General features: G+C 42.9%; 3 protein-coding genes and 1 long non-coding RNA gene across 7 annotated transcripts; 1 reads left to right on the top strand and 3 right to left on the bottom strand.

Annotated features, from left to right (window-relative positions):
* Positions 1-59,194: 59,194 nt before the first annotated feature.
* On the bottom strand, positions 59,195-67,069 carry LOC133504396 (uncharacterized). The gene is made up of 4 exons (XR_009795944.1): positions 66,756-67,069; positions 66,649-66,691; positions 59,773-59,887; positions 59,195-59,523 (listed from the first exon to the last, which is right to left on the bottom strand). It is a non-coding gene; the product is annotated as an uncharacterized LOC133504396 (long non-coding RNA).
* Positions 67,070-84,234: 17,165 nt separating this feature from the next.
* Positions 84,235-94,704, bottom strand: apbb1 (amyloid beta (A4) precursor protein-binding, family B, member 1 (Fe65)). Of its 4 annotated transcripts, none has more exons than XM_061827659.1 (14): positions 94,512-94,704; positions 92,937-93,497; positions 91,850-92,055; positions 90,734-90,793; positions 90,587-90,666; positions 90,442-90,508; positions 89,742-89,888; positions 89,471-89,598; positions 88,893-89,007; positions 88,734-88,812; positions 88,573-88,653; positions 88,366-88,481; positions 87,882-88,058; positions 84,235-85,930 (listed from the first exon to the last, which is right to left on the bottom strand). In XM_061827659.1, the coding sequence occupies exons 1-14, from the start codon at positions 94,687-94,689 to the stop codon at positions 85,775-85,777; spliced, it is 2,151 nt and encodes a 716-aa protein (XP_061683643.1). In that variant the 5' UTR covers positions 94,690-94,704; the 3' UTR covers positions 84,235-85,774. The 4 variants fall into 4 exon arrangements, with proteins under 4 accessions (XP_061683643.1, XP_061683646.1, XP_061683645.1 ...); XM_061827662.1 differs by lacking the exon at positions 94,512-94,704 and adding an exon at positions 94,381-94,486; XM_061827661.1 differs by lacking the exon at positions 94,512-94,704 and adding an exon at positions 94,318-94,472.
* Positions 94,705-95,254: 550 nt separating this feature from the next.
* On the bottom strand, positions 95,255-112,594 carry LOC133505091 (integrin-linked protein kinase). The gene is made up of 13 exons (XM_061827988.1): positions 112,420-112,594; positions 109,872-110,091; positions 104,021-104,186; positions 102,030-102,125; positions 101,848-101,944; positions 101,689-101,772; positions 101,412-101,497; positions 101,012-101,121; positions 99,959-100,086; positions 99,750-99,871; positions 97,122-97,221; positions 96,592-96,722; positions 95,255-96,153 (listed from the first exon to the last, which is right to left on the bottom strand). Exons 2-13 carry the CDS (start codon positions 109,958-109,960, stop codon positions 96,004-96,006), a joined length of 1,359 nt encoding a protein of 452 aa, XP_061683972.1. The 5' UTR covers positions 109,961-110,091; positions 112,420-112,594; the 3' UTR covers positions 95,255-96,003.
* Positions 112,595-113,353: 759 nt separating this feature from the next.
* Positions 113,354-120,740, top strand: rrp8 (ribosomal RNA processing 8). The gene is made up of 8 exons (XM_061827095.1): positions 113,354-113,589; positions 113,672-113,781; positions 114,052-114,295; positions 116,253-116,976; positions 117,400-117,529; positions 119,187-119,293; positions 119,360-119,456; positions 120,499-120,740. The coding sequence occupies exons 2-8, from the start codon at positions 113,692-113,694 to the stop codon at positions 120,610-120,612; spliced, it is 1,506 nt and encodes a 501-aa protein (XP_061683079.1). The 5' UTR covers positions 113,354-113,589; positions 113,672-113,691; the 3' UTR covers positions 120,613-120,740.
* Positions 120,741-144,179: the final 23,439 nt, after the last annotated feature.

Here is a 144,179-nt window from a genome sequence, read left to right as displayed (position 1 = left end):
AATACTAAACAATTGAACACATACTTGCTACCAAAGCCAAGTGAATGCTGTACCAGGTTTTCAAAGCAGTCCTCCGTGAAATGCTTGCTTGTCTTATTTGATTTGTAAGTCCAATGCGCCCGCTTTGTCTTCACTAACCTGGTCCATAACCTGCCTATCTGTTCATCTTTCGGCCATTCATATAAGCCGACTCCGTCAGCGTTTGACGCAGAACAGCCGTATACAACACACTTCCTCACCATCTTTGCTAGCTTTTTCACTCTCTGGCTAAATGTTGTCTGGATGTGACGTCACAAACCAGGGAGTTACGGAACTTGCCACATCTAAGTGACATTTTTAACAAAATTCTGAGACTGACTTTGATGCTAATTTATTTCATTTCTGTTGTGCTGAGAAGTTTTTACATTTTTTTTAATGAAATTTTAGAGATTTTAGATTTTTTTTAAAATACAGGCCCTCTGGATTAGATCTTTAACATGAAAGCCAAATTTGAAACTCCAACTCAGTCTTGAATCCCCATTTGAAAGCCTTTTACCCTTGCTTTTGAACCAACGCTCAAAACCCCGTTGATATCTGAAGTCTGTCTTTAAACGCTAATTTCAAACCAACCGAGATTGCAGATCATGCCTTGTACAGTTAGTTCATGTCGATTTCATGGTGATCACTTCCTTTCAGTTCTAAGGGTTCAATCCCAGTCCCGCCTGTGTGGAGTTTGCATGTGCCTGCGTGGGTACTCTCCGGGCACTCTGGTTTCCTCCCACATTCCCCAAAAAAACATCCAACATTAATTGGACATTATAAATTGCCCCAAGGTGCGATCGGTTGTTTGTCTCAATATGCCCCGCAACCAGTTCAGGGTGTACCCTGCCTCCTGTCCGTTGACAGCTGGGATAGGCTCCAGCATTCCCCGCGACCCTCATGAGGATAAGTGGCAAAATAAGATGGATGGATATTGGAATATACAACAGCAAAGCATACACACATGACAGATCGTCACAGACAATGCAAATACCACACTGAGAAACAGCGAGGACGACCTTGACGTACTTTTCCTTGCCGGAGCCTGCATGTATAGCACGAAAGGCACATCAAGAAACATCACAGGTATAGCGTGTGACACCAAAAGGAAGACGCACACCGAATAAGAAGGGAGAGCACCTGAAAATATTGGATGGCTTAAAGACAGACCCTTCAAATGAGAAAAGAAATGAGGATGAAAAACAGCAAGCAGGTAAACAGCTCAATGCTTCAAGTCCCCCCCGTCGGGATGCAAGCTGTGTTATGACTTTAAAGGCTGCTAAATATTGCAGGCAGCCAGAAGAAACAAAATATAAGGGAACAAATATCCTCCGAGTCAAAGTACGAGACTTCACTCACCCGAGGCGGGGGGGATGGTTTAAAAATGAAAATGATGCTAGCTCCCTCTTATTTGAGAATCTAAATTATGTTTGGCCTCATCAAAACTTGTTAACGTGTTTTCCCTCTTAAACAAATGCTTATGGTTCTGGAAATCCAATCATTGTATGATCATTTGTGTAAATGCTACAGTGCTAGCAGTATGAAGGAAACGGTTCACGTCTATAAATAATCTTCAAAATGTAATTTCTCGTGTTTTAAACCTTTGTGTTATGTCGGTTTTGCCATTTTTCATCATTTTAACGTTCAAACCCAAACTTTCCTCGAATTAGATGGCTAATTACTCAGAGAAGCTAATGATCTCCCTTGGCTAGACCATGAGCTCTGTCCTTGGTTTTTGATCACATGATCGGAATTTGCATGTCCGCCATGTTGGCAGCCATTCAAACATTCAGCGAGACCATGTGTTGACCTCCTACACGGCAATTTGTGACGTCAGGGGAAAACGAATGCCCTCCTAACCATGAAGGTGAGACAGACTGGCTAACTAGCTCCCGAGGCTAACTACAGCTCTACATATGAATGCGGTACAGAGTAACTATCTCCCTGGACCAATTAGTTTCCTTTCGCTATAAAGCTACCTCCCAAATATGAAGGTGACTAGCGCTCTATGCTAACTGAAACTTTTGAGCTGCCTCGTAACCATGAAGCTGACACAGACTAATTAGCTTGATATGTTAGCTAAATTAACAGGCTAACTAGGGCTCTTGCTTATAAAAATGCTTCTCAACTGTGGTGGTGACATAAGCTCAAAAACCTTCTAAGCTAATTAGCTTCCCAGACTGACTGCGATGTTATACAAACTCAACTGTACCAGTTTGAAATCTTTAAAGCTAGACTCACGGGCTCTCTCGAAGTGTAAAACCTGTACATAATTGTTGTGCTGAGTTAATTCGGGAAACAAACTTTAGTCACTGAGGATGGCTAACAACTGCAGCTAACTGGATTTGAAGGCTAAACGACTCATATCCAAACAGCACGGCTTCATCCTAACAAAGAAGTATGCATAAGTATGGGGGACTTATTCAATAATGCATAAATGTTACACAATTTTAAGTCATTTAACAATCGCGTGTTTTGTTCTTACTGAAACGCTCCCAAAGGCAAACGGGAAAGCGCTAACGCTGCCCAAACTCCAACTCTTTTCATTACAGGGATGACGCAATGCAGCGTGTCTCATTGAAAAGGCGGGATTTGTTGTGAACAACAGACCATGTAAATGTAGTAAGTAAGGCAGCCCCACGCTGAGCCTGCTGATGGACTCGGGAGGAGTTTATCAACTGATGCAAGGAGCCCGAGGCAGACCAGCAGAAGAAGGTGGGGGAATCTATCGTAGACGCGCAGCCACAATAAATAAGAGGAAAACTACTTGCACTAACTTCAATCCGAGGAAGGTCGCAGGGGTTGGAGACTTTCATGGTAACTGCCGAGCTGTACCCACAACTTTCACGATCTACTGCAACCCATTGGTTTAGTACTGAATGCCCGTGTCAGGTTCGGTGGTCATTCGGTGAATTCCTTAGGAGTTTGCTCATGTTTGACCACTGAAAATGACTCTAGTAGCCTTGATTTCACTTCACTAATACCTAGAAAAACAAAGATCTGCTTCAACTCGAAAACCAATGTGTTCCACAGTATAGTTTCTCCACTGTATGTCTATTTTTGTGCATCCAGTCATGAGGAACGTGCATGCTGGATTTGCTGTCAGTTGGATACACTGCTGCCCGTTGCGACAAATTGTGGTAAATGTTGAAAAACTGTTCTTAAAAACTAAACAACTGTATTGAAATTTAAAGTTAAATATAACTGAACTCGGCGGCACAGTGGATCAACTGGTAAAGCATTGGCCTCACAGTTCTGAGGTCCCGGGTTCAATCACGGCCCTCCCTGTGTGGAGTTTGCATGTTCTCGCTGTGCCTGCATGGGTTTTCTCCAGGCAGTCGGGTTTCCTCCCACATCCCCCAAAAACATATGCAACATTAATTGGACACTCGAAATTGCCCCTAGGTGTTATTGGGAGTGCGGCTGTTTGTCTCTATGTGCCCTGCGATTGGCTGGCAACCAGTTCAGGGTTGTACCCGGCCTCTTGCCTATTGAAAGATGGGATGGGCTCCAGCATTCCCGTGACCCTCATGAGGATAAGCGGCTAAGAAAATGGATGGATGGATGGATGGATGGATAACTGAACTCTTTTGCCTTGTTCTGACTGGTGCAACCCCTGAAAAAGGACACCGCCCCCCCCCCAAAAAAAAAAAAAACGCATTTCACGTTCTTTTCGTCAAGCGGTATTCCAGGAAGTTCATCTTCACACAAAGCGCAGCACTCTCCGTCTGTAGCTTTGATTTACGTAACACCCCATAGCTCCTGGTGGATCTTCCCCGAGAAGTCTTAAGCTGCAGTCTTTTGATCGCAGACTCAACTTTCCCGGCATCTGACTCTCGGCGTCACTTCTCCCTAAGGCTCGTCTCTCGGCAGCGATTCTCAGTCTGTGTGTGCTGTCCCGTATGACAAATTGGCATTAGGTTTGAAGAGGGGCAACATGGTTAGCTGGAAAAGTGCTGGAATGATCAAAGTTAACATTTTAAGGGCTTTTCTTGAGTGATGCTGATGCTAAGATTTCACATCTGTGCTCTTGTGGGAATGCTGAGTGATTCTTAAATCATTTGTAACATGTCCCTAAATGCACGTCTCAACCTTCGGACTTTTGGGGCAATCAATGTCTTACGAATGCTGAGACAAGCATGAACGCCAGGAGCTTGTTTGTTTACTAGCGTGAAGCTCCGTACGTGACGTCAACAGTGAAAAGGTCTCTGGTCCGACCGTGTCACATCATTCCCTCGCAGGGAATTGAAACTCGCAGTTACACATGCTAATCCGCTTCCGTGCCGTGTCTACCTGCCAGGGAGCGCTCTCCGGAGTCCCCGCAGACCTGACTAATTGACTCGCCGGCATGGGTGACTGACACACCGTTTCCAGACTGTAATAATAGCGTGTCATGATGGCGACGAGCCGGCGGCGTGATGCTCCCCGACCTCGCGGTCGGGGCGCCCGGGGGGCCTTCGGGGAAGGAGACGGCGGCCGGCCTTTCAATCAAAGGTGGTGGCAGGACAGTGATAGAAACAATAAAAGAGGAATCAATCGCCGTCAGCCTGCGGGCGTTTGCCCATCTTGAATGACTTCCTCTGTCATTACGAGCCTTGACAAGGTGCTATTGTTGAGACAAAATGGCATCCATCCATGGCAGAGTTCCAAGGCCAAAAAGAACATGGAGGCTCATTTTCTTGTATATGTGTGGGCGGTGATGGGGGCCTTGATTCAAATGATTCTAAAGACTTTTGGGAAATTATATGGATTGACGATTTGTTGAGAGTAGACGTTGTTGGGAGGTGCGTGTCCTGTTACAACTGGCATAAACCTTTCAGAAAAATAACATAATCCGAACAGACAAACGTGGTGTCGGTAGTTTGATAGTCTTGGGCTGCTTTGCTAATTCAGGACCTGGACAACTTGCTGTGGTTGATGGGAGCAGAAATTCTGCACGAGACTGTTCAGACATCAGTTTGTGACCTCACAACTGAAGCAGATTTTGGGTTCTGCAACAGGAGAACTATCCAAAAGTCAAATCCTGACTGGCCAAAAAAGACAAACTGAAGGTTCTGGGTCTGAGGAAAACGCAGTGACATGACCTCAAAAATGCTGCTCATGCTGGAAAACACTCCACTTTTGCTGAATTCAAACCATTCTGCAAGAAAGTTTGGGCCAAAGCAGAGATGGTAAAGATGAGTACAGGTGTGAGGATGCTGCTGAAGATGGCCCAATTAGTTCTAAGTTTAGAGGGGGTGGGGGGGCATTACCTTTTCACACAAGGCCTACCTGGCTTAGATTTTTTTTCCCCCTGAATTGAAGAAAAAAATCATTTCAAAACAGTGTTTTTATTTCAGTTATCTGTCAGATATTGACGTCTGTCTGATATTGATATTAATGACATCATTAAAGTTGGTGTAACTATGCTACACAAAATTGGTTGCTTTCATCACTTTTAAGCACTGGCTGGGTCAAACTGACCCGGGGACATTTTTGCTCTTACTGAGAACAACAACAAGCAGTAAAGGAGGGTCAAAATAAACTTTTTTTAGTAAGCGGAATTACACAAAAGGAAAAGTTTTGCTGTACCGGTGAAATGAACGGAACAGGAGGGTCAAATATCAATTTGTTTTTTCATTGTTAGTTTGCAAGATACAAAACACATTTTCTTTTTTGACCCCATGTAATACTCAAACATTACCTTGGTCAAAAAGACCCAGAGACATTTATCGCTGTTTCCTGAGAAACAAATGTAATAGATGTCTTAAAGACGGAATTTTAGTCGAGCTCTTGAGGCAGAGACTAATATTCATGTCTTACTCAGCGTCTGCCTGCTGCTTTTTTTTTTTTTTTAACCCAAATATTCACTAATCCTGTTAGATGGAAATCTATTAATGTTCCGCCTTTAGGCTACCACACACAAACTTGCGAGTCGTTGCCGATAAGCCCCCCCGCCCCCCAACACCCCCCGCCGTCCCAAATGTGCCGTGAAGGCACATCAGCACCACCTCTCTCCGGATTAGAGAGAGCTTTACCCACACGACTCGGCAGCGACGTGTGGCCGCACCCTGCCTCTCTAAAGTGGAATTTTGCTTCAATTTCCCCCAATTGTCCTCTGGACTCGGGTTTGGAGACAGGAAAGTGGGGATGGGGGTGCTTACATTTTCACTGCTTCGGTCCAATTTTGTGAATTCAATATTGGAAATGGTCATGGTGAAGGGTGAAATTCTTCAACTCACTTCACAATAAGCAACAGTTAAGCAAATGGAAAAATAATTCAAAAATTAAGGCTTCAAACTACCATCAAACAAAAAAAATACATATTGCATTTTTTAAATCAAACTATGCTGCCTAGAGAATGGACCCTGACCCCCCTCCCCGCTAAAAAATTAAAAATGTCATTGACATGCTAACTATTAGTTAGCATCAATTTTTGCGCTTTTATAACCTTTTATGCAATGGCTATTTCAACACCAATGGTGAAGCAACACACGTAGATTAACGCTACAATAAGGTACTCCCCCGCATCCATCGTTGGGTTACGTTTCAGACTATCCTGGAATAAGTGAAATCCGTGATTGACAAATACCGCATTCAAACACAATATTCATGTTTTATAGCAATAACGGCACTTTAAAATATTTTAAGGTCTTTAACTACAATGTATTGCGAGAAAGAGCAAGAGATACAAATATTTGACAAACAGTATAAAAAAAAAACATTTGCGATAAAATATTTGCAAAATACAGTGCTACCGGGAAGCATGAGCCGTGATATAGTGGGGGATCACTGCAATACTCACGGGTGTGTATTATTTATCTTTTTTTTTTTGGGGTAAAAACGACTAATATTACAGCAATGGAAGTCATAGAAAACAAAGTCTACTCTTCATTTGTGTCTGTGTAACTTGTACACGAGTTTGCGAGCAGAGACCTTAAGTAAACTTTTACTCCGATGATGACCTGCAAATAAAGCCATTGAATTATGATTTTTCTGCTCATGAGGCAGCCCGACAGCTGAAGACCTTGCACGCATCCATGTGCTGCTCTCTACACGCCTTCCACATTCCAGCGATATTAAGTCCAAATACCACTTTACCTTTCACTAATATACAAGTAAATGCACCTCATCATCAGAGTGACACCGACTAGAGTCAAAATATTAGATCCAGGCGCGAAGATATGAATACGGCCCCCTCCAATATCTGCAAACATCTTTTTTTTTGTTTTGCTGCTCCGCTCGTGGGAAAGTTTCAGAACCACGGAGAGCGCTCCGAGCGACAATGCCGAGCAAAGCCGACAGGATGACGGGCACGCGCACTGACGTGTCCGCCGTGAAGGACGCGCGCCATCCGCCTTGACACTGCGTAAAAATAAAAAATAAAACAATAAAAAGAAATGGAAAAACCACTCACCTGAGTCCGCTCTCTCAAACGCACCGCGTCCGTTCCTCCTTCACAAAGCGAGCTCATCCATAGCCGTGAAACTTTTTCGTTTTTTGTTTTGTTTTTTTTTTTAGTCCTCGCACATGTTCGCACCCAAAAGCACACCCGGGAAAGATAACTATGCGCAAATCTTGCCAGAGACGCAATTGGAGCGTCTCTCTCTACCCTCACGTGCGTTCCGGGGTGACGTGCTCACAAACGGGGTCCTTAGAAGCGAGTGAAAAGACCCCAAAAGGCAGAAGGAAGGTTCGCAAGGTATCCGACGTTCGCTCGTGCTCGTGGCGCTGGCGGCGGAGGTGCGCCGATCGAGTGCCGGAGCGGCGCCGCGAGCTCAGCGCGTGCGTCGGGAGCCCTGCGGGGAGCGCGAGCGTCACAATGCCTGCAGGGTCCTAAAGCTGCGGCAGCGGCAGACCACCGCACAATGCTCGCCCGTCAAAAGACGACCACCACTGCAGTGGCGCTACTCTACTGGACAGTCCGGGGCGACAGAACATTGCCAATTGTGACGTTTCACAAGAAGCCAAATACAATGCAGCATCCAATTTCGTGGAATATTATTGTTAATAACACTAAGAGTACTTCATTCCTCATTCTGTATCAATGAAAAAAATGAAGACATTAGTGACATGATTATTCATAGTCCATCAATCCATTTTCTGAGCTAGTGATGCTCACAAGGGTCGCGGGAGTGCTGGAGCTCATCCCAGCTGTCCTCAGGCAGGAGGCGGGGTACACCCTCGACTGTTTCCCACCCAATCACGGGGCACATGGAGACAAAGAACCATTCACGCTGGGATTCACACCTACGGGGGGGGCGATTAAGAGTCTCCCGGTGAATTTCGCATGATTTGGGGGGGTTTTGCCCGGAGAAAAGCCACGTAGCCACGGGGAGAGCAAGCAAACTCCACACAAGCGGTGCCAGAATTCCAACCCCGGTCCTCAGAACTGTGAGGCCAACGGTCTAACCCACAGGTGTCAAACTCGAGGCCTGAGGGCCAGATCCGGCCCGCCACATGATTTCAAATCAATCTAAGTGAAAAAGCCGTGATTGTTGTGAAAATATGTCCCAACATTTCAAATTGTCATATATCATAAATGATAATGTTGAGATATTATCAGCATTTTATTGTTAGAAAACATGAACAATGGTTGAAAACCCCATTACGCTTGATTTCTGATTCCTAAACGAGCTCATAAATTTCACGTGTAAATATGATGAGGCGATTCAGGATTTCTATGGTTTCACCATAATGTACAACATAATCGTGATGACAATGTGGCCCGCGACAAAAATAAGTTTGAAACCCCTGCTCTTAACAGTTGCTTCACTGCGCCACCTATTATTGCAAATAAAAATCATATTAATATCGTACAATATATAAGAAATGAATCCACAGTGTCTCACTTTGTTTCAATGGTGTGCTTTGTTTGGAGGGTTGTGTAGTCACTACATTTAGGTACACTAGTCAACCATCCATCCATTTTCTTTGTCGCTTATCCTCACGAGGGTCGCGGGGAGCGCTGGAGCCTATCCCAGCTGTCAACGGGCACGAGGGCGAGGTACACCCTGAACTGGTTGCCAGCCAATCGCAGAGGTACACTAACCATTCAATTTGAAAAAGGAATAACTGCTGCCAAATCAAAAGTACCAAATAGATGGTAATGCATATGTAAGTTATTATTATGATTAATGAACTCACCAGTATAGAATGAATGACTATTGTCAACTTGCACAATAGAAACACACATCAAGGAGTTTAAATAGTTCATTGAGTTCAAATAAAATAGCAAAATGGCAAATAATTTTGGAAGTGCCTCCCGTTCGCTGAGGATGAGGGGTCTTCAACGGTTGGCAATGGTGAGTTTGAGGCCCGCAAAACGGGGTACAGGTCGGCGCTCGCGCAGACCTGACCTCTTTCTTCCCCTCGTGGGCGCTGCCGACAAGCCCGTTCAGACCCACGAGAAGAAAAAGAAGAACAATCCGTTCAAACTATTTGAAAATGAACTGGCCTTTGCGGTGATGGACGGGGGAGGGGGCACCAATCGCTTGCCCCTGCTAGAAATACTAAATACACGCCGAAGCCCCGTGCAGGGCAAAATGGCAAATACTTCAACTGATTCAAGGGCTTGATGGAATACATAAATGCATGCGCATGGAAATTTGATTGTGAAATTATTCCTCTACAATCACAAATGACAGGCTTTCAAGTTGTAGAGAAGGCAGACGTTTTTCCCATCAATGAAAATTGTTTGTAGCCGTTTTATTAAATTGCTTGACATACAGCAAAACCCCAGAAAAGAAAAAAATTCAAGCAATCTACCCCCCACGCCACCCCCACCCACCAAAAAAAAAAAAGAGTTGGTATTGCTTTTAGATGCCATAGGCTGATGGCAAAAGACAAAATTTGTCAAAATAAAGCTCCTCATATCACTTCAACTTGTTTTTTTAGCCACAGGATGACAGCCAAAACAGCAGCTAGGTGGATTTTTTTTTGAGCAAATAATGGTGGTTACATTGCCCACAAAAAAATCTGCAAATTGGCAAATTTGCAATTATGGTTCCGAATTTGGTATTCAAACAAAGGAGAAAGTTTCAAATTGGAGACTCATTATGAAGTCAAACATACGGCTCGTGGGTCTGCTAGGGTGTATTATACGGCTCGCCGGATGAATTTTGAAAGTGAAAAAATTTGAGATATAATGCGGATAATTTTGACACTTATTAAACTCTTGTAAAAAAAATAAATAAAATACTTGGTCTTCATAATTTGATTAATTTTTAAAGGGCAATAAAAAATGTTTCCATTCCACATACTTGTGACTTAAAATTTCAAAATAAAGTATTAAGAATCTTAGACATTGATCTATCATTATGAACATTGTTGATGACAAACTTGAGCAAAATATTCCAAAACATTTGGGGCTTTTGTCATGAAAGGAAGAAAACATTTTGCATTCAAACATATGTAAAAAATAAAATAAAATTTACAATTATATCAGGTATGATGATATTTTTGTGGCGCTGATCCTTTGATATCAAATTATCATTAACATATCTAATGTAGTATGCCATAAGGTGACGCCGTGAGGGCGCTCTCATTGAAATTCACCTGAGGCGCCGGCGGTAAAAACTGAAGAGTCAGCAGTTGAACTTGATCATCGCGTACGCATGAGCGTGTCATCGTATCAAAGCGCGGATGAAGGTCAAGCGTCAATCGGCATAACAAAAACGCCGCGCTCCCGAAACACAAAAGGTGACGACGGGTGCAGATTCGTCACCGTCGTGCACAGAAGACGCTCCACTTCTTCACCTGGGAGGGGACGGACATTAAACGGGGAGGAAAGAAAAAAAAATTGCCTCCGTAGCGCCCCCTACTATGTGTTAAAGGTTTGACCACCGCAAGTCGTTGCACTTGGTGACCTGAAATTTGCTAGACTTGTCAATTATACTTCGAAGCACAAAAAAAGTCTCGGGGGCCATGGTCAAAAACGCACAAGCCGTCAGCCATTTTGAGAAAAGACAATCTTGCAAAAGAGCTTTTGTTAGATTTTTACCAAATTTGAACCACCCACATAAAAGTTAAAATGTTTTATGGCCTGATCATCCCGCCAATAATGTACCGTAATTCCTGGCCTATAGAGCGCACCTGGTTATAAGCCTCACCAATATTTGTAAAGGAAATACCATTTCGTACATAAATACGCCGTAGCCGTGTAAAAGCCGCAAGTGCCCACATTGAAACCAACATTCAAACACCAGATATTTACAAAGAAAAATGGTACACAGAGAGTTTAATGCTAGTGCCGCCGCGCTAACATTAGTACCCCCGCACTAACACTAGCGCTGGCGCGCTGACAGGGCCACACTAATGCTAGCGCCGCCGCGCTGACAGCACCGGTTTAAAAAAAAAAAAAACAACAACAAAAAAACCATACTGGTAAAAATCACTGAGACACGGCAGTAGCACACAAGCGAGCGCTAACAGGCCCGGACCGGTAAAATTCACTTCCTCGGCACATATATTCCACCGGTCTCACTCTTACCTTTTCCGCCCAAGTGCCCCCTTGTGGCCGTTAGAAAAAAATGCACAAATGAGCCGCACGGTTGAAACCGTGTGGAAAGAAGTCACGGCTTGTAGGCCGGAAATTGAATGCTGTCCGAAATACGTCGAAGCAACAATACCCCTCCCCGCCGTTCCGACTTGGCAACCCTACCCCGACGTGGGGGTAGGTATGCGCGGACCTACGAAACGTGGCTCGCAGCTTCGATTTGATTCGTTTCCTTTACGTTCACAAGCTGTTATCTGCATTGCGACGCACGATTCACAGATGCCTGATAAAAACGAGGAAATGTCTGCTTTTTGGAGGAAGGGGGAGATGGGTAGTGGGGGGGTGCTTATGATGCCTTGCAGAAATACTTTGGAGGAGTTCTGTGTTCAGAACAGATGGGCAGGAAACAGAAGCAGATGCCGATGTTGCTCTGCCCTGCAGAGTGATACACACAGACACACACACACACACACAATGTGAAGGAAGAAGGAATTTTATTGTACTTACATTTCAACAAAGACACAGGATGACGTGCGGAGGAAAATTTGTGACTGGCCCTTCACTGTGACTGCGCTGTGAGTTACGAACCAGACGGCAAACACGTCAAACGTAATCTCTGTGAGAAATAAGAAGCCGGCGGCGGCGCCGCTTTCAGGTGATAAAGTGCCGTTTAAATAAAGTTCGACCCACTTTTGTCCCCTGACTCGCAATCAAAAGTAGTCTCTTCCCGTTAGGCGTCTACGGAAAAGTCGGCGGGAGCAGCTGGCGCAAGAGAGGGACGGAACGCAAGGAAGTTGCAAAGCCGACTTCCCGTCTTTCATTACAGTAATGCAGTTAAGTATTGCCATAACTGGCATCAGAAGTGGGATCCAAGCATCTCGTTTTTTACAGTAATACGGACTTCTACAGCAATTGGTGTCAGAAGTTGGATTTATATATTTAACAGTCTCAAAAAACAATAAAAATGGCAACTGTTGGCCTTTCCCAGTTTGTAATATGGAACAATTTGACACACTAATTGGTGTCAGAAATGGGACCCAAGGATTGAGCTGCCCTTCCCAAAAAAGAAAAACAAATCAAAACAAAATGACAACTGCTGCTGCCTTCAAGTCTTCATCAGAATAATGTAGATAATACTGCCACAACAATTGGTGACAGAAGTGGGATATCTGGATTGACCAGACGCACAAAAAGAAACTCACTAGAAATCAGTGAAAATCAAAATGTGATGCCATGGAAATGTGTCGGAAGCAGGATCCTTTGTGCTTCCAAACTTTAAATCACGTACATATAGAAAAAGCAATTGGCGTGGCGTCAGAATTGGGAGTCAAACTTTGAGTAGCCCCACAAAACGATCAAAGGACAACTCTTGGTCTTTCTGCCATGTATCACAGGAATATCTATCCATCCATTTTCTTTGCCGCTTATCCTCACTAGGGTCGCAGGGGAATGGTGGAGTCTCTCCCAGCTCTCAACAGGCAGGAGGCGGGGTACACCCTGAACAGGTTGCCAGCCAATCGCAGAGCACATTGAGACAAACAGCCACACTCACAATCAATTTAGAGTGTCTAATTAATGTTCCATGTTTTTGGGATGTGGGACGACACACCGGAGTGCCCGGAGGAAACCCACGCAGGGACGGGGAGAACATGCAAACTCCACACAGGCGGTTCCAGTATTGAACCCAGGACCTCAGAACTGTGAGACCAACGGTTGACCAGCTGACCCACCGTGCCGACAATTGATGTCAGAAATGTGGATCCAAAGAGCATTAAACACCAGCGGCTCATATTCTGACCAGAACAAAGAGGTTAGAGCATATAACTCCAATTCTAAAGTTTTTACACTGGCTTCCAATCAGCTCTAGAATACGTAGACTTCAAAGTTCTGCTACTGGTCTATAAATTACAAAGTGGTTTGGGTCCCGAAAAAATGGAAGAAAGGAATGTTAATTGGAGTAGTTGAATGGTAGAATCCGGTCTCATATCTGAGTGCAGAGTCCAAAGCAAACGTGGTGAAGCAGCATTTGGCGACCATGCTGGACACAAATGGAAGAAGTTGACAACAGAGGTGACGTTGGCCCCAAGTGAGAAAGTCTTCAAATCCAGGCTAAAAACTTTTTTTTCCTCGTGCTTTTTGGAGTATTTCCACTTTTCAATGATATTTCTTGCATTGTACAGTGTTTTCTTTGCACTTTTGTTTTTTAACGATTTGTTTTTAAATGCTTTTCATCATGTAAAGCGCATTGCGTTACCATGCGTATGAAATGGGCTATACAAATAAATCGAATAAAATTTGCCACAAAAGGAACAAGAGACAAAAACAAAAAGACTTTCATTGTGTGCAGTTTAAAAGGCTGCTTGTCATTCCTTGTTTGGCCTTTTCCTATCTGCGTGTCAAGAAAACTGAATCGCTGCCGAACTTTAAATGAAGTCAAACAAAAGTTTGTTTACAGAGTATAAGCGTCAATTTGCCACCATAATGTCCATCGCCTCGGCAACGCCGGCTGTCACTAATAGCCCGCGTTTTCATTTAATGTGCACATAGACAAGATAGCGCGCGCGGAATTATCATCTCGGCGTGGAGTCCGGATGTGAGACGGGGAATGAGGCCGATTGGCTAGAAAGTGCGAGGCGGCATCGCAGGTCAGTCAGGAAGGAGCAAAATATGAAGGATTGCAAAAACATTTTGGAAAAATAGGACCCAGCTGGCAAAATGGAAGCAGCTACCGTCGACTTGAAGAGAAAATCACAGAGAGAAATTGTCCTTTCGGGTTCGCGTCCGCCACACAAAATGATCGGAGAAGTTAATTGGGCGACGAAATTAGAAAGCTTGTCCAAACAAATTAACGTCAAGCTTTTTATGAATTCATTTATTTATTTATTTTGACAAGAGCGAGTAATCTAACGCTTGAACCTCTCTCGCTCTTAGCTGAGGGACCCCCTGCACCTTCTCCCCGCTTCCAGGTAATATCCCCACCCCCACCTTCCCAATTCCCATTTTGCAAGCCAGGAGAGAGCCCCCCCACCCCATCCCCTCGCTGCAGAGGGAGAGATTAACCGGCCATGTCGGCTGAGTGCCGATACAAAGGAAGCGTCGCGTTGACGTCCCAAAAAGCAACGCTGGAAAAGAGCAATGAATAGCGATGAGCGGGGAACATGGAGGCTTTCCTTTTACCGGGTGGGGGTGGTGGGGGGGAAACAATTACAAATGCATTTCCATCAATATCTTTTTTCTAGTCATATTTCCACCAATGAAAGCTTTTGTAATAGTTTACTCAGATTCATAGCAAATTATTTTAATTTGAACAGAAAATGATGAAATATGGATTTTGATGAATACCATCCATATTTGAATTTAATTTCACCGGAAAAATAAGTATATATATTTATAAAGCTCCAATTTTATACAATCATTTTTGTTTTTAATGGAAAATGGAGGTATCACTATTTTTAAGTAATACCATATAGTTGATTTCAACATTGTAATTTTATTGTATTTTATTCTTTATTGTACTCATATTACATGCACTTTTATGAAAATATACTTTGTTTTACTTAATTACTTTACAGAGTATTCTGTTTTCATTATTATTATTTGCCTGGATGTTTATTACACTTTCTATTTCACTCCCTAAAAACAGAGGAGACAATTCACAAAAAAAAGAAAAAAAAAATGAAATCGAGATCCAAAATGTTCAAAACAACCTTCAGTATGATGCCGTCACCCATGAAATAAATCCAAATTTGAGTGTTGCCGTCTTTTTAAAGGCGGATTCTAGTGTCGCAGTTGCATATGTAGCACGTAATCCTACCCGGTTGGGATCCGAACACCAGTAGTCCTCGACGTGGACTCCTCCTCCGGGGACAGCAACGCTCCAGAACCGAGTAGTTATTGATCCGTCAGTTTCCAATAATTCTTCGGGCGGTCGTCGGGGGACTCGTTTGTACATTAGTAAAACATACGGTCGGTCGGAGATCGATATGCCGTATTGGTTAGAAAATATTACGACAACCGCGACCCGAAAAACAAAAATCAAACATCCAATTAACCTCCGGCCCGAATTTGAGGATTTGCTGACATTTCAGTCATTCGTTCAATCATCAGAAGGTTTGCATGTCAATCATCAATTGCTGGTGGGACCGGTAATTACAGGAAACGCAACATTTCAATAATCCCAGACGTACTCTTCATTTTTCATGTGTACAGACTATGTACAGTACTACAGATATAACTTACAAGCCAAATGCACGTTTATTGCCACTCTCAGTTGAAATTTACTGGAAAAGTCGTCAATAAGAAAGGATTTCTGCTATTCAAAAAATATATATTACCTTCATGCTAACACATAAAGGGAAATGCAATAGATGGGCTAACCAAACTAGCATTGATCTCGTACTAATAATTTAACCCTTACACAACCGATATTTGTGACTGTGTCCAAGGCGCACACAGCAGGAGGAGCAGTGCAATGTCCACTGATTGATGGAAAGCACGGGTGTTAAACTCAAGGCCTGAGGGCCAGATGTGGTCCACAACACCATTCTAAGTGGCCAAATCAAGTTTAGCAAAAATCTAAATCCAAATTCCAGATGAGATACTTCATTTCACTGTTACCAAAATCTTTTTCTCCAGTTACTTAAACAATACTTGGACAAACTATTATCCTTGTGGTCTGATTTCAAAACTAGTTATCCCTAAATGTGTTGGGTAAGAATATGATTTGGTTTCACTGGTGCTCCCCGTGCCTGCGTGGATTTTCTCCGGGCACTCTGGTTTCCTCCCACATCCCAAAAACATGCAACATTAATTGGACACTCTAAATTGCCCTAAATTGGTTATTTGTCTCGATGTACCCTGCGATCGGCTGGCAACCAGCTCAGGGTGTACCCCACCTCCTCCCCGTTAAGAGCTGGGATAGGCTCCAGCACTCCACGTGACCCTCGTGAGGATAAGCGGCAAAGAAAATGGATGGATTGTTTCACTATTCTAGCGACCCTACGAGGGAAATCATAACTCCATTAAAAATTAGTTTGACACCCCCGATGTAAAGCATGACATAAAATCTGTTGCAAGCGTTACCTTCTTTTTAATGATGTTATGAACGGAGTACAATACACCAGAGCACTATTTTGTTCATTTAAATATCAAAACGGATCAAATTGGACCCAACCGGTACTGCATGAACAGTAGCGGTTAAACAAAAACCCGGTTGATTCCTTCCCCGAAAGCCAAGCGACATTGTCCGTGTAAGGAAGACGGACAGCCAATCGCGAGGCCACTCACGCCATCCGTCGGCAGCGTGGACTCGGGCGTAATCAACATTTCTTGATGGAGGTGAGCGCTAAACGCGCAGGACGGAGATTGAAGTGGCGGCCGACGGGCGGTTATCTGCGCCACAATCACTTGTGAAAGAAAGTGCCGCCCCTTTGATGGAGTGAAGATGAAGGGCGAGGATAAGAAATGGTTATTGATCGACGGGGGGCTTTATCGGCCTCCAGCCCCGACGAGCGCACAATGTCGTCTGACCGCCGGCTAAAGGGAGGTGGCGAAAGCTGCTCGATCGGGGCCCGCATTTACAATTTATTCCAGTCTGGACACTTGATTGGATTTCTACTCACTTCTTGTTGTGGAACTGTAGTAAAATCAATGAGCTTTGGTCAGTCATAAAGCAACGATTGACACTAAAATGGGCCACTGAGAACTAGAGTGGGCCGACGCTGTTTCTTTGTCACATTTACCAAATTTCCCGGGCCTACAGAGCGCACCTGGTTATAAGCCTCACCCAGAACATTTGTAAAGGAAATTCCATTTGGTACATACATACGCCGCAGCTGTGTAAAAGACGCAGGTGCTTACAATTGAAACATGAGATATTTACAAAGACGGTACACAGAGTTTAACGCTAACTCTAGCACTAATGCTAATGCTAACGCTGCGCTAACAGGCCCAGTTAAAAAAAAAAAATACCAGTAAAAATCACTGAGACTGGGCAGTAACACGCTAGCGCAGCGCTAACAGTGCCGGACCAGTAAAAGTCACTTCCTTGTCACATATATTCCACCGGTCTCAACTCTTAACTCTTCTGCTCGAGTGCCACCTTCCAGCCGTTAAGAACATGCACAAATTAGCCGCATCACCGCATAAAAACGCAAGGTTGAAAGAGTGTGAAAAAATTACGGTATATTAATAGAAAAAGGAAAACAGCTCAGATGAATAGTGGTCCAAATTTCAGTTTATAGTTCCAATGTTGACATAAAGGCTGTTTTGTGGTTAGAGTTAGCCCAGATGCTCAATTTTGATCATTGCTTGCTCTTCTGTTTATTTCTATTGTGTGCGGTGGCGGTTATCATAACTAGTTGAACATTAATTTCATAAACCTGCATTATATAATTGAAAAAAATGAATATCCTTGTCTCTGATTAGACCATGGAAATGAAGCTACAAGATCTGCATTCCAAAATGACGTATTTAAAAAAAATATATATATCCCCAAATATTTATCAGGCCACGAAAATGTTGGCGTTCACACTCGGCAAATGCACTTGTTACAGTTTTATCAATTCATGATTGTTGTTGTTTTGTTTACACTAACACTTACTAATCATGCCTGCGTGGAGCACAGTCGCGTCATAACATAACATTTTGTGTTCATTCAATAAACTAAATAAACGGGCACCGTGGGACACCATATGTGTTTGTGTGTGTGTTACAATGAGGTCGCACAATGCTGGTCGCGTGTCTTCAGTCTCACACGCACACACAAAGAACCCCATAAACAAGTCAGTGGATGCGCCCCAATAAAAAGAACCGTCTGGTAACGTGGGGACGGAAGAGCGCGAGCCCCGCCCGTCATGGAGGTGCAAATCCATTAAAATGATGCATGGGCCCCCGCGCTTCCTAATTGGAACACGGCGATGTATTTAATAGTGCGCTTCAGACGCCTAATTAGACGTAAATTGAGCCGCATGCTGCCGTCTACGGATCAACATAAAAGGTGGGACGGATACGGAGAGCCCCGGAGGGGGGCCGAAATGTTGAATTGAAAGGGCTCGTTTCAGGAGGCCCCCTATTCATCTAACCATCCATTTTCTTTGCCACCTATCCTCACGAGGGTCGGGGGGAGTGCTGGAACCTATCCCATCTGTCAACGGGCAGGAGGCGGAGTACAACCTGAACCGGTTGCCAGCCAATCGCAGGGCACATGGAGACAGACAACAGTCACATTCACAATCACACCTATGGGCAAGTAATGTTGCATGTTTTTGGGATGTGGGAGGAAACCAGAGTGCCCGGAGAAAACCCACGCAGGCACGGGGAGAACATGCAAACTCCACACAGGCAGGGCCGGGTTCCAACCCATGTCCTCAGAGCTGTGAGGCCAATGCTTTATCAGCTGAACCAATGTGCCACCTCCCCTATTCATCTTTTCACCTTTTTTTTTTTAAGAATTCAGAAAATCTTGCCACTGGATATACTACAACACAGGTCTCAAACTCAAAGCCTGGGGGCCAGATCCGGGCCGCCATATCGTTTTATGTGGCCCACGAAGACAAATCATGTCTGTCAACGTCCAGGATTTTTGTTAAAATTTCAAATTGCCATGTCATAAATGACAACTTTGAGATACTGCAAGCATTTTTGTGTTACCAGACATGACCAATAGTCAAAAAAAACCATTTACCTTGATTTCTGATTCTAAAACTAGTTTATAAATTGCATGTGTAAATATACTGAGGCGATTCAAAGTTTTGATTGTTTCACAATCATAACGACCCTTTGAGGGAAACTACAATGCGGCCCGTGGCAAAAATTAGTTTGACACCCCTGTACTACAAGATCTCTGATGATATTTAAGGTCTCTTGGCCACAACCAACAAACGATGACTGTACATGTTTTAGACTTCCCATCCGTGAGAAGTCTGAAAAAGAAGAAGCACTGAATGACCAAGCGTGACGTACAATAAAAGTAGATAAACACAATTAAATGAGCGAGGGAAATGGCAAAGCTTGAAGTCAGCGTTCCACACAAAAGATTCAGAGTGGGAGAAATGAGATTGTCTGACAGGAGGGTGTAAACAAAAGCCTGAAAAAGAAGCACCGAGTGAGATTCTTGACCAATCAGTGAGCCCCCAACGGGCTGGATAAAAGTTTGGAAAAAAGCAGACTGGGAAGATAAAACAAGGTGGGTAGGAGTCTCTTTTTCAGACCTACCCTGTCGTCATACTTTCTGCTTCTTTTTCAGATTGTTGTGTAAAACGCTGATGTCGTGTGCTCACTGTACTTTTTCAAGTTTTCATATACGTTTATCCCGCTTGCTTTCTCGTCACGCTTCCTTACGGCAGACTGCAGTCTCGAGATGTCACTTCTCTCAGTGCTTCTTTTTCAGGCTTCATTATCACCATTGTAAAAACAAATCACTTGTGTTTTGCGCACAGCCTCGGTTACAAGTGTAGCAAAGTTGATAAGAACGTGACTGTTGAAAAAGTTTCTTTTGCAGGATTTCCTCGCGTCACGGGCGGAGGCAAACTTCAAACTCATCTTTTCACACATTTCCCCCGTTTCCAAAGCCTTAAACAAATCTCTCCGCATTTGCCCGCCGCGTATCGATGCGACGTCGAGGACGTTGCTTATCTATATGCTAATACGACGGGGCCGCATGTCTCATTTGGCTATTTCATCACTTTCCGTCTGCTCATTACAAGAGCTCTGCGCCGGGCAAACACCTCCTGCGTATCTAGATAAGACCATTAGGATGGAGGAGGCATTCTCCTTCTCTTCCAGAAAAAGAAAAAAAAACAACAAGGTTATCTGGAAAAGAGCAGGCCCACCTGGTCCGACTTGAAGCTATTCATCATTTTGGCCCGCTGATAATCTATGTTGCCGACGTGATAATTAGCAGCGCGTGGCCGGAGAAAGATGGTTTATTTGCGGCCGTCGGCGTGAAATGCACGGCTGCGAACTGTTGAACAAGTTCAAATGTCACCGGCCATCTCTTTATTTTGAAAGGGATAAGGAAAAATCATACTTTGAAAGAAAGAGGGCCCATTTTGAATTTGGCGCCGTGGTCATGGCCGTTGATAATGAGGAGGTTGGCACCGTGCGCCCATTGAGGGGGCGCCATGCGGGCAAGGACGGATGCCCACGCCTGGTCACTTTCCAGTCATTGTTAGCGGACGGCGCAGGAAGCGACAGAAGAACGAGGCCACACCGAAACAAACAAAAAATCTATGATGTTCTATGCTAGACTGGCAAGTGAAGTTTGTAATGTACGGTACTGTATATCCAAAATATCCATTTCAAGTAAAGTTCATGATTTTATACTGTGTGACAATAAAGAAAGGAGACTGACGTAATGGCTGCTTACAGCCGTCCATGTCGGACAACGTTTTAGCACCATCTTGGTACAATATTGTTTACTTCTTTCACTTGGTGCTTTCTTTTGCAAGCTTTTGCGTAGAACACTGCGGGCTCCTTTTTCAGTCGTATCTTCTCTTCCCAGAGTCCTGCGGAATGCCGCTTTAATGCTTTGTCACAATATGACTCGGTGGCTCTTTTCCAGGCTTTGAGCTAGCTGTCTGTGACTCTTGCTCAGTCATTGCAGAGATGCACCATTATTTCTCAAAAATAATGCGCAAATTTTTCCAAAAATATTTTCAAAAAGTTATTAAAGCGGATTATATTGAGGTATGGAAGAAAAATGTAAAAAAATACAGTCACATTGTATAGTTGTATACAGGTACAGAGAGTGGTAAAAAAATGAAAAAAAGATATGCATATACATTTCGATATGATATTCGATGTCTTATGTTACACATTTATATTTATTACGGTAATGTGCACCCGGAACCTGAACTCTATGACCTCCTCGGGGAGCTGCATTTTACGATTCTTAGCGTAGCGTGTTTGTTGGTACTGCACCAAAGATCAGAAACGACTGCCCGTGAGTTTGTTTTAACTTAAACCAAGTCAAAAAATGTCGACAACGGCTAGTTGTGCAGCTGCTTTAAAAAAAAAATGTGTTAGGGTTATTTGTCACACTTGCCGATGACGGTCCCAAACCGGAAGTATCGCGGCAGTCCGAAACAACGACAGCTCGCCTCAATGGCTTCAGGTGGCTATCAAAACAATGTGAGCTCAAACTATGTAAAATGATCGTCATGGGCACATTAAAAAAAAAAAAAAAACAGCAGAGCGCACACAAATGAAATGCTCGCTTTTTAAAATTTATACTTTTTTTTTTAATGAATTCATTTCTACGCAGTTTGAGCTCACGTTGTTTTGATAGCCACCTGACGTCATAGCTTTCCTTTGGGCGAGAAGCTGCGCTGCGAAACCAAAACTCTTGTGATTCAAAAATGTTTGCCCACAAACGCCATGGTTGGCACTGAGGATGATATGCTGTGGGAGGAGCAAAATAGGATCACTGTTCATGAATTCACGAGGCCCCAAAATTGGACCAAGTCACCAAAGTTAGCTACGATGGATATTTTTCACATTGGAGATGAGCCAGATGTTGCTTTTGAAGTCTTGGCCAAGGATGTGTAATGTAGAGGCTAAACTGCACCACGCACAAACGTTTTATCCACAAATATTTAATGCAAAAAATGTTTCCTTCAAACAGTGTTAAATATTTATTTAAGACTATAATATGTGTTATCAACAGTATTAATAAAATGTTATGCCATCATTGAGCATTTATTTTACTTGGTTGAGGGAGTTTGTCCCAATATTATATTATGGCTACATCAGCACGTGCGCAACGATTATAAATGATTGTTGTACGGACAGTTTTTTGAAGAACAATACAAGTAGAAACCTAACAAAATATAAATACAGATAATCCCCAATATTTTGAGCATATGTGTAGCAGCAAATTGGTGGTGCGCATTGTACATTGGTAGAAGGGTTTTCCTGATTTTTTTTTTTTTTTTTTAGGTCAACTTTGGGGGTGCGCATTCTACTCGAGAAAGGACGGTAATTACTATAAAATCTTGGTCATTCCTTACTTTGAAATTGAACAACTCGCCAGATCAGATCTTCTCGCGCAGTATTCCTGCATTTTTATTCCAGCCACAGATCGTCGGCGGGTTGAAAATAGCTGGGGGTTTTATTGACGGCCTCCCGCGCGCGTGACTCCTGAAGCCTCGCTTTCACACACGCACGGCGAACGTATTTAATCAGGGAACGACCCAGAGGAGACGTTTGCGAGTTTACAAAGCTCACAATCAATCTGAGCAGACATTAAACAGACTTTTTTTTTTTTTTAACCCCGCAAGTGCAAAACCTACAAAGCATTCGTTACACGTGAAAAGTTGGACTGGGTCGCTGGAACCAAATGTACTCTTTAGAAAGCTATTTAATGGAGCCCGTGAAATATGAGTAGCTCTTTTTTACCGGACATCTTAGTAAATCACTTGAATTATTAAAGAATGCCTCCTCGGGGTCTGTGGTTATAAATCTCGTCACAATATTCCGTACCCCTGACCGCATTTCAAGTGAGCATTCAAGGAGCAAAATGTATAAAATCTTTGGAGCCTGACAGACGAGTCAAAAAACTCTCTTGGGTTTGTGTTTTGTGGGTGCCAATTTCTTTGCAATTTAGCTTGGCCCATCAGTTTCGTGGCAGGTACTGGTGAAAAGTGAATTCTTCCTTAAAGGACTTCTGAAAATGAAAATTAAATGGGCTACAATGGATACCTCAAACCAATGTGAGAGACTTCATGTGTCTTTTCAGGTTTTTTGTTTGTCTCCTCACAATAGTCGTGTCTACCAAATTTCATATTCCAAAGTCCCTGCACCCAAAAAGCAGCTGCAGTTATAGCTCCCATGACCAAATGTTCTCCCGTTTGCCCTTCCTGGAGGCGTCACGGCCCAAGCGTCCCATTACTTTTGCCCACGAGGTGTATCAGCGATTTCTTCTGGAGCCGTAGAACCGAGGAAAAAGCACATTAGGCGGATGATAGGATGTGACAAAGGGAACGAATCTAGCGTTCGATCTTTTCACGGGCCGCCTCTCACGAGGTCAACGATGTAAGCACGCGCGCACGAGCAAGCCAATGCGAACCGTATGCAGCGAAGCCTCCCGGCGGTTAACCGATTCCGTTAACGTAGTCGAAATCCATTCCTGCGGAATCCGTACCGGAGCATGTAGCTCATACTTTCGAAGCGAGGAAGTTAATTCTCCAATTCCGTGCCGAGCGTCGCCTATTCTGCCGCACTTGACTCCCCGACCCGGCGCAATTGGGCCATTGGCCGCATTCAAATTAATCAGCACGTGAATATTGCACACTGCACTTTGACAAGAAAGCATTCATCGGGTTATTAGAGCGATCCAGTTGAGGCTTATATGTGTTTGGATTAAATTCAACATTTTAATATTTGCCAGCGATACCCTAAAAGTGAATGACTTTACTGAAAAAGAGACCAAATAACTAAAGATGGAAATATTTAAAGATGTCGGGGTTTTGTGGAGGGGCTGAAATATTTCTGGGTTGTTCCAGCGGCACGGCGAGCGCCTGGTTCGGGCGTCCGCCTCAAAGTTCCGAGTACCGGGGTTCAAACCCCGGCCTCGCCTGTGTGGAGTTTTCATGTTCTCCCCGTGCCTGCGTGGCTTTTCTCGAGGTACTCCGATTTCCTCCCACATCCCAAAAACATGCAACATTCATTGGCGACTCTAAATTGCCCCGAGGTGTGACTGAGGATAAGCGGATCAGAAAATGGATGGATGGATATTATACACACAAAATTATGGAAGTATATTCATAAAAAAAAAAGGTCTGTGGTTCATAATTAGATACAGACTACTATGATGACCTGAGCTGAAGCGTATCCCGTTAGCGGTGTGGTCAATTGGCACGCTAGGAGCCGGTGCTTGACAGGCGCCAAAAAAAACGGCATTCGGCGAACATGGCTCAAGGTGGAACAATAATGGGCGGCTGCACATTTGTAGTCATTGTGCGAAACATCCTCGTCCCTCATTCCTGGCGTCGGGGCTCATTCACATGCCGGGCCATACTTCGGTTCTCACAGACACACACGCACATCCACACACACATACATGCACACACGCCACTCTGCTCTTATTTTCCCTCGCAGTCTTGCTGGAGGTTGTTGCAGACAAAAGGTTCGACTAATAGTAAAACAAATACAAATGTTCGCTTGTTTAAACAAACTGCGGGCATAAAAAAGCGCTATCTTTAAACCTAGCGTGTCGACAACACGCTAGTTCGAGGCCCTCAAATACTGCATTCCATGTGTAACCCGGTACAAAATTCGTACAGGTAAAAGTTCAGTATAATAGAGTAGCAATTAGGTTATAGGTTTTCTTTATGCAATGTGGTGGAATATCTGTTAAACTGAGTGTGCTGACTTTATTTTCTTTTGGAGGGATTTGTATTTAAATGTGTTTTGATTCATTTGTGAAAAAGATACTTTTGTGTGTCATTTTATTTTTGTAACCATTGTTTAAGAAGGACAGGAAGTGGCGTGTTGAGGAGACGCAGGAGAGAGAGAGGAGAGGAAAAAAAGGTTGAGTGCAAGGTACTAGTGGTTGTTGGAGGACGACGAAAGGACAAAGAAAGGGAACAGTGGACATTTATCAAAAGTTGATCAACATGTTCGACAAGAATGTTAAAAGTTCAATTGGGATAGTGTGTCGTTTGAGTGGACTACCCAAAATCATGCTGTACCGTGGTGGAGTAAGCCGCTACCACAGAGGCTAGGTGCATGCATGGGACTTGGCTTGGGCGCTAGCAAACAGCTAACGCTAGCTAGCAAGGCCTGTGTTCGACCAGGAGGGAGAGGACAAGGGCGCTAGCGTCGAGCTAATACGGACCTGTGTTTGGTCTTCAACCAAGGAAAAAAGGACGAGGACCGTGAGGATGCCGGACAGAGGGAAAAAAAAAACACCTTCACCTTTCTTCATTCTGCCTTGGGAAGCACCGCAGTGAAATTGGGGTTTCAATTTCGTTTGCTTGCCGGCTATATTCATATTTGTTTGGGCCCTTAGCTTAGCATGAGTGCATTGTATACCTGTTATATTGACTTTGTTTATTTGACTGTTGGGTATATATGTTTGATTTTCCCTCCTTTATTTTGTTATTAAATGTTCACACTTTTTGTTATATAACCAGGTTTATTATGTGACTATCTGCAAGACAGTTAAAATAGTGGTGAGTTTATTTGGTAGCTTGATTTTTAAATTAGGATAATATTAACTCATAAGGAGAAATAGTATTTTTGGATATAGAATTAAATGCACAAATAAAGAGTAAAGTTGTAATAAACATTTAGAGTAATTACCATTGAGTTAATTTATTAGTTTTCTACTTTGGAGTGAGGAAAAAACTCGAAGTATTTTATACTAGAGAGGCGCTACACATGCAAGCTCAAGTACGTCGTTCCTAAACCAAGGTTCATTTTTTGAGTGAGGGCAAAGAGCTGCATGTTTGTAGTCACGATGCGGCCCAAACTGCGTTCATCAGAAGACTTGAAGTACCGCATTCGAGTGACTGCCCGGTGCAGCCGCTTTTCTTTCTCCCAAGGACTAAACCCCCTTCAGCATTCGCTCCCCCAACTCCCCAGCCCACAGGGACGGTGATACAATATTCACATTTATAAGTGCGTGACCTCGTGCTTTGAACTGCGTGTTCGTCCCCCCCACCGACCCCCTGCAAGCACAGTACATTTTCAAGCAAATATAATCAGCATCCGCACTCGACGACAATAATGCGAGGACAGGTGGAAGATCTGCTGTCAGGTAGATAAGAGTGGCTGAACATCAACAAATGTCCGTCCGCCTTCTTTTGCGCCTGCTGAGCGAGATACTGGGGGAAATCCAAATGCAAATCCTACGCCTCCCAGTTCCACCTGGGATGCGTCAGAGCTGTCAGTTAATGCATCGGGAGCGGGAATGCGAGTAGTTGCGAGTTTGAAACGGAAATAAAACACGAGCCCACGGACTCGGGGCGGACCGGGAATGACATGGCAGTCAAAAGTTCCTTAAGGGCAGAGTCACTCTGAATCATGCCAAGAGGTCCGAGGGAGGAAGGAATTCTCTTCAGTTCAGGACACAAATGACTGATTCTCAGAAACTCTCAAATTTCTCCCGAGAACCTGGTAACCTAATTCTACGTGACATTATCCGATCATTATGAGAGGATAAATTGGTCCATACAGTTGCCCCAGTGAAGACTGATTTTATTCCTCATTCCTCGCCGGCATGCTTATGTAGCAGAAAACGGACAAGACCGTTGCTACCGAGAAGAGAGAATATGTTTTAAACGGCCACCGGAAATTCTGCCTTCAGGACGGAGCTCAAGTAGCGTTGCCGACTCTTCAATTAAAAGATGTCAAATGTTTGTCTCAGTGAGGTTAAAACAAACTGAAAATGACACGCACACGGTCAGCTATCTGCTGTACAAATGAGAAATGACTTTTTGCTCAACAGATTGCTAGAAAGTGCGGCAGATGGCAAGAAGTCTTCGCGAAAAATTAATTCTCAGCGAATTCACCGAGAGGTGATTCGAGGCACAAAGCAGGGGAAAAACATCCTGAATGCAAAAAGAATGTCCGCAACACACCAAAGGTTAGAATGTTGTGTAGTTTGACCTAAGTTCTTGTATTCATGTTCATCGTTGGATCTTTAAACCGTAGCCTCGGAAAGAAGAAATAGAGCTGAAGTCATGAATGAAAGCGTTGTGTCACGCCGCCGCTCCATTTGTTCTCTGTCTTTATACAAACACTTGAATGCTTCACTGTATTTCATCTGATCTCGGGATCGATAGGTTTGTACTTTGTGTGTTTTTCACGGTGCCCGATGGCACCGAGCTGGGGAAAAAAGAAAAGTCAATCTGTCGTGTGACAACATTTCGTTGTGATGATGGACAGCTCCAAGAAGCTCGCGTAGACATGTGCGCACATCCAACCGACGTGAGCCGTGGAGGACCCGGCTTTGATTGACGCTAACCTTTGTGTTAAGTGTGTGTTTTTGCACGTGCAAAAGCTGATTTGAATGAGGTCCCACACGGGAACCCCCATCCCCTCCCCCAACCAATTCCGTCGGCCATCGCCAGCTCAGGTGTTGCATGGATGTGATTTATTTCTGAACAAGGAGAGGCAAATACAGACGAGGCAAAAGAGGGCCGGGTGAGGGATTGGGGGTGCTTTCAGGGTATTGGGTAAATGGGCTGCATGTAGTGTTAGTGGGGAAATGCTCCCACGTTAAGTCCATCGGTGTGTTTATGTGTACCGCAAGCCAGTACAAGACTTTTGTTTAGTACAGTTTCATTGCATTTAACTTTCAAGAACATTGCAATCACAAGTAATCTTGGAAAACTGTTTCTCTGTAAATATTTTAGCAGAATTGTGTTTTTTTTTTTTTTTTATGTGTAGTACATTTGGATTAGATCATTGACTGCAAGTTGTTTTCCCGTTCCCCAGCCAGTAATTTTAGTTTGAAGAGTTTTGTGTTCTGTCAAAATGAGCATCACACCGATCAATAGAATGAGTAAATGCCTCTTTCACTAGAAAAAAAATGTTCCTTTTGCAGCTGGCTTTGGAGTGCTTCATCTTTCTTCAGATGATTACAAGGAGTCCTCGGTCTACGACTGAGATCCTTTCCTAACTCGAATTTCGACTTAAGTCGGATTCCACCATTAAAGTCAGAATTTACATTAAATACCTTGTATAAAAAAAACAAATACATTGAAATAAACAAGATGATGTACTTAGCATGACTGCTGAGAGGTGGATGGAGAAGAAGGAGGGGAGGAACCTGGTCCTCAATCCTCTCCATCTCGACAAGTATCAAAGAACCTTGTTTTGTGATCATTGTATCTGACATCGCAACGGAACCATTCGTCACATGCGCTAAAATACGGGCTTTGTCTTAAATAATTGTTACCACGGACCACTGACTAAAGCCTTGGTGGTGTTGGTGTCGCTTCTTTCACTGATCTTTTTATGATCTTCAGCTTTGTTTCCATTGTAATGGATTTTCTTTTGGCTGCAGAAGCATTGCTAAAAGACACCGCTTTCTTCTTTGGGGCCATAATGTCTAAAAAGGAGGGCAAAAAATGCGAATATACTCTTGGCGCACAAACACGGGCAAGTATTAGCCAGACAAAACGGCGGACGGGAGACGGGCGTTGTAAAATCGAAACGTCTTTGGTCGAGACCGCCTTAGCCCGAGGACTGTATTTGCATTTGCGTCGCATTCTAGCGCTAACTACAAGACTTCATTTCAAATTTGTTTTGCCTTAAATAACAGTGACTGGTATCCACAGCCTTCACAAGTACTTCATACCTTGAAATAATGCTGGTACCTCAGCCCGATATCAATCCCCGATATCCCTTCCTGATTAAAATCGTACTTGACGCATATACATGTCAGTGGCAATAAACGGCTGAAATCCTGCTGGTGAAAAGAAACAATGGCAGTGAATGAGTTAAGTCCAAATTTTATTTATTTTTCATTTATTTTCCTCTATTTGGTACTTGGTGTAAACAATTCAAGAATCCCCGATGCAGCTGAAGCGACACTGGATATATTGGAAACGCCAGTAATGAATACATGAGCAGCAGGACGTTGTAAATAAATGTAAATGCGCTGGGAAAACACGGGAGATGCTCCGCCTTTCATTATTCATGGCGTGTCATTTCCCCAAAGTGTTGAGATAATGTGGAGGGATGCCACTCCTGCCCCGTGTCAACTGGAAAATGCTCCACCTTCCTCATCAGCCTGCGCGAGGCGGGCGGCATACGAAGTAGCGCGCGCGTCGTGGCAATACTTTTCGGTATTTGTTTTTTTTCCCCAGAGACAAACATGCAGTTATTTACTATTTCTTGGAACAAGGAGTGGAAAAGAAGTCTCGGGGAGAGTTTGGAATGCGCAGACGTGTGGAATGCTCCTCGAAATACTGTCTTGAGATTGAGGAAGAAGATTTTGAAAGTTTTTTAGTAACTTTCCCAGTTTCATACAAATCGATTCTTCATTTTAAGGCTTCCGAGAGCTTTTTTTGAGCAAGCCATGATTGTCGACCTGGTGTGTCTGTCCCATCCAGGTTGGCTCACACCTGACAGATTTGTTCATGGACAATCTGTAGCTTAGCTTTTGTCAAGATTTACATGTAAGTAAGTTTCTTTCGGCTCGAGTCGCCACAGCGTGATATCTCAGATGAACGCTCATATTTGTTTGCCACGGTTTTTTTACGCCAGACGCCCATCCTGACGCAACCCCTCTCGGGGAGTGGAGGCCCCAGTGGGATACGAACTCACGACATTGGTTTTCCAAATCAATGTTCGAACAATTGAGCTATGGGGCCTCCCCAAGTTTAAAAATATTAAAACAAGGCGGCACGGTGAGGCAGCTGGAAAGCGTTGGCCTCACATTTCTGAGGTCCTAGGTTCAATCCCTGACCCATCTGTGTGGAGTTTGCATGTTCTCCCTGTGCCTTCGTGGGTTTCCTCAGGGCACTCCAGTTTCCTCCCACATCCCAAAAACATTCAACAATTGGACACTCTAAATTGCCCCTAGGTGTGATTGTGAGTGCGGCTGTTTGTCTCCATGTGCCCTGTGATTGGCTGGCGACCAGTTCAGGGTGTACCCCCCGCCTCCCGGCCATTGACAGCTGGGATAGGCTCCAGCACTCCCTGCAACCCTTGTGAGTATAAGCAGTAAAGAAAATGGATGACTGGATGGATATTAAAACAATTGTTCGTGTGGTTTGTAGATTATGTTTCACATCAAGACCAGACCACATTCTAAGGCCAATTATAAGAAACGGCATAAGGATCAGTTCCACCCCACCCCCACACACTGTTACCATATCTTAAACCAGTGATTTCCAACCTTTATAGAAAAATCCCACGGTACACCGACAAAAGTAAATGTCACCAAAAATGGATCGATTAATTACTGTATGTACCTCCTGCCATCTAATAGAAGAGGATTTTTTTTTTTCTTACGTCTGTCATTGTGCCTCACTGGGATAAATAGGTGAATTGAGATACATTATTTCTTGGAATAAATGGGTTTTTTTAGCAATTACATAAAATTGGATAACTTCCCACGGCACACTTGAAGAGCGCTCACTGTCTTAAATCTTCTTTTGAAACTATAACTCAAGTCTCGAAACATTAATTTCAAACCCAAATACAGATTCAAAACCACATCTGAAACCCAAATTTCCAAGATAGATGTAATTAAAATAGATTGTGTGCTGCTTTTCCAAAGTTTTGTTCCATCCTACCCCGACCTCTTGCTGGCGAGGAATTGCAAAAAAAACAAAAAAAAAAAAAACTACAAACCCAACTTTTGGACAAGGAAAAACAGACAAAACAATCCATTGGAGTGCGTTCCTGCTCTCTTTTTCCCACCTATTTCTGGCTGGATGTGTTGAAAGCAGGCGTCGAGGTGGTGAACATTGGCAGCCGTGAGCACATTAGCATCAAGAGGAAAGCTGCTGAGGCCTATTGATCGTGTCACCTTTCCACAGAAGCTGCCCCCCCCCCCACCACCACCACCACCACCAGCAGCCCCCAAATGCCCTCAGGCTCTTTGAGACCGTCAGTCGGAGAGCGCGAACCCACGAATAGCTGCTGTGCCTTTAAAAAAGCAGCTGGGCCGCGAGAGCAAAAAAAAAAAAAAAAGGAAAAGAAAAAAAGCACACGATTGAAAAGTTGCCTTTCATGCTCCTCTTAAGTTCACGCCACGAGTTGGGGAATGTGGAAAGCGCTTCAGTTGAAGTTCATTGAGCTGCACTTGCCGGAGGGCAAATTGACAGCCGACCGGAAAGCTCGTCGGGGGACAGGTGAGCGGAAGCCAAATTCCAAAAGACGTGAGCCCGTTACGAAAAGCTCTCATGTTGATGACACACCTTCATTTAAAACTTCAATTTCAAATCATAAGCAAAAGTTGAAACACTACTTTGAAATATGAGTCCTTTATTGAAACCCCAAAATCATGTTTGGGAACTTGGATTTGTAACCATAAACCTATTAAAACACTCACCTCGACTCGAAATCCTAACCTTGGTCCTGAAAACTTAACCCAGGCTGGACACGGCAATCCAAAAGGTCGCATCTGTGTGATCCAGGTTGGGTGAGGGGGTGAGCGCCCCGCCGCCGAAATGCGGAAAAAGCGGGCTCGCTGATGTGTTGTTGTTTGTGTAATTAACGGCCGCAGTCCCGAGTAATTGACGCTCATTTCCTCACGGAAAGCTCGAAGTCTGTATCGATTGCCAACTTAAGCGGGCCAACTCGACCCCCCCCCCCACCCCCCAACATTGAGGAATCAATAGAAATTTCACACACGCACCCCCAGGCAGCACCTTCACACATGCAAAGAACGGAAGGCGTTATCAGCACACAAGGCCTCCGTGGCTGGCATGGACGAGTCCTCGACTGCTGCTTCTGCCAGTAGTCAAATTAAATTCATCCAGAAGGAACACAAAGCAGGAGAAAGTGAAATCCAAGCTCCTGTAAGTCACCTTGGGTCGCTAATAATGTGTTTGCAGAAGTGTGCACACCCTCATAAACCGAATCACTCAATTCCGATCAAGGGTGTGTAGACTTTTTATATACGGTAAAAGTTAAGGAAAGCTTTCAGGAATTAAGGAAAATAATTGTTGCAAACTGTTTAAGAGCAAGCCAGCGGTGGCAAAATGTGTTCCCGTAGCTTTGCTAAATTAGCTAACAACTGAACTCTATCCATGTTTTTCTCAGATTAGACTTTTAGAATTGTTGAACAACCGAAGTCAAGTAAAGCTCCCAGAAAAATTGAAGTACAGTGAGAAAGTATCAGTACTTTGGCAATTCCCACCTAAACCTCCCGGTGTACAGTTGATCTATTTCCGTTCACGTGAGCTCCCGTCAATCCCCTTTCTGCCACCCAGAATTAGCCCGGCCCCGTCAAGTTAACAAACGTTATGAAAAAGTCTTTTGCCGGCGGGGAATATTCCGCTCGTCGGCGCAGCGCTGCAAAAACGAGCCGGCTGATTTACGTGAGAACGCGTGTGTGTAAACACGTCGAGGTGCGCTAATGCTCCCGGGGCGGCCTTGCTCGCCGCCGGTGCGCTATTTCAGCAATTCCAATTAGCTCATCGCGCCTCAAACAAAAGGCGATTGGGGGGGGGGATTAGTTCGTATCTTCTTCTGTAACAAACAGACTTAATCTCTTGCTCCTCTCTCTCTCCTCGATTGATTCTACCTTTCTTTTTGTCCTCTCTTGCTCTCTTCCCCCATCGCATTGATTTCTATCTCGGCATGAATAATGACTCTCCCCCCCAAAAAAGGGCCATCTAACGATACCGTTATATATGGATCACACTTTTGGGGGCGAATCAATAACAATGGTCAGACAAGACCCTTTACTTGCCCCCAACTTTGGCTACGATGAGTCTGGTGCTTCTGGCGATTTTATTGACGTGTCTTGATGTCAAAGCTGCGCATCAGTCACGGCAACGAACGAACAGCGATTCAAAAAATGAGACTTTCTTTCACTTGTGTAAGGAGTTATGAGCAGCAGTCACCACAATGGACACTATCAGTGTGCCATTCAAATATCTATTACAAAGACATCCTTAACGGACTACAATAGAACAAATCCAAAATGACTTAAAGGGGAAATCCACTGCTTTGCAATAACAATGTATCCAATAGGTCATGTAATATGTACTCTATTTTGACAATGTGTTGTTAAACCCTCTCTCATTTAATAGTGTTTTGAGAAGATTTTTATCGACAATTACGAATTTTCCGTGGCGCTGCCATTTTCGCGAGTCACATGACCTACGTGCGCAGACGTGACGTGTAACGTGCCGCTCCAAAGGCTCGATTACAACGAGCCCAAGCGCTGATTTATCCTCACCTGATGAATAAATAGCAATATCGGTTGATCGGGAGGACGGAGGAATACTTCCATACAGATTTGAACCTGTGACTGTAATTAATCTTGAATATTCTGATGATTCTTCGGGCGGGAATGACGCGGAGTCTGACGAGCAAGCTTTGGCGTCCGGCGGAGGCCGTTAGCCGAGCTTCGGCGTCTGGCGGAAGCTGAAGCTCGGCTAACGGCCTCCACCGTCGGAGCTCGCTCAACAGACTCTGCGTCATTCTCATCCGAAGAATCATCCGAGCCTTGGTTGCGGCACCTTACACGTCACATCCGCGCACGTAAGTCATGTGACTCGCGAAAATCGCAGCGCCCCTGAAAATTCGTAATTGTCGATTAAAAAAAATCTTCTGAAAACACTATCAAATGAGAGGATTCAACATCACATTGTCAAAATAGAGTACATATCACATGACCTATTGGATAAATTGTTCATGCAAACCACTGGATTTCCCCTTTAAGAATCTGCGGTTTGGTATGACATGTACGATTAAGTTTGGAGTGGAAAAAACCCATCCGTCACCTTTTTTTGCAACAAAGCTCACCCCCCCCCCCAACCTCCCCATCTCACAGCGGACATTGTGTGCACATATTGCACCCACGCCCCCACGTCTGAGTCGAAAGTGGCCTCTCCACGCCCATTAGCGGCTACACGCTACAGTTTAAAGTGCAGGCCTTTCATCAAGACCACCTGAGCGGTCACTTCATTTTAGGGTTATTTTATCTAAAAAAAAAAAAAAAATTGCCGTTAGCCTTGATAAACACGGCTTCGAGTGAGCTTATTAGCCTCTGTGACCACACGCCAGACAAAAGCAAATGTTTTTGAACAATCAGCCGCCAGCCCAGCCCTTCAAGCTCCTCACCGAGTGAGTGAGTGTGGCGTTGAAGTACACCCTGCACACGGGGGAAATATGAGCGCCGTAAATCTGTCGTTTCGGTGTCATTTTCGTTCAAAACTAGTTTTCCAAAACATTGTGGAAAAATGGATGGATGATGGATGTTTCCAAAACTTTTGTGACTCAAGGCATATATTTTACCACACTGCTCACAACACACCAATGAAAAATGTCATAAAATATACAGCGCCAGAAAGAATTATCTAAAGAGCGCAGTGGAAAATTACATTTCTCTCCTTTTTCATTTCAAAGAAACAGAAATTCCGGTGGAGTTGTGTCAAACGTCAATAAAAACTATTTGATTCAAAAGTCCTCATCAATTCGGATATAATTGAATACACAACAAATATATTATACAAACTAATGTTGTTGGGGGGGGCGGCATGGCGGAGGAGTTTGTAAAGCATTGGCCTCACAGTTCTGAGTACCCGGGTTCGATCCCGGCTCCGCCTGTGTTTAGTTTGCATGTTCTCCCCGTGCCTGCGTGGGTTTCCTCCGGGCACTCCGGTTTCCTCCCACATCCCAAAAACATGCAACAATAATTGGATACTCTAAATTGCCCCTAGGTGTGATTGTGAGTGCGGCTGTTTGTCTTCATGTGCCCTGCGATTGGCTGGCAACCAGTTCAGGGTGTACCCCGCCTCCTGCCCGTTAACTCCTGGGAGAGGCTCCGGGACTCCCCTCGACCCTCGTGAGGATAAATGGAAAAAGAAAATGGATGGATGGATGATGTTGGGATAATTGAAGAATGTTTAACAAAAAAAAAAAAAAAAAAACACCTGTTTGGAACATTCCACGGGCAAACCTGATTGGAAACAGGTCGGTGTCATGATTGCATATAAATGGGGCACCCCCGAAAGGCTCACTTGTTCACATCAAGGATGTTAACGAAGTTCACCATTTTGTCAACAACTGTGTCAGCAAATATTTTAACAACATTTGTCAATAGAAGATTGCAAGAAATGTATGGAGTTCACCGGCCATGGTAATTTCATACGTTCAAAAGATTCCAAGAATCTGGAGAAACACGTAAGCCATGAACTTCAACCCCTCAGGTGGCAGGCATGCCAGTAAAACCGGCATCATCATATAAAGGATATTTCCTGTACGTGGGCTCAGGAACACTTCAGGAAATCACTTTGTTAGCACATTTCATTGCTACAGCTGCAAACGCAAGTTAAAACTCTACCACGCAAAGCCAAAGTCACAAATAGACAACATCCATCTGATCTGGACAATGCAGAGTTCAAATGCCAGCAAATACGGTGGTGTGTGGCATGGGTAACTTGCACATTTGTGAATGCACTATTAATGCTGAAAGGTACGTACAGGTTTTGGAGCAGCATATGCCGCCATCAAAGTTTCAGACAGACGGTTTCAGACAATGCCAAGCCACGTTCTATTGATTCAATATCGATAGGTAGTAAAATTGTGTGAGTCCTATCAGCAGTCGAGACATGCCCCCCATTTAAAATGCATGCAAGTGTATTATGGAGCGCAAATATAACAACGTAGACTCCGGACTGTTGAGCAACTGAAGTTGGACATGGGGAAAGAATTCCACCTACAAAGCTCCACCCATTCCCAAAGTGTCGTTAAAAACAAAGGTGATGTGACACTGTACGAAACAAGAACCCAGCCCAGATTCTTTGGGCCTGTGTTGCAGCCGTCAATGTCAAAATGAGTATATATATATATATATAGTACACACTAAATTGCTCTTCGGTGTGATTGTGGCAACAGTTCAGGGTGGACCCCGCCTCTTGGTCAATGACAGCTGGGATCGTCTCCAGCACTCTCACAACTCTTGTGAGGATAATCAGTTCAGATAATGAATGGATATCTATGAGCTTGAATATTAAATAGCTTGCTTTCATTGTGTATTCAGTCATCGGTGGAACTCATTGGTAGTTATGATGAAGATCATTTTGGCCCAAAACGTTCTGTGTGTGGATGGAAACTGAACAGTATGTGGGGGGTAAAATATGTAAAAAAAAAAAAAAAAAAAAAAAAAAGTGCCTGAAGCTCGAGGACAGAATTTAAAGCGACAGTGCACTCGCGAGAAGAGGAGATCCCCGCTTGGCCTCTTTTGGTCAATAATGACGCGAGGTGGGGGCAGGGAGGGAGGAGGAGGGTATCTGTGGGCACCCTTTGATGACCGCTGACGAGTGGGGAGTGTCGAGTGGCTTCCCCCCCAACTCAAAACGCCACGGGGGTTGAGAGTTGGCAGGAAGCGGCGCTCTGTCCAGATGGGGTCTCATCTGGCTCTGGCCCCGTCCACTCTATAGATAAAAGGGAGAGAGACAGAGAAAAAAAAAAACCCTCAACCGCAGCGGGATGCACCGGCGAGGCTTTCCATTCCAAATCCCCGGGAACGGACGGGACCAGTCGTCGTGATCTCAAAAGTCCCCCCACCCGACCCCACCCCCAAGACTGGCAGACGGATTCGGCGGTGACATTTCGAGCTGGTGTGATGGTCAGATGGAAAGGTTACACTTTGGAGCTTTGCAGATCAACGGCACAGCACGAGGGAGGGGATTTCATGCATCATTTGTTCACTTATTATTTACAACAACAACAAAAAAGACAACATTGGAAACGACCCCTCAAATCCAAGATCTTTTACAAACTTATACTAAAACGTAATCTTTCCACAAGTTTCATCGAAAGATAAATCGCACTCATTGATTTTTTTTTCTTTCCAAAAATGTAGTAAGCAAACTGTTTTTGAATAGTTGTCCATAGTCGTGACTGAGGTCAAACTTTCATCAGAGATTCTTACACATAGATCATTCGACGGTAGCGACCGTCGCCATCATGACTCGAAAAGAAAACAGCGATTATTGAAGAGCGGTGCACTCTGCTTGAAAGGCAGCGGCAAATCCAATCGAAAAGTCACGTCGGCCCAATAAAAAGTAACATGCTAATGGAATATTTCCTTTCCCTCCAGTGAACTAATTATGTCCGCTTCCTTATCTTTGCCGCGTGTAAATCCCCACACTGAAGGCTCAGCTTAACATGTCGGGTGGGGGAGAAAAAAAAAATGGTGGAAATTGTAAAAACTAGCAACCGGCAGCGAGACAAGTCCCTAATTTGCTTGTGGAATAATAAACGGTGGGGGGGGGGGGGGAGGCGGGGATAAAGGGGGAGGGGGAAAAAAAGTAATTTGTACATCTTTTCCCCCGACTGGTCTGCCATTTTGCCGCATGATAACATCAGCGCACAATAGGCGCTGCTGTTTATCAAATTGAGTTTCATTCCGTCACAATGAAGGACGCGATGCAGTGAGAGCGAGCCTGTGGGGATGTGATCATTTCAGCTCAAATTGATGGACTAGGAAGAAGAGGGAAGAGAAAAGAAGAAAAAAAAAAAAAAGCAATTATTGATAAGACCAGCGGTCGCCAGAATGGAGCCCGCTACCCTGCCGCTCTGTTGCTTTTGTATCACTTACACGAAGAGACGCCGGAGCGACGACTCTCACGCTTAAGTGCTGCAGACGTCCACATCGCAGGGACAACAAAACGCGGCAGCTCTGCTCGCAAGCTTTTAGCGATCGAAGCTAGCTATGGCGGCGGTGGTGAGGGCGATATAGCGGTCAACTTTACGTCCGACAAAGAATTACACATTTTGTAAGCAAAACAAAATCATTTGGCCAAAGGTCCGCTAGCTTAATGCTAACACACAATGGGGAAACGCCAACAAATTGCTATGGTGTCGTGACGCTGCAACCCATTAAGCACGGATATCTGAACACAAATGGTAGCGCAACATGTAGACAGACAATATAATGCATGCATATATTCTTTATTATCTGCAAAGGACAACTAACATTACTTGGGCTTACTGAGCAACTGTGAAAACTGCTATTGCTATGTATGATAGTGCCACCAGGTGGACATAATGCACATACCACAAAGATGAGCAAAATGTCTAATGAAGTGAAGCAAAAAAAGTCAAAAAATGTTAAATATCTTTAAATCCCATTGTTTAGCTCTTTACAAAACACGTGCAACATTATTATTAATGTGGTATTTCCATTTTAGAAATTATTTAAAACGCGTTTGTTGTTTTTAAAGAGACTGCAATAGATGAAGGATTTGAGATGTGTGTAAGCATGGACCAAATTCAACGCACATCAAGACACTATTGTATGTTTTTTTGACCACTTTTTACATTGAATCCCAATATTCAAAAACATTTTGTACTCTTAACGTTCTAAAAAAAAAAACTTTTTTTTTTTCAACCTGCGTACTGCTGTCAACCACAGCTCACATCCAGAAATAACAGACTCCTGCAAAGATACATGAAGAATCTTTTCGAAAACAGTAATGAAGTATTTGTACTTCTATTAAATTGTCTCATTGAGCGTCTCAGGCTGCCAACACGAACGCCGCAAATTGCGGGCATCACTGTGGGGGTGGGGGGCGCTCAGGTCTGTGGGGACCATCCCAGCGGCAGTGATCTCCAATACAAAACAGCCTCCATTGTGGCTCACTAATTCCGCTCATGGGAGAAAATCAATGCTAATCGTTCTGAAACCCGATAAAATTCCATCCATCCGTTGTCTAGAGGACGTATCCTCATTAGTCGCAGGTGAGCAGGAGCCTATCCCAGCTAGCTCTGGACAATCTTTAAGCGATCTTCTCAAAAGCCATCTCCATTTTCCAAGTTGTCTTTCCTCATAAGGGCCGCATTATCCAGATAGCATTTTAAACATAAATATCAGCAAAGTTGGTTCTTGTTTGACTACTTTTTCACCCCCACACGCTTTCAAACCTGCGGCTAATGCATTGATGCGGCTAATTTGTGGATTATTTCTAACAGCCGCAAGGGGGCACTCGAGCAGAAAAGGTAAGAGTGAGACCGGTGGAATATATGTCCCAAGGAGGTGACTTTTACCAGTATTTTTTATTTTTTTAAAACTGGCCCTGTTAGTGCTGCGCTAGGGTTAGCGCTGTGCTAGCATGCTGCTGCTCTGTTACTGACGTCTCAGGGATTTTTTTTAACCATCCCTGTTATCGCTGCGCTAGCGTTAGCACCGCGCTAGCGTGTTTCTGCTGTGTTACTGCCGTGTCTCAGTGATTTAGGTATGTTCTCTTTTTAATCACCCTTTTAGTGGTGTACTACTGTGTTGCTACTGTTAGTTGCCATGGCTGTTTTTTTTTTTCTTACAGACGCTGGATTTTTTTTTTTGTTTGGTTTGTTTTTTTTTTTTTTTTCAAACCAGCCCTGTTCGTGCTACCATCCTGTTGCTATATTAAGCTTAGCTAAGGTATTAAAACTTAGAAAACTCTTTTTGTGTACCGTCTCTTTGTAAATATCTCGTGTTTCAATGTAGGTTTCAATATTGGCACTTGCGGCTTTTACGCAGGTGCGGCTTATGTATATACCAAATGGTATTTCCTTTACAAATGTACTGAGTGAGCCTTATAATCAGGTGCGCTCAGTAGGCCGGAAATTATGGTAATTTGTTTTGGTGTTTGCGTTTGACGAAAAGATTAGAACTTGTTAGCAAAATGTTAGCATTTTGGTCAACCTACCGCTGAAAAATTTCCCATTACACATCACGCTATCCTCCGAACACGAGTTAACATATTTTTCGTGCACTTTTCACAAAGCCACGGTCTCGTGAGGAAAAGGGCCCAATCACAGCGCAGCGCAAAACAGGACCAATGTTAGCCCGTTAATCAAAGCGCTAACATGACGACGCAATCCAGTCGTAAACGGAGCCGGCTATCATGAAAGCTCGTTACGTTATCACTCACGCGAGCGTAATGACTCGCGAGTCGGCTCGCGCAATTAACCCTCAGCCACAGCGACCGAGCGTAATCAAGCCCCCGGTGAACCCAAGTGGGGGATATTAAAATGTAAATCCTCGCAGCACCTACTTGGGATTACAACAAATTACCTGTCATGAAATGTGACGTTAATTTTCTGACATCTGATAAAAGCTCTGAGAGTCAAGGAGGGGAAGAGACTACATTTTTCTACTTTCACTTGGATTCCCACTGTTGTGGTAATATTTTCTGTTTTACGTTAGACGGGAAATTCCGCTAGTTTGCATGAACAATGTATCCAATAGGTCATGTAATATGCACTCTATTTTGACAATGTGATGTTAAATCCGTTCTCATTTAATAGTGGTTTGAGAAGATTATCGATAATTACACATTTTCAGGGGCGCTGCCATTTTCACAATTCACATGACCTACGTGGGTGGATGTGACGTGTTAGGTGGGGTTCCAATACATGGGACACCATTTATGCCTAGCGCTGATTTCTCAGATTTATCCTCATCTGATGATGAAGAAATAACAGTATCGGGAAGACGGAGGAATTCTTCCATACACGGCCGCGAGCGGCATCGAGCCATCCGAGGGGAGCCGCTCACGGCCGTGTATGGAAGAATTCCTCCGTCTCCCCGATCAACCGACTTTGCTATTTCTTCATCAGATGAGGATAAATCCAGGAAATCAGCACTGGGCATGAATGGCGTCCCATGTAATCGAGCGTTTGGAACCCCACGCAACACGTCACGTCCGTGCACGTAGGTCATGTGACTCGCGAAAATGGCAGCGCCCCTGAAAATTCGTAATTGTCGACAAAAATCGTCTCAAAACACGATTAAACGAGAGGGGATTGAACATCACATTGTCAAAATAGAGAACATATTACATGACCTAATGGATACGTTGTTAATGCAAACCAGTGGAATTACCCTTTAAAAATATATTTCTGATAATGTTACTTCATTAAACAATTATCCTGAGTTTTATTCCTTACCCGTTTATGGAATTCTGTGCAAAGAGTTTTGACCCCCAAATTACTTTCATAAACACTGTAAAACGTTTTTTTTTTCCCTTTTTTAATATGTTGTGTTTTGTCAGGTTTAAAGTTTACGGTTTTTTCCCCACTTCTGTCAGCAACATTATTTTCATCCCAGTGTTTTGCTTGTGAATTTTTCAGCGGTTGCTCACTTCTGGCACCAAAAATGACTGAAAAGTTGAAAATGCAAAACACTCTTCACTATTTTTTTTTATAATGACAAATTCATTTGAGGGTTAAACAGAGCATTGGAATGGACTGTGCAGGATTTATGCCTCACTGTATTTGTCTGCAGATTTATGATTATGCGGTTATTTTCTCGTGGTTCGACTCGTTTTCCTGAGCAGAGGAATTCTTAAGCGGAGCCCCAATTCTTGTTTACAAGCTGCCACGTGCAGCCAGAACGTAGTTTCGAGCCTGAAGGCGCCGAGCGTGAAAACAAATGGACTTTTTAGCGGTCCAAACATTGCTCCTTCCACGCTTTGTCTCCCCTCACGTCATGAAAACCAAACAGCGCATTAGGACTTCTCAGCCATCTGCTGGACAAATGGCTCGTTTATTCCCGGCTTGTCGCGAGGCGGCGACGGGGGCGGGCAGCCGGTTCGGCCTCATCACTGTCAGCCGCAGATTGAAATGAAGCGAGTCTGCCTTTTTTTTTTTTTTTTTGCAGCTCTGATGAAGAGCGATGAGCCACGCAAAAACGCTCGAAGGTGCGGCGGGGGGGAATCGGGCGCCTAACGGGCGTCGGTCTTCCTCGGCCGCGTGGGGGTGGGGTCAGTTTTCACAATCTCCAAATTGGGTCTGGGCAGCATCCTCGCCGTTGATTAGAAACACTTGTAGGCTTTGTGCAAAAGTAAATAGATTCCAATTTACGTCTGCGTGGTGTGATTTCAAATCGTCTGTTGGAGGGGAATTAAAATCCATCCATCCATTTTCTTTGGCGCTTATCCTCACAAGGGTCGCGGGGAGTGCTGGAGCCTATCCCAGCAGCCAACGGGCAGGAGGCGGGGTACACCCTGAACTGGTCACCAGCCAATCGGAGGGCACATCAAGACAAACAGTTGTAATCACAATCACACCTAGTGTCAATTTTAGAATGTCCAATTAATGTCGCACGTTTTTGGGATGTGGGAGGAAACCGGAGTGCCCGGAGAAAACCCACGCGGGCACGGGAAGAACAGGCAAACTCCACACAGGCGGGGCCGGGATTGAACCTGGATCCTCAGAACTGTGAGGCCAACGCTTTACCAGCTGCTCCACCGTGCCGCCAATTGACAAAATCGTTTGTCAAATAAAATCGGGTGACAGCGTTGTGCCTCACAAAAATCGTAAAAGGAATTGAGAACCCGTTTTATTGCTAGTCACGCCTCATATCATACGTACAGTACATTATGTATAATAAAGGCCCTTACAGCTCATTGCACTTGTTCACTGCTGAATGAAACGTGAAACTATAAGCGAAGGCGCCAAATGTCCACTAGAGCTGGAGGCAACGTGGCAGATTGTATGATAATCAGCATGGTTGCGCATTAATATTGGCCGCTTGTTTGATCAATAATACAGAGCTAAGACATCCGCTTGCATATTTGACCAAATCGGTCTAACATATTTCTGGTACGACACCCTGACAGTCTTTGAACTGAGCACGATTGCGTTTTCTTCCGTACAAATACTTTATACTCCTTTGTCAAAAAAAAGGCCCATTACTTTAAGCATGGGAAAGAGAGAGAGGGGGAGAGAGAGAGAGAGAGAGAGAAAGAGAGAGAAAATAAACTAAACCTTAAAGTGCCACTGTCATGAAATGCATGATTTTTAGGATGTTATTAATGAAAAAAAGGCAGCCGGAATGGACCCATCCGTTTCTTTTTGACTTATATGGCTTTTTGTCACTCTCGTCATTTGAGAAAAAATAAGAAGTGACCTTAGTAGCAGGCGCCCAGTCAGGCGGTCTCGTATGTTTCTACTAGTTTTACGTGCTGGAAGGTAGCTCTTTGTTCCTTTGTGTTAGCCAAAATGTCGACTCGTTGTATTGCTGGATATTGTTCGAACACTCGGGAGGATGGATTCATTCTACATACTTTTCAAAAAGACCCGGTTCGCACGGGTGCAAAGGACGAGAGCTCCGTGGGTTCCAAATGACAGGGAGGTGTGTGTATACAGCTACTAAAAAATAAAATCATAGTTTTGAGGGGCGTGGGCGTAATCCTCTCAGAATGTAACAAAAGATCCGGGCACGGAAATCAGGGGTACTAAATGTGTCGATGTACCCATCGGTGCAGAGCACGGCTTTGGACGAGGGGTACGGCTTCGGCTGGGCTGGCTCATACATACTGTCTGGGAGTCTGTTGTTAGAAGTCATCCGCATATCATCTGAATATTGCTCGAAACGAAACGATTGGATAATATTGCCCTGGTCACTTCACTCGATTGTGTCCGTGGTGGACAGCTTCAGCCGGGCTGGCTCATACATACCGTCTGGGAGTTTGTTGTTAGTTAGAAGTGATCCGCATATCATCTAAATACGGCTCAAAATGATAGAGTAATATTGGCCCGATCACTTCACTCGATTGTGAGAGGTTCTCTTCTTTGAAACGAGCTTCCGTGTCCCGTAGTAGGTGGCGCAGCGTGTTTTCAATGGCGAATGTCCCGGTGTGACGTAATGAACAGACGATGCAGGCAATTTGGCGACCACTTGGATGTCAAATCAGACTTCCGCAACTTTGCGCATGAATGACGCGCTCTCCGCTCATATTTTTTTTTTTTCTCTGGACATTCACGTGAATAACGTTAAATGTATTTTTCATTACAATATCTATTTTAGAATGTTTATAAGCGTGACACTTGACCTTTAACAGCAGCTCAAAGCCGTCATTTGTAAGGCCAAACCCAGACAAGTAAGTCGCAGTAAAAGTGCTCGTTCGAGGCTGCACGCAGCCAAACGGCCGCCACACGATACAAACGCACTCACATGGAGGCTGCGGGACTTTTGAGTTTCTGCCTCGCGGAGAGAATCACACAAACATTTGTCGACGTCAACATTTACAACACGCGACGACAGCCGTGAGCGGTTTGGAAGCGTCTTATCTGACTGACGCCGCCGCGTCTGACAGCTGTTCACGTGTTGCACGGATCGTCCGCAAACGGGATCCGCCGCAGGATGAAAGTTAGAGTAGACAAAAGCTCCGTGTCGGCTTTACCGTTTCTCTGACAACATTGAATTTGCTTAAGAAAACTTCGCCTTGAGATGCAGCCGGTTTGTGAGCGATTCGTCACAGGATTTGGTTTGAACGTCGGTACTGGTTAGTGTTCAGGGTCTTTGGAGAAGGTTCGGGTGAAGTGTTTCAGGTTTAGGATTGGAGTTGGGGTGAAAGGTTGGGTGTGGGTTTAGGGTTAGGATTCATTTTAGATTCAAGCTCTCTTTCGGCAGATATGAAGCATCACTATACACTTTTGAATCCTCCCAAAAATTACATTTTTATGATAAATTGCCTGCAGATAGAAAAGCAAAGCGGGCACTTTCAAGGGAAAAGCCTTTTACTGTGCCAATCTGGACTCAGGAGTCGCTGATCACTCGCTCATGCTTTTTTCCTCAAAGTGAGACAGACTAGAAGTCCTTTATATAGGACGACTGACACAAAAGACTTATTTTTGTCTCCCTCGAGTTCAGACGGCCACGCAGACGGCAAACGGGGGACGAAAGGTGGGATAAAAGTGCATGCAAAATAAATGGCAGCCTTCTCACGCGGTCCATATTTCACATGAGAAACGCCTGTCGAGAATGAAAAGCAGCAGAATGTTGTCTTCTTCCTTGAAAGAAGCCGAGAAGAAACTTGTGCTCGACGAAGAAAACTTGGATTTTGGCTCCTCCGGGACTTATAGGGGGCGTGAGCCCATCTGTTTGACGAGAAACGAGCAGCCAGGAAAGACACACACTGCAACGCTAGCCGCCATATGCTAAAAGTCATTGTGCTCAAGAGGTTTCTACTCATAATCATGTGCTAATGAAGCTTTGAGCCTCTGCGTGAAGATACTACACACTCTTACGTTAGAGAAGATAACTCTAGCTTCCATAAGCTAAAAGAAATTGTGCTAAAGATGTTTCTGGTCACGCAAGTGAAGTTTCAAGCAAAAATTACACGCTACTACATTTGCTTCTCACACTCGCCACCATATGCTAAAAGTCACACGCTAATGATGCTATGAGCTCCTGAACGTGGACGTAGACTGCTATGTTAGCTTCTCCCACTAGCCACCATATGCTAAAAGCAACTTTGTAAAGATTGTTCCTGATCATAATAACTCGTGAAGCTTTCTGCTTGTGAGTGAAACCAAACTGTCACGTTAGCTTGTGGCGCTAGCACCATACGCGAAACCACTGGGCTAAAACAGTTGGAAGTGTCACTCATTTTATTTTTTTTTTAATTTTCATTGGCTAAGTGACATGCCAGCAATTTGTGAGGTCTAAAAGGCTCGTCAAATGTCACATCTCAAAGGCGTGGCGGACCCCCTCCTCCCTTTTCTTACACTTCTTTGGTGCAGTGCAAAAAAGGTAAAAAAAAAAAAAAATTAAAAAAAAAATGGGGCAGCATCCTGCAAGCTTACCTTTCACATCCCCAATTAACTTTAATAGGCAATCATATCTTTTTATGCTTTTTGGCTCTGTTTTCTCTATTCAAACCCCTCGTTAAAAGCGTATCATGACCTCCGCCTGCCCGCCGTCCCTTCCGCCTCCTCCGTTTATCCTCCATCCATCCTTCCTCCTCTTCCTTTCCGGACCCAAAGTGTCAAGCGTCTGGGATGAATTGCCCGGGCGGCCCATTTAACCTTCTCATCCCATAAAAAGTATAATTGGTTTACTAGAGAAAGAAGGCCTTTTGCAGGCACAGGATAATCCCTCAGCGTGATTAATGCGTCTTTAATCAATCGACGTGGGAGGGGGGGGGGAAGAAAAACACAAAACACCTCCTCGCGGGGAGAGAAAGAAGGTCAGCGAGATGGGAGTCATCGGGGCACGAGCCAATGATGGATGGAGTCAAATCACTTACGAGAATTAAACTTTGCTGGGTTTTTTGGGGGGTTGGGGGGGTTCAGTTCTTAAATGGTTAAGGTGCTTCTATGACAGGTGACAAAGAAACAAGACCAAACATTATAGCCAGTTTTACAACACTTTTGTTCACTATTTTCACTCTGGGCTTCTTTTGGGGGGGGGGGGGGGGGGGGGATTTATGTCAGAAGTAGAAGAAGGGCTTTCTTGTGATAGAGAGGTTGATGAAAAGGGGGGGAGGTGGTCTCAAGGGGGGGAAGGTTAAGTTTAGTGTCGAGGGTGAAGGTCAAAAGGTGGGCTGGGGTCAAACAATGTAATAGGATGACGTCCAAATGTGCATGCCAAATGCGCATCTGCGTGCAAAAAAGATGATTGACCACACACAAATCAATGAGAATAGAAATAATCCATTCCTGACTTGCGTTGGCACATTTTCACATTCTGCGCATCTTTAACACATTTCATTTTTACCACATTTTATGTGACGGGCCAACTGTACACTAATCCAAAATATCTTTTTTTTAATCACCTTGGGATTTGCATTTTATTTAAGTCATCAAGTCATAAAAGTTCATTCATTCATTTTCTTTGCTGCTTATCCTCACTAGGGTCGCGGGGAGTGCCGCAGGCTCTCCCAGCTGTCAACGGGCAGGAGGCGGGTACACCCAGAAGTGGTTGCCAGCCAATCGCAGGGCACATCGAGACAAACAGCCGAACTCACAATCACACCTATGGGCAATTCAGAGTGTCCAATTAATTTTGCATGTTTTTGGGATGTGGGAGGAAACCAGAGTGCCCGGAGAAAACCCACGCAGCCATGGGAAGAACATGCAAACTCCACACAGGCGGGGCCAGGATCGAACCCAGGTCCTCAGAACTGTGAGCCCAACGCTTTACCACCTGGCTCACTGTGCCGTCAGTCACAGAAGTTGAAATACAAAAAAGTACTGTTAAAAATATTATGTACATCTTCACTGCCATTGACTGCTTCAACAATCACATTTCCACAAAAATATCACACGTTCAAAGTGCCACTACGCGTACTTAACACTTATGACAACAAAATGATTACAGAAAATCTGTTTGAAAAACTTGATGGAAAAAAAAAAAATCATGCAATGAAAAACAGTACATTCGATGTTTACTTCTTGTGCGGCGTGACGACGTATTCTGACACCGCCGTGCAGCAGTTACCTCGAAACATTGTGTGCCGGTCTGAGCGCTCCCCTGTGCTGAAAAGTCTCCTTGAGATTAATTGTAAATGTATAAAAGTTAGTGAAAATACACAAAGGAAACTAAATCCTTTTGTACGGCACCACCAAAGTTGGTGTACATAGAGGCTCAAACAAGGTCAAATTTGATCCTTATCTACTTCACATTGATTTTAGACTTAAGCAGTGTGCAAGAAATGGTGGCAATGGTGAAAGTGAGGCATAAATGTGTACTTTCGATGGGAAACAAGAAAAAGTTTGCAACGGGGAGCTGTCTGTACATTTTGCTGTTTTGTTTTTTTTTCCCCCAAGAGCGTGTGGTATTGATGGGGGGTGCAAAACCGTCTGTCGTCCACTACATTTACCATAGAAACATACACCTGTTGGTCCTGCAAGGGAACAAACAATAGAGAGAAATAAAAGGGGTGCTCAATGCGTCGACCGGTCGACAGCGAGGCAGTCTTGGTCGATCACACTGAACTGCTCCGCCACACTCTCCTTTTCCTATTGTAAATGACACCCCCCCCCCCACTCTCAAAGACCTACACTCATAATTCCAGCCCATCAATGTGTTTTATAATGACACCGTCCGCCACCACTGCTTTAGTTAGCAACACAGTCTGGGCAACGTAGAGCAAGGACGAGCTAGACATGCTGCTTAGGTTTACTTTCGACATTAATGGACAAAGTTAAAAAAAGACATGGTGTTGTTTTAAGATGCAATGATTGTCCGAGTATGTGAATAATCGAAGAAAAAGTGGTTAAACCGGATGAGATTTTCTCTTTTCCGAGTGGGAAAGCTCTGGTCTGAAGCCAAAGTAGAAAGTGCAGGATGAGATGGTGTGGAATTTCAAAATTCCACCTTGGCACAGCCTGATCCAGGATGCAAGCACAGACAATAGCACAGACAATACAGTGCACAAAAAGCTAATACTGTATTTTAAATATAGGAGGCAACATAACATTAAACTTAATATGGTTAACCCCACTTCCCGTCGTCAGTGGATCGCGAGAGGCTGGCTGCTTGAAAAGTACATCTTGGGGTAAAAATGTCTGGGCACCCCTGATCTAAATCATAACTTAGTTTTCCTGGCTTAAGTACAATACACTGTTTTTCACAAAAGGGTTAAAAAAAAGGAGGGGGGGAGGATGAAGTAATTTTCTATGGAATTTGGGCCCAAAATCCCATCTGGAGTTTCCGCTGGATGAGGGAAAAGCTATTTCTTTTTGTTTCCCCAAAGGAAATTTTCTCGCCAGTAGCGTTGTCTTGCCCCCCCACCCCCACCCTCAAGTAATTTTCCCCTCCAGCGCGGCGGGCCATCTTCTTCACAGCGAGCGCCGCCGAGAGGTTTCTGCCGCTCCGGCAACGCATTTGAATACGACCTGCGCGGCGGCCGTGGCGTATGAATTTAAATGGCGAGCCCGCCAGAAAACGTCCGACGTCACGCTGGTGAGTATAAATTCGTGATGAGTTGTCGATCGGAGCAAACCCGCAATCCGTCTTTTGGGGAGGAGGGGAGCTTTGTGTGAAAAATTCATATGGCTATTGTTGGGTCCTCATGCATGATTTGACGGTACCATGCATTTTTCAGAAAGACCTGGTTTACACTAGATAGAAATGCGCTTTGCAAAAAAAAAAAAAAAAAAATATGCCAAGTACCACCTAACGCACAGGTTTCAAACTCAAGGCTTGGGGGCCAGATCAGGCCCACCACATGATTTTATGTGGCCGCCGAAGGCAAATCAAGTGTGTCAACTTCAATGATTCTTGTTCAAATCTGTCAAAGTTTCAAATTGTCATATCATAAATGTTATCATTGAGATTTTGCAAGCATGTCTGTGTTACAAAACAGCAATAGTTGGAAAACAGATGACTCTTGATTTCTGATTCCAAAACTAAACAAAAAAAAAAACAAAACTAGTGTAACTACGATGAGGCCATTAAACATTTTTATGGTTTCAGTCATAACAGCCCTCTGAGGAAACCGTAACAACATTGTGGCCCGCGACAAAAACACCCCTGACCTAAAGGAAAATTAATTATTGGACCATTTCGAAAGATATATCCGTGAGCAAGCACTCCTGTAAGAAATGTATCACATGTACACTTGTATCTACACTGTGGCTTTGCACTTATACATAAAAATGTATTTGTTTGTGAGGGTAAGAAGGTAAACCGTTTTTTCACTTTCCCTAATACAGTGGTGCCTCAGTTCTCAAACACAATCCGTTCCAGAAGGACGGTTGACAACCGAAACATTCAAAAACTGAAGCGCGTTTTTCCATTACAATGAATGGAAAATGAAATAACGAGTTTCAAGCCTAAAAAATTGTTTTTAAAGCGTTTTTGGGTTTTTGTTTTTTTTTTTTAGTGTCTCCTTATAAACTGTGTAGTAGAAATACATGTATAGTTTAAATACTTTATAGAATCAAATCATTTAAGAAATATATGTTTTGCTTAAAATGTATGCTTTAGTAGTAGAGTATGCTAAGCTGGGAGTGCTTTGCCATATCAGTAGCGACTTGGCCCCCAGCCTGGTAAACCTTTTTTTATTGAAGTGCAGAATAAACAAGCAATATTTGGGGGGAAGACAGGTCACGCGCATTACATCGTTTCAGTTTGTTTAGGGGATGTGTTCATAAGCACAATAACAAATCGGCGTGGGTCAGCTGGTTGAGGCTTTCGATTTGTACGAAAACAGATACGTTCGAAAACCGAGGTACCACTGTACTACGTTATCACTTTTCTGAGACAAAGCATGAGGTCTGATTTGCACAAGTCAGATGATGACTGCCTGTTCAAGTCTGTTAGTTTGTACGTGTACTTGAGGCTGCATAAGGAGAAACGGGCAGACCTGTACCAGACTTCTGGTGTTTTTGAACAGTGTCCTTGTATGCAAGTTTATATTAAATTGCCACATTATTCTCAAAACGTTTGTACCGTCTCGACCAAAAGCCCCTTTACATTTAATTTTTCGCTTGAAATATGAAATTGACATCATAAACAACCCCGAACTGGGTTTTTCCACCCACGACTTGGAAGCTAGGCTGGGTGAAGATCCGGTATTCCACAGGCGGACACATTTATCTGCTCTCGGAATCCCCTTGGGAAGCCACAAGATGGCGCCAAAGTATGTTGAAATGGGAAAGTAGTATAACGTCATAAAATTCCACCATTTTTCTCAATCACCTGGCTGCTTTTTAAGACTTCTCTAAATCTCTAAAACACGTCAAAACAAAATATTTGCTTTGCGAGTCTCAAAACGTCCGAGTTGAGGGTTCACTGTAAATAATTGTGCACACACAAAGTGGTTTGGCGTTGATATGAATCGTGGCACCGATCAATTTGCCGCGGATGTCGTACGCACCTGTCACTTTATTTACCGCAACTCTCCGACGCATAAACAGCGGCGGCCATCTGTCTCCATCTACTTCAATAACGGCTCAGCGGTTATTCCCTTATTCATAAGACTCCGGAGCGCCAGGCAGCAGGCTCTCGGTGTTAGCTGTGGGCGGGGGGGTGTTGGAAAAGAAAATCAGTGCTGGTGCCGTTAGTATGCACACGCATGCCTCTCTTTTGCACTGCGACAACACTGCAGCGAGCGGAGAGGCGGGCTAAAGGGCGAGGGGGGAATAAGGTGAAAGAGAACAGAGATCACATTCGGAATAGTCTCGGCGCGGCCGTGAGGGCGTCCGCCGGCGAGGGAGACATGCGGGGCCCGCTGCGGAGAGCCTCCTTTAATTGAAGCGCGGCGAGCCCCCGCCATAAATATTCCGCCGGCGTACGCCGCAAGAGAGCGAGAGAATGCGAGCCCGCTGCGGATGTGCGCCGACTCGCCTCCTTATTGTGTTGTTTTATTACGAATCGTCTCCAGCTGAGCAGCTGAGGAATATGCGGCGGAGTGACCCCCGCTGTTCTCATGCGAATGCCGCAGTGGGGGCCGAAGCGCGGCCATCCGCTGGACGCGCGCATTGGCGTGAAACCGTCGCAATCATGTGCCGCTGCTGCGAGGAACCAAAGTGGTGGGAAGTAACCAAGTACAAATACTTCATGGGTGCACGTATCTTTTGTGAAAGTCACCTATTTGCAGTTTTTGTGCTCGGGCTAAAATGCCATTTGATGCCATAAGATGGGGCCAAAGTCCAGTGTAAATAGGAAGTAGTAAACCAAAATTGGCCTTCCCCCGAACCCTTCCCCCCCAAAAAAAACATTTGGTACAGAACATAAAAGTGGATTTTGTATTTAATAGAGAATGAGAATTATTCTTCTTCTTTTCTTTTGGTTTGTACCATTAGTGGTCGCCACAGCGTGTCAATCTTTTTCCATCGAAGCCTATGTCGTGCATCCTCCTCTCTAACACCCACAGTCCTCGTGTCCTCCCTCACAACATCAATCAACCTTTTCTTTGGTCTTCCTCTCACTCTTTTGCCTGGCAGCTCCATCCTCAGCACCCTTCTACCAACATACTCACTCTCTCCCCTCTGGACATGTCCAAACCATCGCAGTCTGCTCTTTCTAACCTTGTCTCCAAAACATCCAACTTTGGCTGTCCCTCTAATGAGCTCATTTCTAATCCTATCCAACCTGTTCACTCCAAGCAAGAACCTCAATATCTTCATTTCCTCCACCTTCAGTTCTGCTTCCTGTTGTTTCTTCACTGCCGGCCACACCACTATTTTGTAAACTTTGCCCTTCACCCTAGCAGAGACTCTTCTGTCACATAGAACACCAGACACCTTCCGCCAACTGTTCCACCCCACTTGGACCCGTTTCTTCTCGTTGACCCCTAGTATTTGAAGTCATTCGCCCTCGCTATCTCTTCTCCCTGGAGCTACACTCTTCCTCCTCCGCCCCTCTCATTCACGCACATATATTCTGTTTTACTTTGTCTAATCTTCATTCCTCTCCTTTCCAGTGTGTGCTTCCATCTTTCTAATTGTTCCTACGCCTGCTCCCTGCTTTCACTGCAGATCACAATATCATGTCCGAACATTATAGTCCAAGGGGATGGCAGTCTAACCTCATCTGTCAGTCTATCCATTACTACCGCAAACAGGAAGGGGCTCAGCGCGGATCCCTGATGCAGTCCCACCGCCACACCAACCAATAGAGAACGAGAATTAACATACGAAATTAGATTGTGTTCATTATAGTTTGCCTTTCAAACTGCCTAATCTGAATTTTTTCCCCCACATTGACCAATGGAGTTATGTTTGTGCTGTACAAACTATGCCTAGCAACAAGTCAGACATACTGTGCAATGAATCAAAAAATAAAAGATCAAAGTGACTGTTTTTCCTCCATCTTACAAGAGGGGAAAAAATGTTAATTTTTTTCCCATAAATGAGCTTGACAGATGGGTTTCATATTTCACAAAGCTGGGATTCACTTGCAAAATGAACGTTGTCTTTCTTGTTTGCTATACAACAAACAATCCTCCCCTCCCTTCATTCAGTTGAAGGGACCGTTCTATTTTTTTTTTGTTTTTTTACATTTGCTGCCTTACAACTTGTCAAACATGAGCAATTAAAATAATTTTGGCTGCACAAGTGAAGTTTCAAGGTGCATCAGAACTTTGGCGACTCGTGCGAAAATCCCCAAATTGCCTCAAAGAGAGCGAGCGGAATACCGATCGATTTTCTTTTTGCCCACTTGTCCAAAAACTTCTCCAGAATTGTGTGTAGTTGCAAATGCAGATGAATTTCTTTTCTTTGCAAAGGTGCGGCGTTCAGGTGCTCTTTGCGTCACGAGAGCCCACCGCTTCTTCGGCCCATTTATCATTCCCGTCGGCGCGACAGCGAGCAGCGCATTCATCTCTCCGTCCATCAGTCCAAACGGCCTTTGTTCCACGCACGGCTTCATCTGTCACGCCGCCGCCGCTCGGCCTTTCATGTGGAGACGTCTCATTCCGCCTGTCCGCATCTATTAATTCTTTTTTTCCAAAATTCTCTCAGAACAGCCGATTGGTGGCGGCAACTAAATTTCAGAGCCTGTGGACCGTCTGCCGTGACTGCGAATACGAGCGGGGCGACAATTGCGGATCGCCGCTTTGGAGCTGATTGCCGTGTTTTATTTTTGTGAAATACAAAAATGGCAAAAATAAATAATAAAGAGAGAAAAACTTTTCAACGAAGGTCAGAACATTCCAGGAAAGGCTCAGACACAAGTTTATAATGTCCACATTAAATATGATCATTACAAAACTGGGCAGGACAAACTGAAGTGCAACATTTCACAGAACTATTTACAGAGTGCTGCAAAGCATGCTGGGAAGAAGCAGGGCTTCACCATTGCTACAATATAGTACCATACAGTACAGTGCTATAGTTGGACTTCATTCAACATTGGAACTTCTTTTCTTGCTTACATTGAGTCAAAATGTAATTTTGCCTAAATGCTGCTTTTGTTTGTCCTCAATTTATTGGTTGTTTGTATATCACTTCGATTGTATAATTGTTATTATTAGTGCTGTGATGTGCTTGTTGATAAAAAGACAAATCGAAACTTTGGCGAACGCATGTCTGTAAATTTCTTAAATTGAAAAATTGTCTTCCCTTGAAAAAAAAAAATTGTCTCAAAGACCTCATGCAAACTATTGCTTTGCCTTAGTATTTGAAATTCTGGCTTAATATTAGCAGCAATATTGATTTTGTAACATTTTGCAGTTTGATAAATCTCATTTGAACATCTGAATCTTTTTTTTTTTCTTGTAATGTTTTTTTTTTAACATTTTTGGAGCGTCCGTGTATAATAAATTTACCGGGGAATAAAAATGTTCACAATTAACTACCCACATGTTATGCGCTGTTGTTTACTTTTAAAAATGCAAAATTAAGCTATTTGAAATGATGGATCACTTTATGACACACTACTAAGTAACACAATTTGAAAATGGGGAAAAAATTTTCCAAAATTGTATTTATCAAGAAAATTGGAACAAAATCACAAAACAGAATACATGTCCTTGTATCAAAGCACAAGATGCAGATTTTTTTTTTTTTTTTAAGAGTCAATTAATCAGTCAAGTCAAAAACTTTATTCCGGCATTGGTGAAATAATAATAATAAAGACAACAATGAGCCTTAATGGTGTGCATTAGCCTGGTTTTGCATAATCCCGTGTAGCTAATCCGCTCAACCATTGTGGGACATTCATCCACGCTTATATTCCACATCCAATTAGCGATGATTTACCGTCTCCATGTCGACTTTTAACGGGCGCCACGTGGTTGGTTGACCCTTTGTCTCCGCCCCCCATCCTCACACCAGCTAAGGTGGCTAATGGGTTTCACAGCTACAGATGCCACGCAAAAAGCATTTAAAATGGAGAGAACACATTGATACGTCATTTATCTTGACAAAAAAAAAAATAACTCAACCCATGCATCTAGCATGTACACACTCAGACACCCATGTTACATATAATTTTTCAACAGAAAGAAGCATTAGCGAGCATTGAGACACTAGTACAAAATGATGTGTCATCACAGGCTTTATGCATATTACACAAATACTACAAAAATAATTAAGCAGCAGAAGAAAAGATCAAGCTATGTGTTGAAACTATTCCTGTTTTAGGTCAGTTTGGATACCAAAAATTATTTGTATAAGATAAATGTCAGAAGTGATTTTTTTCCCTTTTTTAAGACAAATATATTTATAAAGGACTACAGTCATGCTAAAAAAAAAATATTGGTGCCCCAGATTCATCATCACTATCCACTGCCACATCTGCAGCGACGACCGTGCGACGCCACCAGCAGGTAACTGAGTAAATCGGCCGTCACGCAGCATCGAGCTGTGTAGGGAATCGGACGAGATACGACGACGCTCATTCGGCGGAAAAGAAGCTGACAGTCCACAGAGGAGAATCTGTTCTAGCTTGAGTCAAGGTTGCGCGGTTCGGAGGTCAAATTTTTTTTTTTTTTAAAGCGCGGGGATTTAGTGGCGCCAAATTGCCAGAGAATTTTTGAAGCGTGTCCGGCACTGATGGAGTCTTTTCACGGCAGAGAAGAAAACATCTGGCCTGCTGCGACGGCGTGTGAGTGGACGGCTTCTGTCAGGAGCTGCGATCGGCACAGCGGGAGCGAGGCCGACGTGAAAGCAACCACGCGTTGCCATTTCCAGTCGACGCCATGAAGGGCTTTGCTTAATACCGCTCAGAGCCCTCGTGGGCCATCGCCTTGACCAGAAACACACACAGAACCCCGCTAGCAAAAAATCAGAACAGTGGACGCTCACCCAAGTCGCTCTTAATTGCCCAAATGCCCCAAAGCACTTTTGCTTTCTATGGCTTGACTAAATAAAACTTCAAAACTTCAACATGGTTGCTTGACACCAAGATATCGTCAGATGGTGTCAAAGTAGTATTTTTATGTTAGACGTCGCTTTCACCTGAGCACAGAAAGTAAATTGGGAACTTTTTCAGCGCATATCTGAGGACAGGTTCTCCTCCAAAGAAGGTGGTGGATGAAGAATTTATTGCTGACATGATTCAAAACAAAGCTCAACTGGGGGGGTTCGATATTTATTTCGGGGGGGGGGTTGGGTTTCAGTGGGCTAAGACAATAAAACGTCAAATATACTTCCAAATTTGTATTTTTCTTGGCGGCGAGAGGAATAATGAGAAGTTTTCAAACGCCCTAAAATAAGCTGAGTGACGTCCCTGGCTCCTGACAATGTGCGTGAAGCATGTTACAGTTTTTCATTAACACCAGAACAACAGCCAAACAAAACCTTAACTTAACTTTTTCATTTTGCAATAGTTAAGTGATTGAGTAAAAAATAATCAACAAGTTACGATAAGAGGGCGGCACGGTGTGGCTCAGCTAGAAAGCATTTGCCTCACAGTTCTGAGGTCCCGGTTCAATCCCAGACCCGCCTGTGTGGAGTTTGCATGTTCTCGCCGTGCCTGCGTGGGTTTTCTCCGGGCACTCCGGTTTCCTCCCACATCCCAAAAAACATGCAACATTAATTGGACATTCTAAATTGCCCCTAGGAATGATTGTGAATATGGCGGTTTGTTTCCATGTGGCCTGCAATTGGCTGGCAACCAGCACTCCCTTGCAACCTTGTGAGGATAAGTGGCTAAGAAAATGGATGGATGGATGGATGGATATGATAAGGGATGAGTAAACCTAGCTGTATGTACTGCATGATTAAGCCTCTTTTCAACTCCACGGCAAGGTGCAAATTTGACAGTCATGAGGCAGCATCTTTAAGAAGCGTACAATGTGACTATTTTTGGCCGGCTGGTAGCAACGGAACACTAAAACCGTTCACCGCCTCGGTGCTGTAAAATCACCTTGTTACAATATTATGACTTTGTCGTAGGCGTCTACTGGGGCTCGTCCGGCTCCTCGCCGCCTCCTTTGGCTCGCGCCATCTGCGGCCGCCGCCGACGAGCCGATACGCAGGCGAGCCGCTTCCCCTTTGAAATAAGAGCTTATCCTTCAAAAAGGCCGAGAAGCGGCCACATTCCCGTCCAGGGGCATAAAATGCTTTAGTGGCCTTCATAAAAAAAAAAAAAAAAAAAAAAAGTGCACTTTCTTGCATGTTTCCTCTTTTGAAAAACGCCAGGCTCCTGCGTTGGCGGCTGATGGGCCTCATTGGAAGGTCTTAATTGGCCGCCGCGCTTTGAGCTGCAGAAGAAAAGTGGCTTTCTTCACTCACAAAGAAAAAAGTGCAGCAGATGGAACGCAAGTGAACGCTAGCGCGTTAGACCGACACGCTGAAACTAGCGGCAGGTCACTTACAAAGGACAGTGAGTCTGTGTGTGTATGCCGAAACATGTACAGTAAGTGTGCGCGCGCACACGTGTTAGTTTATTGTGCCACTGTCTAAATCAGACAACTGGATGAGCCAGATTTTTCTTCAACTAAATCACAACAAAACCGAGACAATTGTTTTTGGCAATAAAGAAAAGAGAATTGCTGTTAGTGAACACCTGGACTCTCTATCTTTAAAAACCAAAGACCAAGTCCGAAACCTTGGTGTTCTGATTGATTCCGACCTGACCTTCAACAAACATATCAATCACAAAAACTGCCCTCTACAATATGAAAAACATATCTAGAGTGAAGTCTTGTATGTGTCAAGGAGACCAGGAAGAGCTCATCCCATGCTTTTACCTCAAGTAGACTTGACTACTGTAATGGTCTTCTGACTGGACTCCCCAAAGAGTATTAAACAGCTGCAGCTCATTCAGAATGCTGCAGCTCGCGTTCTGACCAAAATAAAACGGTCAGAGCTTATAACTCCAATCTTTGTTTTGCAATGTTTGGACCACAATTCCAAACCTGTAAAGCTCCCTTATTAATACAAAATATAACAAAACAACAAAAACCCTGCTGGAGGAAAGGGGAAAAAAAAAAATAAAAAATCGCATCAGTATTAGCCTCTCGTAACTAATAAGCAGGCAACCCGCAGGCCAAGGCCAAAATAGATACGGATGCAATAAATCTAACAAGAGTGAGATGAAGTACAAAGAGGCGAATGCAAATTGTTTGCGCCGGTGATTTTTCAGGCCAACGTGTTTGGTGATTGCTTTCGCCATCACCGGCGTCAACAAGCAAGCCAGCCAACAAGAAACGCTGGCATTCGTCTGCCAGGGGCACCCTGCCCGCAGGACCCGCACGGTCTGTTTTCCTGGGGGAAAAAAAAAAGCTTTTGTGGCTATTTCTCCAAATGTAATTAAAATTGAAAATACATCAAAGTGACTTACACACTAATTTAATGACATATTTTGTCCCGGTAATGCAACATCTTACAGTTACAGTAGATGCCATTTGTAATTAAATGACGCCATCTGGATGCGCGTTCCCCTTAACTGCCAGTCAATAAATCCTTCTCTGTCATCGGAGCAATTCTGAGTCTGCAATTTGCAATCGAGCGCCAACGCGGCCTAACCTCAATCATCCTGCACTAGCGTGGCGAAAGGTCGAACAAACTCCTTCCCGTTTGTTTTCTTAACAGCTGTCGGGAAACGCAAACAACCAGAGACGCTTCATCTGGCTTGCGGTGTTGCGTTCGGGAACCTCTCGTCACCGTCACGCTAGCGAGTGCTCAGCGGGCGCCCGCTCTCCAATGAAGGTTGCGGCGAAAGCGCAGCGGCAGTCGCGTTCGGACGGCGGCGAGGGAAGGTGACCGGCAATTTACATCAATTAGCGGAGTGAAAATGCGTGAAAGTGACTTGGCGCTACCGCCGCTTGCACTGAATCCACACTAAGGGAGAGAATGTAATTTGATGCATTAAAACGACGAACAGGGAGGCGAATTTTCACCAAGCTTGGCTTGACTTTTTTCCTCACCGGCCACTGTGGCTCGTGGCTTCCCAGAGTTCATCGCCACTCAGTACTTTCAGTATCCTGAACAGGTCTCAAAAAATATTCAGCATTACGTTCACTTTTTTGTTCTTCCCCTTTTCTTTTGGCAGAACGCTGCACAAATACAAAGAGCAAACACTGTGTAAAAAAAAAAAATAAAATAAAAAATAAAAAAAAGTTTGCGTATTTCTCGTCTCACACTGCAATTGGTTTTACATATAGACCCTGTTCGAGATTTAATACCACCAAGGTTGCCATTTCTGGGGATTTTTATCATGACATTTCATATATTCATTTAGTTAACTTTTTTTTTAATATAGAAAAGGCCTCGGTTTTAGTTGGGTTTTTAGTTTGTTTAATTTTAATGTCGGCTGTGAAATTTAAAATTTACCTGAAGTGAACTCAAATTTTAGTTTGTAGGACAGTAGATGGATTTCGCACACCAAAAAAAAAAAAAAAAAAGTGGGCACTGAGTACTGTCGTTCATCTTAAAAAAAAAAAAAATACGGCAAAACATTTTTAGATATATTCTTAATTCTTAGTGAAACAAAATCAACAAAATATCAGCTCCAAGATGAAGACAAAATACCGCTAAGCACACTTTTTCCCCCGCCCTCCATTAAGACAAAGAACAATTTCTATGTTCAACTGGCCAGGGGTCCTAATCTTGGATTCAAGATTTGAGATATGTTTCTTCTTTGTGGCGTTCCTCGGATGGTTTTAACATTTGATGAATCCTGAAAATCTTCAGTCTCAGAGCCAAGAACTTTCTCGCTGGGACTTCGGCGCAATTTTCCATGATACCACCTTCAACGCGTTCTTGTTATCACAAAGCTTTGAAAGACAAATACGCATCATTTACACTGCCCCCCAAATTCAGTTTCATTTCATTTACAGTCGAATATAGATGCCCAAAGCTCCATTTTATTCCACGCTTCGCCGCGGCTTCTTAAAAATCAGCATTGTCACCGAGAGGCAAGATAGGCCGGCGAATGGCGGCCAAAGTTGCGGAGGCGGGGTGAACAAAGCAATCTGTAATCAATATGTGATGTCGCGCAGGAGTGATGTTTACATAGATTTTACCTTTCGGGCGACACGGCTGTCGGAGAAAATAAAGGATGATGATGATGATGATGATGATGCGGGGAGGTGGAAAACAAAAGCTCACCTGCGGACTGGAGGACAAGACCGCCGCCGTCTGCAAAAGACGGATGAAGTCAATGCAAGCATGCGGCGCGTGGGAGCCTTCAGACCAAGCGGTAACATTTCACACTTAATACACCCGAGCTCACCGTCCTTGGGTGGGAACGTCACAGACAGATTGTTATAAATCATTTATCCTCACTAATTAGTAGCATTGCTGCAGTCTACTGAGTCACTTATAGTAGTTGTAAAATCCATCTTCATTTGTGTATTCAATGCTGTATTACACTGCCCCCGGTGGCAAAATCACACACACCACGAATCGCAACGATTTATTCATGAGAAATATAAATCGAAATCAAGACAGACGAACTAAATATGATCCGCAAAGAGCCAAAGGTTCGTTCCGGTAATGTTAAGGAGCGTTAATGTAATTTCACGGTTGCGTGGTTCATTAGCAGTCGGGACGAAAGCCTGAAAATGAAAACGTTGGTCTCCTTCCAAAGCCAAAGTCCGAAGACGCTAAAGCGACCTCCGCGACATCCTCTAGCGAAGCCCGACGCCACTATTTATTCTTCATAATTTCATTTGGCTTGCTTACAAAAAAAAAAAAAAAGTTAGCCACCACAGAGCAGGGAGGATTGTGCAGACCTCCCCCAAGGCCCGAAACAATTTATATTGCAAATTGTGCATATCATCCATGCTCATGAAAATGGAAAAACACCCTCAAGCCATGTAAATATGAACACAATGCAGACTCATAAAGGAGCTCCCCACCTGTCGGTGGCAGTAGTGCACATTACTAAGTGGTCCACAACTGAAGACGACGTATCAGTGAGCAAGGAAATATTCTGTACTTTAACGCCAAAATAGATGTATTTTAAATCATCATTAATATATCAAAGGTTATATGATTGAAAATACAATATTTTCAAAATAGATGTGATGTACAAAATATACAGGATGCTCTCGTCGGACTAAGTTTTGTTGGGAAAAAAAATCCTCCACACCCAACAAAAAAAAATGTATATATATATATATATATATATATATATATATATATATATATATATATATACACATACACACATATATACATACACACACACTTTGAAAATAAGACATTTTATCCAAAACAAAAAAAAAAATCTGAAAAATGCTATTCTCACAATATGATCTTGCCTTGAAAATCGAAATATTTTTCAGATTTTATTCACAAGAATATAAAAAAAATTAAACTCTCACTCATTTTAATATTACTAACTAGCTAGAAAACATAACTATTCTCATAAGAGTATGATTTTTTTCTTAAAAATAAAAACCATTCTTTGAAGAGCTGAAAATGAACTATTATTTTACAAGTGCAAGTTTTTCTCAAAAATTCTTGTAAGAATGTTTTTTTTTTCCCCGTAATTGCTGACTTTATTCTCATAAGATTGTAAAATATTTACAGCATTATTCTTTTGATTTAATGACTTTTTGGGAAAACGTGACAATACTCAAAAAAGTTGGACTCTCAAAAATGTGACTTGGGGAAAAAAAAAATGAAAATGTTGAGAAACTGTCTTTCAATGAGAGAAATTTTTTTGAAACTGAAACAAAAAAATGTTGCCTTTCACCACTGTTTGCTGAATAATTCAAACCAAAAATGTTGGAAATGACTGGGTGTGGGGGGGATAATTTTTTTTGTTTTTAAAAAGCGCCTCTTCAGCAATTAATATGCAAAGGAAAAGCACTGGAGGCTTCTGTGGTCCCGTCGCAATTTCACACTTGTCACACTTGACTTAAGCGGCGTACATATTCATATGGCCCGTGCGGCGGACCCAAGCCAGTACCAGGAAATTGTTTTTTTTTAACTTCAAAATACACAACTTTACTCTCACTAAATTCTGGCATTTCTACCAAATAATTCGATCTGAGAAAATGTTCCTTTAATATTACAACTTTTTCCTCAAAAATGTGAATATTCCCATAATAGCCTGATTAACAACTCGGAAATATGTTCATTTATAATAAGACATGTTTTATCCATCCATCCATCCATCCATTTTCTTAGCCGCTTATCCTTACGAGGGTCGCGGGGAGTGCTGGAGCCTACCCCAGCTGTCAACGGGCAGGAGACGGGGTGCACCCTGAACTGGTCGCCAGCCAATCGCAGGGCACATGGAGACACCCACAATCACACCGAGGGGCAATTTAGAGTGTCCAATTAATGTTGCATGTTTTTGGGATGTGTCTGGAGAAAACCCACGCAGGCACGGGGAGAACGTGCAAACTCCACACAGGCGGGGTCGGGATCTAACCCTGGACCTCAGAACTGTGAGGCCAACGCTTTCCAGCTGCGTCACCGTGCCGAAAAAGTTTTTATTTATCTTTAAATTTAGTATACAGTACAGTGATAAAGTTTTTGCCCCCACGTCCTGATTTTTCTTTTTTTTTTGCATATGTATCAAATCAAATCTGTTTAGGTTTTCAAGTTTGGTAGCTGTTGGCATTGACCGTCAGCCAAATCGTGAAGTCTCCCATTCCGACGGCGGCTTGGCGAGCACGAACCGAAATTGCGACCAGCGTGTTTGGAGCTCCGCGCTGAGATCAGCGTTTGGGAATATTTGCGCCATGATGAAGATGAGTGGATGCCAGAAAACCAAGATTTTTTTTTTTTTTTTGGGAGGGGGGGATTTGACTATAATGAAGAGTGCATCACACTGTCATAAATGTACCTACCATATGGAGGTATATGTATACACACACACACGTGCAGTATTGACATTTTAACAGATGACATTTGATCACCACTGGAGGTTTTAAAATGAGGATTTAACGGTCAACTTTTAAATGTCACGGCACGGGGCGGCAAACTTGGTTTGATTCCACCTTGGCCACGATATTCGCTACGAATAAAGACATTTTACAGAAAATAGCTCAAATTACTATTAAGAGAATGTTGTGTGTTGATCCAGATATGACATTAAAGTCAATTTAAAAGAAAAAAAAAAGTGCATTACTAGCACAAAAAAAAAAATCATACTTTATAACAATATGTATACTACAATATTGCTAGCACTAGAACAACTAGCACACAGAAGGTGTTGTATGTTTATTAAAAATTCTGAAAAACATGAATGGAAAATTACAACTTTATTCATGATAAGTCTACCTGCTTTTGAACATATAAAAAAAAAATAACTAAATAAAAATCCAATCTCCTCGAAGGCGGTGACCTTACTGTGGCGGAGAGGTTTGAGTGTCCAAATGATCCACGGAGCTAAACTGACTGGGGGGGTCATCGACCTCGTAGAGTCACCCATGGCAAACAGGTTGTAGATAAGAAACCAAACAAAGATCTTGGGGTCGTGTTCATGAGGGAGAGAAAAATGAAGCAGGAGATCAAAAGGCAGCATCTGCAGTGACTTTCTATCGATCTGTTGTGGTAAAGAAGGAGCTAAGTTGAAAGGAGAAACTCTCAATTTACCAGTCGATCAAGGTTGCTGCCCTCACCTATGGTCACCAGCTGTGGGTCGTGACCGAAATAAGATTCTGGCCGAAATGAGTTTCCTGCGCAGGGTGTCCGGGCTCTTAGATATAGAGTGAGAAGCTCAGTCATCCGGGAGGGGCCAGATGAGGTGGCTGGGACATCTGATCCGGATGCCTTCTGAACGGCACCCTGGTGAAGTGTTTCAGGCACCCCAGCGCTTTATTTTCTTTTTTAAAACACGCATTGGACTCATTTAACGATGCATATTTTAGAAAAAAAAAGTCTGTCATGGAGAAGTTTACCGAAGTTTAACGTGGGGCCGCAACGTGCTCCGCGTACGGAGGAGCCGACTCGCTGTCTTTTTTTTTTTTTTTTACTCAATCATAGTTAATGAATGCGAGTTTGTGTAAAACCAGGAGTCATTTATTTAAATGTTGGAATTTGGATTGAAAAAAAATCTCAGTGGCTCCATCACTATGTGGGATTTATTCTTGATTGAGAACAAATCCAGCAATCAAGTATTTGCATGCGTCCAGACTTTTCTCCACTTTCAAAACTCTTCCGTGTAAATCTCGACGACTTACTCACCAGATCCATGTGTAGATCCAGTTGTCCAAGACAAGTGGAAGCCGGTTAACAGTCCACTTATTGGCAACATTAAATATGCGTCCTCTATGCCAAGTCTCTCTCATTTTTCAACATACTTTCGCTTATCACTTTCGAAATGTTTAACGGTATCGGACAAAACCGTCTCCAACCGACTTGGCATTGAACCATGCTTTGCTTGACCGGCAGTATGGCCGGTCACGTGACTTCGGTGACATAGGTGCACGAGGACTCTATAGGATGACTTTTAATGAACTAGAGTCTTTTTTTCTATTTTAAACTGTACCAATGAAACCACCAAAATGCCGTTCAATTGTACGGTGACAGAAAATCGGTATTGGCAGGTTTCGACTTATTTCTGAGTGTCTGTCAGTAATTGAGTGCACATGCATGTAATGCACATCTGCCGGTCTGGTGACTCCACTCACAGTTTACATATCAAACATGGCCGATTATGACAAAATGAACACGGTGCCAGGATGTTTCCACTGACGACGAGATTCACTTGCTGCTTGAACTCTTAATTTCACGTAGATAAAACGAGAAAGGGTTGGGGTGGGTGGGGTTAGCAATTAGCACAAGTAAAGTGGAGGGAGCATCCTAAACAGATGCGCATCGTCCTCACTGAATATTTCATCATCATTTGGCAGAAAGTACCGGAATTCAAATTGGATCCCCGCCCCGCAGCCGGCGTGACTGAACAAGGCCACTCGCGTGAACACTTCCCGGAAGCGGTCGCAAGCGTCATGTTAGCATCTCGGGCGGAGTCATGCGACAAAATAACATTTGATTTGCTTGACAGCGCCGTCTCTCTAAAACGTGTGGTTCAAATTTAGTAGCAATCGAATAAAATTAACGACAGGAATGCCAAAAAAAAACCAAAATTTTTTAATTGCCAAAATGCCCTCTTCAAACATAAATGGTAGACTTGCTTTGACTATTCTGCCTCGACTTCTTGAGACTTTTTTGTGGCTCTACTCATGATAAACCCGTTCACCAAATTTCACGCCGCCAAGTGAAACTGCCACGGGGGAGGGGGGTTTGGGGGGGGTGGCTGAATTTGTCAAGAATTCCTGCGCAGCTTTATGAGCAATTTTGAATAACTTGTTCGACACGTGCGTACGCGTTAACCTTTCGCACGCCACGAGAGGCCGCCGAGGCATTTATGTACAACACTGCGGAAAAGGTCACGTGCATGGGGGCGAGCACTAAAAGTGGATTAATAAATATCACATCCCTTTAGAAGTGTTGGTTGTCTCCAGCCAAGAAGACTTAGGGCTTATTTAGAAATGTGATCCTCCTTATTCGGCAACTTAATGGACTTTATACAAGACTATTGTAATTTTAACCTTCAGGCCTTGGTGGATTTGGACTCATTTGAGCTTGCTAAGGGCATGTTTGGTCACTTCAAGAAATTTTAAGATTAAGATTTGCGGGTTTTGCTTGTTTAACTGAAGAACGTTTTAAACTGGCATTGGTTCTTGTCAGGCAGCATGGTGGATCAGCTGGTAAACCGTCGGCCTCACAGTTCTGAGGTCCCAGGTTCAATTCCGGTCTTGCCTGTGTGGAGTTTGCATGTTCTCCCCGTGCTTGCGTGGGTTTTCTCCGGGTACTCCGGTTTCCTCCCACGTCCCAAAAACATGCAACATTAATTGGACACTCGAAATTGCCCCTCGGTGTGATTGTGAGCGTGGCTGTTTGTCTCTATGTGCCCTGGGATTGGCTGGCAACCAGTTCAGGGTGTACCCTGCCTCCTGCCAACTGCGATTGGCTCCAGCACTCCCCACAACCCTCGTGAGGATAAGCAGCAAAGAAAATTGATGGGTTGATGGGTAGTTCAGCATAAAATCTATTTTCTACCCATTGTATTCATATTCCTGTTTGTGCAATGCACTTGTTGTAAACAAGCTCATAAAATCTTTTTTTTTATATATTTTCAGCACAGTGCCAAAAACTGTAACCTCAAAAAAACTACCAAAACATATGTAAACAAAAAGGTCTAAAAGGATGAAATGCAAATGCATTGTGCTTGACTAAGAAATACAAAAAAATCGCAATGTTTCAAACACGAAGTAATTCTTCTCCATACCACCAGAGGGAGCCTGCACGGCACATTTTTCGAATCACTGATTTCGTGGTCTTAAACATGTTAAGCTACATCTTAAAGCGACAGTATCTTCCTGCACCTAAGCAGACATCTTTATCTTTGTTGTTTATACAAATGTCGCTAACATGCACCAACGGCTGAAAGAAGGACGCGGGTGACCTTAAACGGTGAATTTGTTTTGTCGTCGCACTACTTATGTGCTCATTTAGCCTGCATCACTTTGTCCTTATGGTGAGGAAACAAAACAAACAAAAAAAAAAAATCAAGACAGTGACTTATAAAACACATTCTCCCTGGCTGGTCCACCAAAATTATAAACCATAAAAGTAGGTAGTAAAAGACAAGTGTAGCAAGAATATATTTTTATTACATGTCAGTGCTTTAGCAACGGGATTGCGCTGCTAAAACCAGGTCTTATCCTGACATGTGTTACAAAGCATGACAAAGGATTCCTGAATTTAATGATGAGTAGCTCATCTTTGGAATGTATTCAGTTGAATATAGGTTGAAAAGGATTTGAAAAGCATTTTTTTTAACATTTTACACAACATCGTTACTTAATTGCAACTTGTATCAGATTGTAAATACAAATTGAACATCAAACAACTTGAAAATCTCAGTGACTTACAGTATCGGCATGTTGTCTTGTTCGCCGTTCCCGGCGTGAAACCCTGAAATAAATGGCCATTTATTTTTGGGGTTGGGGACACACGAGCTTCACTCAGACCGTCTCACCTCATTTGCCGGCAATTTAAAAAAAAAAAAAAAATCCAAGTGGATTCAGCGAGCGCCATTTGTAATTGGCTCCGTGGCAAGATGGCGGACGTCCGCAGGTGTTTCTGGGTCAGGTTAAAAAACACACTGACAGTACTTGGAGAAAAAAAAAACTTTCAGCTCACATTGAACTCAAGAGCGTTTTTATACTGCTTCTGGTCACTGATTAAGTTTTCACACCGCAAGTTCTGTCCACTTTTACTGCCATGGTCCATGTTTTTGTGGACTCGGCTTCGATTTCATTTTTTTTTCGCGTCCCACATCCTTTGCCATTGTTGTTGTTGTTTGTCTTGCTCGTCGGGCTTCCTTTTCCACCCATTCTCATCAGCCCCGCCCCTCACGTCCACCAATCAGCTTCGTCCAGCCCCTCCCGTCCATATGCTCCTCGTTGTCTCGTCATTTCAGAAATTAGTTCATTACTTCCTTTCAATCTGGGTCGGTGCGTTGTTATGGAAGTAAATTAGTGCCACTGGGATTTGAATTTGAAATGCCACAGAAAACAGGATTTGAATTTGAAATGTAAAGTGATCACATTTTCAATAGTTGCTGCAATTCGCTGTCTGAAATTCACCGTCTGTGTCACCAGGCAGGGTTACTTCAGGTCAGAACCGAACACCCAGCCAATCGCAGTTACGCTTTCTTAGTCACGTGACGTCACGTACTAAGAAAGCGTAACTGGAATGGCCGGGAGTTTGGTTCTAACCTGAAGTAATGCTGCCTGGTGGCACCACTGATCTAAACAAAAAGACTGGATAGCACATACACCGGTATGTCGATTGGTTGAAGCCAGTTGACCGCCATATTGGTACTCCCAAATCGTGTGGAGGACATGGTTTACAGGTTGGATTATGGCGAGGGTTTTCTCAAAGTTTGGCATGTAGCATTAAAACCAGTCGTGTGAGCTTGGCATTTTTTCAGTTATGGTAACATGAAGGATTTTAATTTGACTTGGGAAAGGCAAAAAAGGCTAAGTGCAAAGGACTTTTTTTAGATCAGTGTGTGACACAGATCGTGAATTTTCGACAGCGAATTGTAGCCAGTTGAATTGTTAACATTGAAAAGTTACACTGAAATACAATTATTGAAAATGTGAGGACTACATTTCAAATTCGAATCCTGGTGGCACTGATTTACTTCCGTAGTTGTCACTATTTGGCATGTTTCCTTTTTCTCCCTGATACTCATTTGCCTTTTTATTTGGGGTGGGGGGTGGGGTTAAAATAAAATACCCTCCTCCACCTTTTTTGCCCACAAACCAACACCACCAAAACAGAATCCTGACACAGATCTGTTGATTGCAAACTATGAAGTCATTTCTGTGGTGTCACGAATATCATCAAATCTCATTTATGATCAGTTGCTGAGTCGAAAATGTGCTTTGTTCCTTTTAATGGGGAAATAATTTTGGAGGCAGATGTTCAACATTGTAATTAATATATTGAAATGTGTCGCTTAAATTGCATTTAATTGCTTTGTGGGTGAATGAATGTAAAGTGATTTTCAGACGCATCTATGCTAATGTGGGCAGCCAGCAGATAATGAAGGCGCACGTCAACTTTTATCACCTGGAGGTTTGAGTGTGTTTTGTTGGCTCGGATTTCATGCATTTAACACTATTTGACTCTTTTTTTTTTTTTTTTTTTTTTGCTCTGTTTGCTCATGCAAGCGATTTCATTAGCGCTGCAGGAAGCTACTGCACTAAAAGCAGCACTGTAATTAAACTCGTACATTTGCATTATATTTTTTCGTGTGTGTGCGTGTGTGTTTGTCTGTTTTCAAACCATAACTCTAAATAGTTCATTCAACTCGCCTGGCACTTAAACCACAAGACTCACATAATGTCGCCATTTTGTAGTTTTTATGGACACATTTACTCAGCGGGTAGCTTATTTGCAATATGCTAATTTCATAGCTGCAACACGAGTTCTAAAAGCTACTGTACTTCAAACAGGAGATATAAGACTGGAATAATAAAACACAACATTAAATATTGATAAAATGCGACAATAACATTTAGTACACTAGAAATAAGGCAATAACATGCTAGTTCAACACGAGATAAAGCTTTAGGTAGAAGGCTTGCTCTAATTCTATTTTAGACACTTGGCAACATGCTAGTCCCGAAGTTATGTACCACTGATCTAAACAAAAAGACTGGATAGCACATACACCGGTATGTCGATTGGTTGAAGCCAGTTGACCGCCATATTGGTACTCCCAAATCGTGTGGAGGACATGGTTTACAGGTTGGATTATGGCGGGGGTTTTCTCAAAGTTTGGCATGTAGAATTAAAACCAGTCGTGTGAGCTTGGCATTTTTTCAGTTATGGTAACATGAAGGATTTTAATTTGACTTGGTAAAGGCAAAAAAGGCTAAGTGCAAAGGATTTTTTTTAGATCAGTGTGTGACACAGATGGTGAATTTTCGACGGCGAATTGTAGCCAGTTGAATTGTTAACATTGAAAAGTTACACTGAAATACAATTATTGAAAATGTGAAGACTACATTTCAAATTCGAATCCTGGTGGCACTGATTTACTTCCATAGTACGCTTAGTACGCATAATACGCTAGTTCACATACTCAAACCTTTTTATTTACATGCTCCATAAAACACAAACATAAAAATGCTAGCTATAACATTAGTTAGAATGTTAGCTAAAACGCCAACCCACATGTGAGATAAAATGCAACTTCATACAACCCCAGTTCGAGGGCCTGATGAAATGCTAGTTCAGAAAAATGATTGCATAAATGTTATGTAAAATGCAAAATGCAGGTATTGTCAGATGGATGGCCACAATTGGAAGCAATGTGTTGGAAAAGTGATGGTCAATATATACAGTAAAGCCTCGGTTCGCGAACGTCCCCATTTTTGAATGAAAATTTTGAGATTTTTTTGCTTCTGTTTTCGGACGAAAATCGGTACTCGAACGCCCCCGACAAAACCCGGAAATAATATATTGGGTGCGGCCAGACGAGCTGACCCATGACACGCTTTGTTGTGAATTCCCACGCCGCCGAAAAAACCCGGAAATAACATAATGCGGCGGCGCAAGCAGCTGACCCACCCACGACACTCCCAGTCTAGCGTACTCTACTACTAAAGCATACATTTCAAGCAAAAAACAAATATATTTCTTAAATTATTTTATTATATAAAGTATTTCAAATATACATGTATTTCTACTATGCAGTTTATTGTCAGGAAAAGCTAAAACAAATTTAAAAAGCCTAATGTTTTTAGGCTTGGAACACATTATTTCTTCTTCCATTCATTGTAATGGGAAACATCGATTCGGTTTTTGAATAAATCACTTCTCGAACCGTTTTCTGGAACGGATTGTGGTCGAGAACCGAGGCATCACTGTACTTCTATTAATTTTAGATAACCACACGTTTTACCGATATGTTGTCACGTTATGACTATTAGCTCTGTGTACGTAATACTTGTTCCTAGATTATGGTACATGTGCTCTGTTAATATGTTGATATTTAGGGCCGTGTGCGTCACACTTGTTTAAGATATTTGTTTTGTTTTATTCTCTCTCTCTTTCTCACTTCAATATAGAAATTGGACCTTTTCCTCTCTTTGCAAAGATTTGTTTTTCTTTTTGTAATGAAAACCAACAAAGACAAGATTCCTTCCTTAGTTACGGTGTCAGAAAAACAGCAAGTTCTGGATCAGTAACTGCAGTGTGTGCATTCCCTGGAGGGGGTAACGTGGCGAAGAAGAAAGGAGATTATTGTTCCTGTGAATGAGCGGAATTGGACAAATGACTCGATCTGATCAATAGCAAATTACAACCAATCGTAATTGATTTGTGACTGAAGATCACAACCTCTGGATTTCCGCCACTATGCCGCTAAGTTATCAAGCAATCTGTGAGTAAGAGTGGGGACGAATGCAGCTAACGTTTGCTTTCACTTGCACCGTTAAATGAAACATGCTAGCATAAATGCTGGTTGAAATGGCAGATATGAGGCCAGAAAACATTCATTCATTCAGACGCTAGGTGAAATACTAGCTAAACTGCGAGCTCAAATACTACTTGACAACATGTTAGTTAGAATGCCAGACAGAGAAGTCTAGATAAATTGCTAATTCTGTTGGTAGATATAAATGGACAAAATAGTGTAATTTTTTTTTTTTAAATCAAAACCAGTACGAACACTAGCCAAAAGCTACATAGAAAGCTAGATAAAATGCTAGATGCTAAAATAAAAATAAAATATCCAAAAGCTACTTCAAATGCTATTGCGCCACCAGATGAGAGGCTGGCTCAAATGCAGTTTCAAACACTTTATTAAAAGCTCGCTACAATTCTGGATAGGAGACAAAATAAAATGTTACATAGAATGCAGGTAAAATGATATTTGAAACGCGATTTCAAATGCTGGATGTGAGGCTACGCAGAGAACTAGATCATTTCTATTCCAGATAAAATGCTAATTAAAATGCTAGCCAAAACACTAGTTCAGACAATAGATAAAACTACATAGATGGCTTCCAAAAATGCTAAAATGACAGAATGCCATTTAAGACGTTTGATAAAATGAAATAAAATATAACTTCAAATGCTAGCTAATAAATGAGGCCTGGTAGGTTTGAACAAATGAGAGTTCAGAGGCTCGAAAAAAAATGCTTGTTCAAATGCTACATGCTAAAAACTATAGATAAAACAAGATAACTTGATCAATTCATGTTTAAAAAATATACATAATAGAAAATAAGGGGAGTTGAGAAAACTATGATAGTTTTTTTGTTTGTTTTTTGAAGTAAAAGTTTGAGAAGTACTGAACTAGGGGAAGCAGAAAGGGCCGCGTGTTTTTTTCAGCATTTCGCTCGGGTGAATCGCAAGTCATTGGCAGTGACTGGGCAGATGGCGCCTTTTGGACTACGACAATAAGAACCAATGAGTTGAAGAGCAGACAATCCATTTCCAGAAGAGAAATGTCTGGCCCCCGCACAACTCTGACCTTTTTGTGCTGTCAGCGCAGACCATCTCGTGGACACACTCCATCTCTTGGCAAATGAGGCCAACGAGCCAGCGCCAAGAAGTCAATGCGTTGCCTGTTTTGTGCGTAGTCATGGGAAACGGATGTCACGGAGCGCCGACGTAACATCGACCGCGTGCTTGAAGCCTCATCGCTGCTGCACTACATTAAAAATACAATGTGAAGAGTGTAGATATTTCAACACAACTCTTATTAATGAAAGCCATGCATGCAAATACGTGCATCAGATGGAGGCCAAACACACAGAGGGCGCCCTCTGTTGGCCAACGATAGAAAAAAAAAGTGTTTGGGAAGAATCAAGCCTGTAAAGATAAAGTGGTGCGTGAAATGATAAAATATTAACCCAACGTAGGGGAACAATATTGTGTTGTATACAACGTCACACTGAAAAAGTTGTAATCTAAGACTGACAAGAACAGTTATTCGGTCATTCATCTTCAGTTGTGCTTATCCTCACGAGTGTCGCGGGTCAATAATAATAACAAGAAAAAACCCAAGTTGTGAATAGAAAGAGGACACAAAAATTGTCAAATCTGGCAAAATACAAACTGTCTTGATGGTTCCTATTTTTGTTTTTGCTGTTTGTTTGGCTTTTTTTGTAGGGCTTGGGAATCCCTGGGTCCCACTTCTGACACCAATTTCAGAAACATCATATTAACGCATCACATTAACGCAAAAAAAAGTCAACATAATGAAATAAAAATAAAAATAGCTTGTAATATTCAGCTAAATTGCATGCTATAGACGATATATTATAAAAGCAGCTAGGGACGTTCAACATTAACCAAATATGTCCAAATTGTTCATAGAATTGATGACCAATAAAGTGTTGTTTTTCAGGGTTTGTTGATCCTAGATCCACTTCTGAAACCAACTGCTATGTTAAAAGTTTCTACTCCATAAGAAAAGAAAAATTGCCTTTTTGAGGGACGATTCTTTGATCCCACTTCTGACACCAATTGTTGTGTAAAGGTTTTTTTAAAAAATTATTATTACTATAATGAACACGGAGAAACAACAAGAGTTCTCTTTTGTGGGAGGGGGCAATCATCAGAGCCCACTTCTGACACCAATTACAGTGTTGATATTTTCAAAATTCTGTTAATGAACACTGGGACACATTAGAAATATTCTATTGTCATTTTGTGGGTCGGGTGCAACTTCAGACCTATACTTCCTCTATCCATCCATCCATCCATCCATTTTCTTCACTGCTTATCCTCATGAGGATCGCGGGAGTACAGGAGCCTATCCAAGCTGTCAACGGGCAGGAGGCGGGGTACACCCTGAACTGGTTGCCAGCCAATCGCAGGGCACATGGAGACAAACAGTCGCACTCACAATCACACCTAGGGGCAATTAAGAGTGTCCAATTAATGGTGCATGTTTTTGGGATGTGGAAGGAAACCGAAGCGCCCGGAAAAAAAACCCGCACAGGCACGGGGAGAACATGCAAACTCCACACAGGCTGGTCGGGGATTGAACCCGGTACCTTAGACCTGTGAGGCCAACGCTTCACCAGCTGATCTACCGTGCCGCTAATAGTTTCTACTCTATAAGAAAAGAAAAGAAACAGAAAGAAAAATTGTCTTTTTGGGGGGCAAGTCTTTGATCCCACTTCTGACACCAGTTGTTGTGGAGAGGGGATTTTTTTTTAATTATTATTTTGTATTACTATTTTGAAAATGGAGAAATACCAAGAGTTCTCTTTTGTGGGAGGGGGCAGGAGGTCGATCGTCAGATCCCACTTCTGACACGAATTACTGTGTCGATATTTTCAAAATCATTGCCATCAACACTGGGGCACATTAAAAAATATACTTTTGTCATTTTGTGGGTTGGGTCCATTTTAGGACACCTACACTTCCAATTTTACTTTAATAAACACATGCCGGGAAACAGCAACAGTTATTTGTGGAGCGAGTCAATCCCCAGGATCCCACTTCTGAAACCAATCAAAGTTTTCTCGACTAAAAAAAAAAAAAAAACACATCCGTACAATTTAGGCAGCTACTTGAATTGCACGGTATTGCCTCACATGAGGCGTTTCCATGTGAAAGTAGATTATGAGGGGAAAAAATCCCACGGGCTTTGCACTCGTTCATTTTGCCTCATTTCCCGTTGAAATTATTCATCGGCTCACTGCTCATTAATATGAAAAAAAAAAAAAAAACTCCGAAGCCGCATTGTCTTGCTCGTGTGACCTTCCCTGCCAGGATGATTTTGGGAGGGCGAGGTACGTCTTTGATGAGGGCTGTTGTGTCTGCGTCTAATTGGGCGATGATGAGTATCAACCTTATCAGAACGCCGTCACGACACGATCACAATGTCACTTGGTAGCGAGGAAATAATCACCGTTGGGCGCAGGTGATGCACTGTGTACAAAATTAATCATGCTTCTTCACGCTACGCCTAATCGTCGGGTTTTTTTTTTTTTTTTTTTTTTCGTGTTCTTGTCGGAGGAATTATTTTGACTAATTTTGTTGATATTGAATTCATAAAATATTACATGTATTCATTATTAATCATTAGTATTGGGATTTTTTTAAAATATGTATTTTCTGCACATGGTGTAAGTCAGGGGTGTCAAACTCATCTTTGTCATGGGCCACATTGTAATTACGGTTTCCCTCAGAAGGCTGTTATGACTGTGAAAACATGAAAATCTTTTGCCTTATCATATCCATCCATCCATTTTCTTTGCCGCTTATCCTCACAAGGGTCGCGGGGAGTGCTGGAGCCTATCGGAGCTGTAAACGGGCAGGAGGCGGGGTACACCCTGAACTGGTTGCTAGCCAATCGCAGGGCACATCGAGACATACATCCGCACTCACAATCACACCTAGGGGCAATTTAGAGTGTCCAATTAATCTTGCATGTTTTTGGGACGTGGGAGTAAACCAGAGTACCCGGAGGAAACGCACGCAGGCACGGGGAGAACATGCAAACCCCACAGAGACGGGGCCCGGGATTGAACCTGGGTCCTCAGAATTGTGAAGCCAACATTTTACCAGCTGATCCACTGTCCCGCCTGCCTTATCATATTTAGACATAAAATGTATTTATTTTCTTTTAGGATAAGAAATCAAGGGTAGCGTGTTTTTCCACTATTGTTGAAGTTTGGGCACACCAAAGTGCTTGCAATATCGAAATGTTATAATTTATCATGTGATAATTTGAAATTTTGGTCCATACTTGAAAACAAAATCAGTTGATACACGATTTGCCTTCGCAGGCCACATAAAACCATGCAGCGGGCCAGATCTGGCCCCCGGCCCTTGAGTTTGACACCTGTGGTGTTAGTAATTAATTTCAATGTAATTGCTAAGTTTTAATATTGACAATAGATCACTTTTAATTATATTTCAAACTAGTAATTAATTAAGTACTTTACATAAACACCCCAACATACTGTACACCAGTTAGTTAACGCAAAGATTGAATCAAGAGCGTTATTTTTAATTATACTGTAGCTCATCAGTACTTAGATTGCCTCTAGGGGCAGGGAGGTTACGCATTCGAGACAAAATATTCAAAATAAATACGAAAAATAAATACTAGCAATGAGTCGTTTGACGCTTACGTGGATCTGACTGCAAGTAATTGCACAAATGGTGCCGAGCTTAATGAATGCGGAGATGGCAATTTACAACGGTAGTGTTGCATGTTTATGAATAATTCAAAGTTGAATATTCAAATGTGATGAAGGCACGCCTAGATTTGCACCCGTGCCCACGTTTGGCCCCCGAGGTGAGGCACGCGTCGCCGTGTGTGCTCACGGTTCAAGGTGGCGACGGAACGCCGCGCTGTCTCGGCTGTTTGCACCTTTACCTTGAAACCTGAAAAGAATCCACAACCAGTTGGGTTAATATTATGCCATTTCATGTCATTTACACATGACAATGATAATGATATTGTAATGAAAACTTTGAATTTGGAAATCTGTCAGTAAGATCTTTGAGGTGCAATGTGTTATGTTGCAAATTATGATGTCACAGGACAAAAACATTTATAAGGGGTGCACCTCAGGGGGGAAAAAAAAAATTAAAAGCAGGGCGTGACAAAGAAAGGTTGAAAACCATCCATTTCCTTGGCCGCTTATCCTCACGAGGGCCTATCCCAGCTTTCAACAGGCTGAACTGGTTGCCATCCAAATGCATGGGCACGTGAAGACAGACAACATTCACACTCACAATCACACCTAGGGGCAATTTAGAGTGTCCAATTAATGTTGCATGCTTTTGGGATGTGGGAGGAAACCGGAGTGCCCGGAGGAAACCCACGCAGGCACGGGGAGAACATGCAAACGCCGCACAGACGGGGCCGGGATCGAACCCGTGTCCTCAGAACTGTGAGGCCAACGCTTTACCAGCTAATCCATCGAGCCGCCAGGTTGAAAAACACTGAATTATTTGGTCGATATCGCCATGTATGAAAAAAAAAGATCTTCCCCATACAATGAAGTCTGATTAAAAATAGATTTCGCACCACACTGAATATTTTGTGTGTATGGTTTCGAGCTAACTTGAAGCGCATGAACATCCCCCCTAGAGGGACCGGGCTCCCCTCCAGGTTACCTCTCCCAAGGTTGCTGGCCAACACCCCCCTGCCAAAAAAATATATATATATTTCTATTGTTCATTGTTCTATTCCTCAGATCTTCACACAGGTGGCTATAACAAAGCGGCTCCGATTATTAATATGTATGAGCTCCCTGTGATGGGTTAGGATCAGTGGAGGGAAGAGAGAGAATAATCATCGAGCAGCCGCGCTCTGTTTCTGCTCCCGCCATCTTTGTCCACTGGAAGCTGCTTTTCAACTCCAAGTACGGCGCAAACGTCCGCCGAGGCACTACTAACCCACATTGTTGACTTTGCAGGTGAAATAAGAGCAAGACTTTTGATATCATTAAAAGAATCGTGTTTTGGGAATATTGTGCCATCATAAGACGGGTATACGGAAATGATCTTAACATATTTGGAAAGCGCCGGTCAAGAGCTTTAATATGAGATCTGACTTGATGTGGTTTAGTTCCACATTGACTTTTTCTGTTTTTATTACCTTCAGCACACCCTTTAAAACTTTATTTGGAATGACATCTTCACATGATGATTTAAAAAAAAATGTTATAGATATGAAAAGCAATCATCAAGGTATTTAATATGATTTATTTATTTATTTATTTTTTAAATTCAAGACGCACTCCCTAAAACTGGCACTCCCTTCTTTTAAATTCTTTTTGGGGTTATTTTACATCATTTTTTGCGAGTAGACTGCAAATATAATTACAGATCTGGAAAGAACTGACTGAGGGCATTAGCATGAGATGACTTGAAGAGTGAGAATCATTTTCATCATTTCAACACTTTATTTCAGGCAGACCCCCCGAAAAAAAGACCCCATTTCACAGACAACCACATGGTCCTATTGCCCTTTCTTCTCATGCTAGTTCAATCTTTCTCAGCAAACAGAAGATACATTATCTGCGTGGAATTACTCTGACTTGAACATATACTATTATTTTAGATAAATATTATCATTTACTGGGTTTTTCATTCCGCATTCAAACACTAAAAAGCAAAAAGACGACGCGGGTGTGAAATAAGGCCCGGGCCCTTGTGGGCTTTGAGCGTGTTTGCTTGTCACCTGACCTCCATTTTCTCATCCTGACCCCGACTCGCGCGCCAGCACGGAACATCCAACGTGGCCACAGACGATGGAGGACGCGCTCGGCTGAGAAAGAAAAAATAATCTGAAAAGAAAATGCGGCACTTTTCATGGGTATGATTGAGAGCTTGCTGTATATATTGTACATATTGTTCTTCAATAGCGAGCACATTTCACAAACACCAGAGGGAGGTGCAGCAGCGCCTCTTTGGTCTTTCCTCAAGTTTGCGGACACTTACTCGTGTAAGTGGCATTTTTTTTTTAAAGTTTATTAAATCTCCCTCAAAATATAATGTATTATACATGCTTAACAAAATTTTTATTTTAAATTGATTTTTTGAAGAATCCTCGTTCATCGCTGTTCCAGCAAAAATGTTTTTCAATCCCCAAAGAAACAAACGTGACTTAAAATTTTCAGTCTACTTTTGCACCTCCATCCATCCATTTTCTTCACTGCTTATCCTCACGAGGGTCGCGGGGAGTGCTGGAGCCTATCCCAGCAGTCAACAATGAGGAGGCGGGGTACACCCTGAACTGGTCACCAGCCAATCGCAGGGCACATCAAGACAAACAACAGTTGCAATCACAATTACACCTCGGGGCAATTTACAGTGTCCAATTAATGTTGCATGTTTTGGGGGATGTGGGAGGAAACCGGGGTGCCCAGAGAAAACCCACGCAGGCACGGGGAGAACATGCAAACTCCACACAGGCGGGGACGGAATTGAACCCAGGACCTCAGAACCGTGAGACCAACGCTTTACCAGCTGAAGCACCGTGCCGCCTACTTTTGTACCTGTACAAGGTAATTTTTCGGGACAGCAAAAATGTGGTTGCAAAAGTGTGCTCATCCCATTAATAAGTGCACATGTGACTATATTCAGAAGGAATTCATTCAATTTATTTATTCATTTAAATTCATGTGAAATAGGATTCGGCAAACCTTCTAAATAAAATTCAGCTGTTCATTTATTTCAAATTGTATAGTTTTTAATAGGTGTTAGGAAAAGTTTTGAGATTATTTATTGTGACGTAATTTTCTAAAACCTGAGCAGGGGTGTGTAGACTTTTTATATCCACTGCAAATCTACAGTTGAATTCAGAAGTTTACATACAATGTGCAAAAACACAATTCATTTTTTTCTCTTACTGTATGATGTCAAATCAGACTAAACAACTCCTGTTTCAGGTCATTCAGGATCACCAAAATTATTTAATTTTGGTAAATGCCGGAATAATGTTGAAGACAATTTTATATTATTTTATTCAAGGTCAAAAGTTTACAAATACAAAACTTACTAAGTCTTAAAGAACATGTGGAAGCCCAGATGATGTCATGGCTTTGGACGCTCCTGATTGGTTAACTGACAACAAAGTTAATTGACACTACACCTGCGGATGTAGTGAAGACCACACATCAGACTTCTTTGTTTAAAAATCATGGGAAAATCAAAATAAATCAGCTCGGAAATCAGAGAAAGTGTCGTGGAGCTCCACAAGTCTGGCTCATCCTTGGGTGCAATTTCCAGATGTTTGAAGGCGCAACATTATCCGCAATTAAACAAGTCCTGCGTCGACATGGGCTCAAAGGTCACCAAGAATAAAGCCATTACTCATAAAGAATCATAAAAAAGCCAGATTACAGTTTGCCAAAAGACACCAAGACAAAGGTCTTAATTTTTTGGAAACATGTCCTGTGGTCTGATTCAACTTAAATGACCTGAAACAGGAGCGGTTTGGTCTGAGTTGACTTCAGACAGTGAGACAAACGATGAAATTTGTGTTTTTGCACAGGGAATAAAATCTTCTGGCTTCAACTGCATATATTTTTTGTGGTATTGGAACTTATCTTTCTTAATAGCTGTTTTTGTGCTATTCAATACATGAGGAGGTACTCTGGTTGCAAGGAAACAATTTGAAGTGAGTTGAAGACCTTAGTTTAGTTAAAAGCAGCGCTTTGGTGCCATCTTGTTGCATCAACAGGCAAATAACAAAACCTTTTATGAGTAAGACATCAATTCCTCACTGATTTTCTTCATTGCTGTGGATTAACTAAAAACTACTTTTGATTTTTTTATTTTGGAAATGGCACATTTCCCCTGACATAACTTGTCAAATTGTTGTTGCCTCGGAGAGTCCATCATCAAAACCGCCAGAAGGTGCAACTGGAGACCAAAAATTTTTTTGACTAGTGGCCTCATCGTTAATGAATGTCCAGCCAGCGTTTTGGATCCATTTCATGCTTCGCTCCAAAATCCATGTATTCATAAATTTGTGAAAGTAGATTGTTGCACTCCAAACAAACCTGCGTCAGATGAGGACGGAGCCCAGTGGGACGCCCATCGCATGACACCGGGCTTAAAACGGAGCCTCTTTAATCTTCTCCGTGATTGGCTGATAAGATGGCAAGAGGAAGCGGGAGGTAGGGAGGAAAGCAATGTTCCACAAGACTACACATTCATTACTGCAAATAAATCTCCATTAACACAAATGCCACACGCATAATCAGGCTACGGGAACAATTATACACTTGTGATTACTTCCTCCACCACGAAATTGTGACTGACACCTGCGTAAGATCTGGAGCTGAACAAAAAGAGTACTTCCAAGTACTCAGCTACTCTTTTGGTTTTTTTCATTTAGCCCTCAGGGATGTTTTTAATGTGTAAGTACTTTATAACAGAACTTTAAGATAGATAGATAGATAGATAGATAGATAGATAGATAAATAGATAAATAGATAATAGATAGATAGATAGATAGATAGATAGATAGATAGATATAGATAGATAGATAGATAGATAGATAGATAGATAGATAGATAGATAGATAGAAGATAGATAGATAGATAGAATATAATAAAAATATGACTATAACTTAATTTAGTGTTACCTACGCTGCAATACTTAAGTATAGGGCAGGTGAACGGGGCATGGAGCAAACAAATCAGTTATTAAATAAATAAAATTACAGTCATCAAAAGCTAAATTTGACCATGGATAACTTAAAACTATAAATTTAAAAAGATCAAATACAAGTACCGTAATTTCCGGCCTACAAGCCGCGACTTTTTTTTTTTTTTTTTACACGCTTTCAACAATCCGGTTTATGCGGTGATGCGGCTAGTTTGTGCTTTTTTTCTCACGGCTGCAAGGGGGCACTCGAGTGGAAAAGGTAAGGATGAGACCGGTGGAATATATGTGCTGAGGAAATGACTTTTACCGGCTCTGTTAGCGCTTTGCTAGTGTGTTGGTGTTGTATCACTGGAGTGTCTCAGTAATATTTACCGGCAAGTTTTATTTTAACCGGCCCTGTTAGCGTTAGCGCTACCTTTAGCGCGGCGATAGTGTCAGCACTACCGCTAGCCCAACGCCGCGCTAGCGTTAAATTCCTTCTGTGTACCGTCTTTCATTGTAAATATCTCATGTTTCAATGTGCGCACTGTATGTATCAGATGGTATTTCCTTTACAAATGTACTTGTCGCATAAAATAATCCCAATGATTCTGGAATTTCAGTTACTAAATTTATACCGAAAAATTAATTGGCTTGTAACCAGGTGCGCTCTGTAAGTCAGGAATTACGGTAAATGGAATGCTGATTAACCAATAATGATACCCAGAAATGCAAAATGGGCAAAATCTAGTGTGTCAACTTCCATGATTGTTGTGAAACTCTGTACCAAAATGTCAAATGATCATAGACCATAAATGATAACATTGAGTTATTACAAGCATTTTTGTGTTAACAAACATGAAAAATAGTTGGAAAAACCCATTACCCTTGATTGTTTTTTATGGTTTTATAGTCATAACGGCCCTGTAACTACAAACTGTAACTCCAAAGTAGCCCGTGACAAAACATTTTTGACACCCGTGTAAACCCAGCAAGACTCAGGATTCATGATATAAATACTAATAAGGCTATGATTGTCTTCTGATGAAGATCGTGATACGTCGCGATCACAAACTGTTTCATGTCATACAAGAAATAACTCGGGGTGATTTAGGGCGTGCCGCTTGAGGAGAGGTTGTATAGAACAGACGCCCCTTTGGAATGCTGATCGGGGTTATTCCCGCGAAAGGTCCCAAGTGGATGCGGACTCTTCAAACGTTAGCTAATTCTGCACGAGAGGCTCCGCTATTAGGCATCCTGCCGGCTTTAATCTCCAAAGCTTTGCGACGGGAAACAAAGAGCTGCTCTTCTCTGGGAAGAGGAGACGAGACGCCGGTGATGGGAAGCGGTGGGGGAGGACGCAAAGTCGAGGAGTAGCAAAGGCAAGGAAAAGGATTCAGGTGCCTAGCTGTGTGGGTTAAGGACCGGTACACGTGCAAAGATAGCGGGGCTTTTTTTGTCCCGATTTTGTCTGCTCCAGACCAAAGACAAAAACAATCGCAGTTATACAAAATGAACCTTTTGAGATTATGCACTCGTTTGAGGCGTTGTAAGTGATCTAATACATAATCTAACAGAACCATTTTTCTACTGTTTTATGCATAATACAGTATGAGTCGAAATTACTCAGCGGCCTCTGAACATAGCGCGTGCAAAACAGGAGGATTTGAAACGTTTGCCATTGACTCCCTTTCAAGTGATCGATTTCTGGATTTTTCTTTTTAGGGTATCTCTCTCACAGTGGACATGCACCTACGATGAAAATTTCAGACCACTCCATGATTTCTAAGTGGGAGATCTTGCAACATAGCAGGGTGTTCTAATACTTGTTTTTTTCACTGTAGTAATATCAGTTGATCGGGAAGACGGAGGAATACGTCCATACAGATTTGAACCTGTGGCTGTAAATAATGTAGAATTTTCGGATGCTTCTTCAGACGAACAAAGGCCCCCGGACCTCGCTCATCAGACTTTGCGTCATTCCCGTCCGTAGAAACCATCCAAATATTCAACATTATTTACAGTCACAGGTCCAAATCTGTACGGACGTATTCCTCAGTCTTCCCGATCAACCGATACTGCTATTTCTTCATCAGATGAGGATAAATCCGAGAAATCAGCACTGGCCATAATTGTGTCTCAACATAAGCGAGCCTTTGTTTGCGCGCCTATTACGTCACATCCGCGCATGTAGGTCATGTGAGTCGCTAAAATGGCGGTATCTGTGAAAATTCGTAATTTTCGATAAAAATCTTCTCAAAACACCATTAAATTAGAGAGGATTAACATCACATTTTCAAGATAGAGTACATATGACATGATCTTTTGGATACATTGTTAATCCAAACCACCAGAATTTCCCTTTAACCTAAACAAGCAATGAAGAATTGAGCTAAAATTTAAATGCTAGCATTGGATTCAAACCCCAATGTAAAACCCTTACCCCATCTTGAAATTTTACATTCCAACCCGTTCGAAACCCTAACCCAAGGTTGAAAACCTAATTTGAAACCTTAACCCAGGTTTATGATCCCGATTTGAAACCAACTTGAAACACTTACCACTTCTTTGAAACTTGAACCGAGGTTTTCACAACCCTGATTTGAAATCACAATTCGTGTTTTAACCCAAATTTTAGATTTAACATGATCTTGAAACCTTAATTTGAAAGGCTAACCCTTGTTTTAAACCCTACACCCTTACCGTACTTTGAAACCTTACTTTTGCATTCAAAAGTGGGCTAAAATCCTGATTGCTTGAATGCCGAACCCAGGGTCCAAAACCTAATTTGATACCAACTTGGAACCTTGCTTTGATCACTAACTTAAAACTCTTCTTCCAAAGATATAAAACTCAAACTTTTGTTTGAAAACTTCATCCGGGAATGAAATCCTTCTAAATTGAAACCAAGTTGAATCCTTGTTTGAATTTTAAACTTTGGTTCAAACCCTAACCTTAATTTAAAACCATAATGCCGACTGTTTAATTATGCTTTTTTTTAAATTTATTTATGTTATTTTTTAGTTTCCGCTGGATGTCAGAACGCTTTCAAAACATACATGTAAATGTTTAGCATTTCAGAATGACAACGGGTACTGCACTGCACCACCATGTGGCTCAAATGTGCACTGCAAATAATTAAATCCCCCCCCCCCAAAATGCTTCTCTTTTTAATCTTCAAATAGTGAACTGCAAAACCGTATGACTATTTTTTTTAAAGTTCCACTATTACATCAACGCTGAGCGCTAAAACACAACAACAACAGTAATAATGATACCGAAAGCAAGCAATGATATTTTGACATTTATTGTGCGTTGACTTCTTATATATACACACATCCATTGTTTGAATTTTACTTTTTTTTTTTTTTAAATACACCTAAAATGTACATAATCAGAAATAAATTAATCCCGCGAGCTGGCCGTCAGCGTGGATATGGTGGGCAAACGTAACAAGAAGGGGGTTGGTCAACCTGGGTCAGTTAGTGTTGCTAATAGAGAAATATTTACAGTATACATTTTTTTTTTAACGGTTAGTCTTGACAATTACTAGTGTGCTACATACATGTCAACGATGAGCTCATTCACTTGTTCCTTATATAAAAACAAACTGAGGAAAAAATAAAAAAATTCTACAATTTAGTGTGTGAAGGTTAGGGTAATAGTTTTATTTACAAATAAACCTGCTCTGTATTCTTTCTACCGCTAATTTACGATTACACACGCACACAATGACGCGCACAAAGAACGCACAGGACACAGTGAGGGGTTCCCACACTTAAACATGCATCCTACAGTACTACTGAGCAGGTGTGTGTGTGTGTGTGTTGTGTGTGTGTGTGTGTGTGTGTGTGTGGTGTGTGTGTGTGTGTGTGTGTGTGTGTGTGTGTGTGTGTTCACAACATGGCTGTATAGTTCACTGGCTCTTTTTGGGGCCATTTTTAATGCGGTCGTTATTGCACTTGAGCTCCCCAACTTGCATGCAAATCGATGAAATGAATGAGGACTTGGAAGACTAATGTAAAGTGTGTGTCTGCACGAATGTGTGCGTTTGGTTACGTGAAACATTTCGTCGAACCTAAAGATGGACACGGTTGTCCGTTAAACCATAAAGCGTACAACCCCATTCATATTCGCTGGAACTGCGTTAAGACCACAGCCAAAACAGTGCAGCTTTGGCGCCATCTGGTGGCGACTTGTCAGCCATGCAGTATGTTGACGAAGCCTTTGTTGTAAATGACACTTTCATTTACAACAAAGGCTTTGTTTTTGGGGGCCCACTTAAGTAAATCAATCAATTTTTGTTTCTTGCTATATTTGTTCTTTTTTTGGGGGGGGGTAGAGATTTTTTTCACTTATGATGCAAGATATCAGCATGTGAAGTTTAAAATGTTAAAATTTTATATAATAATCAAATACAGGGGGGATACTGTCTTAACAGTATAATAAATGGTGATTACACAATTCTATCATATCGACCTTCTGTACGAAGCCACAGTGGCTCGAGATGAAAATAAGTTCAACGCTAATCAATTAGACAAGTAGTGCTTTTCCGCCATCCTGCGGTATCTGCAGGTTTTTAGAAGCCTTTGTTCACGCAAGTGGTGACTTTTAACCCTTGCTCAAGTCCCAGAAGATGGCGCTGACGAGCATACTCAATCAGTCCGATGGACTGGCAATGCAAATATGAACAAAAGCCAAATAGCGCTCCCTGTCGTTTTGCGTCACAAAAAGACAGGAGCGAAATGGCGCACTTTCACTGCAGAAAGGCTTGTTTTGTGTCATTTTACTTATTCCATATTCCGTACCGCGAATAACTGCCGAGAGGTGCCATTGCATCACTCGTTTAACATTCATTACATGTGCATGACGAGAACATTTTTTTTTTACCCCACGTTCTGGATAATTCTCAATCACTTTGTTTATTTCTATTGTACATGGCGGCAGTCATGATGAAAAACTGCTGAGAGGAGCAACCGCATCAATCGGATGACGCGTAGATTGCACATATTCACGTGCCGGTTATGTGACGGAACGTGAGCTTTTTGTTTGACACTTGTTAGAGGGACACTGCACTGAGGCGTGAGAGGGAACAACTTAGTGTGAGAATCTATCTTTTCGCGTGTGACGTACATTTCGGCCCTACATTCCGAACGTAGTTTCTGTTAAAACACAAAAATAATTAAGAGTCACATAAAATAATCCCAATGATTCTGGAATCTCAGCTACGAAATTTATACCAAAAAATTAATTTGGGGTCCGGGGGCAATAAAGTCATTGCACTTTTTCCCCCCCCAAGAGCTACTCCACAACACGACATGACGAGTGTATAAGTGTGACGGAAAACGAGGGTGACGTGGAGACGTAGTGAATGGACCTCCCTGGTGGGGCAGCTCAAGCTCAAGGCGACTGCGAGCCGGACCTGTAGCTCTTCAAGCTGCCCAGCAGACTCTGCACACCCTTCTTGACGCGTCGCGCCACAGAGTCGGCGGGCGGGGTTGGCAAGCAGGAGGCCAGGCTGGGCGGGCGGGCGTCCAGACACTTCTGGTACCGTAGCTTTAAGAAAAAAAAAAAGGGGGGGGGTCTGAATACATTGCTTGTACGAGCTTATAATAGTAGAGCAATAAATAGACATTTTTTCCCTAGGGATGATTAAAAAAAAGGCATTTTTTAAATATAACTTTGTCTTCTTGAATATTTGTTTTATTATAATTTGACAGTGCAAAGTAAATTCTCGTTATAAATACACTGATAACATTATATCATGGCCTTTTTAAGAGTTTTTCATGGGACAATTTCTGCTTACGAGGCCCTTGCAAGTTCTATTTTAATGTGATAATGCAAATAAATATGCCATCATAATGTATATGACCTTGTGGGAATTTTATTTCAATCTGAAAAACTGTCATGAAAATAATGACAATGTCATTGTAATATGACTCCTTAAAAAGGTATTTGGTCAAAATAATTTTTTGTGTTTTTCCTGTAATGCCATTTTCAGTAATTTTATAGTTCATTGAGTGAGATTTATTTTAGTCTCACAGTATAACCGTAAAATGTATTTTGGGGAAAAGAACTTTTTCCTACAATGCCAACTTCAATGGGACATTTTCTTCTACGTCACAAGAGTGAGTTTTATTTTAATCTGACAGTGGAAGAAATCTTTTTTTTTTTTTTGGGTGTACTTAACCAAATTCTGAATAATAATTCAGTATTTGGTCAGAACATAACACTGAAATGTATTTATTTATTTATTTATTTTTCAAAAATAGTAGACTTGAAAGGATTAAAATAAGCAAGTATTTAACTCAAAAAATGTGTTCATATCTTGAGCTGAAATACTTTTAAAACAGTGGAGCAAAACATGTAACATTTATTTTCCACAGCCGCAAAGTCAAGCACAATTTGAACATACTGTAATTTCTCATTTATAATCAGTATTCCGTGTAAAATACGCACCCCCAAAGTTCACCTCAAAATTCTGGAAAACCCTTCTACCATCCTATTTATATTACATGTATAATACATTTTTACAATGTATGATTATGCTTCTACCCAAATGATCGGAACGAAGTATTATCTGTATTTCGGTATTTTATTTTCAAAGAATTATTCAGGATATAAGTACTTTATTTGAACCCGCAATACTCTTTGCTACTTTACTTAGTTGCTCTTATTTTGAAATTCACAGCCCTGTTTTTATCTAATATGAGTAAACAGTAATGCTCATATGTTTGAATACCCAAGCAAAATTTGTAAAATGGGTAAAACTTTTCTACAAAACAGATATGACCAGGAGAAACACATTTTAAAGTTAAACTGTCAGGTATTTCAAAAAGCATTATCATGAAACAAAACAAACAATGAAATTAATGATGGCTGTTATTCAGTCAACAAAAATATGCCAGGGTATGTAAATTTATGTCCACAAGTGTACATCTATGCCATCATACTGGAATGATTTTCATAACATTGAGGTGGGATATCCATCCATCCACTTTTTTTTTTGCCGCTTTCCTCACAAGGGTCGTGGGGCATGCTGGAGCCTAGCGCAGCTGTCAACAGGCAGGAGGCGGGGTACACCCTGAAGAGGTTGCCAGCCAATCACAGTGCACATGGAGACAAACAGCTGCACTCACAATCACACCAAGGGCAATTTAGAATGTCCAATTAATCTTGCATGTTTTCGGGGATGTGGGAGGAAACCAGAGTGCCCAGAGAAAATTGACACAGGCACGTCGAGAGCATGCAAACTCCACACAGGCTGGCCCAAGATCGAACCCTGGACCTCAGAACAGTGATGCAAACGCTTTCCAGCTGAGCCATCGTGCCACCATCAAGGTGGCATATTATAATAAAATTGTAAAGCAATTTGATAACTGTGTCGAACATTTATAAAATGTAGGCCATGTCTCCTCTATACATAGGTATAATAACTTTTTACAGCTTGCATTATACAATTACAGTAATTGCTCCCCACTACTCAAATACAAGACCAAAGACTGACCATGCATGCGGCCTGTACTGCCTCGCTGAGGCTGGCGGCGTTGGGCTCGCACCAGAACTTGTGGCAAGTGAAGTCTCGCGGGCCATCGGCCATGATGAAGGCGAAGGTGCGCACGTCCCTGCCCACGCCCATGAAGGACAGGAAGCGCACTCGGCACTCTGACAGCACCTCTTCCGTCTGAAAGGAGCAATTTTATGATACTGGATTAAAGAAAGTCAAAGGTCACAAGTATTCAGGGTTCTGTGGAGTGAGTATTCTCTGCAAAAGGGAGCGCTTTTATTTTCACATTGCCTGTACAGAAAAAAAATAATCAATTCATTCTGTTGAAAATGTTTTTTAACAACTATTTCAAAATTAGCTTGTCATTTATTTTTTAATGAAGGTGGAAATTGATTAATATTCCAAATCAGATTTCTGTTACAATAAAAAAAATTACAATTTTATTTCAAAGGTAATATCGCCCAGCCTTAGTGCATGGTTTCACCTGTTTTGCGAGGATGGTGAGTGTAGCAGGCGCCACGTTGACAGACACCGGCATCCAGTCGCTCTTGTCCTTGCCCTCCACGGCCGCCTCCAGAGCGTCATTAATCACGTCCATACCTGACAAACGCGTCAGCAAGTCATTTATGTGTTGCGTAGCAAAGAAGACGGGATGAGCGCTTAATTACTAGAAGAAAATTAGTTTTCTTACCCACGGGTTTCAGCACAGGATCACATCCAAGGTAATACACGTGAAAGCGCTGGAAAAGTTCATTTTTGGGAGCTGGAAATTCTGGCGAAAAATAAGGAGGAACTAGGTGATCCATTTGAAAACGTTAATGATAATATTTTCAAAAACGTGATATAGTTTACCCTGCACAGACAAAGGCTTTCCCGTGTCCGAGGTGAGTCGACTCAGACCCGGTTTGGACGCCTTCCTTTCCATCATTATCTATTAAAAACAAAGTGAGTTTTATTCTCGATGAGAACCGATTCAAACCCGTAGATAATGGCGTCACGACCATTTCCCACCTTGGAGCACATCTCGTGCAAAGTGGTGGCGATGTTCTTGGCGGGCGAGTCGCAGCGAAAAACGTGACACTTCAGAACCTGCGTCAGGTTGTCCCGAGCAACGTAGGCGAAATCCCTGCAGGATAAACAACACTAATATTAGTCCAATAAAATATAATACTATTAATCATATAAACATGTACACATACACAAGACAGTACAGAAAGAAATGGCTCAAGTATACCTTTCCCTGTTTGCATGGGTAACAAGCGGCATGGAAGAAAAAACAATTGTTAGAACAACCTGAAGCAATTACTCTTTGTAGATGTGGCTGTAATACCACGAAATGTCCAGCAGAGGCCCTCAATGTGCAATCACAACAAATCAGGAAACCTGATCGAAGGCATACTCAAGTTTGAAACCAAATCCAAACCCATTGTACTAAAAACCAATATATAATTGAATTGTACATGGGCAGTAACTATCACGTACAAGTAGGAGGAGGCCGAAAAATTTAACAAATTAAGGCACAAGACTCAAGTTATCGCTGCGCGATAATGAGTCTTTTCTGCAGCGCTAGGGTGGCAGGAAACACTGACCTGCCGTTGTCTCTGCCGACACCCCAAACTCGGATGCTCCCGATGGGCTGCGTGTGAAGCAGCGTCTGTCCCAGCGGATCGATCAGGTTCATGGTGTCGTTCTCCAGCACCATCAGCATGTCCTTGCCCTGCGGAAAAGTGCACACGTACATATATATGCATATTTAGCCAGTAACGTCGCAGCGTGCATGTGTTTCCATATGCGGCAAGGCCCTCAGGTAAATTGACTTTGAGACCCCTGATCTTGATTAAATGAATGAATGGCTGGCACCTCTCCCCAGATCCCGGCAGTGTCATGCAGGTTGTGCTTGTGGTAGGACAGCTGCCGGATGCAGTTGTTGACCGCCACACTGCTCTTGCCTGGCGCCATGTCTTCCTCCGACATCTCCACCCAGCCCAAGGAACGCACAGCGAAGCACTGCAACGCGGCACCAAAACAAGGTCACGACTTGTCAACCACGTCCATCTTGTTTTCTTAATAATCAAAACATGAACTTCAGCATCTCGGGCTTGCAGGTGGGATTTCAGCGTGAATCTAAAACATCCTCGAACCATATACGGGGGAATTTAACTTGGCCTTCTTGAAACTTTTGCTGCCCAACTGTGAAGCAACTGAAAAGAACTACAGGTGTTTGATCCATGAATTCAATGACACAATTATAAGGATGTTTCCTTCTGTGATTCTCTGTGACTCTTCCAGTTTCTCTGTATCTCGACTGCAACCTACTGTGATGTTCTCAGGTTGGCATTCACTTGCCACCTGAGAATTTATTAACCTTCAACCCCTTGTTGTCAAACGGCAAGTTGTGCAAAACGTATTGAAACACTGAACTGCTGGAAATGCAAATTCCAGACTTTACAGAATTCAAATTAAGTTTGCAAGTAAAGGTTATCGAGCATTTGCTGAGATTTTACCCAAATTCACAATCCCTACAACTTTTTCTGAGAAGTTTGTTTTATAACTCCGGTACCTTGCTCTCTAAATCAGTGCAGAGTGGAACCAACTTCTCATCATCTTCGGACTGGGAGCAGTTGTAGCTATAGAGTAAGGAGAGAGTGAAAATGTTATTTTATAACCATGTAAAAACATACTAAAATGAGAGTAGGAGTAAATACTTGAGGTTGATGGAAGCATATCGTAAAGTTGCCCCCTCGAATTCTCGCAGGCTTTGATCGGACGCAACCTCTGTTTCCTCCTGTAGTTGTGCACATAAGGGGGGGTTATTTTATGTTCCACACTTACAATTAATTGTTAATGTTTACCTTCCACAGCTCTCCATCAGCACCACCTTCGTCTGTGCTGGAAAACTGGGCCCAGGATTCCTGAAAAAAAATATAGAGGATGTGACGTAAGCAATTACATGTCACACACTGTTTGAATGGAAACATGGAAGCTGCAACTACAGTACGCTGTCTCAGATATTTCAAATTGGGGAAAAAAAGGTGCAGTGGGACCTCAGTTTTCGAACGTCTCTGTTTTCTTACAAATCGGTTTTCAAATGAAAATTTTGAGATTTTTTTTTGCTTTGGTTTTCGAACAAAAATTGGTATTTGAACATACCGACCAGCTGACTCACGACGATTTGTTATTGTGAATTCAAACGCACCCCCGGAAAAAAAACAGAAAAGACGTAACGCGCGTGACTGCGAGTGACGCAACCAGTTGACCCACACACTCCTCTGCACGCAGACGTATCCCGGTAGTGACTTTTTTTCTTCCAATTGAGCAATATTAACCTCCGATCATGGCTCCAAAGAAGGCAAGTGGAACTGCTGGTGCTGAAAAAAGATAAGTGGTGCGTAGAACTGTCGACTTCAAGAAGGATTTGATAGCCGAATGCGAATCTGATGTGCGCGTTACTGAGCTATCGAAGAAGTAAGGCATGGCGAAATCGATGATCGACGTTAGGTTTTTTTGTACGTTACGTACTTTCTGTGCAAATAAAAAAACAACCCCCCCCCCTCATGCTTACTTGTTTAAAGTTATTAAAAAAAAGGTTTAAAAGGCAGGGGGCCAAGTCGCTACAGATGCGGCCGTGCACTCCCAGCCGAGCATACTCTACTACTAAAGCATACATTTTAAGCAAAAAATAAATATATTTCTTAAATGATTTTAATATATAAAGTATTTAAACTACACATGTATTTCTACTCTGCAGTTTATTATCAGGAAAAGCTAAAAAAAACGCTTTAAAAATGTATTTTTTAGGCTTGGAACGCATTATTTCATTTTCCGTTAATTGTAATGGGAAAATGCACTTTGGATTTCGAACGTTTCACTTTTCAACCGGCCTTCTGGAATGGATTGTGGTCGAGAACCGAGGCACCACTGTGCTTGTAGATTAAAGTAACCCTACATGACTTTAAGGTGCATCTCACCTCGGGCTCCTCGCACGGTGTGGTCTCCAGCGACATGGTGGAGGACAGGACGGAGTCATCCACCTTCCCTAGGGGAGAGGGGGGCTCCCACTGGGTGGTGCCGGTGGGGATATGCCAGTAGTAGGTGCCCGATGTGTCGCGCACCCGCATCCAGCCGGCCGGCAGGTCTGTGTCCGTTTCGAAGGTGCTGGAGTCCCAGAACGAGTCTACAGAGGAGCAAAGGACAAGGTGAACTCGATGTTATTAATGGTGTCAGAAGTGCAATTTACAGATTAATATTATTATATCTTACTTTACAAGATATGATTGTGAAAAATAATTCTAACATCCAAATTTGAACATGATTTTTTTTCAAGAACAGAAGATGTATTTATTGAAAAAGGTGAGCCCTATTTTTTAGAGAATGAGAGGTGTAATATTTTGAGAATGAAGTATTTTTAAAATCTGCTGATTAAAATATAGCTTTCCCCTCCTCGTTAAACTTTGACTCTAATTTCTCCTATCAACAACTTTTTGAAAAAGCGACACTTTATCCTTCCAGGTTTACTATTAAGCTCAACTATTTCTTTCTTGAAAAGAAAAATTGTCATGTAATTTTAATTTTTCCCCCAAAAAAATATTTATTACCACGTGAAGACTACTCGAAAAGCGGCAATTTTCGATACCTCTGGAATTTAGGGCTACACCTGGTCATTATTAAAGTTAACTGTTGTTTGGATTACGAGTGAGTACTTGGAGGGATTTCTTCCCTTTAAGACTCGCCGGACACCAAGCCATGCAGATGGACCTGCAATCATCAACAGATTGCAGTCAGCGCCGATACACCAGTGCACGAGTTGCAACTTATCACGGCACACCAAGCAACTCTCTGCGACAGAAAAAAACTAATCCAAAAAAACAAAATAAAATAATAATCCATTATTGGAATACTCCTGAGTTGCCGCTCCAGTCCAAGCAATATAAACCAAGCCCCAAAAAGCCCTGAGATCGAAACCCCCCAGATTTTATTGCAGCGTTAAATCCCTCTCTTGCAGAATGACAGAAAGGAAGTTAGCCCACTAATTCTTAGTGGCTCAAGTGCGCTCACCTCTGTTGCCGTTGCTAGAAGAAGCGTCAAGGGCGTTGTCCTGAGCGGCAGCGGGCCAATTGGCCTCGTCATCGCTCGGTGCCCCATTGACGTTGTCGAAAAGGAGGCACGCGCTCCTGCCGGGGGCGCTTTCCTCTCTTGCGCCTCCTTTCGGGGCCTCCTCTTGATCTGGAGCCGCTTCTTCCGACTTCTCCCCTTTGTCCTCTTCGTTCCCCTCCTTCTCCTCGCCATTATCCACGGTGTGGATGAAGAGTGGCTCATTGAGAATGTTGTTGGCATCCTCCCTGGTGGCTACTTTAGGAGACACCTCGCGCTCCCCATCCAGGTTGCCATTGTGGCTGATGTTGCAGTTGTGGTCCTGCTCCTGCTGGTTCTCGCTCACTTTGCGCAGCTGGTTCTGGCCCTCCTTGCGCCACTTGGCGTTGTTGCCTGTCGACTCGTGATCGCACCGGTCATTCAGCTTGTTCTTCTTCAGCTCCTCGTCATGCTGCTTGTTGGCCACATACGGCATCACGTCGTCGCGGCCGCCCATCACTGCTTCACGTTCTATGTATCTGGAAGCTGAGACCAAAGAGAAAATATGACAGTGAGTATTGTTTTATGGTGTGTTTGTGTGAATTACTGCTAAATGTCTGTTGAATTAACAGTCATTTAAACATTCAAAATTAACTCACATCTATGATAATTTCTAACCCAAACCCATGTACATTAGCAATAGCCTTGTAGACTTTCGTTGGACAAAATTTGTTTGAGACCAGCAGATTTTGTTATGGGAGATCATTTGATGTAACCTCTACAAATCAGACTCTTAGTAACTTTCACGAACGATAATATTAAATACAATGTTTAAAACTAAAACGTTGTTTAAAATTATACTTGGGCTTATTGAGCTATGTTATTGTTGGCCAAAAATGGTGGTACATGAAGAGCTAAATTAAAAAAAGTTGTATTTAGGATTTAAAAAAAAATGGAAACTATTTATATCAGCAGTTATATAAAAACAAAACAGGGGACCTCTACTATTATATTATTTTCTTCGCGTCAGGTCTTGGTCTGTATCCCCCGCGGGGTTGAGTGATGAGATGGGCTGTTGTTAGCATGCTAGCTAAGAGCTAGCGAGGCTCCGTCGCTCCCTTTTAACAAATAGAACAGCGTCACACTGAAATAAATACACACATTAAAAACATAATATCAACTACATAGACCACATATCGAAGGCTGTTCCGGCTTCTTCTGACATTGCGCTACTACGTTATAATTCCCCAAAAATTCTTTGGCCTTTTACATACGACTCATGGATTAATGATAAAGATTAAAACAGTATCACCGCAGTATGGCTGTGACATTTACTGGCCGTTATGTAGCCAAAATGAAAACACACCCATCGCAAATGCCCTCCGCGTTGGTCACATTTTTCCGACGATTCTAACGGGCAGTCGGGCACCGTTTGTCCGCCATCACCGCCGTCGTCTTAGGTATGCTAACGTTAGCTCCTCCGGCTAACTCCGCAACGTCGAATTAATGAGAGGGCAAAATTGCTCCGAAAGCCATCAGGACGGAAGCTTTCTTACTCACCGGCGGAGCCTCCTTGGCTTCGAAAGATGTCAAAATTGTGCGAGCTGGCTACATATTCCCATGTTAACGCGACAGTGCCAGCGGGGCGGAGGAGAGGGTGGGGGTCGCCCGGTGAGGAGGCTGCGTCAATCGCCGACGTCACGACCGAGCTCACACCCTCCAAATCATATTTCTCCATTTACATACAGACTACATATACATACATGTGCATTTTCTCGAATATCAACATGTCTCGAATATCTGCGTAATCTTTAAAAAGTAGTACGAGTAGTGCAAACTACACACGGGTGGCAAGATTTGAACCACCAACCTCAGAACTGTGAGGCCGATGTATTGTAGTTATCAGTCGGCTGTTTTTCATACGATCAAAATATACACTCGGTGGGCCATTATTTAGTAAATAATATATAACCCTAACCCTACTTTATTGCACCCAGAGAATATATCCACATTTTGGGATGGAGCGATGAGGAAGGGGCAAAACTGCCCACCCATAGTTGCTCTAATCCTGAGGCTGCCATTGCTACCAAACAACTGGGAATATTCTTTACACCCCAAAAAATATTTTTTCCTATCTTATGGAGTGGGTAAAATTTTAAGTGAGGGGGGAAAAAATAATTTTTAATACACCTGTAAAAGGCACCTAAACTGAAGCTTTGCGAATGATTCCCAGGTGCAATGTATATTCATTGACTATCACAGAAATGAGTTTTGCAGCACCCAAATATAATTAACACAACAAATCCATCCATACATTTCCATTTAATATATTCATATATAAATACATACATTTGTATAGGTTGCTTTTGATTTTGGCTCGGACGCAAACAAGCTGATGGAGGCACACAAAAGACGATAGACAAGCCTGTGACCAAAGTAGATCAGCAAAATAATAATAATAATAATGGTGTATAGGATGCAATGAATAAAAAGACATGACTGATGATTTACAGCAAGTACATTTTGTTCTTTTTGATGGCCATATTTCATCAATTAAACAAGTTTAATCTCAGGCACTTTTATCCATATAGAATTTAAAGCACATTTGGGATACATTTTCCACAAGAAGTAAAAAATAAATGGACAAAATCTGTAGTCCCTAATATTTTAGGTGCATGGGAAAGATGAGTTATTTTAAAAAATAGCTTTACTCATCATTACACTGAGAAATAATCTGTCATGCTTTGCAAAATGCCGACGCTTCAACTCATGTCAGGATAAGACCCGCTTTTAGCATACAAAAAGACCATTCTGATCCAAATAAACCTGCCGATACTCTCCACAGGTTAGTCAGCCCGTCACATGTATTCAGTCGACGTGATTACAGTCAACATGATGCACAATTAAAAAAAAATTAAAAAAAAAACACACTTAAACAAGAAAAATAAAGAATGACTGCTGCTTCACTTTAGTGGTGGCGGTGCTCAATGCGGCGGTAAGAAAAAAAATAGCTTAAGGCAACATCCCGGGGAGGGTTAACGGTCCGCTCTTTTCACTTGTCCTGCATTTTCTCCAAAATAGGCACGATCATGTCAAACTTGGGCCTCTTGGCCGGGTCCTCGTTCATGCAGATCTTCATCAGCTTGCAGATGTGCGGCGAGATGCCAGGAGGAATGGTGGGCCTCAAGCCCTCCAAGGCGACCTGGAGGGTGCAACAGAAATTCAGAATAATGGGAAATCAAATGTCTTTTTTTTTTTTTTTGGGTGGGGGGGGGGGGGGTTGGGCCTCAAGCCCTCCAAGGCGACCTGGAGGGTGCAACAGAAATTCAGAATAATGGGAAATCAAATGTCTTTTTTTTTGGGGGGGGGTGTCAATTAGAGGTTGTCTAAACTAATGGATTTGACCGTTTCACAACTCTACAAGGACATTTTACAGCGTGAAGTCGATGAGTTGCTAATCATGTCAACAACACAGGTTCAGTCTTCACCCACCCCACACCTGGAAGATCTAACGTGTGTGTTCCATGTTAATTCAATGTATGAGCTGCTGATTGCCAGTGAATATATTGTCCATTATTCCATTAATTCCTGCTGTGACTCTACCGAAGGTCAACGGTATCTTTTCCACATGATGTCTGACCTTCATGCCGATTTCCATGTTGGAGAGGTCCGCAAAGGGCACCTCCCTGGTCACCAGCTCCCAGAGCAACACGGCGAAGCTCCACATGTCAGCCGACCGCCGGTTGATGTCCTCTGGTTTCTTCTGCAGGGCTGCAGAGAACAAAAAAGGGAAAAGTAATTAAAATATATGTGCAGGTTTCCTGATGTTGTGACACTTTTCACAGACAACGTTTGCATGCATTCAGATTAGCACGACTGAGGAGCCTCAACCTCAATTTGAGCAGGAAAAAAAAAAAAAAAAAAATCAGGAAACACTCATTTCACTTCCACGGTTCACTTGCCGACAAATTGTTGCTTCATGTTGGTCTCGATGCTTGTTAGGAAGACACGTAATAAGTTTCCATTTTCTTTCTAATCGGTTTAGACAAGACATCTCTGGAGGACTTCAAATAGAGATTACATTTTGGTTGCCCCCCACTCTCCCATTCCTCGAAGTGATCATTCATGCTCAAGCTGTCACTTTGGATGTGTATGTGCTGCACCACGCACCCTCAGGGGCAACCCAAGCGGGCGAGTACATCCTGCCAGGACACTGAAAGGAGAACTTGACATCTGCCATGCTGATTCTGGCTGTCATGTCTTCATCGATCTGTGGATAGAACAAGAGGATGATATCATGCCTGAGTGAAAGGGATTTATGCCGGGGATTTTATGGACACCGCATCGACTTTAAGTTTTTTGATACATGGCCATTCATGACACATACAGGAAATGGAGCTCAGACAACTTCAATGCAGCGGAAAAAAATGTGCAACCCCCATTTCAAAGTTGGGATCTTGTGTCAATCAAACAAAAACAAATTACCGTAATTTCCAGCCTCTAAACCGATACTTTTTTTCACACGCCTTCAATCCTGCGGTTTATGCGGCTAATATGTGCATTTTTTTCTAACGGCCACAAGGGGACACTTGAGCAGAAAAGTGAAGTGAGATCACTTTTACCGGTATGTTTTATTTTTTTAACCGGCACAGCGCCCTGTTAGCGCTGTGCCGCATCTCAGTGATTTAGGCATTTTTTTTTTTTTTAACCGGCTCTCTTAGTGCTGTGCTACCATGTTATTACTGTGTAGCTGCCGCGGCACTTTTTTTTTTTTTTAACCGGTATGTTTTGTTTTTTTTTCCCCCACCAGCCCTGTTCATGCTACCGGCTTGTTGCTATGTTAAGATAAGATAAAATAGTAAAACTTTGAAAACTCTTTCTGTGTACAGTCCTTCTCTGTAAATATTTCGTGTTTCAATGTGGGCACTTGCACCTTTTACACAGGTGCGTCTTTTGTATGTACCAAATGGTATTTCCTTTACAAATGTACTGGGTGAGGCTTACAATCAGGTGCGGTCTGTAGGCCGGAAATTACGGTACAATGGTTTCCAAATCATGTTCGACCTATATTTACTTGAATACACTACAAAGACATGATATTTAATGTTCAAACTGATGAACTTTGTTTTCACCAAATAATCATAATCCAGTTTCATTGGAATTAGGGTTGAATTATTGAAGGTTTGATGGGCTGGTTTGTCCACACATAACTCATGTAAGTATTCCCTTTTGGTCTTATGAAAGAATAAAAGATTACCCCAAGATTGGACAGGCTCATTCAAAAGAAACATGCGTAGAGCTTCAAATAATGACAACATCAACATTCAGTGTCATGGCGACGTGTATATTTAATTTGTTTGGTCAAAATTAAGACTTTTATATATCGTATTTTCCACATTATAAGGCGCACCTTCAATGAATGGCCTATTTTAAAACTTTTTTTTCATATATAAGGCGCACTGCATTATAAGGTGCATAGAATAGACGCTACAGTAGAGGCTGGGGTTACGTTATGCATCCAATAGATGCGGAAAATACGGTGTGTGTGTGTGTGCGTATACATATATATACATACACACACACACAGGGATGAGAATGCCAAATGAGAAAAAAAGTATGAAAAGAAGCCGGGGGTCTGGGGGCCAAAGGCCCTCAGTGGGGTGCAGGGGCAGCGGCCCGTCGGGCGCTCAAGGGGCGAAGCTCCCGGAACGCTAAGCGATTTTAGCAATTTGTTAGCCCCAAAACCATTAATTTCAACACTGAATTTAACTGTATTTGTGGAAAAAATGTCCCTTGTTTGGTGCTCTACCAGTACAGCAAAAATTGAAATATCAGTTTCATTTCTTCAATGGTTGAATTATTGTACTTATTTGAAGCACATTACATAAGAGTTTCACCATTTGCCAAACTTCAGAATAAATTTTCAACCTCTTTCATTGTTTAATATGGATACACCATTATATTTTCTTTTTGATATGCAGTCAGTTATTCATAGAATTAGTATAGTGTAGAGATGAAGCACAAGTTTTTAGAACAATATGAATAAAAGTTACCTTACCACGTATGTGCTGGAGGCTGCTTTATCCATATTTCTCTTCAAGAATTTAATCAATTCAAAGTTTTTAGTATTTCAATGAATAGTTTATATACAATTATTTACATATGTCACTGATCTTTTCCAGCCATGCCTATCTAAAACAGATTTTGATTCGAGGATCCTTGTCAATTGCCCTCACTCGATCTTCATCCTTTTTTTTTCCAACACTTTCGCCATCGTAAAACTTTGAACGCACCGTCGCTCAATTCGGGCTATCTAAGTCCCACGCGCCATTACTTGGCTAAGTGACAAGTTACACTGCAATTTCTGAGAACCAAGAACACATGTACATGGCAATGGTGAAACTCGAACACCATTGGATCGTTATACTGTATAACTCTGTTGTCCAATCGAGTAATCTGCCGCAAACAAGTTTTCATGTTTATGTCGCAAAATGCAAATATTTACACTACCGAGCAAGTTAGAACGGCATATGATAGTCATGCTTGTGCTAGCGCTAAGCTCAACTTGCAGCTCGGAGCCCACCACAGAGAAGCAGGCGCACGATACGCTAAAGCCCCCCCTCCGAAATTTTCTCAACAAATTGCCGCGAGAATGGTCATTTTGGTCTGAAAAAGTCGGAAATGTGATAATACATATATATATAAATTATCACAAGAGGCCGATGTGGTGGAAACGATGACCATGCTATTTGCATGTTTCAAGCTGCATTAGTATGTGCCAATCTACGATCTTCTTACCATGATGCTCTTGCTGTTCAGATAGTGGCGGGGGATCATGGGCTCGAGGGTGTGCAAGAAAGCCATCCCACAGGCGATGTCCAGGGCAAACTTCACCGCTTGCGTCTGGTCCACCACAAAGTCTGACAGCAAGATTGCACGCAAACGTGAGGACAAAAGGAATTCACGTTCACCTTCGGCATTCCACAGTATGACGACAAAGTACTCACTGGTGCCCTCGTGCAGCACGTTGTAAAGGGAGCCGTAAGGCATCCAGTGTGTGATGATAATGGGGTGAGGGGCTGGTGGAGACTGACATGCTCCCAACATGGGGAGGACATTCGGGTGGGAAAAGATCCTGGGATGGTGACGAGGAGGACAGGGACAAAAACAACAACAACACGGGACATTTGACATCAACCAGGAGTTTGACAAACAATACGACATTGACCTTTTCGTCACACGTACTTCCGAGTGGCAGAAGAGGGAGATTTCCGCTAGGAAATTCACCCTTCTGTAATTTTAACGAGAAAGAGTAATTGAGAAACCACCCACAAAATGATTTGAATTATAATGTTAGCCTTCTTAGCTAGTCTGAATGTGTGACGTGTTACATGAGGTAAATGCTGGCCTTAATTTACATATTAACAGGTAGATGGATTCAAAAATAAATAGAAGTAAGTAGTACTGGCTAATTAATTGAACTTTGCTCTTTTGACACCAAAACGGACAGTATCTGCTACGAGCAAGCCAGCCGTTGAATTTTTGCAAAATTACTCGGACAACACAACCAATCATTTTATACATACTGGTGAGAACTGGGGTAAAAAGAAGGTTTGGTTCACAGTTATTCGCCTTGGGCTGCCACACACCGAGCAAAGTGGACTATAATGAAAAAATGAAAGTTGCCAACTCTTCCCCATACGCGAGGTGACTGGAAAGCACACATTGACTGATGCGCAGAAACGGAAAATTTGCAAACGTGTACTGGATTTTTAGGCGGCAAAAATAATTTTTTTTTACTGAACCACAAAAACATGGCAAGATTCCCAAAGAAGAAGCAGATGGCCACAGAAAAGGTGAAACGAGCGAGAATAAAGGGAAAGGCTGCTGGCAATAACGATTTCTAGTTGCAGTCAGCAGTAGTTCCTGTTTTTCTGCCACCCAGAAATAGTCTTGTGCATCTCCTTTATGAACATGACAAGGTCGGTACAGTATAGTGTGGTTCAACAACGAAAAGAGAAATGGTGATCACAAGCACAGGAAACAGGTCAAATCGGCACCTGAGTTTGGGATACTCCTCGTTGAAGTCTCTGCTTTTCCTCGTGGTCCAGTCGCGGACTTTCAGCACTTTGACCACAATCTCGTTGCCTTGCCAACGCCCTTGCCACAACTGCACGTCATCAATCAAGTGTTACCGAAGTCACAGACATAATCCAGGTACAGTGACACCCCTCCCGCATTTCCAGTTAACTTTTATGAAATTGTAAAAATCGGAGTCATTGATATTTAAGGTGAGTTTGCAACGATTAAGTGTTTGGAGATCATAGGCTGGGTTATATTAAATGTTTGAAACATTAATACAGTTAATTTTGCACATGTATGCCTTGGTCTATAACGTCACAGATAGAACGGGTTCACCGTACAAGAAGAGCCATGGTACTATCATTGGTACCAACGTACCTCTCCAGAATGGTTCTCGTTTATTCTCGCCAAGAGAGAAAGCTGTTTATAGTCAATGCCTGCATGTTTGTTCAAAGTACCATTCCCTAAAAATAAAAGGACAAAAGAAATGAAGGAATAATCATTAGTATTGTGGAAATTTGCAGACAAAGATAAACTCATTTTAAATGGGCCACAATTCAGTTATGTGATAAAGTACCATAGTGACACAAATTGTCCCCAAAAGAGCATTTATATACTGAGACACAGAAAAATCACAAAGTGGTGTCCTACTCACGGGGTCGGGTTCTGGTGGTGCCTTTCCAAAAGGTGTCCTTGAAGGGGATTTTGGTCAAGTTCTGTCCCATTTTCTCAGCTTTTTCTACATTACAAAACACAAAATAAACACACTGGACAAATCTCGGGAAAAAGTCACGAGACGGCTCTGATGTGATACCTCTGAGGAGCTCTCGCAGGTGAGGTTTGGCTTTGTCCAGGGGAGTTTCCCCATATTTGTTACAGATGCTCACTTGAGCCCCGTTGTTCACGAGGTCCTGCAAGGTGTGTGAAAAAGCAATTTAATGCGGCAACGGAGCGTTGAACAGATTGTGTTTTGAAGCCACCAGGGGGAGGACTCACCTCTGCCACCAGGTCTTGTCCCCAGAAGCAGGCGTAATGCAGAGGCGTGTTCCCATGTTCATTGGCTGCGTTGGTGTCTGCTTTGCACTGAATCAGCTACAAAACACAGAGGACAAAGATTGCTTGTTATCTCACTGGGATGAATTCAGGGCATCAAAAGTATGTATACGGAGTGCTTCACTTTTTCTACATTTTGCTATGATACAACCTTATTTCAAAATGGATTCAATTCCCCTGCGGGATAATTTTGCAAATTAAAAACTAAAAAAACTCCTGAGAATTAACATTTACAGTAGTCCATTGTTTATCACGGGGGTTGCACTGTATACTTTTGTTCTATGTATAATAATAAAAATTATGCATGAGTGGTGCAGACATTTTGCCCAGCGGCACAGTATCTGTGAATTTGAATGTGCGTGGCTTTAAAAAGGTAGGGCCTTAGCTGATGAGTGACGTGGGAGTCAGTGAATGAGAGTGTAGAATTGGCTGTTGTTGGCTCACGACAGCAGCTGCCTTCCAGCTGGCAAACTCTTAGCCAATCTGCGTGTTGAGTACCTCTAGGAATTATTTGAGTCATGCAGCTACTGTATGAAAGTACAGTACTTATTACGTGTCTATTTTGCTAGTGGTCGTTTAATAAAGCAATTGAAAATGCACTGACGGCCATCTATAATGTACTTGCGGACAGGTGCAGGGGATAAAATTAGTTCCTGCCTGAAGATAGCTGGGATAGGCTCCATTACTCGCGGATCAGTGGCTAAGAAAATGGATGGATAGCTGTGGGATGCTATAGTAAATTAGATCATTTTTAATTTGTAATGTGTAAGTCCTGCAGTAGACGATTTGCATTTCATCATCTTTTTTTTTTTCAAGTAAATCAGGTGTTTTAGTGAACAATTCACAATGTAAAATTAGATGTACAATTTATCAACCTGTGATATTGTGAGAGAACTATAAAAAAAAAAACGTACACCCAGTATTTGACACAGCACTCAAAATTGAGCTTTAAAATGTGGAATTCCAGCATCAGGCCTCTGCCCCTGTCCCTAGTGAATAGTGATGGTTCACTGAACTGAGTAAAGTCTGTGAACACTTGTACATGATTTCGAAATGTCTCATTTGTAATAAATTAAACAAAAAAATATTTCCACAAACTTTTTTTACTGTCATCATGTGTTGTTTTGTCCAGAATTTAAGTTAAAAAAATTTTGGCAAATCAATTTTGAAACAACATAAAATGGGGAAATTTGTGAAGCACTGTTCACACTTTCGGGATGCACTATGCACAGTTGGGGGGGGGGGGGGTGAATACAGTAACCGTGGAAGTTCTGTGTGAGTTGCCTTGAGACATGCTTAATATTAAACCGCATATCTGCCCAGGAGCGTTTTGAATTCCGACACCCCGCGGCACATCTGAGACTAAGAAGTGCTGCCAACAATCCCGCCACCCGACATCTTATGACAGATTAACGTGGCGTGTTGGAACGGCCGGGTCCGTAGTGTTCTGCAATAAATATTGACGCGTCCCGTCAAATGAAAAAGATCCCGTACACGTAACTACAACAGAAAACTAAACACAGGAGGAACACTGCAGAAGAGTTTTGGGATAATCCTTTAACATGCATTGCTCCAAACTATCAGCAGATGACAAAAATTCCATTTTGACTCAATTGTCTACACTTGTGCCAATTCTTGCCATGGCATATACAACAAGCAACAGTAAAATATGGTTTTAATTTATTCCAAGCAACACAAAAAAATGTTCCATGGAAAATGCCAAAAATGGTGATGGCATTTTTCTTGAGCTGTCACAGAAATATACTTTTTGTCCACCAGATGATGCCAGTTTTAATATGACTAATGCACAATATTTTTAAGCACAGTTTCACGCAAGAGAACCTCTTAATACGTTTGTGATGATGACGCCATGTTAAAGGGACGAGATGGCTGGATGAATATCAGTGCGCAATTGATGCGATTTTTCCAAGTACCTTGCCCAGAATTTCGCGATGTCCGTGGCTGGCGGCCAGGTGCAGGGGCGTGTCGTCCCCGCGGTTCATGACGTTGATGCGAGCTCCTCGCATGATGAGCATGTCCACCACGCTGGAGCGGCCCTCCCGGCACGCCCAGTGCAGAGGGCTGAAGCCGTGGTCGTCCCTGCAAAAGTAATTTCTTTGCGCTCAACAATCCGTGCTTTTCACTTCTCATGAAATGTAAAGAGGATGTTATAATGTAAATATACCATCAAATCTCATGTAGGCGTTTGTGTCAATTAGGCCCTTGTGTCAAGCCGCTGTGACATGCGCATTAATCACAAGGAGACTTTTCAGCACAAGGAGCGCTCAGACCATCACACTATTCATGAAGTCAAACAATGTGTCATGTCTGGTCATGTTTCAACTTAGACAGTCGATCTCATTGTCAGTTCTCTCGGGGCTGCAGAATTATTTATATGACTGTGTTTTTTTTTTTTACGTTTTAAATTCAAGCACTGTGTTTCTTTTGCAGTACTTCCTGCAACCTAATCTGCCAACCACCAGGAGGCGAACACATAAGTAAGGGCACATGTTCATTTTTCACGTTACCCAATCTGTTAATGTCAACTATCAAGTTGGCCTGTGTGCCAAGCCAGGTGCCATGTGTCAAGTCTCCCTGTCAATAAACTTGGCCTGGGTGTCAATTTGTCAATTCCGCCCGTGCATCAAGTCTGCCTGTGTGTCAAGTTGGCCAATGAGACAATTTGCCATTCTGGCCCGTGTGCAACTGTAGCTCATGAGTCACAGCAACCATTGAGTCAATTCAACCACTGCCTAAATTCGTCCCAACACTCAAATTAACTCACTCTATGCGTGTAGTTGACTTGTAACTTGACAGCATTTTTGGAGGCATATAAGACAATATCACAAACGTCTGAACGCAATATCTTTTGAGCGACGCAACGGCAGAGAAGGCCTTCTGTCTGACAGACTGACCTCCTTCTCTGGCAGACGAATGCCATCAGCTAAATGCCAATCAAGTAGCGACTGACAACGAAAGAGCTTTTAAGGCAGCGAGCGCTCCATCTGCCCAATGTGAATGTATATATTTTTTTTTCCAATCCGCCTCCATTGTCTTCTGCCTTGAAGCCTTAAAGTAAAGCCGCGCACTTTTGCTTTGAGTCAGCATGCAGCACAATAACCCCACAGAGAACTGAAGGAGCATTATGACGGAATCTCAACCCTCCGCCGCCTGCTCCACTGACTTGCACTCGCATGCCTTGCGCGGGTGTGTGGGGGTCCCGCATAGACCCTCTCAGTCCCACGACACTAGTCTATCTGTGCATCGAGTGGGGCGGAGGGGTCATTTCCTGTCTGCCCACTAGGCCAAACCCTAAAAAGTCATTAGTTCAACATTAGGAGGGCCAAATCCCACGGAAGGAAGTCTGATGCTTCTCCAACGTAAGATTTCCACTCCCCCTGAGACCTCCGCGAGACTCAACCGTTTTTTCGGCGACATCTTCAAGTGCAAAGTCAGCCATTGTGTTAAGGCGACCCTTCCAAACACTGCTTGTGTCAATTTAGGGTTGCGTGTCAATTCAGACTTTGCGTCAATGCGTTAACTCGTTTTTAAAAACTTTGATTCGAAATCAGTTGGACTTTGTGCAAAATCTGGCTAACTGAAATCTAACTCCCCACCCCCACCCTTAATTGTTTACTTCTTGGTACTTTAATTCTTAGCATTAACAACCAAATGACCGAAGTATGGCACCTTGGAGCTCTCTGGTTTCTCATGCGTCTCTCTACTCTGGAAGACTTTTTTTTTTTTACATGATAGAGTTTCCCTTTGAGCTAGACTTTATCCACCCCCACTCTGAACCCCCTCCTGGCCGCCTGCGATCATTTATTTCAGGCATTCCCACCTGCCAACAGGCCTCAGTCTGGCAGACTCGAAAGCCAGTGAGCCTCAATGCCAGCTCTTCAAACGGACCGGTTAAACCCAAGGAAATGAGCTTTACGCGACAATAAAAGGATGATTCATTTTGTTTTACGATAAACTAATGACTAAGTAAACAGATTGTGCTCGACCACGACACACCGATTCTTACTGGCTCTCACTCATAAAAACTGTCAGCGGGAGTTAGGGAGACCACTAAATGTCTGCTTCCCGCTGCGCTGACAAAGGGAGTTAAATATAAAATCAGCAATCACCCCGTAAACCTCCCACCTTCCCAAACAAGGAGCCTCCGCACCACATAGCTGGGCCTCAGCGGCTATGGTGCTAGCTTTCAAGCTAAATAAAGACAACTTGCCAAGGCTGCGACTGAAGCGCTAAGCCAAAGGAAAACACAACAAAGCCCAGCTCTTCTGTTTGAGGGTAAATCACCTCGAATACAAGCCAGTGAGCGGCAGTTGAAAGGAGACCGCGATCCTCGAGTGCAGCGGCTGAAAATTTGAGCGCAAACCAAACGACAGGCGCTAGAATAAAGCAGAATGTCAAGAAAGGAATGATTGGAGGAGGTGGGGGGGAAGGTGATGCGCATTCCACGCACTCTTGTCTGTCTGGCCGCACGTGACTGCCACAGCGCAGCCCGCTGCAGGCGTCCGACCGGCCGGGAGTGGGAGACGCGGGGTTGACTGCGTGTTATTCCTTGTAAGGAAATTCAGCATTCTGCAACGACGCTTTCCTGGGAGCCGTGCGGCAGTATCAACAATCTGCGGAGGCGCAAAGTATTTCACGCTGAGATTCGAGATACGGGGGAAAAGTCAAACAAAATCCCCATTTTCGGGGCTGTGAAATGAGGATGAGAAAATATGACGAAAGTTAATCATATTTAAGGGACAAGCCGAAAGAAACTGACTATTTTTACATTATTTCACATTGTCTTTCTCACTGTCTTCCCGTTGGACAATATCCCTTCTTGCGACAGACATTCTGTCATATTCTCGTAGCAAAGCTTGACTACTGGCAGTGGGGTCTTTTGCCTTCTTATCAACACGTGTTTCAAAGCCAATACCGAGAAAGAAGTAGTTGGCGCAAATGCCGCAAAAATTTCATAAAAATGGGAAATATGGCAATGTCGTTCGTCGGTAAAATTCACATACGCGTTGCCAGCTCACACTATTTTTAGCCCGCGTTAAGTTGCTCTCGGCTTTGCCGAATTGCAGTCAAAATGTGTTCTACGTTCAGCTGGTGTAAAACTCCGCGTGTCCAGGTGTATTGAGCCGCCGCGGTTTAGGAGGCCTAGTCGCCGCGCAAGGCTATTAAAGCCAAGTAGACCCCTACCTCTACGCCCTAATGATTTTTAATGTAAAAATAGAGGTTTTGCAAAAATCCCATTTTTCACAAGAGAATCCGTGGAATTCCGTGAATCCTCGGAAATTTCAAAGCCCTGCATTTTACACATGAGAAATAATCAAATGTTCATTAAACTATTTTCAAAGTGGATGATGGGAAGGTATGTTGATTAATTAGCACAATTTAAAAAGAGGCCAAGAGGGCTTATATGTAATTGTAATTCACTGGGACGCCAGGAAAAAAGTACAAAATGCGCATTTTTCATAATTGTAAAACTGTTCCTAGGTGTATGAAAACTGTGGAAAACAGTGGCGTGTTGAAATCCGACTTTCATTTGTTCCGTTACCATGCTTGTAATGTATGGAAATGGCAGTAATCTGTTCCGGGCTCCTCCAAAAATATTAAAAAATGTTGTTTTTATAAGAGGGAAAAGATCACACTACAATAGTGAACATTATAAAAGCATTATAAGTGACTCGACGATAAAGAAGTGAGCAAGAGGTTGGGGGGGGCGATATAAATATCACCCACAGTTGATGGATGTTGTGAGGGAGGACATGAGGACAGTGGGTGTTAGAGAGGAAGATGTACGAGATAGGATTAGATGGAAAAAGATTTCACGCTGTGGCGACCCGTAATTGGGACAAGGCGACAGGAAAAGAAGAAGATAAAAGCAGAGTAAGTATCATTAAACAGTATGCAAAGTATTATTCAGTTTCAGCATTGTGATACAGTACAGTGGTGCCTCTACTTACGAGCATCTGTACTAACGAAAAATTCAGATGACGAAAGGCAACAATAGGTGCTGCTCTTCGCAGCCCCCAAATTCCACCAAACGTCAACATCCTGTCCTATCCTGTGCGATAGAGGTGCTCTCCCATTGGCTATCGCTCTAGCATCTTCCTAGCATCCCATTGGCTAAGGGAGACCTCAGTCTTTACCCATGATGCTTTCTGATTCCCTTGGACACTCGAGCGTCACTGAATCACATCCTAGCGCTTTCACATGATTTGTCACACACTAGCGCGCATTAGTAAAGTACAACATTTTTGTGAGTTTTCCATTTGTTTATTGGCAGTTTATTCATCTTTCTTCACCAAGAAACTTTAGTGGAATTGTGTGCGTGCGTACGTTTTTTTTCGGCACATTTGAAAGCTACTCTTTTGATTGGCTTGCAAGCTTTTTGTAACTTGATAGGCGTTGTTTCCCAACCCAATTGATTTTAGAAGCTCAGGGGGTATCGCGTGTATTATAAAATTCCACCCGCACATCACCACAGCGAGGACGGAAAAGTGAATCGTGTTCTTCTTCCCGCTCAGGGCGATAAATCAGCCAGCAAAGGAGTAAAGATGCTAATCAGCTAATGGAAAAGTCACTGGCAGGGATGAATACGTACGCACAGTCGATTGCCGCAGACGCCATTCAGCCGCTTAGAAGATTTAGCACTATTCTGGACTGATATCGACTGGCAAGTCCTTAGCAAGTCTTCGACAAGTCTCTTCAAGAGCTACACGACTACCACGGCGAGCTTCCTGTTCCAGCGTCACTTTTTTGGGGGTAGGGGGCACAAAGGGGTAGGGGATTCCCAATCCACAAACACACGCTTCCGAGGAAGTGAGTTCAATCCCCGGCCAGCGTCCCTCTTGGGACAAAGAAAGAGTCGCTGCATTAAGAAGGCCAAATCACTGAAGGAACAGTGTTAGATTTTACCATCATACCGTCATGAGCCCCTTTGGCACAGACTAAAAAAAACCAGCGTTGTTATAATTATGCATAATCAGTTGATACAGAAAGGTGTGGGGGGCAATTCTGCCTTTGGAGGTAGCATTCCTTTAATACGCTGCCAAAAGATGCTCTGTATAAACTGCCATGATAAACAGAGTTCAAAGTCCACCCGCTAATTTTCACCTTAGAAGAACCCCTTTTGGCGGCACGGTGTATCAGCTGGCAAGGGTTGGCCTCACAAATATGAGGACAGGGGTTCGAATTCCGGCTACACCTGTGTGGAGTTTGCGTGTTCTCCCCGTGCCTGCGTGGGTTTTCTCCAGGCACTCCAGTTTCCTCCCACATCTCAAAAACGTGCGACATTGATTGGACACTCCAAATTGCCCCAAGATGTGACTGTGAGTGCGGCTTTTGTCTCGATGTGCCCTGCAATTGGCTGGTGACCAATTCAGGGTGTACCCCGTCTCCTGCCCGTTGACAGCTGGGATAGGCTCCAGCACTACCCACGACACTTGTGAGGATAAGTGGCTAAGAAAATGGATGGATGGAACCCCTTTTTGCGCTCTCTGTGATGGTGTTTGGGGGTCAAAATGAATTTTTCAGCATTTTTCCATGTCACTATTCTGTGTAACTAGCATCGCAATTTAAATAAGGATGCAAAGTGAACGCAGCACCTTTCGGCCTTTACAGGTACATACATGCCCTCTTTTAAATAAACAGCATGGCACAAAATTAGGGTACAATTTACATATTGTAACATCACTGATGCAGCCACTTTAGCAAAATATCTGCATGTAAAGACCTTCACGGAAAAAACATCATGTGACACAAATGGTACCTCACCCTTGGTTGAGGTCATTTTCTGTGTTATCCAGCCACAGGCGCACGGCCACCGCGTTGCCTTCTCGACACTGCGTGAAGATGTCGTCCATCTCGGGACGTCCGACGTTACCCTCAGCGACGCGATGCGGAGCTGAAGCGGCGAGACGGAGGGTTCATCCGTCCCTCGTTAAGGCCAGTGAGGGACACGATTGGCGGACCTCGGAGCAGCACTCGCACCAGCCTGAAATTGTAATCGTAAAGATTGTGTCTGGGTAAGTTGTGTGTTATTATTTGGCCGAGGGCAAAACGCTTACAATAACATTTCAAATTCAACTTTTTCCGCTTCAATAAAAACAGAAAAAGGGAAGAAAAAAAAAACATCTGTGTAAAAATAATTTCACTTATGTCATCTCTGGTTCTTAGCCTACACTGATAAATAATGACAGACTACTTGGAAACAAAAGTTGGGCAATCCTGTACGTCTTAGCAACACTGGCTGGATGCATAACAACTACTCACAACACTTGGCCTGTGGAAAGCAACACTCACTCACTCACAACTGGTGGGCTTTTTGTGCTAAGCATGAAAGAACAATCAGTCAAAAGAAGAATTTTCACAGTCAACATTTTGTATTCAACTTAAATGTATTTTTTAATTTGAACTAAAAAGGTGTGAGTATTTGAATATTTTGTCCATCCGCCCATCCATTGTCGGAGCCGCTTATCCTCACGAGACTCTCGGGAGTGCTGGAGCCATTGGCATTGCGAGGAGGTTGCCAATCAACCACAGGACACACGGAGACAGACAAAAGTCGCACTCACAATAACACCCAGGGGAAATTTAGAGTCTCCAATTGATGTGAATATTTTATAAATATTATTCAATTGGGCTGCACGGTGGATAAGCTGGTAAAGCGTTGGCCTCACAGTTCTGAGGACCTGGATTCAATCCCTGCCCAGCCTGTGTGGGGTTTGCATGTTCTCCCTCTGCCTGCATGAGTTTTCTCCAGGCACTCCAGTTTCCAAAAAGATGCAACATTAATTGGACACTAAATTGCCCATAGGTGTGATTGTGAGTGGAACTGTTGGTCTCTATGTGCCCTGCGATTGGCTGGCAACCAGTTCAGCGTGTACCCCACCGCCTGCCCGTTGACAGCTGGGATAGGCTCCAGCACTCCCTGCGACCCTCGTGAGGATAAGCGGCGAAGAAAATGGATGGATGGATATTATTAAATCATATTATGTATTTCTTGTAAATAATAAAAGACGAAAAAAATCACTCAAAATGTACATAGAATTAAAAACTAAATTTTAATCTGGTTAATTTATTTTAATAGAGGAACAAATGTTACGAACAAATTATTTATTATACATTAAAAACTAGAGAATAAACAATATGGATATAAAGTGGATGGATATAAAATACTGGTCAATAATATACAACTATTGCAGTCTTTCTTAAACAAGATAAATAATTATAATTAAATTTATTCAAAATAACGACAAATAATTATTACAAAAACTTAATTTGTATTTCAAATAAGCTTTTTAACATAAAAAATAGCTAATATAGTTCATGTAAAGTGTATAATAAAGTATAGCTAATTAGTTGCATGAGGTAAAATCCTCCAATTATTTCTTTTCTTCCCTCAACTTACAGCTATGGCGTAACATTTTTGTAAAAATATAATAAACACACTTCAACATGTTTATCGAATGAACAGAAAATTCGAGGTATGTTCAAATTTCATCAGAGAAATTTTGAAGATTAAAATACATACATTTGAGTCACTGTGTAGACTTATCCTGAATGCATATTTGCATCACTTCAACAAGCACTTCGAAATATTGCAAACAAAATCCACCAAATGTTTGCACGCCCGTTTCCTCAAAGGAGGGTTAAAATGTTGGTGACATTGTGCACATCTTCAACTTAAGAGCTAGACAATAATTATTTGGCTCCTTTAAAAAACAATAAGGGATATATCATGTCAATTTGAGCGAGTGACACTTCGAGCGGAACAATACTTGGACAACTGTGCCCAAAGCGGGTCGATAATTGTTGAATGTTTCAACGCGCCGAGCTCTAGCACAGTTATAACGCAACCAGGGAGGTGTACTGTATTAAAAAGTAAATATGCACAATATCATCCAAATGAGATGAAATCTTGGAAGTATTCATGATATGACGGCGAAGTTCAATGACCATTTTATCTCTGGCTAACAACGCCTGCGATTGAATCATCGCGCTAAAACACAAGAAAGGAAAAAAATAATAACGCTTTGTTGACTTCCAGTCAACTACAAGCCAGAGCATGCATGGCTTCCCCAAGTAAACAAAAACCAAGCCTAAGCCACACTCGAGTAAAGAGGAACCAAAAGAGAAAGGGGGAAAAAAAGACATTTTGGCAGCTTTAGCCTAGCAAGCTAACCTCCACTCTTGACGGTACGTTTCTATCATTGGAAGTTGGAAGAAAAGCGACCACAAAAAAAACCCACAAAAATTTCGCCACTGAACAAACGCGACGGGCGACTTGATGTCACCCGAAAAGTCAGACGCGATGACGTACCAGATGTATCGGAGTGAAATATAAAATAGGCCTCGGATTAAGTTGAGAGTGGTGATCTTCAGCGTCTCGTTTGGACAGAACGCCGCCGAGCTAGACGCCCGCACTGCCGACGTCCACACCCTCACCGAAGGACGACGTGGTACGGCCCGTACAGCAGCAGGAGCCGCGGCGGCGCTCCCCTGCGGGCCATTCACAGCACTGCACACCAAAATACGCAGCCTCGGGGGAAAATATTACCATACCTATCATAATAACCATTATATTATTATTATTATTATTATATTATTATTATAGATAGATAGATAGATAGATAGATAGATAGATAGATAGATAGATAGATAGATAGATAGATAGATAGATAGATAGATAGATAGATAGATAGATAGATAGATAGATAGATATAGGATAACTGGTCCAACTACTGATTCCATAGTTTTACTTGGAAAAAAATGGACATAAAAAAGAACACTGAAATGCACACATCGGATGATACATGTGAGATTAATGTTTGGTTCCACTATCCGTCCTTTTAGAAGAGGCTAAATCATTTTTAAAGAGGTTCTGTGTACAGTCACACTCACAAATTCCACTGGGTTGTTTTATTATTATTATTATTAATTACTATTATTATTATTGTAACCCCAAATGCAACATTTTTTGTTATTACTTAACACCTTTTGCGTAAAAACTTTAAAAAGTCTATTACGAGCACACCACTCATCCCTTTTAAAACTGCACAATTATTGAACTTTAATTGGCATGTATTATAAAAAAAAAACTGTGATACGACGATGAATCTTTATCGAAATTATTTCTATGTAATTTTAAATTTATACCACTGTAACCCCACAAATATTTTTGTTTCATGTATTTTTTTTCTCTCCATTTATGTTTTTTTCTTCTGTCGTGTACAGGAGTTTCTGCAAGAGACGTGTCTCCGTGGTTCTGACGTCATCACCATGCGCCGTTGACTCTGTTGTGCTTCGCCCTCACACACATGCAACTGAGCGACAAACGTGGTCAATAAAAAGTTGCCTACAATCATGCTGCGATTAACATACGAGCCGTAAAACGCAACCAACATAAAATATTGCAACTAACTGTATTTATATCGGATGATCAACTTGGCGCTTTTATCCAACCGTCGTCTGGTTTTGACACCGTAGCCCGGTGAGTAAAATTTGAGGTGATTTTGTGTTGTTATTGTTGTCATTAAGTGTTATTTTGAAATGTACAAATCTACAATCTTCAGAGTTTGGGGGATACAAGAAGATGTTTAAGGAGGATGAAGACTGGAATGACGCCGCTGACGTCCCCCGTCAAAATGTTGTTCATAAGAAGCCAAACAGTACTAATGTTAAGGTATTATTATTTTTTTAGATATTAGTTACAAACATCTATTACTAAGATAAAAGTAAAAAAAAAATACTCAGCATATGACCTGTGAAAATATGCAGATGCTTGCTCTGGTCAAGAGTATAAGTGGATCCATCACTGTGCATAAGTGTTAAATCTCCTCATTGTTGACTTGATGGGAAAAGGGAGGCAGCTATTTGGGTTTATGGCTTCATTCAAATAGACTTCAGCTTTACAGATGCCACATTTTCCATTTAATTTTCTGTCCTTTTTTAGTCAAAAACAGTGGGAAAGAAGAGTCTCCTGCGTACGCTGCAGACGTTGGGATCGATTCCGGACTGGAAGGATGACGAACGGCCTCAGTCTGACAGTGACACGGAAGCAGCCGCACCGCACGGCCAGAAGACCAAGAAAAGAAGGCAGAGAACAAAACAAGGGATGGCGACAACAACGGGAGAGCAGGATAACAGTTCGGCTGTCAAAACTGTAACCAAGAAGAAGATAGTGGCAAAGAAAATTGGTGAGTTTTTGAATTTTGCGTTCGTAAAGGAAAAGACAAAAAGGTGTGGATAATTACCTACACTTCTCGACAGCTTGCTAGTAACAACATCAACAACAACAAAATGCACAATTAATTTTTTAATTTTTTTTTATGGCTGTTGATGAAAAAACATGAAGGTATCACACCATGAGATGAACTTCGAGAAACAAACTCAACAGCCTGGTTTGTAACGCAGTACTACATTTTGACGCGAGCAAATAAATGTTTTGTATTTGATATGTGCTCGATGATAGACTACAGGTGCAAATCATGTGTTTGCAAAACTGCTTGTAGCCTGTGACTCAGTGATGTCACCAACATTTGCATTTTTTGGGAAGAAATTTAATGGACTGTTTGGCAGTACAAATCCAAACAAATTATTTTTGTGGTCGTTTTCAGTACAGGTCAGCTGGAGTCACTCACCTTGTGAGAAGGATCGTCACGCATCTTGTGAGATAGATCAATGCAGATTTTGTTCAGTTCAATCAAGACTGGAGCTCGTGCGCCTATGTCATAAAATCACGTGACTTTTGTTTACGTCGCCATATTGCCGGTCTCCGATACCGTCAAACATTTAGAAGGTGAAAATAAACAACGGTATGTGGAAAAATTAGATAAACTCGGCATAGAGGACCTGTATTTAATGCCGAAATCAATGTTTTCACCAATAAGAAATTGGACTATTAACCAGCTTCCGCTTGTCTTGGACAACTGGATATACACATGGATCTGGTAAGTAAGTCAGCAAGATTTACACGGAAAAGTTTGAAAGCGTATAAAAGTCTGGACACATACGAATACTTTGTTGCTTGATCTGTTCTCAATCAGGAATAAATCCCACATAGCGATGGGCTTGTGAACGCGGAAGCATTGCCGGAGTGTGTTGTCGGAATCCGTCGATCTTTTCATCTTTTCAATACAAATACCAATATTTAAATAAATGACCCCTGGATTTACACAAACGCACATTCATTAACTATGATTGAAAAAAAAGAAGACGGTTGACTGCTCGTAAACGCGAAAATGTGTTCGGCGACATGTTAACCTTTGCCAGAATCCATCAATCTTTTCACCTAGTATTCATTACAAATATCAATATTTAAATAAATGACCCCCGGTTTTACACAAACTTGCATTCATTAACTGATTTTTTTTTTTTTTTTTTTTTAAAAAGAAGAGGACAGAGTCATCTCCACGGAACGTACACGGAAGCGATTGCGGCCACATTTAACCTCCGTACACCTCTGCGACAGACAGTTTTTTTAAAAATACGCATTGTTCTCAAATGAGCCGACTTGGCATTATAAATACTGTAGTAGTAGTAGTACTTCTTGGTAATTTTAGATTGAAAAGAATAATTCCTACCTGAAATGAAGCGATCGCTACACAGGCGTGCGTTTAATTTGGTTGGGCACCATCCATCATGTTTAATTGCCGAAATTCATTGATCTTTTCTAGCCTTTTCAGCTGATATTCCATAGAATGACATCTTTGAATATCTGTCTCCTCTGTTGTGACAACCAACAGCACGACAGGTCTGGGGCAATTTGAAAAATAACCCTAACCCGCAGTGGAGAGCAGCTAAGTTTGACCAGCAATATGGCGCCGAACAAACTGTGATGTCACGTGCACGAGCTCGATATCAGATTTAGTGTTTAAAAAAAATGTACATGCTCACAATCGCACCAACGAGTGGGAACTGAAAGCACTCTGTCTACAACCAAGCTGCCAATGTACCAGTACACCATCAGTCATGTGATCCACATGGAAAAACTTGGAAATGAGAGCCGTTGTTCTTGTGTAATGTTCCTGTTTTGATGTCACACCCAAATGTTTCAATGTCAGATAATAAGGATTTAACCTCACCATTTTTGTACACTTGCATGGGAGCGTACAAACTTTGTCAGTATTAATGGAGAAATGTGTCTTCTTGAAGGCGTGCCGAAGGGGAAAGATGCTCCCACAGGGGAGGCGGAGGGCAAGGAAAGCTCGCAGAAGCCAGCCGGAGACGCCGCCAAGCTGAGCCGGCAGCAGTGGAAAAACAAAATGAAGAACAAGAGGAAATGCAAAAATAAATACCGCCAGAAGAAACCCGAAGAGAAACTCCAGAAGGCGAATCAACCGCTTCCGGCGACACATTCAAACATTAACAGTAACAAACGAGTAGAGGTACGAAATGAGAAAATCGTGCCACAGAAAAGGAAAAAGACTGATGATGTCGGCGAAGAGACATTACCAATAAAAATAGCTAAGAAGGAAAATATAAAAGCAATCAACGGCTCAAAACGGGAAGCGGGCAACCCGCAGCGACAAAAAGCCGAGGGGCTGAAACGCGAGCGCCTCCGGAAACTTCTCTTGCGAGACGCTCCCAAGGAGCCCAAAGAGGAGGCGGAGGTCGTCTCGCGGGAGGCGGAGGTCGTTTCGCCGCAGGCAGTGGAGGACCGCTCCGCGACGCTGCGTTCGCGCATGGAGCGGCGCCTGGAGGCGGCCCGCTTCCGCTACATCAACGAGCGGCTGTACAGCTGCACCGGCGGCGAGGCCAAGCGCATGTTCCAGCAGGACCCGCAGGCCTTCGAAATCTACCACAAGGGCTACGCGGCGCAGGCGCGCCACTGGCCCGTCGACCCCGTTGACGCCATCATCGCCTACATAAAAAAAAAGTAAGACGTACACTTTTAACTCCGGACGTGACCGCGCTCAAAACAATCGGATCTGAGATAGTTCGTAAAGGCTGCAACAATTACAATATGTATAATCTTCACATTTAAGAGAAATACTGAAAATGATCCGAATTGGATTTCAATGCCGTTAATCTCGTCCAGGCTCCTCAAAAACAGTTTGCAATTTTTTTTTTATTTTTAAGTAAACGAAAATAACGCTCCCTAATTTCATACTATGACGTCATATTCACGACAACCAGTTGCGCCTTCTTTTTTCTGGCACCAGAGGGCGGCATTGACTAACAACAGACGAACCACCAGCAATACCCCAGTTTTATATGTGTCCATCCATTTTCTGAGCCACTTATCCTCACAAGGGTCGCGGGAGTGCTGTACTGTACGCATCATATTTTCCAATTTCAGACCTCGCTGGCAGGTGGTGGCCGACTTCGGCTGCGGCGACTGCAAGATCGCGCGCAGCATCAAGAACAAGGTGCACAGCTTTGACTTGGTGGCAACCTCCGACTTGGTGACCGTCTGCGACATGGCCAAAGTGAGTGAGCACGCACACGCGTTTATTCTATCTCCGCAAACTCGCTAACACGACTGATCTAAAAAAAAAAAAAGACTGGATAGCGGATACACATCGAGCGGTCTGTCGATTGGTTGAAGCCAGTTGGCGGCCATCTTGGTCGTCCATAAACGTGGACATGGTTTATAGGTTGGATTATGGTGGTGTTTTTCTCAAAGTTTGGCAAGGAAAATTGAAACTGGTCATGATAGCTTGACGTTACGTGAACCACTATCATCATAACAGGTAGGAAAGGTTAAGAAAGTGCACTTGATTCTTTTGTCGACGGTGACACATCCATTCATATTTAGATGACACGCTAGCTAGCCGTGCAAAGCTGAGCACTTGCTTTCAAAATAGAATTCAAATACTCGGTAATATACAATATGCTCTAAAACCAACTGCCATCAATAGATTATGCATTAAAAAATTCCAGAATAGTCTTTTTTGACTTTAAGTTGAAGTTTTATATCAATACCAATCTCACTGAAAATTTATATTTTATTTTGAGGCAAAACAAAACTTTTGCGGTTAGCGTAGACCCCTCCTAGTAGGTCGGTATGAGACGCCTGTTTTTAGCAGACCTGTCCTCACGACCACTGATATATTAAAAAAAAAAAAAAAAGAGAGAGAGACAGAGAGACTCGATAACGCATGCACATCAAGCGGTATGTCGATTGGTTGAAGCCAGTTGATCGCCATATTGGTACTTCCAAATCGTGTGGAGGATATGGTTTACAGGTTGTATTATGGCGGGTTTTTTTCTCAAAGTTTGGCATGTCGAATTAAAACCGGTTGTGTGACCTTGACATTTTTTCAGTTCTGGTAACATGAAGGATTTTTAATTCGACTTGGTAAACCAAAAAAGTGCAAAGGAAAGACATAGAACACCGTGACTACCAAGAAACCTTGCATATTACCTCGGGCCCGATTTCCGTGACATGTTAACTTTTCCCAAAATACGCTGGGAAGCACTATCATCGTAACATAGCAAAAAACTAAGCATTTTTTGTCATTACAAACATTAAATTTCAAGTCATTCAGATATATTTTTGGAAATGAGGACTCGCAATGGGAAAGTACATGCTAAACTCTGTTCATTTGTTGTTTCTGTGACGTCCTATTTCAGACACAAAATTTAAACTTGTTTCCTCGCATTTGAAAATCAAATTCAATTTGCAGAGTTCTGTATTGTAAAATTCATCAAAAGTTTCACAGAAAATGTGTTTTCTTGCTTATCCACTGATGAAATTTGGGAAAATATTTACATCGCTTTTTCGCAAAAAAAAAACCGTCGGCCTGTAAAGGTGAAGCAGAGAGTGAACAGTGAACAACGACATCCGGAAACAAAACTTTGTTCAAGTGAAATAAGGTCATCAGAAAATAAGAAAAAAAACCTTTCCAAATGAACTTTAACAGTGTCAAAGAAAATCTTTGTAATTTACCTGAGGAATCTTTTCTCACAGCCATGAAACTGGAGATTATCGCTGCACAGGTCGGGATGGTTTTTTTGGGAGTATCAAGATGGCGGATGGCAACTTCAGTTTTGGTGGCCATTGAGCCATCCAGTCGTTTTTTTTTTTTTTTTTTTTTTTTAGATCAGTGACTCACACCAATGACGTCCGTGTCCTCCTCGCAGGTCCCGCTGCCAGACAGCTCGGTTGACATCGCCGTCTTCTGCCTCTCGCTCATGGGAACAAACCTGGTGGATTTCCTAGGCGAGGCCAATCGTGTCTTGAAAAGAGGGTAAATAATGCAAGATGTGTGTGTGCGTGTGTGTATGTGTCGCTAACCTCTGGTCGTGGTTTCCAGAGGTGTCTTGAAAATCACGGAGGTAGCAAGCAGATTCGACGACGTGAGGACCTTCTTGAATGGGCTGGTCAAACTGGGATTCAAGATGGTGTCCAAGGTGAGAGAGCGACACTCGCTGGCCACTTGATTAGGCACAGCAGGGAGGGGCGAACTTCAGCACTCGTGGGCAGTTTCTTTTTTGAAAAGGGACCGATGGCGCAGGTCATTTGGAGATGAGCTTCTTAAGAATTGGTTACAATATGTATTTTTTACAAATTATTTTTTGCAATTCTCTTTAAAGTAAGTTTCTTTCGGCTTGTCCCTTTCGGGGTCGCCACAGCGTGTCATCTCAGATGAACGCACATATGTTTGGCACAATTTTTACGCCGGATGCCCTTCCTGACGCAACCCTTCTCAGGGAGTGGAGGCCCCAGTGGGATACGAACCCACAATTTTTTTTAAACCTTGTGTGAACTATTTTATCATTTCAATTTTAGTGTTAACAACAATGATTGTAGATTTTTTACGATACTCCTCTTTTTTATTCCATTAAATAAACAAATTATTACATAGTAAATTATTTCGTTTACTTAAAAGTTTTCTTTACTATTTAAATTTTACTGATGAAAATAAAGTATTTATTCACATTTTAATGTACACACAAACGTTGACTAATATTTGGTTTTAATTCATTACAGTAAATAAATGAATAATTCTATCATGGGATAAACAAATGTAAAAATTGTACATTTCTTATGTAGTATTATTTCAAAATATGTAATTTTTACAATTTTTTTCAATTCTTTATTTTTTAAACTCTCTAAACTTTATTTTATCATTTTAATTTTGGTGTGAACAAAATTATTGTAGATTTTTTAGTATATTTTTATTTCATTAAATAATTAAATTATTACATTGTCAAATATTGAGCTTACATAAAAGTTTGCTTTACGAATATTTAAATATTGTTGATTAAATTAAATCATTTATTCACATTTTAATGTACACACAAACATCTTTGATTAATATTTTCATTTAATTCATTACAATCAATGAATAATTGGATCACGGAATTAATTAATATTGAAAAAATGTAAGGTCAGGCGAATGTAAACAGTCCGGCGTTGTTTGCAATATTATGTTTGCGTCCTTTCCCTTAGGATACGGAGAACACGCATTTCTACTCGTTCGAGTTCACCAAGACTGCCGACGCGGCGGCCAAGATGAAGAAGTTCAGTTTGCAGCTCAAGGCCTGCTTGTACAAGAAGAGATAATTTTGGGGACGTCGACGTACCGGACGATTGTGTCTGTCTTTTGTTAAAAGGAGCATTTACATTTTTAGAAATACCTACTATGTGTGTACACGTTGAAATATACATCTGTACCAGTTTTCTGTATTTACTCATTTTTGAGTGTGAATTTCTCCACAAACATGCATATGCAGACCTTTTCTTGCAAGATGTTACATTTTTCCCTTCAAATAACAAATATTTAAAAGTGTTCTTACGGAAATGACTTAACTTATGTTGCTTGAAGTCCGTCCATCCATCCATCCATCCATTATCTATCGCTTTTCCGGGTCAGGTCGCGAGGGAAGTAGCTTCGGCAGGGATCCCCAGACTTCCCTTTCCCCAGTCACTTCTTCCAGCTCTTCCGGAGGGATCCCGAGGCGTTCCCACACCAGCCGAGAGACATAGTCTCTCCAGCGTGTCCCGGGTCGTCCTCGGGGTCTCTTTCTGGTGAGACATGCCCAGAACACCTCACCAGGGCGGCGTCCGAATCAGATGCCCCAGCCACCTCATCTGCCTCCTCTCAATGCAGAGGAGCAGCGGCTCAACACTGAGCCACTCCCGGATGACCGAGCTTCTCACCCTATCTCTAAGGGAAAGCCCGGACACCCTGGAGAGGAAACTCATTTCGGCTGGGATCTTGTTCTTTCGGTGACAACCCAAAGCTTGTGCCCATACGTGAGGATAGGAACGTGGATCGACTGGTAAATTGAGAGGTTTGCCTTTGGACTTAGCTCCTTCTTTACCACAACGGACCGATACAAAGTCGGCATCACTGCAGACGCTGTACCGATCCGTCTGTCGATCTCCCACTCCATTCTTCCCTCCCTCATGAACAAGACCCCAAGATACTTGAACTCCTCCACGTAGGGCAGGATCTCATCCCTGACCTGTAGAGGGCACGCCAGCCTTTTCCGACTGAGGACCACAGCCTCGGATTTGGAGGTGCTGATTCTCATCCCAGCCGCTTCGCACTCGGTTGCGAGTCGCTCCAGTGAGACCTGGAGATCACGGCTTGATGAAGCCAACAGAACCACATCACCTGCAAAGAGCAGAGACGCGACGCTGAGGCCACCAAACCGGACACCCTTTACGCCTTGACTGCGCCTAGAAATTCCTGGCAATGCGGACCAAACTCTGACAGCTGTCGTACAGGGACCGAACAGTCGGTACCCCATACTCCTGCTCGAAGTCCACAATATGTTAAAAATTTAGTATCATTTCATAGTGAAAAAGTGTTTTTCACAGCTGTTTCAGAGTTGTCAGGGCGGGGGTTCGAATCTCAGTTGTGGCGTGTGTCATTTGCTTGGTTTATTGGCAGGCGAGCACTTGAGATTGAGCAGCGCAAAGCTGATTTTATTTGAGTGCTGCATTTATCAACATGTCCCTCAAGGGGGCGCTGCAGCCTGCAGAAAAACGACGTCCAGTGCATCCTTCACTTCCAAGGTGGACGTGTTACGCCAGCGTGCTCGTTCCTCAAATCTTTTGTCAAGGGAAAAGTTATTTTTAGGTAAGGTTAAGTTTTGTGCTTACATTAGGTTCAGCCAGAGTTAGTTTGACGATAAAAGATGTCATATGTGGATGCGATTTGTGTGCAAAAATCAAATCCCCCTTTGGCCTAAGAATATAAAGAGGTCCATCTTTTGTTCATTTCGCTGTTGGAAACAAGACGAGTGAGTCACTTGATGTGGGATGCGTGTGAGACGCTTTTAAGGTTTGCGGCTCGCACAACTTTCCACACGGCAACGCTGCGCAGCGTTGATGAAGAGCACATTTGCGGGCCTGGGTTCTGAATGCTAGGCAGTGGACGCGTTTCAGGTAAAGAAACACTTCAAATTAACCATGCAGTCAATCTTATCAACAATAACAAAAAGCAACTAATTAGCAACAATCACTTCAAAGGAAATTTTGGACTTTTAAAACCACTAGCATGATTGGAATGGAACCACATTTCACGCATCTGACCAAAGATCACGTGTGCGATTCTCCAACATGGCCAAGCGATTATGAAAGTGCAATAAATAGTTGCAGAGAATGCTGTCACCTTTCCACCAAAAAGCAGCATGAGCGATACAAAGCTAGCATTAGCACTGTTAACGAGCAGACACTGACGTTCACCGCGTCCGCTACTTTTGTAGCAAGGCGTATTTGTAATATAACATTTAGTGTTAGTGAAGCCATACTGGTAGGGAGTGGTTTTATTTTTTTTTTTTGTGAATCTTTTTTTTTTTTTCATTGTACAGATCAAAAGTGGTGATAAATTACCTGAGGAACAGAAATGCTGCTAATCGCACGTCACTTCTGAATCATCATCCGACCGAGGTCCCTTTGCTTTGCTTCTGTTTGCTAGTCGCACACCCACATTTTTTTTTCTTCAAGGTGGATATTCAGCCATAATTTCATAAAAGCGCCTGAAAACTAGTAAGTGGGTGTGCAGCGGGGGGAGACTACAAGGGTGCTCATGAGCGCATGGCGTAGTTTTTTTTAAAGCCAAAACACACACATTTAAAAAAAAATGGAAACTTCCCCTTGAACAATGTACAAACAAAATGTATGTAGCATTAAAACTACTCTGACACATACAATGTACCCCAAAAGGTACTTAAGCAAAGTAAAAGCAGTTTGTTACTACATAGAAGTGTTGCTAACTTTATGCTAACATGAACCCTAACTTCAGCTGAACTAGCTCGACCCAAACCCAAGGTTTCAAATTGGAAATGATTCCACTGGGAATTGATTTAGGTGCGTTTAATTTTTTTCTTTTTCCCCTTCAATGACACGGAAGGCTTTTTTTGCCGGTGAAGTTTGGACCACCCAAGAGGGAACTTTACATGTGATACCACAGTGGAAAGGTCAAATCAAACCGGCGACTTTGCGTCCCCCAAACATGGCCGCCAACCTCGGCCGGCGCGCAAAGCCAAAGAAATGTCAAGAGACCACCCGAGACCGCCCCTTGCGCTGTGTTCCTGCTCGCTACGCAGCTCTGCTTTAATTTCACAAAGGTTTAATGTCTTGCTGCCAGTTAAGCGAGCGCAAGGAAAAACAGCCACCGGCGGGCCGACGTTCTCATAGCACACTGCGAAGGTTTGGCGTTGTGGTTTACGTGAAAAAACCCACGCAAGCGCAGTTTTTCTCCAGGTACTCCGGCTTCCTCCCACATTCCAAACACATTTATGCTAGCTTCACTCAAGACACTAAATAGTCCACCTGTAAAATACTCAAGCTAGCCAAGAAAACCGAGATCAAAGTGTTCATTGCTCGATTCTAGCATTTCTCTACCTGTGACAATTACATCCCATGCGTTCCAAGTCAGTTTTAAAGTAAGAATCTTAATGATTTTTCGTCCTGAAACAACTTTCGAGCATTCAAAATCAGTTTCAGATTAGGAATCTTATTGATTTTGAAGGCTGTTTCACGCAAGATGTCCAAGAAACCTGATGTAAAAAAATAATAAATCAGTCTCGCAGGAAGGATAATACTCCCTGACACATTATTCGAGGTTGAAATAAAGTTCAGTCGCAGAGAAAATGGGATTTTTTATTGTTTGTTTTACATTGTCATGACAACACTAACTCCAAATAATCCAAGACTTTCTCATTTTGTGCGCGACATGTCTCTCCGCCAATGGAACGTCATCAGACAAATAAAACCAGGACAGAAAAAAAAAACATCTTTGGCCTGGTGAAATTCGCTCTCCGCACTGACTGGCAGGAGTCATCACGTTCCAAAGCGCTGGTTGCTCCCATAATGCTTTGCAGGAGGCATCCGAGCACATCCAGAAATGTGGGGAAAGGTGACTCAGACTGCAGACAAACGCAAGTGAGGCAATCCCCTTTTATTCGCGGCACAAAGAGTGCTAAATTTCCAAAAGTTGCGTTCATGGCTCTGCCTCGGTCAAATGACGTGTAAGAGTTTGTTTACTTGTGGTGCCGTCGGAGCTCTCGGGACATGTGGCATCACGGTGAAAGGTTCTTTTGCGAAATGAAGCGGAGCCCCGCGGTTGCCGTTGTTAGCATGGCGCTAATGCATGCTCGCTGTCATTAGCACAGGTTGCGGCACGTTACTCCTTGTGATGGATGATCACCACTGACCAGAGGCGCTCACCCATGAGGTCAGCAGTCGATTTATCGCGATGAGCGCACGTCAGATCGTCCATACATCCGTAGTGACGGGGGCGGCAGCTAGTGGTGTCGGATGAACAAGTCCTTGTTGGGACTTTGGGCAAAGCCACAATCTTCTGCTAACAGATTTGAATTCAGCCTGGGAGATGCTAAACTGCTTTGTTTACTTCTACTCTCTCTCTCGCCTCCGGACATGTCCAAACCATCGAAGTCTGCTCTCTCTAACCTTGTCTCCAAAACATCCATCTTTGGGTGTCCCTCTAGTGAGCTCATTTCTAAACCTATCCAACCTGTTCACACCAAGCGAGAACCTCAACATCTTCATTTCTGCCACCTCCAGTTCCGCTTCCTGTCGTCTCTTCAAGTGCCACCGTCTCTCATCCGTACATAATGACCGGCCTCACCACTGTTTTATAAACTTTCCCCTTCATCCTAGCGGAGACTCTTCTGTCACATAGAACACCGCCACACCGCACCTTCCGCCAGCTGTTCCAACCTTTCCAACTTTGTTTACACTGTTTATAGATTAACATTTCACGGGGAATCAATCTTAAATGAAAAAAATACTGCCATTTAAAGAAAGAAAGTTGCTTTTGAACATAACGGTAGCTTGAAAACAAGTCTGGCTGCTATTTACCTGTACACAAGTCAGTTTTCAACTGAAAGATTAAAAAGAGTCTTGTTAGGGTTAGCGTTAAGAGTCTGAGGAATGTAAACACCTGACAATGGGTCATAAATAGCAGCGAATGTGTTCTTCATCCCACTGGCCCCCCAGTTCACAAGTTCACAGTTTTGGGCCACAGGCCTGAGGTTCGACACCACCAGTCCAGAGTCATTTACAGAAGTTCGTTTCCGACTGAAAAGATGTAAAACTGTGACATTTCCTTCATTTAGATGACGCCCGGCTATTCAAATACCTGAAAAAAGGACATTTGTGTTTACACGTTATGTCAAATTTTGAACGGAAATTAGCAAAAAATAAATAAACATACTACACTTGGAATACTTTGCCCAATCGCTCTTTGTTTTCAGTGAATTCAAGCTTTTGCTTCTCAGCATTCATTTTCTTCACAACCAGAACGGAATAGAGCTCGTGCACCTATGTCACCGAAATCACGTGGCTGGCCATACTGCCGGTCAAGGAAAGCATCGTTCAATGCTGAGTCCGTTTAGACGAAACAACAATACGTCTTATAGCACGACGTCCAGAGTTTTGTCTGATACCGTTAAACATTTAGAAGGTGATAATAAACGAAGGTACGCGGAAAAATGAGAGAAATCTGGCATGGAGGACCAATATTTAATGCCGAAATTGATGTTTTCGCCTATAAGAAATTGGACGATTAACTTGGACAACTCAATCTACACATGGATCTGGTGAGTAAGTCGTCCAGATTTAGTCTGGATGCATACGAATACTTGGTTGCTGGATCTGTTCTCAATCAAGGATAAATCCCACATAGTGATGGAGCCGCTCAGGTTTTTTTTCTCAATACAAATACCAATATTTAAATAAATCACCCCTGGTTTTACACAAACTCGCATTCATTATCTATCTTCATTATCTTGGAAAAAAAAAAAGCGCGTCGGCTTTTCCGTACACAAAGCGCGTTGCGGCCACACATTAAACTTCGATAAACTTCTCCGTGACAGACTTTTTTTTTTTTTTTAATATGCATTGTTCTCAAATGAGTCCAATGCGTATTTAAAAAAAAAAAAGAAAAGAAACCGCTGGGATAGGCTTGAGTCCCCGTACACGGAAGCGTGTTGCGGCCACATGTTAACCTACGTAAACCTCTCTGTGACAGATGGTTTATTTTCTTTTCTAAAATACGCATTGGACTCATTTGAGAACAATGCATATTAAAAAAAAAAGTGTCAGGGAGAGGTTTACCGAAGTTTAACATGTGGTCGCAACACGCTTCCGTGTACGTTGGAGACGATTCCGTCTTTTTTTTTTTTAAACGCATTTTTTTTCCAAATGAGCGAACTTGGCATAATAAATATTTCTTGGGAATTTGAGAATGAGAAGAATAATTCCAACCTGAAGTGAAGTGATCGCTACACAGTCGCGTGTACTTGGTTGGGCACCATCCATCACGCCGAAATCCAATCTTTTCTCGTCTTTTCAGTGGGTATTCCATAGAATGATCTCTTTGAATATCTGTCTCATCTGTTGTAACAACCAACAGCACAACAAGTCTCGGGCATTGTAAATAATCCGCTCCGGTTCAATGTCGCTCAAACTGTCGAGCAGCTCTTTTTGACAGGCAATATGACGCCGTGAAAATGGTAATGTCACGTGCACGACTTCGATAGGTGAGCACAAAACAACAAATTCGCTGACGCCTGCAGGATGACGTGAAGCTCGCTCTTGCCATCTAGTGGCCGAAGTTGACTCCAAAGTCACGTTTCTTGCCCGCGACGTTAAGCGAAAACTTTGACTCGTAACTTGAGACGCTCGTAAGTTGGGTCACTAATAGGTGAAGTTACCCGAGTCGCTCTTCTCATGCAAATCTTTTGACAAGGTGTAATCATTTCACGTTAGAGGGCCGCGAATCCCGCCCGTGTGGTTTTACGAGTGACGTGGCCGAGTGTAAACGCGCCAAAGTGAAGCACTGACGGAGAAAGCAGCCCCCATTTAAGCGCACGTCCGCGGAACCCTTTGAGGGCCTGTAAAAAGACGACCGCGATGAAGCGTCCCAGGATTTATTCCAGTTGCGACGGCATCCAAAGTCAATATGTCAGCCGGTGAAAAACGACGCCGCTTCAGACTCTGGATGTAAATCATAACGATTTAAAGTGTGTCTTATTGATACAGGTGCACACTCCTTTTCTGGACGGTATTTGATGCATTTTACAAAAAAAAAAAAAATACTTTTGTAATAGTAGGTTAAAATTGAAGGGATTGAGATAAGGTGGCGTTAAAGGGACAAAAGACAAGCTAGGGCCAGGACAGTTGCACACGGAGCGTTTTTTTTTTTTTTTTCTTTGTTACTAGAAGTTTTCTTTGCATTTTGACTGTAGAATGGTGGCAGGCCAAGCAGAGCTTTCGAGCAGACCGCAGCAGGATGACAGCGCATGAAGAGAAGAAACATGAAAATGGCCACTCATTTGTGTGCGGTCTCCACGAGCCCTTTTAAAAGCCAGTGACAGAAAACACGGTGAAAGTCTGCGATGACTGTCCACACATCAGTGGGGAAACTCCACTCGGAAGTCATTTGGAGTCAGCACTCTCTCTTCACACTAAAACGTCAGCTTTACAGATGCCATCTCGGTTGTGCCAGGTAAAAAGAAAAAAAAACCTCAGCTTGATTTTAGAATTCAGTCATTTGGGACACAGGGATCCAGCTCTTGCTGGAGCGACTCGCAGCCGAGTGTGAAGCGGCTGGGATGAGAATCAGCACCTCCAAATCCAAGACTATGGACAGTCGGAAAAGGCTGCCGTGCCCTCTCCAGGTCGGTGATGAGATCCTACCCCAAGTGGAGGAGTTCAAGTATCTTGGAGTCTTGAGGGAAGAATGGACCGGGAGATCGATAGACGGATCGGTGCAGCGTCTGCAGTTATGTGGACTTTGTATCGGTCCGTTGTGGTAAAGAGGGAGCTAAGTCGGAAGGCGAAGCTCTCAATTTACCAGCCGATCTAGGTTCGGACCCTCACCTATGGGCATGAGCTGTGGGTCGTGACCGAAAGAACAAGATCCTGGATAGAAGCGGCCGAAATGAGTTTCCTCCACAGAGTATCCGGGCTGTTCTTTAGAGATAGGGTGAAAAGCTCAGTCATCCGGGAGGGGCTCAGTGTCGAGCCGCTGCTCCTCCGCATTGAGAGCAGCCAGATGAGGTGGCTGGGGCATCTGATCCAGTTGCCTCCCGGACGCCTCCCCGGTGAGGTGTTCCAGGCATGTCCCACCAGAAAGAGACCCTGAGGACGACGCTGGAGAGGCTACGTCTCTCGGCTGCCTTGGGAACGCCTCAAGATCCCTCCGGAAGAGCTGGAAGAAGTGGCTTGGGAAAGGGAAGGCTGCGTATCCCCGCTGAAGCGACTTACCCCGCAACCCGACCTGGAAAAGCAGTAGATGATGGATGGATGGATGGGACGCAGGCTACCGCACTTTGCAAATCACCAATCGAGGGAGGCAATCGTATATCGCTCATAAGTGGCAATGCTCAACCGCGTTATTCTGTTCCTATGATCGGGAAAAGGATTTACTTGAAGTGTGGTCTTCATTTGTTGGGAGTGCTGGCAACTATTTGAGCAAATGCGATGGAATGGAGCCTAACTGCTCACAAAATGACTTTGAACGAGGTCCCATTTTGTTACAAACTTTCGGAAAACAACGTTAAGTCACGTTTAACCGAAAAATCCACAACATAGCAGGGGATTTCAATAATTTATTGCAAATTATTTTCCAGACGTCCAGGGACCTGCGTTTGAGGACCGCCGCTATAAAGTATATTCAAGTAGCGTTTCTTCCAGTTTTGGTGGATGATGATGATATTTTTCCGGAAGGTGAAAGACAATGCAGGAATGAGACGGAACATTAATTTTTTTGGGGAGATCGGACACACACACACACACACACACACACACACACCATACACTTGCCCCGGCCTCTTGCAGCCGATGCAATAACGGCGGGAACGTGAGGCTGGAGGTGACTTTTCCAAGCTAATTAAAGCAGCCCAAGCGCTTCCTCATGTAACGCTTTGGACGCAGCGTCCGGAAACCGTCAAAAGTGCGCCGTCGGTCTCGCCGCACGGAAGGTTTTTTTTTTCCCCCAGACATGGAGTTTCCGCGCAAAACCCTACACCGAGTTTTTCGCACTTTTCACAGATGTGCATCCCGGTCACACGGCTGACCTCGTCAGGATACGTTACAACAACATCCGATTGAGGAAAAAAAACAAAACACTTGGGGATGTACCTCTCAAAATAAATATGAATCAAAGCTGTGAGCACTGACATACCAGTATTAAGAGTTCTAAACTAAAACAAAGCAAAAAAAAAAAAAACAGAAGGTACCAAAATGCACGATAAACTTTCCTTCTTTTCAATTTGTTATCATTTAGACCAGGGGTGACCAGACTTTTTTACCCCAAGATCTAATTTTCAAGCAGCCAGCCTACCGACGACGGGGGGTGGCGACGCTCCCAAACCGTTTTAAGGTTAATGTTATGTTGCCTCCTATATTTAAAATACAGAATTAGCTTTTTGTGCACTGTATTGTCTGTGCTTTCATCCTAGATCAGGCTTTGCCAAGGTGGAATTTTAAAATGACACACCATCTCATCCTGCACTTTCTACTTTGGCTTCAGACCAGAGCTTTCCCACTCGGAAAAGAGAAAATCTCGTCCAGTTTCATCACTTTTTCTTCGACTGTTCACATACTCCAACAGTCATTGCATCTTAAAACAACAGCATTTCTTTTTTAACTTTGTCCATTAATATCGAAAGTAAACATCAGCAGCATGTCTAGCTCGTCTTTGTTCTACGTTTCCCAGACTGTGTTGCTAACTAAAGCAGTGGTGGTGGACGCTGTCATTATAAAACACATTGATGGGCTGCGTAAGTACTGTAACATCTGGAATTATGAGTGTACATCTTTAAGAGCTGATTTAGACAGATGTGAGGCCATCGGCTTTTGACAACTTGGGCTTAGTTTTTGTAAACGCATCATCGCCTCACCCACCTCTAAGCAATCGGCATTGGAGATTAGATGCAAAATCAGGCCCTGGTAAGACGTTTTGTCCCTGACTGCAGTCCGACAGCAGTCTGAGAAACGCTATTGGCCGCCCCTCTGCTCCGACACAACGTAATACAATTTACACAATCCGTGGCAAGTTTTTCGAAACGGGATTAAGTCCTGCTACGATCGCCGCCAACTTGTAGAGCAGGCGTTGGCGCAGCGACAGGCAAAGATTTTCCAGAGAGTCCCTACAGGTCAGATTTTATCGCTGTCTGAAGCTTCAACTGAATCGAGACGGAGAAAGACTGCGCGATCATAAATACTAGAAGGAAAAACAGGTGGTAAACATAATAATAATAATGTCATTTCTAAGGATGTTTTACATCCTGCGCAATATGCAAAGAGGATTTATAAAAAAATTGATTCATATTTTCATATCACCGACAAGAATTGTTGCACTAAAAGAAGCAAAAACGAGAAAATCTTAAAAAAAGTTAAATGGGTTGTAAAATTCATCGAGGCCAGAAGGTTACTTGATGGATTTGTATTTTGTTTGCTTGGGAATGACAATTCATGTCATGATCATAGAGTACAAGAAGTCATTGTCAGCACGTTTAGTGGGTGGAATCCATCGTATGCGCCATCCGGTCTGGCTGGAATGCTTTTAAAGAGACAACTTCTTGAGTGACTTCCTGTCAATGCTGCGCTGCACTCTCAAGCGCCTAATGACTCTTTAGTGGACCTCAAATGACTCGCACGTGATCATTCGTCGGATGATCCGGTCATCAAGAAGCATTTATTAGCGAGCACTTATTATGCTGTGGATACAGTCGGAGCAAAGTGCTTTATTTGTTTATGCAACTGAGGAGCAGGAATTGAATTAAGTTGGCTTTATTTGATCACGTTCGATCTGCGAACACGCTGCAAACGGGCCCGATTCTGTTGATTCACTTGGAATATTTCATCGACTCAAGCTTGTGGACCCAGTTGTATCGGTTTAATAAGCTGAGGTAACTGATTCTTATGAAACACTGCAGACTCGTGATGATTCTTTCACTGATTCGAGTTGGCCGACTCACTTGGAGCGCTGCAAACTCAAGATGATTCGGTCCTATTGGCTCAATGACTCAAGTTTGTGGCCAAACAACACCGACTCAAATGACAGGTTAGACGGATCACTTTTGTGAGTGACTTACAAAAGGAATCCATTCATCCACCCATTTTCTTTGCTGCTTATCCTCACAAGGTTCGCGGGGCGGGCTGGAGCCTATCCCGTCAACAGGCAGGAGACAGGGTACACCCTGAACTGGTTGCCGGCCAATCGCAGGGCACATGGAGACAAACAGCCACACTCACAATCATACCTCGGGCCAATTTAGAGTGTCCAATTAATGTTGCATGTTTTTGGGACGTGGGAGGAAACCGGAGTGCCCGGAGGAAACCGACGCAGGCACGGACGGGGAGAACATGCAAACTTCACAAAGGGCGGGGTCAGGATCGAACCCGGGACCTCAGAACTGTGAGGCCAACGCTTTACCAGCTGATTCCACCGTGCCGCCACTTACAAAGGAATACAACATTAAATTGGAGTATATGGAAGTTATTTTCCATTGAGATTTTAAAAAGGTTAAAGAAAACGTTCAAAAGTGTCACAATTTTGTCGTGAAGGTGAAAAAAGATGAAGACCTAAGCACAGGGAAGCGGGGAGACATGGAACAATGAAATGTCAGCAAAGGCTTTAAAAAAAACAGACAAGGATAGTGGGAAAATGTACAAATTAATAAATTAAGGCCCAAAAATCCAAATACAAAGAAACACAAGGAATCAAAACACTGACCGCAAGACAGACATGATAAAACGAGAACCAGGATTTGAAGAAACAAAGACGATTCAACACACGATGAGACATGAAGACATGACCGTGATGCATGACCTACATCCGATCCAAACATGTTGACTACAACAGATCCGGACAGAAAGAATCGGGCCACATTGCTCGGTAACTGAGTCAAATACTTTGCCAGAGAGCTCTTAATGAAGGCCATCAGGATATAACGAGCGTGTGCTATGTGAGCGCGCTGGCAGCTGACGCGACACAAAAATTTCCGCGGAAAGCTCCGAGCGGCGGGACAAACGACTCTGGCAACGAACGAGGCGAGCAGCAAATCGATGCGACTTTATGGATGCGGCGCACACGCCGTGGCCGGTCACGCCGGCTTCGCGTCTCTTTTAATGAGAGCGCCGACAAGACGGGAGGGAAGCACTCGAACGCATCTCGCCACTGCGGAGTCACGCTCGGTTACCCCCTGAAACAGCACAATTTGCACCGCTGATGCGGCAAAACTGAAAAGCGGGCACGCGTCCAAAAAAGCGGGATTCAATCTGGTAGCACGCATTTCAAACACTTCCTGTGGGCTTGAACAATAATGCTAATACCAAAGCTCACACGGCATGACTACCAACAACAAACAAGACTTGAATTTGGCACAATCGGACTTTAACCGTGTGTAGCATTATGATTGAAAACAATGCATTTGAAACAGTTGCTGTAAACTCGGAATAGTCGTGCAAAATGATTCAACGATCAACAAATGAGACATGAAATCAAACCTTATCCTGAAATTGACCCGCTCTCAAATTCAATCTTGAAACAGTCTCAGTTGATACTCACAATGCTAATGCTAACAGCTAGCAACAAAGCAAACCAACCAGACATTAAATCCGAAAGTCGGCCCACTCCAAACGGGGCTTCGAATTTCACGAGACGTCTTTGTCTTCTTGGGCCCGGCTTCTTGAGACTATTTTGCGGGTCCGCTCATTAAACTTCATGTAAGTAGCCATTGTCAAACTCTAGTAGAACAGTGATTTTAGTGAGTTTATTGTGGCAAGGCACATATCTCATTTCACATATCAAATGTCACAAAAAGTGGATACATAAGTCATTTATACACTTTGTGCCATCAAATAGAAGAGCATTTTTTTCTTCTGTCTTTACATGCCACTGCCATGGAGAGATGAACAAAGACACATCCATCCATCCATCCACTTTCTGAGCCACTTATCCTCACAAGGGTCGCGGGTAATGCTGGAGCCTGTCCCAGCTGTCAACGAGCAAGAGGAGTCGTACATCCTGAACTGGTTACCAACCAATCGCAGGGCACATGGAGACAGACAACAGTCACAACTCACAATCACACCTTGGGGCAATTTAGAGTGTCCAAGTAATGTTGCATGTTTTTGAGATGTGGGAGGAAACCGGAGTGCCCGGAGGAAACCCACGCAGGCACGGGGAGAACATGCAAACTCCACACAGGCGCGTCCGGGATTGAACCCGGGGACCTCAGAACTGTGAGGCCAACGCTTTACCAGCTGATCCACCGTGCCCCGTGCCACCATATTTTGACTAATTATGTGAAATTCGATAACCGCAACACACCAGAAGAGCGCTCACGGCACACTGTTTGAGAATCACTATCGTAGAGGACGAGTCCCAAATTTAGAGACACTTTCTTACGGTATTGAATGACTGAGTGTCTGTAAACTTTTGACCAGCACTGTACATGTGATTTTTCTCATAAAAATAAGCTTTTATAGAAATCTGTGTGTGCACTTATCTATTTTACACACACACACACACACACAACACACACACACACACACACACACAACACACACACACACAGTTGTCTTAGGTTTAAGGGGGAGTGGGAGTATGTGTGTGTGTGGGGGGGAACGGGGGGGGGGGGAACTAGGTAGAGGTCAAGTGCTTGAAAAGTAAATTCTGTAAAATCCAGATTAAAGGCTGGAGTTAAACATGATCAGTCTGTCAATCCCCTGTTCGGTTAAAAAAAAGATATGAAATGATAACTCTCCCATCGTTATAAAATGTATGAATTGAATATTTACACCTAAAAACGATCAGTTGATTTGTGTTCAAATAGCACTCGTACTGAATGCTGTTTCGCCGAAATGAAAATCACTATTATTCACAGTTTGATTTCCTCAGTTCAATAATCTCACCTGTGACAATCACTTTCTTATTATTCGCCATCCTGGTTGGTTGCTATTGAATGTGAACGGGAGGAACTCCACAACCATCGGCGCTGTCATCTGACGAGTGGCGGACCGGAGGTTCTGAGGACCCAGGTTCGAGCCCCTCCCTGGACACTCGAAATTGCCCATAGGTGGTTGTCTCCATGTACCCTACGATAGGCTGGTAGGACGCTCAAGCACTATCTCAACCCTTGTGAGGATGGCGGCAAAGAAGATGGATGGATAGTAGCCTGGAAAGACTGAAGAAAACGATAGATACAGCAATGGAAGAATAGACAAAAGGGTGCAAGGCAGGAAGAAAGGATAAATGGTGCTAAAACTTCAGAAAGGGACAGATGAAGAAAGGATGAATGGCAGGTCCTATGAAGGGAAGGATGTATTAAAGGAAAGATGGGTGGATGAAAAGGGAAGGGAGGGAAGAAATGAAGGATGGAAAAGAAGATAGGCCATGAAAAAGAAATAAGGATGATGGGAAAAGAGAGGCAAAATACAAGAAAGGCAGGATGAATGGCAGGAATGGTGCTCAAAAGTTCAGAAAGGGAAGGGTGAACTAATGGAAGAAATGAAGGATAGAAGAGAAGATAAGGCAGAGAAATCGCTTGACCCGTCGTACGTACGCTAACCCCGGACATCATTTTTTTGTGGCACGTCGACTCATACGATAAACTAAAGCCTTTTGGTCTTTGCATCAATGGAGCCATTGATGGCTATTCAAGGCTCATTGTTTGGCTGCATGTCAATTCAACAAACAGCAATCCCAGGATCATCGCTGGTTATTTTTCTATCTGAAGTTGAGAAAAGGACGGGGATACCTGCCAAAATTCGCACAGATTTGGGGACAGAAAACGTCACAATGGCAGAAATGGTAGAACCAAAATCCAGTGCAGTCGGAGTCCATCCACCGGACTACACGGTATGAAATATGGTTTTAAATGGAATAAGATCCAACAAAAAAAGTTGTGTCTCAAATCAGAAACGGAATCATCTTTATTTGCCAAGTGTGTCAAAAAACACACAATGAATTTGTCTCCAATAGTTGGAGGCGGCCTAGTATGACAACAGTCAATTGACAGAGAATAGAAACAATAACAGGCTACCGGTAATGCCGATATATATATATATATATATATATATTTTTTTTTTTTTTGACAATTTTGTAAATAATGATGAGACCCCCAGCAATTTAGAGCAGATGAAATGACTAATAGAACAATAGTCTGGTGCAGTGGCCATTGTGCAAATGGCGCAGAGGCTTAAAGAAATTATTCTTAAAAAATTGAAAGCTCTCAGTATGGTGCATGGCAGTTGTATGGCACTGCAAAATACAAGCATAATGTAATAAACATACTGCATGGAGCAGTAATCGCCCATGAATAGCGGGGAATATGGACAGAGCCCTCCTGAGAAAAACTGCAAGCAACTGACAGCAAAATGATTATAACTGCCCACGTTAAAAACTGAAAACATAAATAATCCTCAAACTGTGGTGACCAAAATACTTTAATCTATTATGCAAACACATGTCCATTACCCTTCAAAATATTTGGCTTTTATTTTGACAATGTTAACAACGTGTGCATGAAGATTCACTTTTTATTATTTCCGTTAACGACCCAGGCTAAAGTTAGCTCCTCAACATTCTTAGCAGTGTAGTTCTTTCGTAAAAAGTGGGACTTTACGCCGACTGGTGGCATTTTTGGGCTTTTCAGAAAGAACACAAAACCCACACACACTGAGGGCCTCAAAAATCCCCGTGGTGCCCCTCACGTACGCCACGATCATTCAACCGCTGCATTCCAGTCTCACGCACACACACTCACAAATGATGTTCCGGCATCACAATGACAACACAATCTAAAGCGGGACATTCACACTGTACCTGCCAAGATTGCAGGTGTTGTACCAGCACACACACACACACACACACACACCACACACACACACACACACACACACCTTAGTTTCCAGCCAATAGTACACAACACTGTGACCTTTGCGTTACTTGTGCTGACTCAGCATTTCGCTCCATTGCACTAAGTGATTACATATTTGCTGGTGTGTGTGTTTATTCCTGGATGAGTCAAACAGCAACAACACAAACTTATGCGCAGTTCAAGAGGCAGAGGTGCTTAATCTTGTCCCTCGGGCGGCCTAATTGACTTCTCACAGAAGAACTGTAACGACGTTCATGCGCCACTAATTGACGTCCGCGTACGCGCCGTTTCCAACCGGTGGTTGCATGAACTTCCTTGTTGGGAACCAATCAATGGAAGCCAAAAAGCCTGGAAACGTTTGAGTCTAGCTCAGGATAAGCAGCACAAACAAGGAATGGACATTTTGGAAATGTAACAAAAGTATTATGAGGATAAATCGTGGACGTCATGCCGAGAAGAAAGAGGAAGTCCAGATATTTTTGAGTAATGCCTCGCTAACCTGTAGCATTAGCTTCAGTGAGTAAATCTGTCTGCTTGGCTCAGGACTCCGGCCTCAAAAATGTCATTCCATGTTTTGGAAATGATGAAGAAAAAAAAAAAAAAGAAGGCAGGAATCCAAGCAAGTAAATCCTTCAACTGGCAGCCGAGCCAAGCCCCAACAACAGGATCTGAGGCACAAAGCTGGAAAGAAGAACCAACAAAGACCGCAACAGGAGCAAGACGGATTTCAGCGCGAGTCAAACAGGTTCAAAACCCTCGTGACGAAACTAAGAATCGGCAAGCGAGAAATGTCAGTGAGTTTTACAACAAAAAAACAGTAAAGAGCCTGAACCAAATGAGTTCTTAGGGCCACATATAGGCTTCTGGTTTTGAAATAGCAGTGGTACTAAGCACCACAGACTCAAAAAATAAAATAAGACCCAGTAGCTATAAAGCTATTTAGGCCTCTAAGTCTCCAGGCCACAAAGAAGGACAAAATACTATAGGTGATAGCACTGGCGAGCTAGTTTCAAAACCTTCATGAAGTCAGTGGATACACCTCGGGAATACAAGAGAAAAAACAAGAGGAACAAGTTCTGGAATAATATGGATCAAGAACTTCAACCTAGAAACTGAAGTGCCGCCACAAGAAGTCGTGGAATCATGTCCCTCCCCTTAAACAATAAGGAACTTTTTTTTTTTTAATTACGGTCAGTGTGACACGGACCAAAAACACACACCTACGGGACAAAGCTGAAACAAGAATCAGCAAAAGCAGGAACAGGAACAAAACAAGATTCAGCAACGTAACTGAAGACAGGTTAAAAATCCCTCAGAGTCCAAGCAGCCACGATGAAGACCAGAAAAAAACTGTGCGATCTTATACAAATCCAGTTTGTCTGTGTGGTCAGTGTGTCAAAAACCTGAACCCCAGACTTGATGACGGCACAAAACGGGGGAGAAAAAACCCCCAGTAAAGACAGAAACAATGCAAGTGAGACTGGTTAAAAGAGGAGACCAGCGAGAACCTCACTGTCATCAAATGAGACGCGTGAAAGATTTGTATTTGGTTCAGCAGACCATCCCCAGACACCCGTAACATAACGTGGATGTTTTTGGACTACCCGGATAGAACAAGAATTGCATCCATGAGTTCACATTGATTCTGATCCAGAACTGGCAATTTTGTCAGATTTGTAGCGTATTGAGGCACATTTGCTATCATCCTGACCTCCATCGAGCCTTCATACAAATCCAGTCAGCTTTCCCGGCGCACCCTAATTTCTGCCACTTGAATCCAGGACCTTGTCCTTTGCGTGCCTCACGCCGTTCACCATTTAATCAAATTGCTCTTGTTCAATAAGATCCATAACTGTATTAATTTCCTGTAAGACAGATACTCTGCAAGGTCAGAGGGAGGGTGAGAAGTTCATCCTGGTGGATTTGAGAGCAACAAACAAGTTCGACCCGAGACTTGATCACCTGTCGACCACCTGACTAGATAGTCGGAAGCGCGTGCATTCGGACCGACGGCCAATTTCGAGACTCCTTATAGCCTAACGTACTGTGCATGTTTTTGGATCACCCAGAAAAAACCCACGAAGGAAAATGAAACCCCACTGAATCCACACTCACCCAAAACTACATGTTCCCAACTTTTGAGTTATTCGAACCATGCTTGTCACGATCCGGACTCTCACTGACACCATCCACCATCACGCCAGCTGTGGTTCTGCCAGCCCCCCTTCCCCTTCTCAATCCGTGGGCATGTGATCGGCCAACGGGGGGTGGGCACAGTGCGATCATTACCGCCAATCAACCTGAGCGTGCGTGAAAGTGTAACCCGACAGGGGGGGATAAAGGTGAGACGAAAAGCAGCAATTTGGTGGTACAGACGCAAAGTGGAGAACAGGATGAGGCCTTTTATCTGACAGTCGAGGAAAAACAGTTAATCAAGCGTCACGCTGCTCCCCCCGACCGCCCCTGTACCCCCTACCGGCCCTTTGTTTTGCCTTCCTCTGGCCGTCCCTCTCTTCCTCGTCCAACTCCTGACCATCGCAACGTGACGTCAGCGTTAAGTCTCACTAATTAAGACTCCACGCTGCTCGACTTTAAACGCCGCCCGGCGGGCCGCCGCGGCGCTCAGCTGAAGACTCGTTGATTCAATCTGACGCCGGCCGCGCTTCACCTCACCCTCGCCTCGGCCCGCCGCGCGCGCCGCGACCCGGCCGGAACAATGGCCTTCCTCTCGTCCTTTTGTCCGTTTTGCGGACGTCGTTCCCTGCCTGGCTAAGCGACGGCGGTCGCGTTTAACGAAGTCAAAAGCGGCTCGAAGTTTCAAGACGGCGCGCCCGCCGGCAGAAGCCGACCAGGAAGTGATTGTGTGAAAGATGGAGAGAAAGAAGGAAGGCTTTCCCGCAGGAGAGCAGCTGATGAGACGGATTCAGACACGAAGCGAGTCGATATGTAGAGTGGTGAAGACAAAACAATTGTGCGGATTCCGTGGTGGTTGGTGCGCGGTGGCGTCCCCCAGGGCGTGGCGCGGCCAAAGTGGACCCAAACATGCGACCCTGAAGCTTAAATATAAACGTGCGAGACGCAGACGTTGCTGAAAGAGATGGATGACGATGGGAGAAGACAACAACAATAACAACCACGGAGAAGGAACGTGACAACGCCTTGTGAAAACACCGCATGCCAGCACGCGGACACCCGAGAAGTTACAAACTTACTCACTTCCAACAGAGGCGACACAAAGGACGTTGGGGCATTAAATAAAAACAAAACACAATGATTTGAAAACCGGGTTCAACCAATACTTAATTGAATACGGTCCAAAGACAAGCTACTTAATGATCAGACTGATAAATTTGATTGTTTTTTGCAAAATTACTTGGAATTTTATGGCTGCATCATACTTCCAAAAAGCAGTGCCAGGGTCATGTTTACCACAGTCCTACATCACCTTACACTCAAGAAACATTTGGGAACTGAGGACACTAATTGTGGAAGCTTTGTAGGAGGAATTCTTTCCCATTCTTACTTGATGTACAGCTCCAGTTGTTCAACAGTCCAGGGTCTCCGTTGTTATTTTATGCTTCATGATGTGCCACACATTTTCAATGGGAGACAGGCCTGGACTGCAGCCAGGCTAGTCTAGTACCCGCACACTTTTACTACGAAGCTACACTGTGGTGTAACACGTGCAGAATGTGGTTTGGCATTGTCCTGCTGAAATAAACAGGGGCATCCATGAAAAAGATGTTGCTTGGATGGCAGCATATGCTTCTCCATAACCTGATTGTACCTTTCGGAATTCATGGTGCCGTCACAGATGTGTAAATCACCCATGCCATTGCCACAAACACAGCACATACCCCCACAGATGCTGGCTTTTTGAACTTTATGTCCATAACTGTCTGGATGGATCTTTTCCTCTTTGGTCCAGAGGACACAACATCCGCAAAACAATTTGAAATGTGAACTCGTCACACATCAGTCCATCATTGATGCGCTCGGGCCCACATAAGCCAGCGCCATTTCTGGGTGTTGTCGACAAAGATGTTGCTTCGCATAGTAGAGTTTCAAGTTGTACTTATGGATGCACCACTGAACATTTACTGACACTGGTTTTCTGAAGTGTTCCTGAACCCATGTGGTGAAAACCTTTACATATGGACCTGTTTTTCATCGAAGGTCACGGGCGTTCAAAGTCGGTTTTGGGCCTTGCCGCTTTCCTTGAGTGATTTCTCCAGATTCTCCAAACCGTTTGATGATATTATGGACTGAAGACGATGAAATCCCTAAATTCCTTGCAATTGTACGTTGAGGTACACTGTCCTTAAACTGTTCATCAAATTTCACACGCACTTGTTGACAAAGCGGTGACCCTCGCCACTTCAATTCTGCCGCACGGACGGGAAGCGGCAGCCCGTTGACTCATCGTATAGTTTTGGTCACGCTTCAGATCACCAAAAGTGAAAGATTCAAATTTGCTGAGAAGCGCTGTGCAACCCTGACTCACGACCTTTTTGTGTGCGTGTTGAATATTTGCTGTCCTATTGACAAAATCTGTTAAACATAACAACTGAGCCAAATTCCAGACAAAGATAAAGGTCATCTTTACAAAAAAAAAAAAATAATAATAATCATTTAGTCGAGAATTTTCCCGAAAGCAAATGTGCCATTCATGTGCGATCGCCATCGGTGTTGTGATTGCTGCTGCACTCTCTTCCCGGCGTTTGGTTATTTCCGTCGGCGTGAACTCAAACAATTTGCGGCTCGGGGCGCTTTTGATGTCAAGGGCGAACAATCCCGTGTTTTTGGAGCACGGGCCCAACAGAAGCGGGTGTGACTAATGGCCGAATCCCGGCGGCCTTTTGAATTTTTGGGGAAAAAACAAAACAAAACGAAAAACATCATGATTGGAGGAGAAATGGAAACCGTGGTCCTGCAGTCTTGCGCCGTAACAAAAGCCCGACACTTTTGTTGACGGATTTACGGGGCGCGGAAAGGAAACTAATCTGACGGATGGACCCGTTGGCTCTCCCGAACCCGGCCGGGTAACCCAAACCCGCCGCGCCTGCGCCGACACGCCAGTCGTTAGCGGTGACGGATTAGGCGCGACCTTTCCGAAAGTGCCGTCCGGGAAGGGCGTTATCGGGCCCGCATGCCGTTGAGGATTAAGGATCCGCTTTCTCCTTCTAATCTCGAATGGGGGAGGAGGGAGAAGGGCGGGGGGGACTTCTGACACTTAGCTAAACAACACGTATGGGGTTGATAGCGGCCACTTAGCGCAAGGGAGGACCCGGATTAAGGACGCCATTGTAGCAACGCGTCGTTTCTCTTAAAAGATCGTCAGGGGTGCGGACGGATGGGGGCGGGGTGTGGGGGGTCAGTGGCTGTGTGTGGTCAGCCGATCTCCAGGTGGAACTGACGGAGGCAGTGGGGAGAAAAGAGGTCAAATTTAGATTTTCAAAATAAAATGATAAAATCTTTGCTTTTTTGGCGGGCTGACAATTTTTCTTTCGCATGAAAAATTTAATTTGACTCCCCCCCCCCCGAGTTTCATTTCTCATGGTGAAATGATTAAATCTTTAAAGAAAAATCTGATAAGATTTGTGATACTTTTAGAGATTGTTTTTTTTTTTTTTTTTACAAGAAAATTATTTTTTTCATTCTTTTACAAGAAATTAAACTGTTTGTGATTTAAAAAATATGTTTTTAAAAGGTTTTAAGTATTGAGAAAAAGATTTTTGTCAAATATGACAAGGCACCTTCACTTGTTCAATGAAAATTTATAGTTTTTGGGTGAAAGAATACTTTTTGGTAGGATGTGCACCACCTTTTTTTTTTAAACATTAAAACTGCTATTTTTGGAATCAAAGTTTTTTTCTTCACAATAAAAAAAGTTTAGTTTTTGTTTGTTAAATGTTTTTTTAAGAAAAGTTTTGAAAACTTTTTCAATTTTTTTTCTTTGAAAGTTTCTACAAAACCACAGATTTGTTTTTGTAATAGATTTTTTTTCTCCATAATCAGTACTATAATTGATAGAATTTGGAGGACTCCGTGGCCATTTAGAGTAAAGCAAAGAAGAACTTGCAGGTGGATGGGGGTGGGGGCTGCGAGGACAATTGTCGTGGGTGGTCAGCCGCCTTCCAGGTGGGACAAAGAAAACGCTTCCTTGATAAAGACGATGACAAAGAGGCCGACGAAGAGCACGGACGGCACAAGCGAGACGACTGTCAAACGCTTCATTTGGCCAGCGGCGCAGGTGACGGACGAGGGCGACTTCACTTCCATCGCCCTTCACGACAGTTTTTTTTTTTTCCATTTCCCCCACCAGTGGTAGTTTTGTCACAAAAAGGTTGCAGTCTTATGGGGTTCAAATTGAATTTTATATAGATAAAAAGGTTTTTTTTTTTTATTAAGAGGAAACCATGCCAGATTTTCTTTTTTTAAATTGCACTTTTTTGGAGAAAATACATATTTTGCGTTTACTTTTTGGGAGGGGAAATATATATTATTCCTTATTTTTTTTAAAACCCATTTAATAAGAGATCTATTTTTCAAGTTTGCTCTTAGTAATTGGAGAGATGTCCATCCATCCATTTTTTTAGCCGCTTATCCTCACAAGGGTCACGGGGAGTGCTGGCAGGAGGCAGGGTACACCCTGAAATGGTTGCCAGCCAATCGCAGGGCACATAGAGACAAACAGCCGCACTCACAATCACACCTAAAGGCAATTTAGAGTGTCCAATTAATGTTGCATGTTTTTGACATGGGGAGAACATGCAAACTCCACACAGGTGGGTCCAGGATTGAACCCGGGACCTCAGAACTGTGAGGCCAACGCTTTCCAGCTGATACACCGTGCCACCAATAGGGGAGAAGTCATTTTGGAAAAATGTCAAGAAAGCTGTTTTTTGAGCTAAAAAGTCCTGATCTCGTTAGAGTACAGATATCATTTCCTAATAGGAAATGAATTGAATAGGAATATGATTGTTTCCAGCTAACCACGCTTTTATTCCGTGTTTGTCCAAACCTCAAATCTCGATCAAAACTAAATCGTTTGTTTGAATGCTTTGCTCTCATTTCCAATTAGCTACGGCGGGTAGTGGGTAACATTATTTTCATGGCAATTTTCCAAGACCCGCTAACCTGGAAAAGCCACAACATAGCGGCGGCTTCGTCCTCAAGAAGCGCTTTTCCATTCAATCCTTGCGAAAACAGCCTCCCATCGCTGCCTTAAATTGGCTCAAGCCACAGAGGCCGCTTGGCGCTCAACAGAAAAAAAAAAAAAAGACCAGTTTCTGGGGAAGTAAAAAGTAAAAGCAAAAAGTTATTTTTTCCCCCTTTTAGCTGTCAAAAAAACATGAGCAAAACAATTACTATATAAATATATATACATATATACATGGGGGGTCTTTTTTTTTTTAAATCAAACTTTGTATTTATGAGTTATAATTCTAGAAAGCCAAAATTTGCAAAACTTCCCGCCCCCAAGAAATTAAAGTCTTTTTGGGCATTAAGTCGTCCCCCCCTGCCCAAAATTTATTCCCCCCCCCCCTCACACTTTTTCACCCCCTAAGACTAATTTTAAAATTTCACGTATTTTATATTCAGAAGGAAGAAAAAAAATGTAACAAAAATAAAAAAATTTCTTGAAGGAAATTTTAAAAAGTTGGTTCTCTATTCCAACTCTTTTTCCCACGCTAAAATATATTTTTTTCCTTCTCTCTTCATTAACTCCACCCACCCAAAATTTTTTTAGGGAGG

This window comes from Syngnathoides biaculeatus, chromosome 8 (genome assembly GCF_019802595.1).
Source record: "Syngnathoides biaculeatus isolate LvHL_M chromosome 8, ASM1980259v1, whole genome shotgun sequence".
NCBI lineage: Eukaryota > Metazoa > Chordata > Actinopteri > Syngnathiformes > Syngnathidae > Syngnathoides > Syngnathoides biaculeatus.
The sequence above is the reverse complement of the archived record's forward strand: the minus strand, read 5'-3'. Positions and strand labels throughout refer to the sequence as shown.

Bases quoted from the DNA above. Each gene is read 5' to 3' on its own strand.
- apbb1 (XM_061827659.1), bottom strand. From the start codon at position 94,689: ATGGAGAAATATGATTTGGAGGGTGTGAGCTCGGTCGTGACGTCGGCG. The intron at 93,498-94,511 runs GTGAGTAAGAAA...CTTTGGTCTCAG, and splicing joins AAGCCAAGGAGGCTCCGCCG to CTTCCAGATACATAGAACGT. The intron at 88,813-88,892 runs GTGGGAAATGGT...TGTTTTTAATAG, and splicing joins TGCACGAGATGTGCTCCAAG to ATAATGATGGAAAGGAAGGC.
- LOC133505091 (XM_061827988.1), bottom strand. From the start codon at position 109,960: ATGGACGACATCTTCACGCAGTGTCGAGAAGGCAACGCGGTGGCCGTG. The intron at 101,945-102,029 runs GTGAGTCCTCCC...CACACCTTGCAG, and splicing joins GACAAGACCTGGTGGCAGAG to GACCTCGTGAACAACGGGGC. The intron at 100,087-101,011 runs GTGCCGATTTGA...TCACCATCCCAG, and splicing joins GAGGAGTATCCCAAACTCAG to GATCTTTTCCCACCCGAATG.
- rrp8 (XM_061827095.1), top strand. From the start codon at position 113,692: ATGTTTAAGGAGGATGAAGACTGGAATGACGCCGCTGACGTCCCCCGT. The intron at 113,782-114,051 runs GTATTATTATTT...GTCCTTTTTTAG, and splicing joins CAAACAGTACTAATGTTAAG to TCAAAAACAGTGGGAAAGAA. The intron at 116,977-117,399 runs GTAAGACGTACA...TTCCAATTTCAG, and splicing joins ATCGCCTACATAAAAAAAAA to ACCTCGCTGGCAGGTGGTGG.